Raw genomic sequence first — 144,179 nt, 5'->3', positions numbered from 1 at the left:
CTCTGTGCAGCTGGCTGACCGATCAGAAAGATTCGCTGGTAGGCCCTGGATAGCAGGCTCCTGGCAGCCACCTTTGCATAACTCGTTGCCGCCAGGTCCACCGCACGAATCTTCGAGACAGATCTCGGTGCATCTTGCGCTACAACGAAACTGATAAAGGTGCGTCTCGCGACATCGAGCATTACCAACAAAGAATACAGAACTGATACGCGATCCAGAATCAGAGTGATAAGGTCGCATGCCGGCGGCTGTTAAAAAGCAACAAATACAGTTTTGAAGGTTTCGCGGCAATATTATGAGCGTCTGCTCTACTGAGCACATTCCGCCAGTTTAGGGCGATGTTGCAATCCACCCCTTACATTACCGATACAGCATTCTTTTGCCCCGGCGTTGAAGCTGGGTGTCTACCACGTGACCTAGAACAAGTTATCACTACGTAATTAAACAATAAAAATAAGGTTCGTTGGTTTGGTTGGTTTGTGGGGTTTAACGTCCCAAAGCGACTCAGGCTATGAGAGACGCCGTAGTGAAGGACTCCGGAAATTTCGACCACCTGGGGTTCTTTAACGTGCACTGACATCGCACAGCACACGGGCACCCATAAAAATAAAGAGCACTGCAGAATCTACATTGGAGTAACGCGAAAGCAGGGATGCTGCGGTTGGTTGCTTCTCGTAGCTTAATTCACTTCTTCTTTGCACATTTTTGTCTTTGGTACGTTCAAATTGCGCGCCAATCAATTCCTACCTCCTCTTTCGGCTCTACTTTTGGTTTCATGACGTCTCACTTGTGATGTCATATCGACTATGGCACCCGTTTCTCTCTTTCCGCTTTCATTCCCATCTTCCTCCTTTCCCTTACTCCGTAGCCCTCCACTACGGCTCTTCTATCTGTCTTTCCATTTTCACTCCCAACTTCCTCCCTTTCCTAACGGCGCGGTTGAAAAGTCTACAAAAAAATAAGTGAGACAGTTACCGCGCCTTTCCCTTTATATAAATTAAGCAGTTTCTTTTACGGCGCGGTTAAGGTGTACACAGAACAAGTGTGGCAGACACTGCGCCTTTCCTTTCCTGTGAACCAGATATTCTAAATAATTACCTAAGCAACTTATTAGCGTAAATATTTTTTTCTGCAGCCACATTACGTGAGCCTCTATCGAGTGACACCACTCATTAACCTCTACCACTTTTCAATTACCCTCAACTGCTGCGGACACGAATTTGCGGATGCGGTCTGCGGACAGGGACTGCGGACAGAAATCTGTGATTTTAGGTAACGCTTTCGCGCTAATAATAAAAGAAGTATAAAAACCTGAGGAAACGTTTACGAGATGCTAATGTTACTGAGCAATACTACCATTGACCTGTGCCCTTGAATGTGGTGTTTAATGCGATAACATTCGATAGGCATGTGTGGCAGCATGAACGGCTGGAAATTATTTTTACTATGTCTGGCGAAATTGCGTCCTAACCATTTCATTTAATGACATGGTAGTGCGCGTACAACCGACACCACTGCGATTTTAACAAGGCCTTTGCATCACCTTCTCTCCCATCAGCGAACGTCATGACAAGCGGACGAGCGATAAAGGATCAGCACTAAATTGCGTCCTAACCATTTCATTTAATGACATGGTAGTGCGCGTACAACCGACACCACCGAGATTTTAACGAGGCCTTTGCATCACCTTCTCTCCCATCAGCGAACGTCATGACATGCGGATGAGCGATAAAGGATCAGCCACTGAATCTGCGCGTAGAGGCTTGGGTAAAAGGGCGAGATGACATCATGTGGCTCGACACGAGATTCGCGCTCGCACCTTCATTTTCTCGTACTTTATCGCCATCCGCCTGTCGTGACGTAGGCTGCTGGAGTGCGCAGGCCTTGTTAAAATCTCGGGGGTGCCGGTACAACGCGCCTCTCGTTCTCGAGCACACTTCTATCCTGCAACACCTGCTGATAGGAAACCGGTTTGTATTGGTATTTGTTTTAGTGGACGAATAAACTATTTGAAATCACAACACTTGTCGGAGATATCTGCTCTAGATTATATATGTCAACATCTTGCTTTTGCAAAAATTAGGGCATACAGAATTCCCGTAGGTATTTCCGTATAGACCACCATATAGCTTTCCTGTTCCCGGTTCCTGGAGTCGGGAAACTGCTGCCCCAGAAAGGAGTACTGCCAAGAACTTGGCCGCTTCTTTAGGCGAGCGCAGCCCTTCGCACCTTGAAGTCGGGGCGTCCTTCTGAGATTCAGATACTGGAAGCCCGAGCTTTGAGCTGGATTATTGAGCCGACCGTTGCCCCCAGCGGCTCCGAAGGCGCACAAAATTCTTCGGAACGCAGCTCTTGGCTGGTTCACCGCATTATCAGCCATGGTGGCACTGGCTCGAACGTCGCCGTTGCGCCATTTCAGCTGGGAATATCTACAATTTTGTGCCATCATGACGCATGCAGAAGCCAAACCTCGGAGCTAAGTCGTAAGATGAAGCAGTACTTGCAAACTTGAGGGGGTGTTGCGTTCGTGCGATCAGTTTCTAGATAGGGCGGGAGCATTGCTCTGCCGATGAACAGAGCGAGACATTCGGTATAAGCGCGTGTCTTATGTTGTTGTGGCTGTACGAATAAGGAAAAGAAAATGCACGGGCCTGCTACTGGCTCTGTAGCTGAGCCACCTCCGCTGCCTTAAACTGATTGATTTATAGGAAGGGAAAGGCCCGGTAACTGCTCGCTTGTTTTCTGTGGACACCTCAACCACGCCGTAAGGGAAGGGAGTAAGGTGGGAGTTAAAGTGGAAAGAGAGAAAGAGGAGCCGTAGTGAAGGGCTACGGAGTTGGTTGGTTGGTTCATAGGAAGGGAAAGGCGGAGTATCTGTCACACTTGCTCTGTGGACACCTGAACCGCGCCGTAAGGGAAGGGATGAAGGTGGGAGTGAAAGTGGATAGAGAGAAAGGGGGCCGTAGTGGAGGGCTACGGAGTAATTTCGACCACCTGGGGATCTTTAACGTGCGCTGACATCGCACAGCACACGACGCCTCTTCGTTTCGCCTCCATCGAAACGCAGCCGCCGTGGCCAGGATTCGATCCCGGGAACTCCGGCACAGTAGTCGGGCGTCGTACCACTGCACCACCCCGGCGGGGCGGCTACGGAGTAATTTCGACCACCTGGGGATCTTGTGCGATGGGGCTGGTGCAGGTGGGTCACCCCTGCTTGCGGCGGGGGCTGGCCTGGCACCGAATTTTAATCTGTTGTAGGCCGTCATTGCACACGCCACCGCTGGTGGTGGACAACGGCTGTTGCGGCGCGCGTCTTTCTTTCCCTCTTGCGTTTCTTTCTTCTCTATATTCTCTTCTATCTGCACGAGGCAGCAACATGGCTCAGCTACAGATCCAGTAGCAGGCCCGTGCATTTTCTTTTCCTTCTTCCTACAGCCACAACTGATTTATTTATACGAAGGGAAAGGCGCGGTAACTGTCTCACTTGTTTTCTGTGGACACCGCTACCGCGCTGTAAGGGAAGGGAGGAAGATGGGAGTGAAAGTGGAAAGAGAGACAGAGGAGCCGTAGTGGAGGGCTACGGAGTAATTTCGACCACCTGGGGATCTTTAACGTGCGCTGACATTGCACAGCACACGGACGCCTCTTCGTGTTGGCTCAGCTACAGATCCAGTAGCAGGCCCGTGGATTTCCTTTTCCTTCTTCCTACAGCCACAACAACAACAACAGAAGATAGAAGGTAGAGAAGAAAGAAAAAGAAGAGGGAGAGAAAGACGCGCGCCGCCACCACCGTTGTCCACCACCTAGCGGTGGCGGGTGCAATGACGGCCTACAATGGATAAAAATGCGGTGGCTGGCTAGCCCTAAAGTCCCTAGATGCGGTTTTTAACAAAAAAAAACGGATCTAGGGGCTTTAGCTAGCCCCGCCGCAAGCGGCGTTGACCTACCGTCCCAGCCCCGTAGGGCCAGGAATAGCCTTCACCATCTCTCTCCCGAGCTTGTTTGGTTGCGCTTGTTGTTTTAACGCGAAAACGTTACTTCGCTATGTTCACAGACTTCTGTCCGCAGTCCGTGTCTACAACTCTGTCCGCAGACTGCGTCCGAAAAATCGTGTCCGCAGCACTTGCGAGTAAATGAGAAGCAGTAGAGGTAATGAGTGGTGTAAATCGATAAAGGCTGACGTAATGTTGCTGCAGAAAAAATAATTAGGCCAATATTGTCATTAGGTAATTATTTACAGGCGAAAAATGTAAAAGTTGTGCGCAGCATTTGTAATTGAGAAGTGATAGAGATTAATGAGTGGTGTCAATCGATATAGGGTGGCGTTATGTGTCGAAAATAATAATTTAGCCAATACGCATATAAACTCCAGCAGTTTCAGACACGTTTGTGTTCGTAATAGTTCGATTTGGTTGTTGGGGTTTAATCTCCCAAAGCGACTCAGGCTATAAGAGATGCCGTAGTGGAGGACTCCGGAAATTTTGACCAGCTGGGGTTCTTTACTGTGCACTGACATCATGAAAAAAAATCATTACAATAAATATAGAAACCTGCATTGTCTCTCATATCAACTGAGACATTGCTGGACATTTGGTTTAGTGACATTCAACCTTTGGAGCTTTTACAGCTAGTCTGAGATCCTGGTTGCCTGTTTCAAATGAGCATTTGCAAATAACACTTCTAGGGGATGCAAGGTATTGCATTGAAATGGCTGCTTGTCCGGCGCTTCTACCAAAGAAATCTTATCGCGTTTCTGGTAGGCTAAAACTTAATTACGAGAATTATGCGTGTTTGTCGACATGTCGTGAGGAGCAAGATAAAATATTCCGTCTGCTTATAAGCATTCAGACAGTCTTCATTGTGATCTGGAGCTTGTCCCTGATATACCGTTAAACAGGGGTCTCAGGCGCTCCAGATGCCTATTATTTATTCGTGTATTGGGGCATTTCAGCGCCATGCCCACCATGTCTCCTTGGATCTTAGCGAACAGAGTAGTAGAGTCAATGGGAACGTTACTTCTTCCGTTAGTGCACGCAGAATGCAGACGCAGGGCGGATTCTATTTTTTAGTTATCGCTCATAGTTTCTGCCAGGGCACCGGCTGCAACGATGGGACATTCATATGCATAGCTCTCGTAAGTCATCCGGCGCTGATACGTATATACGATGTCACTTCGGGCTGTTTCTCTCCCACCTTGAGCAGTCTCAGGTCGCTGCAAACCGTGGCCCTGAGCTTATGCGGTGTGGTTACGGTGAACGTGTTAACTGTGTCAACACGAAGGCTGTCTTGTTCCAGTACCTCTTAAAGCGGTAGCGCCGCCGGGGTGTGCAGTGGCAAGACGCCCGAACTGTGCCGGAGTTCCCGGGCTCGAACCCGACCTGGGCGACTGCGTTTCTATGGAGGCGAAACGAAGAGGCGTCCATGTGCTGTGCGATGTCAGCGCACGGTAATGATCGCCAGGTGGTGTAAGTTACTTCGTAGCCCTCCACTGCGGCTCCTCTTTCCACTTTCACTCCCACCTTCCTCCCTTCCCTTACGGCGCGGTTGAGGCGTCCACAGCAAACAAGTGAGACAGTTACCGCGCCTTTCCCTTCCTATAAATCAATCTCAAAGCGGTAGGTTGACCGCTATGCAGGTAGCTCTGAGAGGGTTGCATGGCGCGACGCTGCGCAAGTCCATGCGTCTAGGCCTAATGGCGACTTTATAGTCGTTTGCTGTTAGCTATGGAAGTGGCGCCTTCGGGAAGGTGGTTTCCTCCAATTGGCGCGTCTACCAGGTCCTGCTCGCTTCTCCGTCTTTTTTCAGGCTGGGGCGCCGGTAACGTTCTTGTATGTTTAGTACAGTCTGACATCCTCCTTCGGCAATCGGCTCTGGAGTAACGTCATCACCTTCTATGGTGCGAGTGTCCGGTGGCTCGCGAGAGCGAGCGAGGGTCCCTCGGCTCTACACCGACGTTAGGCCGAACATTAGGCGAAACATGGCTCACCAAGTGCTGCTACTAAGGTCGCGAAAAATGGGTTATCGGTGGTCGTACCGGTGAAATCCGGTATCAGTTGGTATGGAAGACTTCCTAATCTTCATAACTTTTCACAGGGCAAACCGTCACAAAAATTTCACAAAAATAGTCGCGAGGCCAGATCCTCTGCGTCTCGAGATAAAGCGCATAGCCTCTTTAATCCCCCCCCCGCTTTTAAATCTGCGTTTTCTTATAGTTTTTATTAAGAATAGTAATTGGCGGACACCTGAACCGCGCCGTAAGAAATTTTATTTATAGGAAGGGAAAGGCACGGTAACGGCTGACAAGTTTTTCTCTGAACACCTCAACCGCGCCGCAAGGGAAGGGAGGTAGGTAGGTGAAAGTGGAAAGAAAGAAAGAGGAGCCGAAGTGGAGGGCTACGGAGTAATTTCAAGCACCTGCGGATCTTTAACATGCGCTGACATCGCACAGCACATGGACGCCTCCACAACGGCTCCTCCTCCTCCTTCAAGTGTGCGTTGCAGGTCGCAGGGACGCATCCCGCCTCGGCCAATCAGAACGCCGCAAAAGCGGGACACACTTCGTCCATGTTAAAGATTCCCAGATGGTCGAAATTATCCGTAGCCCTCCACTACAGCTGCTCTTTCTCTCTTTTCACTTTCACTCCCACCTTCCTCTCTCCCCCTTGCGGCGCGGTTGAGGTGTTCACAGAAAATAAGTGAGACAGTTACCGAACCTTTCCCTTCTTATAAATCAATCAATCAATCTTACCAGGTACTCCTGCACAGTAGTCGGGCGTCTTACCACTGCACCACCCCGGCGGGGCACGCCGTAAGAGACGGCAAGAAGGTGGGAGTGAAAGTAGAAAGGGAGAAGGAGGAAACCGTAGTGGAGGGCTATGAAGTAATGGAGTAATTTCGACCACCTGGGGATTTTTACCGTGCGCTGACATCGCACAACACACGGACGCCTTCTTTTCGCCTCCATTGAAACGCAACTTCCGCGGTCAGGATTTAAATCAGTGTTTCAAGAAAGGAAGATAATGAATAATAATAATAATAATTGGTTCACAAGAAGGGAAAGGCGCAGTATCTGTCACACTTGTTTCTGTGGACACCTGAACCACGCCGTAAGGGAAGGAAGGAAGGTGGGAGTGAAAGTGGATAGAGATAAAGGAGAGCTAGTGGAGGGCTACGGAGTAATTTCTACCACCTGGGGATCTTTAACGGGCACTGACATCACGCACCACACGGACGCCTTTTCTTTTCATCTCTATAGAAACGTAGTCGCCGTGGTGGGATCGAGCCCTGGTACTCCGGTCCAGTGGTCGGGCGTTTTACCCCTGCATCACTCCGGCGGGGCGGAAAGGAAGATGCCTTATATAGGGTCTTGAATATTTGGGGGCTGTGATTTAAAAAATTCCTATGCAAAATCTACTGCCCCGTTCGAGCTGAAATAACGATCACAAAGTAGCAAAATATCACCTACGTTATCTGATAAGTGATTGAGCATCGCTACTTGCTTAGATTTTCCGAAATCGAGAAAAAACTGCTCTCGGCGGCGTGCACAATTTTCGCAGAAGGGAGTCGATATTTTGACATGATCCGTCATCTGTCGGGCAGCTAGGCAAGCGCGCCAACGGCCGGGATGAAGCTTGTCTCACTGATCGACAGATGACGTATCATGTCAAAATAGCTTTTCGACTCTTCTGCGAAAATTGTGCACGCCGCTGAGAGCAGTTTTTTCTCGATTTCGGAAAGTCTAGGCAAGTACCGATGTTGAATCACTTATCAGATAGTAGACGATATTTTGCTACTTTGTGAACGTTATTTCTGCTGGTATGGGGTAGTAGATTTTGCACAGGACTTTTTTTAATCCCAGCCCCCCCCCCCCCCCCCCCCCCCATATTCAAGGCCCTGTACATTTGCGCGGACGCCTAGGAATTGTGTACACCTACACCTGCTGCGACGTGCGACTTTCTCTCTCTCCTCTTTTTCTTTCTTTCTCCTGCAGTTGTAAGAGGCGTCCGTGTGCTGTGCGACGTCAGCGCACGTTAAAGATCCCCAGGTCGCATCGTTACATACTGTCGATGCGATTGCTACATATGTCTATATCTATTTTATTTTGCAAATTATTCTACACTGTCCATACCTTTATGTACGTCGCCATTCAAAATTGTATGTATTATCATTACAAACTGCCAAATTTATTCTCTCTGTAAATACTGATTTGTGATGTATTTGTTCATTAGAATGTATTTTATGGGCACTTTTCTTTGTTGTTATTAATGTGCATTTCCTGTCTTGGTAGTTCATCGCCGCTCATGTGAATGTCTAATGTGAATATTTCTAATAAAACGTTTTCTAAACACACTTGAAGGTGAAAACCGTGCATACCCGACGTCTCGAACTAACTGGCGTCGTGAAGCGTTCACTTCAAAACCATTTCAAGCCGACAGCGAATATCACTTCTAAGAACGAAACAAACCAGCGCGGTCCCTCTGCGGCGCCGCATGCCCGAAGACGTGACGTAACCTCAGGCGAAAGGCAGTCCATTGATGCTTAGAGTGCAGCATAGATGTTCGCACCACCCAACAGCGCCTCCGGTGTCCCCAGCTGGCTGCATATAGAACGCAGTTCCCCACAAGCTCACCGCCATCTGCGGAATCAAACGCGCAGGGCGAACTCACTATAAGCCGTGAAATGCACGCTTAAACTCTGCTCTCGGTATTCTTTAAACATTGTTCAGTTATCCGGTGACAATCTGAAATGTGCCTGCGCCATAGTAGACTCTATGCAATGATCAACTATGCTATGCATTCTATTATCAACTACAGCAGCGGTGTCGGCGGTTATCTAAGTCCGACGACAGCGGCATGAATGGCGGAAGCTAGCCGCGATGCACTCATAAAGCGTTGGCAAGCGTCACGACGCTTTAAGCCGTCGTTTGCCGACTCCTTAATAAAGTTGTATATACAACATAACGTGACTGAAGTCACTCAGCTGATACTTCAGAGAAAGTTTCTATGCATCCTCATGTTATCCACTTTCGTGAATATATTGTATACCGATAGAACAAAGTCCATACAGCGAGCGAACAATGCGATGTCCGCCATGTTTACAAGTGGAGTGGCGGTCGAGGGGCGCCCGAGGTAGCGTAATTGCGACTCGAGATTCTCGAGAAAATTTCAGCTTTCCCCTCCACTGGAGGAGGGATTCGAGTGGAGCTTGGTATCTGGAAAGAAAAATGGGCCTCGAGTGCCGCTGGTGTAGACGTTTCAGTGAAGACATGTCTGAGAATACGATGTATCTGTGCGTAAAAATTAAAAAATGAGAAAATAAAACTATAACGAGCATAAAAATTTGCCGACTATTACGATAATTCCTCATGCGAAAATTGAGCGCAGTGCATCAGCTGTTTCACCTTTTTCGACAAATTGAGGCTAAGATTTCGAGTAAGACATGTGTGTACAATTACAGACTATTTTATTTTTCACACATATTCCTTCGATAAACATTCCATTAACAGTTCTTGATAGTCGCGAAGGAAGCTTTGTGGTCGGAGAAATTGAAGAGAGGAATTAAGTAATCGGGAGGTTGCGAGAGGCCGCGCGTGGGCCCATAGCAACGTTGTGTGGCAAAGATGCCAATGCCACAAGCTGCAGACGAGAACAAAAAACCTTCGCAAATATCTTGAACTGACTTGAAAACGCTGTAGCCAAAGTTTCCAAGCATCTCATTGAATTTCTAGCAGTATGTTTTAAACGAAAATGAGTGCGGGCTAGATCCAGGCCAGGCCTTCATCGAAAGCCAACGGATGATCGGCTAGAGATCCGGACTACCAAAATAGCTGTATATACGCAAACTACACCAAAGTATGATGTTTTTCTTTGTGAGTATGTGAATTCTCGGTTACTGCACACGCTACTCTGTAGTTCGGTGTGGGCGCTAAGACTATCGAACTAGCTGCATATACAAAAACTACATCAAAATATTATTTTTTCTGTGAGTGAGCGCCCACACCGAACTGCAGAGTAGCATGTGCAGTAACCGAAAATTCACGTACTCACAGCGAAAAGCATCAGAAATGGATTTGTCTGTGCACACGGGGATCTTTAGTCACCTCCACCAAGATGATACGTGGCAAGGTTAGTACACGAAGGTTAGTCCAGGATGGCACAGCACACAAAGCACAGAAGTACAGCAGCGTCAACCTTCTTCTAGCACCAAACGTTGCTGCCACTTTGTCTTCTTCTGTGTCACTGTTGCTGATCGTTGTCTTCTTTAACATCCAGCGATGCAGGGATATATGCCACAATATTTTGATGTATTTTGTGTATATACACCTGGTTTGATAGTACGGTTCTCTTATCATTTCAGTGTGTAACATGTGTGGTAAGGTCTTCCAGTTTATTATCCTTGCAGTGTGTACCATGTGTGGGCACGTCTTCCACTTCAGCTCTGAGCGTGATTTTCACAATTGGTTAACAGGAATCGAAATACACAGTATCTGTCACCCCTATTTTTGTGGGCACCTGAGTCGCGCACAAATGAAACGCGCAGTATCTGTCACACTTGTTTTTGTAGACACCTGAATTGCGCCGTAAGGGAATAATTGATTGATAAATATATTGGAAAAAATTGGGATTAGGGCTAGTGGGTTAGGAAATAGCACTGGTAGGCATTCCTCTGTCCATGCGTCCGTTGGCCCCAGCAGCGGCTCTGGCCCGCTGCACCAGCGTCAGCTGATGCTGTGCGTACGAGTCAGCTAGAAGGTTCTCCCACTGCTCAGCACTAGGACTATCTATTTTAGGCATTATGGTGCTTGCCCTACATCCCCATATTGTGTGGTATAGTGTAGCAGTGTCTCCGCACTAGACACATTCGGTTTTGTATTATGTTGGCCATACCTTGTGGTACAAGGCTTTGTTTGGATGTGTTCGTAGGCGCCTAAGTGTAGTGGCTTATTCTCGGCTTTAATTCCCTTAGGAAGTTATGTGTAAGTGCGCAGAAAGTGCACACTTCCACATGACACACTAAGGGAATGAATGAAGGTGGGAGTGAAAGTGCAGCTGGTTACGAGGGACAACGCCGACGGCGACGCCGGCGCGAAACCCAGGAACGGGCGCCAAAGAGCTGCGCTTCTGAATGGTCGGCGTGTGGGAAACGCGATCGCGTCATATGCGAAGCCTAATTGTGCCCCCAATTCTTTCTACGTTATTGATGCACGCCGCGCCGCGATGGTGCAGGGGTTAAGATGCCCGATCACTGCGCCGGAGTTTTTGGGCTCGATCCTGACCACTGGCGACTACGTTTCGATGGGTGTGAAGCGGAGTTGTTGTTGTTGTTGTGGCTGTAGGTAAAAAAAAAGAAAATGCACGGGCCGGCTACTGGCTTTGTAGCTGAGCTACCTGATTTATTTATATTTATAGGAAGAGAAAGGCGCGATAACTGTCACTTGTTTTTCTGTGGACACCGCAACCGCGCCGAAAGGGAAGGAAGATGGGAGTTAAAGTGGAATGAGAGAAAGAGGAGCCGTAGTGGAGGGCTACGGAGTAATTTCGACCACCTGGGGATCTTCAACGTGCGCTGACATCGCACAGCACACGACGCCTCTTCGTTTCCCCTCCATCGAAACGCAGCCGCCGAGGTCGGGTTAGCTGAGCTACCTCCGTTGCCTCGTGCGGACAGAAGAGAGAAAGTAGAGAAGAAAAAGAAGCGGGAGAGAAAGACGCGCGCCGCAACAATTGTGCACCACCTAAGTAGTGGCGGGTGCACAACAGATAAAAATTCAGTGGCTGGCCAGCCCCCGCCGCAATCGGCGTTGACCGTCCCAGCCCCGTAGGACCATAAACAGCCACCCTTCACCACCTCCTTCACCTTAAGTGTGCTGTGTTACGTTAGTGCACGTTAAAAATCCCCAGGTGTTGGAAATTACTCCGGAGCTCTTCACTTCGGCTCCTCTTTTCCTCTTCCAGTTTCACTGTCACCTTCCTCCCTTCCATTACGGAGCGGTCAGGTGTCCACAAAACAGGTGTGACAGCGACATGCGCCTTTCCCTTCCTGGGAACCAATATTTATGTTTCTCTTATCATTGAGGGGTGGCAGTTAATAGGTTGATTATCAGATGCGAGAAAAGAAAAAGCAAATGCCGAGAAATTGCAATTAAAAAAGCTTGCAAACACCGTGTGCGACCAACTTTGCCTACCGTATTTTCAGACGTATTATTCGCACCTTTGGTTAAGTCGTGCTCATCTTAAAACGGCTATTTTGTACCAAAGAAACCACACATAACTTGAACCGGTGGATAAGACTCATAGGCTTACTCGGTAAACAGCTCGTTGGGAATCACGTTCCGCGAAAGCGCCACGAAAATACATGCTTGCGGCGGCCACCGCATATGGCCATATGCCTTACACAAGTGGAAGCAGCGTACAATGTCTGAACGTCATTTAAAAAAAAAATGGCAATGGCTTAGCAAAGCGATGCCAGGACATACGTAGCGAGAGGTGCGTTTCCCTGGCTGAGCTTGTTGTGTTCATGCATGTTTATCAATGAGAGTCATTGGGTATGCACATGTTTTATTCATTTTGCTTGACAGAAACGAAGACTGCCCGGTTATTTCTGTAGTAGCATGCAGTGGCCTCAATTTTGTCTGTACAGTATTTCGATTTCGCAGTCTTCAAACGCAGTCTCATACACTTCATTACTAAGCGGCCTCAAGCCCATTTGGTGACGCAGTAGTCTGTGGCACCAACACCCCAAACAAGTAGACAGTAAGTCAACCAGAAATGAATTAGGAAGACATATATCTGGCGTTTTGGGCGCTTTTGAAGGCAAGCTTGTATTCCGCTCAGCTAACATTTGAGCAATACTAATTTTTACGTAGAGAGAGAGAGAGACAACTTTATTTGCCCCAGATGTCGTGAATTAGGGCAGATGGGTCCTGTCTGGCCCCCAGGTGGGGGCGACATCCTGAGCCCACAAAATGAGTGCAAGTTGTGTGTTCCTGCCTGGCTTGGTAAGGAGTTGGTGCCAGCTTTCCGCAGAGGGAGCTGGCAGGAGGACTCTTGGGGGCGGGTTATTTACGCATCCCCAGAGGATGTGCGCCTGAGTGGCGGGTTCTCCGTTGTTACAATTTGGACATGCGGGGTCGTATTCCCCGTTAGTAATTAGTGATAGCCTGGAGTGACTAAGAAATGAGTGTGTCTGTAATCTGCGCAGCAGGGTGTATTGTGCTCGGTCGAGGTCGGGGTGGGGAGGCGGGAAAAGGCGTCGCGTCTCTTTGTGTAAATTGGTAATTTCGGCGAACGTCTGGGGGGCTTCAGCGAGTGCGTCTAAATGCGTGAGACCGACCGCCCGGATTGTTAATCCTTGGGCAAGTTGGTCGGCCCCATCGTTTCCAGAGTTGCCCGCGTGGGCGGTTACCCAGACTAGGTTAATTTCGTGGTCGGGAGTGCAGCCGCGCAGGATGCGTGCAGCAGGAAGGCAGATGTAGCCTGCCGAGACATTTAGAATTGCTCTTTTTGAGTCACTAAGGACTTTACGCGTACGCGGGTCGTCGATGGCTAGCGCTATAGCTGTTTCTTCCGCCGCGGGGGGGGGGGGGGGGGGGGGGAGGCACGCACCGTGGCGGCGGAGATAAGTGTAGATTGCGGCGTGGTAACACAGGCCACATATGTGTTTGCATCTTGCCTTGCCGCGTCCACGTATGTTGCGCGTTCATCAGTATGGTAGATTTCATCGAGCGCCCTGGCTTTGTGTTGACGGCGCGCGTCGTGTCGGCCAGGGAGCATGTTTTTTGGTAGTGGTTTGACAACGAGGCGGCTGTGTACACATGTCGGAAGGGGGGCTGTGGGATGGGGATCGCCTATTGGGTTGACATTTAACCGGTCAAGGATAAGACGGCCGTGATTTGTCCTGGAGAGGCGATGAATTTGGGCTGTCTTGTGTGCATCTATAAGTTCGGAAAGAGTGTTGTAAATACCCAGTTGGAGGAGGTGTCGTGTGCTAGCGTATTGTGGCAACCCGAGGGCAGCCTTGTACACCGAGCGGATGATGCTGTTAACTGCCTCCTCATCTTTTCGGCGAAGATGATAGTAGGGATAGGAGTATACTATCCTGCTAACGAGGAATGCCTGTGTTAGCCGGCAGAGGTCATCCTCCATCATGCCTCTACGACGTGTGGAGATGCGGCGAATAAGGCCGATTATTTGGTGAGCTGTCGTGCGGAGGCGTTGTATTGCTTCGGAGTTCTGTGTATTGTTCTGTATTAGCATGCCCAGGACACGAATGGTCTGGACGGAAGGTATAAGGTGTGTGTCGATGTGGAGCGTGATGAGCTCAAGCGCTGCGGGAGCCGGTCTGCGCACTCTCCTGTCGCGGATGACAAGCAGCTCCGATTTTGTTGGGGAGCATGTGAGGCCGTTCGCCTGTACATAGGTGTGGACAGTGTCAATGGCTGTCTGGAGGGAACTCTGGATGTCCCCGTCTGAACCAGAGTTGGTCCAGAGGGTGATATCATCGGCGTATAGGGAGTGTTTTACGTGAGGTATGGCGTTTAAAATTGGGGGAAGGCCCCTCATGGTGACAACAAAGAGGAAAGGGGAGAGAACTGCACCTTGTGGGGTTCCTCTGGTGCCCAGGGTAATCTTGTCATTGATGAGTTCGCCAGTGTGGAGTTCTGCGGTGCGGTTGTGTAGGAAGTTTGCGATGTAATTGTAGGTACGGGTGCCTACATTCATCTGAGCGAGATTTGTCAAAATGGAGGTGTGTGATACGTTGTCAAACGCCTTGCTAATATCGAGGCCGAGAATCGTCCGCGTGGCCCGGATGGGACCTGGGTCGAGTATGTCATGTTGTATTTGCCACATGATGTCTTGAGTGGAGAGTCCGGCTCTGAACCCAATCATAGTGGGCGGAAGGAGATCCTCTTTGTCTGTGTGGTTTTTAAGCCTGTTAAGGATAACGTGTTCCATCACCTTACCGAGACAAGATGTAAGGGAAATAGGTCGGAGATTGTCCAACTCAAGTTTTTTGCCCGGTTTAGGTATAAAGATCACTTTGGCATGCTTCCAGGTATCCGGAAGGCGACCATCATGCCAATGGGTGTTGAAAAAGTTCCGTGAGTGCTTCGATGGACTGGTCATCGAGGTTACGGATCATTTTGTTAGTTATATGATCGTTACCTGCGGCGGCGGTGGTCTTGATGTGATTGGGGGCTGCATGAACTTCGGCTGTTGTGAGGTCCCTGTCCATGTCGGTGTTTGGAAGTCCCGTGTATGCCGCGGGGATGGGGATTTCAGTCGAGGTGTTAATGTACTTGTCTGTCAGAGTGTCGAGCGGTTCCTCATTTGTGCCCTGAAAAGCGTGTATTACTCGGGCGAGGTTCTTGTGGGATGTGGCCTTAGTGTGGGTCGGATCAAGGAGATGTTTAAGCAGATACCATAAGTTTTTACAGCCTAGCTGTCCGTTTAGGCGGTCGCATGTTTGATGCCATTGTTCCTGGCTAAGCTAGGTGGCCTAAGTTTCGATTTCTCGCTCAAGGCGTGCGAGGTGAATTTTGAGAGGGCGGTTATGTTTGCGTCGGAGCCAGCGAGCGGGAAGGCTACGCTGGGCTTCCCACATGTGGATGTGTTTGGTATCAGGGTTGGGGCCATCCTCCTCTTGTGTAGTCGCGGAGGTGGCATTTTCGGCATCCTGGAGTAGTGAGGCTGTCCAGGTGTCCAGGTCCTCTATGGGGATCGGTGCACGTTTAGTACGTACGTATCTGAACGCGTCCCAGTTGGTGTGCTTGACTGTGCGGCGAGGGGCTTTGCTGTGTGTGGCTGTGAATGTCGTGCTGAGAACATAATGGTTGCTGCCTATGTTCATGCCGAGATTTTCCCATCGCGCATCTGTGATGTTTCGACCAAAAGTGAGGTCAGGACAGCTGTCCCGTGTGATCCTGTTACCTATGCGGGTGGGTCTGTCGGGGTCGGTGAGTAGTGTAAGTCCCAGTGTCTGGGCGGTTTCCCATACTTTAGCTCCCTTACGGCCGCATGTTCTTTGGGGATAGCCCCACTGCTCGTGCGGCGTGTTAAAGTCACCAAGTATGAGGAGCATTCCTGTGCTTCGACCATGCAGGCCTTGCGGATAAGGGTGGCTACTCGTGTGGTCTTGTCGCTAGGGGGGCTGTAGACATTTAGGATATGAATAGGGACTTGTGATCGGGTATTCGGGAGGACCTGTATGAAGGTGTGCGGGACTTCAGCGTAGTTCAAATCCAGTTGATTAGCGGTTAGATTTCTATGGACCAGTATCGCGGTGTTGGGTCTTTGGCTTTGGGTTTTTTGCTGGTTGTATGCGGCGCAACTGACAAGTTTAGTGTCTGTGTATGTTTCTTGGAGTGCTATTATGTGAGGGGTACGCGGCTGGGCCTGCAGGAAGTGCTTCAAGGCCCACCGCTTTGCCTTGAAGCTCCTGCAGTTCCATTGCCAGACTATGATGGGGGAATTAGCCATCGCGTTTGGCATATGGTTCGGGGCGCCTGCGAGAGCGCCATAGGTAAATTTAAAATACCTCCTGCACGGGTGCACGAGGCCGCACTTTCCGACGTGGCGACAATAACGGATGGTGGATAGGTAGCGGGATTTGGAGGGGTTGCAGATTTCGGAGGGGTGGTGGGCTGTAGTGGGCTGGTGATGGCATCGAGGCGGGCCGTAAGGGCTTGAATATTTGCTGCCATTGTAGAGTAGCTCTCTGCGAGCCGGTAGATCATGGGAGTGAGTTGCAGTAGGGTGTCCTCAAATTTGGACATACGCGCAGTGGAGGCCTCAAAATTGGCGTCGATGTCTGCTAATGAAGAGGGGGGAGACGCTTTACGTTTTGGGCGCTTAGGTTCGTTTGTATCCATGTTTGGATCACTGACTGCGTCAGAGGTAGGAGCGCGAGCCACCTGCTGCGGTTGCAACTTAGGGTTCATTTGCGCAGATTCTAATGTTTGAATTTTCGCATTCGCTTGAGCTAGTTGGAGTTGTAGTTTCTTTACCATGTCTGCCAGCTCCCTTACCTGCGAGTCGGGAGATGTGGCGGTGAGTTGTGTGGGGGGTTTCCAGGCGACCTGCTTCGCTGTCTTGGCCTGTTCAGTCTGGGGTCTGTCCCGGGGGCTTCGTGAGGCGGAGACGGAACGGCTCCGGCTGGAAGGGCTGTCACTGCCGAGTTGGGGGAAGGATTGATCCCGAGGAGGCTGGTGGCGATTCTGAGTACGGTCGCGGGGACGAGACTGGCGTCCAGGGTTTGTCTCGCCCGCGTCGCTGTCAGTGGCAGTGGTTGGGGAAGAGGACTTGGCTGGAGTGGATTGTATGAAGCGGTATTTACAGCTTCTGCTGCCTGTAGGGTGGCCTCCCTTACAGACAATACACGACGCCTGGCATGCCGGTGGTTGGCCGTCCGGGGGAGGATCGTGCGCAGTGCCGCAGCGGCGGCAGGTTGGCTTTCTTGGATGGGAGCATACATCCGCTCTGTGGCCCAGCTTTCGGCAGTTAAAGCACGCCTCCGGGCGGCTTTTGTACGGAAAAACTTCGAAAGTAAAGCCAAGGTACCGCATGTATCGGGGTAACTTGGCACCGGCGATTGTGATCACGAAGTGGCGTGTGCGGCCCATGCGGCGCGCGGCTACCACTGTGAGGTCCGGGTTCCTGGCTTTGAGCTCAGCCTGAATCTCTGCGTCGGTCTCGTGGCTGTGGGCTCTGTAGATTATCCCCTTCACCGAGTTGTTGGGGGTTGGGGCGTACGTGGCGACCGGGATGGCGACCTTTTCTAGGGGGATTGTTTGGACCTTGGCGTAGAGGAGAGCGCGATCCTTGTCCGGAGTACTGACCGTGATGGTGTTGTTGCTCGGATGGATTCTAACTTGGTCGGCGGTGATGGCCACGCGGCCGTCGATCTGAGCAGAGTCATAAATAGATATGGCCAGTTTTGCGGGGCCAACGGCGTTCAGGTCGACTGTACCTTGAGGGCGAAGGACGATTTTGTAGTCATCCGTCGGCAGGTGAGGGAGTGGTCGTTTCTTCGCAGGTGGCGGTGGGCGGCTGCGGAGACGCTGGCTTTAGTGAGCTGTAGTGGCATCAGACGCTGGAGCGTTGGCCGGCGGCGTATCCGATGGTGTCGGTCGGCGGTAACGGCGTTGCATTTCAAGCGCGGTCCATGCGCCGTCGGCTAGGTCCGCAGGCGAAATGTCCGTGCCGGTGACGGAATACGGCATCTCTGAGCTTGAGGATGTGGAGGCGAGTAGAAGTGAGGTGGTCGCAGCCGCCACAGCTGGGAGTGGGCACGCCCTAAGCGTGCGCAGCCATTAGGCCTACCTCCCTCGGTCAGGTTTGGCCGCAGGAAATTGATCGTAGAGACAACGAATCTCGCCTAAAATCATTGAAATTTTCGCAGTCCACGCCGGATAGGTAGCGAAGGGTCTGGCGCAAATTCGGGGGTAGTCGGTGGCAAAAAACGGGCGAAAATGCTGGAAGAACGCGGAACGCATTTGGAATGCGACCGCTAGCGTCCGTGCCAGAGAAGAATCCCTAATTTTTACGGAATTGACATGTTCTGACCAGCGAAGGTATTCATGAAATTTATCAACTAAGAATTTATGCAAGGATAATGTCTTCAAAGTGTGTAGGGTAAATTTCGATGTACACGCAAAGTGGGTCTGCTTATTTCTAGGACCAATAAAATATGATTTGTTTTTGTTTTTTGAAACTTCAATAACGTTGATTAGCATGAAACCACTGCGACAGATTCTTAACCCACAGATTTGCGGTTGTGCAAGGACGTTATCAGAAGAAAACATTTGTAAGGCTATTACATTTATATAAAAGAGAAAAATTACAGGGCCTAGAATGGAGCCTTGCGGGACGCCGAATATTATGGATCCGGTGTCTGAGACGATGTTGTTTATTGTGAGATATTTCTTACGACTGGATAAGTAACTACATATGAATTTAAGTGGAAGGGCTCTTGCGCCATAATGAGGTAATTTGGTGTACAACATGTCCTGCTTTATGGAATAAATTGCCTTTGTAAAGTCTTGAATTATACCTAAGGTTTGTAGTTTTGTTAAGTATTGTTGACAATTTTGTCTCGGATTTTGAACAGTGCAAACGCAGAGGATTTACTTTTTGTAATCCATATTGACACTAAGATACTAAACTGTGATTATTTATATTGTTACGAAGGGGGTAAGACGTCAGAGCGCTGAACAACAAGACGATAGGGTCGGGAGCTCAGCTGGTCAACGGCAGCGCGTCCGGCACGAGAGTCCTTTTTCAACGTCTTTTTTCTTCACTTGTCTTCTAAACTTCATCTTCTTCAGTACTGTAACATTTCCCCCCTGGGCAGACGAAGCCCCCCCGGGCGAGGTAGTTATTCGTTTCCACGAGAGTGACACGGCTTCATCCGGGCGACATGGGCAACTTCAGTTCTGACTGAACGACGACCACTTGCTGTCATACGTGCTATTTGGTAGTCCACTTCACTGATGCGTTCAAGCACAACGTAAGGGCCAGCGTAATGCGCCAACATTTTCTGCGCTAAACCACGCTTTCGGAGAGGTCGCCAAAGCCATACAAAATCTCCAGGGGCGTAAGACACATGGCTATGCCGGCTGTCGTACCGAGCTTTTGAACGCTCTTGCGAAGCGAGAATTCGCAAACGGGCGAGACGGCGAGCTTCTTCGGCTCGACAAAGAGTTTCCGCGATGCACGGTTCATCATGGACGCAGTAAGGAAGAATGGTATCTAGACAATACCGAGGAGGACGGGCATATAGCAGGAAGAACGGGCTGTAGCCAGTAGTCTCATGGGTTGCAGTGTTGAATGCAAACGTTATAAATGGCAGTATAGTATCCCAATTCTTGTGGTCAGATGCGATGTACATAGATAGCATGTTTGTGAGTGTGCGGTTTGTGCGCTCCGTCAAGCCATTGGTTTGAGGATGATATGGTGTGGAATGTCTAAAATGCGACGCACACAAACGAAGAAGCTCTTCCACAACATCTGCCATAAACTGGCGACCTCGGTCACTGATGATCACTCGCGGAGGTCCATGGCGGAGGATCACAGAACGGAGCAAGAACAGGGACACGTGGTGAGCGGTGGCTGAAGGAAGAGCTGCCGTTTCGCAGTAGCGGGTGAGGTAGTCGGCACAAAGCACGATCCAACGATTTCCGTCGGATGACTTCGGGAAGGGACCCATAAGGTCGATTCCGATTTTCTCAAATGCGCCCCGTGGTGGAGTCACAGGATGCAGCAAGCCCTGTGGCATGGACGTAGGGCGTTTGTGTCGTTGGCACTCAGTGCAGCTCGCCACATATCGCTCAGTCGTCTGGCGCATCTTTGGCCAATAAAACCGGTCGCGGGCACGATGGAGCGTTCTTGCAGAGCCCAGGTGACCGGAAGTGGGGTCGTCGTGCATGGCGCGTAAGATGCACGAGCGGTAGCTCTCGGGAACCACAAGCAGAAAATTCGTACCGGTGCTTGAGTAAGCCTTTTTGTACAAAAGGCCATCGCGGAGACAAAATGGGCTGGAAGCAGTGGAATCTCGCGCCTCCGCAAGCAGGGGCTCGAGGGTTATATCGGTCTCTTGCGCAGTCCGCAAAGCCGAGGCGTCGGGAAACTCGGGCACGACGGAGGCGATGTAATGATCGAAATCACCAGAGTCACATTCGGTCGTAGGAAGAGGAAGACGTGAAAGACAGTCTGCATCGGCGTGTTTGCGGCCACTCTTGTACGAAACAGTGAAGTCGTACTCTTGCAGACGAAGGGCCCAGCGTGCCAGACGACCAGATGGATCACGAAGGTTGACAAGCCAACACAGGGCATGATGGTCCGTCACAACCGTGAAATGGCGTCCATATAGGTAGCACCGAAACCGCTGAACAGCGAAAACTGCAGCGAGACACTCCTGCTCCGTAACAGTGCAGTTACGCTCAGGTTTGCTGAGGGAACGGCTTGCATACGCAATTACATGCTCGCCTGTTGTCGAACGTTGCACAAGCACAGCGCCAACACCAATCCCACTTGCATCAGTGTGGACTTCAGTCGGAGCGGAGGGGTTGAAGTGCCGTAGTATGGGATGTGACGTAAGCAGAAACTTTAGTTGGCGGAAAGACGCGTCGCAATCTGAGGTCCAGTCGAAAGGGACGTCCTTTTGTAGAAGGGATGTCAGAGGGTAGGCGACGTCGGCAAACTTTGGGATGAATCGTCGAATGTAGGAACACAGGCCCAGAAAACTGCGGAGCTCCTTTTGACTCTGTGGTCGTTGGAATGCTGCAACTGCTGCAGTCTTCTGTGGATCTGGCCGAACTCCATCGCGGTCGACGAAATGCCCGAGTACCAGCGCTTGACGTTCACCAAAACGGCACTTTTTGGAATTCAGGACAAGGCCAGCCTTCTGTAGGCAATCTAACGCAACAGCGAGTCGCGTGTTATGTTCAGTAAAAGTCCGGCCAAAAATAACAACATCGTCTAAATAGCACATGCAGATTTCCCACTTGAGGCCACGAAGTATTGTGTCCATAAATCTTTCAAATGTGGCCGGCGCATTACATAGGCCGAAGGGCATCACGTTAAATTCAAATAGGCCGTCCGGAGTAACAAATGCAGTTTTTTGCTTGTCAGCAGGGTCCATCGGAATCTGCCAATAACCCGATCGCAAATCAACTGAAGAGAAATAAGACGCGGAGAAAAGGCAATATATGGCATCGTCGATGCGTGGGGAGGATACAGATCCGTTTTAGTGATGGAGTTGAGGCGACGATAGTCAATGCAGAACCTCCATGTTCCGTCTTTTTTCTTCACCAATATCACGGGAGCAGCCCAAGGACTTGAGGATTCCTGTATTACGCCCCTGTTCAACATGTCTTGGACTTGCTCGGTGATGATCTTACGCTCTGATGGTGACACACGGTACGGCTTTTGACGGATCGGATGGGCAGATCCCGTGTCAATCCTGTGGCATGCGCGCGACAGGGGAAAACGTTGCGAGCCGTCGGACTGCGTGAAATCAAAGACGGATAGGTGCTGGGACAAGAGGTTCTTCAATATCTGTCGTTGTGAGGTGTTCAATGATGCACTGATCATCGGAAGAAGCTTTTCGTCAGCAGGTGAGTTAGTAGCGGGGTTGTCTAGGTCAGGAGTAACGACAGCTACACAATTCGGGAGAGTTGCGCTACATGAAGCTAGTTTGGAACCCGCTGGAAAAACAACTGGTTCCGATGAGCAATTTATAGTCCACAGTCCGGTACGGCCCTCTTTCACGCGAGCCAAACAATGAGGCACTACCGCATTTTTCTTTACGCACTATAAATTTAAAGGCGCCACAGTAGCCTCAAAAGAGTCGTTAATAGGAAGGGAGCAGGACACCTGGACACACACTGCTGAATGTGGCGGTATGACGACTTCATCACACACACACAAAACGTCTTCATAATTTGATGTCTCTTCCAAAAGTTCACGAGGAAGAGGACCACTAACACTTAGCTCTCCCGTTCGACAGTCAACTGTAGCGCCGCACATACGCAGGAAGTCAATTCCCAAGATTACGTCGTGCGAATATCGGGGCAGTACTGCAAACTCCGCCGGAAATACCGTGCCCCCCAAGGAAACTTTAACACTGCATACCCCAACCGGATACAATAACTCTCCACTTACTCCATAAAAATTTGCAGTTTTGTCCCAAAAAAACATAACTTTGTTCTTCAAAAGGTTCCTAAAATTTAAACTCATCACTGAAACTGTAGCACCAGTGTCTACCAACGCCATCGTTGGCAAACCATCAACAATCACATTGACCTTGTTCTTTAACATGAACACAGACGGAGGAATAATAGGTAGCAGCGCACATTGTCCAGCGACCTCACCTCCATTGGCCGCGCTGGCTAGTTTTCCTGCGTTGGTGGTGGAGATCGGCGCCGTGGAGACGGGGAGCGGCGCACACGAAATGACGGAGGTGGTGTCACACTACGGTCAGACGCTGGCGAATGGCTGCGGTGCCCTTCGTTTTGAAAACGGCCCCTCCGGGAAGGATGTTCTGGCCGATAGTTGTCGATGTAGGGCTGGACGATGCGTCGGTTCGGTGCCGTCGGGGGATTCCGGAACGATGGGCGCCGATTGCAGTAGCGGGAAATGTGACCCGCGGCCCCACACCGGTAGCACACCGGAAGAGGTCGCTCAAAAAGTGGCGTGTCAGCTGGTTCCTGCATGGTAGGCCGCGACGAATATCCGGATGGTGGTTCCGGGACGATGTAGTTGTCCGGCGGTCGGCGCGATGTACGAATGGAGTAAGAGCGAGGATCTCTACGCTGATGGCAAGAGAATTGTTGGAAATTCTCTTCAGGCCTTGGTCGCGGAGTGTATAGGTCTTCGCGGCAGACAAAGTCGGTGACATTCGTGGACATCGGCGGGCACGCACCCCCGTAAGTTGGACGAGCATATACGTCCCCTCCGAAGCCATTTGGCCGGACAAGCTGCTCACGTCGTGACATCTCATCTCGAACAATCTCACGGATCGCGCACAGGAGGCTTTGAGATGGCGATTCTTCAATGCTAGCCACTGTAGTCACATTTGCGAGCCGTCCAAATTTCGGTGTAATACGGCGAGTCTTTAGGGCCTCGAATGTTCGGCAGTGCGAGAGGTACGGGGATCAATACCCAGCTCCTCCACCAATTTGTTACGAAGGGGGCAAGGCGTCGGAGCGCTGAACAACAAGACGATAGGGTCGGGAGCTCAGCTGGTCAACGGCAGCGCGTACGGCACGAGAGTCCTTTTTCAACGTCTTTTTCCTTCACTTGTCTTCTAAGCTTCATCTTCTTCAGTACTGTAGCAATATGATTGCTTAGCTGATATTAATAGTTTTCTCAGCTACTTTTGAGAACAATAGCAAAATATATTCTATGCCTATAAATACCAATATGATTCAGAGCTCCTTGTGTAAAAAGACTTTCTCTATTTTAAACCCCGCAAACAAAACTAAACATTGGTGCTGATGATGTGATGTCCGTGGAGGTCAATGATCATCAGGTGGAGGAAGTTATTTCAGAGCCTTCTGTATGGCACCTTTCTCTCTCTTTACTTTCAATGCTTCTTTCCTCGATTTCTTTACGTTGCGATGTCAGCGTGCGATGTCAGCGCACGTAAAAGATCCCCAGGTGGTCGAAATTACACCGGAGCCCTCCACTACGGCTCCTCTTTCTCTCTTTCCACTTTCATTCCCACCTTCCTCCCCTCTCTTACGGCGCGGTTGAGGTGTCCACCGAAAATAAGTGAGACAGTTACCGCGCCTTTTCCTTCCTATAAAATCCAAATAAAAAATAAAAAATCTTTACGTTGCGGTAAGGTGTATAGCCAGAAGCGTTAGAGGCACAGCGCCTTACTTTTACTCGGTATCAATTTGGGATTTTATCAGTACGCATATAAATTGCAGCAGTTTCACACACGTTTGTGTTCGTAATAGTTGCAGTGCGAAATAAATTATTATAATAAACATAGAAAACAGCATTTTCCCTCATATCAACAGAGACAGATCCCTAGACATTCGGTTCCGTGACATTAAACCTTTTTAGCTTTTTCAGCTAGTTTGACTTCGTGGTTGCGAGCCCCAAATGAGTAGTTCCGAATAACACTTCTAGAGAACGCGGGTATTGCACTGAGATAGCAGCTTGTCCGGCTGCTTCGACCAAAGAAATTTTCTCGCGCTTCTGGTAGGCTAAAACGTAATTGTGGGAATTATGTGTGTTTTTCAACACGTCGGTCAGGGACCAAAAAAAGTTGCATCTGCCCTCTAAGTACTGTAGCCAACGTTTGTAATTCTTTCGGGAGCTTGTCCCTGATATACCTCTCAACAGGTGTCTACAGTCTTTCCAGATGCTTGTTTTGTATTCGTGTATTGTGGCATTTTTGCGCCACGGTCGCCATGTCTCCTTGGATTAGAGCGAATCGAGTAGTAGAGTCAAAGCGAACGTTACTTCCGCTGTGGCATGCAGAACGCAGGCGAAGGGTGGATTCTATTTCTTGGCTACCGCTCACAGCATCGTTTCTGCCAAGGCATTTACTTGACTTTATGTAGCTCTTGGATTGGGGGATTCTGTTCACACGAGACCGGTTGCAACGATGGGGCATTGCGCGGACAGCGCAGTGCCCCACCTGTCCACTTCAAGAATCTAATCGTCACATGGCCCAGCAATGTGTCGTTGCTCGTGTCTTTTGGAGGGCAGTTCTTGCCGGTTTCAGAAGTCTCTTAGTATTTCGATTTGAGATAAATGGTAGATGTCCTCACGGTCACATTGCACGATTACTGGTTGCAGCTGGCGCCTTCGCGTTATGGCGCAGGCGCAGACGTACGCTTTTCCCTGTATGCGAAAGGAGAGTGTACTCTTTCTGGCTGAGGAACGTTTCTACCTTTTGCAGCGAGAGTTACTTCTCCAATGGTCTTGCCCTTTTGGTTCCGTGTCGAAGGAAAGTGTCCGGGTGGTTTTTAGTCCGCCTTGGTGCTTGTAATATAATATAAATATCTATGTCAGTTCACAGCTGTATATATCCCAAAACACATGTGTAGTACACACTGTGCATGCGATTGCTCTATATGTTTGCACCTATGTTTATTGTCAAAATATTGTACACTGTGTGCAATTACAATTACATTTACAATGTCATTCAAAATTGTACACATCATCATTACGAAAAGCCAATTATTAATGTATGCATGTATAACTTTATTGAGATGCCGGCAAGCGACGGTTTAATGCGTCGTGACTTAGGCCAAGCGTCGACCCGGGGTTATGCCCTACTCTGCATTACCTCATTTTGGCCCGTTTTTGATGGGCCGTTAGGCTTGTGCTTTTCGAGCTCACCCCAGGCCTATTTACATTCTGAAAAAATTAGGAACTGATGCTTGGCCAACTGTTAATTTTTTAGGAACGTAAAAAGTGAATTGTAGTGTATTTCCTCGACAGAGGGTATGTTATGTGCAGTGTCTCCTTTTGTTAACCGTGTACGTTATCAGTTATGGTCATTCGTCATCCCACATGGCAATGTATAGTGTCTAATAAACCTTTTCTAAACACAGCTTTTTTGCACATGCAGCCACGTATATGATATGAATCCTCTAATTTAACTAAATATAGCTACAGCATGCAATCTGAACTGCTGTAGTCTGTTCGCCCATAGCTGTTTCTTAAGTAGGCACATATGTGTGACCATGGAGCTGCATCACATGTAATCTTGAATATTAGTCGCGAAACGAGGACAACAGAGAGAGAAAACTTTATTGTTGGGAGTAGTCTTACTGGGTCTTAGAAAGAGCCAAGTGGCCGTTAGCTGGTGGCTTGCGGCGACTTCTTCAGCACAGTTTACGGCACCCAATTGTATATCGGGGCTCGCGGTACGCAGCACGTCCTCCCAGGATTCAAGTGAGGGAGCTTCTATGAGAGCCTTGGGAGGCGGGTCTTCTGAGTTATCCCACAGGATATGATTAAGGTCGGCTTTCTCTCCGCACTTAGTGGATGATGAGCTTATGCTGTCTGGAAATATGTGTCAGTAAACCGCAGAGTTGGGGAAAGAGTTCGTTTGTAGTTTCCTCCAAACAATTTCTTGTCTTGTTAGTGATTTGTGTGTTGGTGGGTATACTTTCCTAGAGAGTATGAAGTGCTGTGTAAGGTCGCTGTATGCTAGCAATCCTTCCATTTCAAGTTCCTCTGCATTAGGTATCACCGATTGGCCGACAAAACCTCGAGCGTGTTGATGAGGAGCCTCATCGCCTTGGTATCCTGAGTGGGCAGGTGTCCATACGTGTTATATCTGTCTAGTCTGATATCCGCGTGGATGTTTCTGGCAGTATTTGATATTCTGCCACGCGAGAAGTAACGCATGGCAGTTTTTGAATCAGTGAAAATTATGTCCGCATCTGTTGTAGCGATGGCTAAAGCAATTTTGGCTTCTTCCGCCTGGTCCGAGTAGCGGACTTTGACCAAAGCGGCTGATACGCATTTACTGGCGTTACTGTACTGCTTAATTGCACAGATGGCAAAGGCACCTTCAATCATATTGTAGTCCGAGGCGTCGGTATAGACCATGCACCCAATCGTGATTTCGGTATTGTCTGTTTAGGGCCCTAGCCCTAGTTTTCCTCCTGCCTTCGTGGAAGGAGGGATGCATGTTTTCGGCAAAGGTTTGGAGATAATTTTGTGCGCGAACTCCTATTGGTATTGTTCCTGGGTGGTTGGCTAGTGGTTCGGCATTAATTCTCACGCAGTTGAGAATTTGTCTGCCTGCTTTAGAGTTTGTTAGTCTTTGTAGCTGTGCTGTCTTATGTGCTGTGATCAGCTCCTCTACAGTGTTGTGTATCGCAAGTGAAATAATTTCTTCGGTTGAAGTGTTTCTGAGTAGACCTAGCCCAGCCATGTAGGTGCTTCTAACGAGTCTGTCTAATTTCTCCTTGTCAGATTAAGTGAGCGGAGATAAAGGACTGAGGTTGTCAATCGACTTAGTACAAAGGCATGGATATAACGAAAAATGTCAGCCTCTTTCATTCCTCTCTTTCTTGCCTTTACTCTGTGTATCCGTCGAGTGATTTGTTCCACAGTCATTTCCAGCCTGTTGATAGTAACATTGCTCTTCCCATTGCTCTGGATGTAGAGCCCGATTACTTTAACAGTATCGACTGTAGGTATAGGTAGTTCGTGCAGACAGACTTTTATCTCTCCTTTGTCTTGCGTTTTCCTTCTGACTACTAGTAGTTCAGACTTAGGTTTTGAGCATTTCAGCCCAATCTGGTTAGGGTATGACTGGACTACATTCACTGCTTCTTGAAGCGTTTCCTCTATGAGGGCGTCAGAACCTTTTGTTACCCACAAGGTGACATCGTCAGCATATGGGGAGTGTTGAAGATCCTGGATTTCTTCAAGTTTTGGAGGCACAACTATCAGTTCTAGGTTGAATAAGAAGGGAGAGAGGGCTGATCCTTGTGGTTCCTCTGTCTCTTGCTATTTTGTCCAATCTAAGTCCTGCAATACTTAGCTCTGCAGCCCTTCCCGAGAGAAAGGAACGAACTTAATTAAAGGTTTTGTTCCCCACGTTTATGCTTTAGAGGGTTTGAAGAATGGCTTCGTGAGATACATTGTCGACGGCTTTTTCCAGATCCAAAGCAAGAATCACTTTGGTTCCCATTTTGATATGGGGATCTATCACTTCTGCATGCAACTGATGCATTACGTCTTGATTAGAGAGTTGACTTCTGAAGCCAATCATTGAGCTCGTCAGAAATCATTTTTTCTGCGTAGTTCGGAAGGCTATTCAGAATAACAAGTTCCAATAGTTTACCTAAGCGCTACGTAAGAGAGATGGGCCTTAAGTTCTCTATGCTTAGTTTCTTTTTGGCTTTAAGAATAAAGACAACCTTCGCGTGTTTGCACATCTGCGGAAGTTAATCTTTGTTCCAATATTCATTCATTCAGTCCTTAATTGCTGAGAGTCACTTTAGGTCTAAGTTTTTTAACATTTTATTGGTTACGCCATCTGGCCCTGGCGCCGAGGTAGTACGTAAATGGCAAATCGCGGCCCACATTTCCGCTTCCGCGATCTCTCTGTCTAAGTCTTCATTAGGAACCCCTTTTTACTCGTAGGTGGCATTGGGGTTGCTACCGGTATTGAGATATCTGCTTCAGAGTACGCTTAGCAGATCTGCATCTGTACCTGTGTATTCGTGTATGATTTGAATCATGTGAGATCTACTTGCTGTTTTAGTGAGCGTGGGATCTAAGAGGTGTCTATCCAGAAGCCAGGCTCTTTTGTTCCCAAGTTGGCCGTTTAGCCCATCGCATATCTGTCGCCATTGTTGTTTGCCTAGTTCGTGTGCGCGGGATTCGATCTGTCGTTTAATTGATGCTAGCTTGAACCTTAATTTTTCGTTACACCTTTGTTTCCTCCATCTGTTTAGGATGCTTTCGTGTGTGCCTCCCAGAGATTCAAGAGTTTAGAATAAGCGAGGGACTGTTCCTCTGGTGTTTCTATATCCTGGGTGGCAACAATAGCGTCTTCTTTGAGTTTTGTAACCCGTGCTTCTAGATCTTCTATATTATTAGGGGCTGTATCCTCTCTTAATTTTCGAAAGCTGTCCTAGTCCGTAATTCTGGATTTGGCTGGTGTTGATTTGTGTGATGTCGTGTGGAAGGTGATTTGTATGATGCAATGATCGCTGCCTGTTGGGTTTACTGTGTTCAGCCATTTCGCTGCTTATATGTTTTTAGTGAAGGTTAGGTCCGGCAATGTATCTCTGCTTGCGCTGTTTCCTATGCGCATATATGCTTGAGGGTCGTTGAGAAGAGTGAGTCCCAAGTCTCTCGTGGCTTCCATAGCTTAATTCCTTTCCTGTTAGATTTTGTGTATCCCCATTCCGCGTGGGGAGCATTGAAGTCCCCTTCCACGAGGAGTTGCGCCCCCTTGGCTAGCGTAATTGCTTTCTTTAGAATATCAGATAAGCTGGTGCCTATGTCCCGTGGTGGGCTATAGATATTTAGTATGAGCAGGGTTTTATTTGCACGTTTCTTGGGTACTATGTTCAATAACATATAATTGGCCTGGACACTATCGAATTCGTGCAGTATGGATGTGATGTTTCTCTGTATTAAGGTCGCTGTGAGTTGTTTCTTGTTGGTACCCGCGTCTTTCTGAATGAAAGTTTTATATCCGGTCAGGCTGGCATGTCCTTTATTCTCCTGGAGAGCAATGATGCCAGGTTTATTAATTTGTGCTATAATCTGCAGAAGGTCCTTTTTAGACTTAAAGCCTCTGTAGTTCCTCAGCCATTCCATAATTTCTTGCTGGCAGGTGCCATGCTGCTCTTGAACCTTCTGAAGTACGTGGGTAGTGATCTTTGTTGGCCAAAGTGCCTTTTCTAGTTTGAGTAGTTGCAGCAACTCTTGACATTTGCTATCAAATTTTGCTGTCAACCTTTTCTCTAGCTTTTTTGGGTCAGATTTGTAATCAGTTACTGATTTGTCATTCATCACGGGCCGGTCGTTAGTTTTTGCTTTCTTTTTGGGGGAGTAGAGGGCTCGATCGGTGATTCAGCTATACGTTTAAGTCTCTGGTTGGTGTCTACTTTCATAGGCTTATCAGTAGGTATCAAGGGTCTAAGATTCGACAGTTTAGGTTTGGGTGGTTCGTTCCTTTTTTCTGGCTGTGCCTGGACAATAGCTGTGTAGGGTTTTGAAGGAGTAGTGTGTGTTTTCTTCTGCGTTTGGAAATCTTTATGTGCAGCAAGTTCTGCTTTAAGGCTCTCATAGGCTTTAAGAAGCTCCCTCTCCTGATTTGATGAATAAACAGCGCTAAAGACTAGGACGGAGGTCAAGAACAAAACAGGATGGGCGATGACTCGCAGTTGAGGTTTATCAAAAGAAAAACAGTATATATATCCCAGACATGCAGCACCAAACCACACATTAAACAAAAACCAAATCATGATGACCCCCCAAACATATCACGTTCCAGAAATCCAACCTCATTATCTGTTAAAGCAATTGACGGTTCACTAACACATTTTTCACCTAAGCGCATGATATGCCTGGCATCAATGATTTCCCGCTTAATCTGTGCCGTATGGTCAACCAAAATACATGTCTGTGTTAGAAAAGGATGGCAGCCGTTATACTCCTTACAGTGTACAACAGGATTAGATCCTCTACCAATCTCTAATGATCTCTCGTGCTCTCGTAACCGAACATTGATACACCTGCCTGTTTGACCCACATACACTTTATCACAAGATAACGGAATCTTGTATATCACTCCTACTTTACATGGAACATAGGAAAACTCATGCTTCAACCGACACGTGTTTTTTCCCAGGATTTTTTCACTGCTTTGTTCTTAACTATGCTACATATTCTTAACAGTTTAGTTGGTGCTGAGAAAACCACAATAACATTAAACCTTCTGGCTACATTTTTCAAATTGTGTGATACACCATGCACATATGGCAGGGCCACATATCTTTTTTCTATTCCTCTGTCCAGCCCTCTCCTGCTTCCATGAACCTGCGCACGACTGTTTTACTTTTGTCATTACTTTATCACATATTCTTAATATGACGTAAACAGGAAACCCCGCATTCGCTAGCCTAGACAGTTGTTCATTAAAGCTAATTCGCATAATATAAAGCATGATTTTGACAGGACTGCCGCCAGGCTGGACAGAGCTGAACTGAACTGAGCTGAACAGTGATAATGATAGCGAGGATCCGCGAGTGACAGATACTGACCTTACCTTTCCTATAAACAAATTATGGAACGCCTGGGAACTTTAATGGGTTCAATGAAATGCTGGTTGTGTTCGACAAGGGGCGCGCGATGTACCGTCACGACATTTCATTGAGACAGATGGCGGTTCGGCACGGACCCTGCGATCCAGCTACGTCCATCTGGCGGAAGAGGCCGCAACAAGCCAAGGGCTACCTGCCAGCCTCTAATCCAGGGCCGGCCGCGCGACTCTCCGTCTTCCGCGGCACGAGTGCCAGGGACGGGGAAGAGGACGCCTATTTCCTATGGAAATAAAGTTCACCGACCGACCGACCGACCGACCGACCGACCGACCAGCCAACCAACCAACCAACCAGCCAACCAACGAACCAACCAACCAGCCAGCCAGCCAGCCAGCCAGCCAGCCAGCCAGCCGACCGACCGACCGACCGACCGACCGACCGACCGACCAACCAACAATCCGACCGACCGACCGACCGGCCAGCCAGCCAGCCAGCCTATGCATATAATCTGATTATGAATTTGGCAATAAAGAATAAAATGAAGCTGACCCCACCGGGCGTCCGATCCAAGCCGTCCGTGCCCCCTTTAATTTCCGATCCTCGAGCGCCGCGCCATACAGCAAACAGAAGCAGATCCAGATGTCTAGAAAGCGTTAGTAGAAGGGTGGCAGTGTCTGGCCCCACGGGGCTGGACGGTAGGTCAGCGCCGCTTGCGGCGGTGGCTAACGAGACACCGAATTTTTATCTGTTCTAGGCCGCCATCGCACCCGCCACCGCTTAGGTGGCGGACGACAGCGTTCACGCACATACAAAGCTGCGGTGGTGTAGTGGTAAGACGCGCGGCTACTGCGCAGGCTTACCGGGGTTTTATCCCGACCCGCGGCGGATGCGTTTCGATGGACGAGAAACGTTGTTGCTGCTCTGTATGAAGAAGGAAAAGAAATTGTACTGGCCTACTACTGGCTCTGTAGCTGAGCCATCTCCGCTGCCTCGTGAACTCAAATTGAGGAAGGGTGGCGGTGCCTGGCCCTACGGCGCTGGGAGGGTAGCGGCGGAAGCTAGCCAGTCACCAATTGTTTATCGGTTGTAGGCCGTCATTGCACCACCACCGCGTAGGTGGTGGTGCAATGTCTTCTCTATTTTCTCTGTCTTCTCTATTTTCTCTTCTGTCTGCCTCGTGCAGACAGAAGAGAAAATAGAGAAGAGAAATAGAAGAGAAATAGAGAAGACATTGCACCACCACCGCTTAGGTGGTGGTGCAATGTCTTCTCTATTTTCTCTTCTGTCTGCACGAGGCAGCGGAGGTGGCTCAGTTACAGAGCCAGTAGCAGGCCCGTGCATTTTCTTTTCCTTCTTCCTACAGCCACAACAACAACCATCGTTAGTACAGCAAGCATGGACGGTGTCTTGAAATGATTTATAAGATAATAAAGGCGCAGTCTCTGTCCCAATGTTCCGCGGACACGTGTACCACGCCCGAAAGGAAGGGAGGAAAGTGAAACAGTAGTCACCCTCTACTCAAAGCATCATTCACCGCCATATTCGCAACAAATGCGTAGCATAATGCGGCACTCCAGGCTTTCGCCTTTCACCTCTTTAGTCGCCAAAAGTCTAGTAATTTCCTTTTCTTTCTTCCTAGAGTCGCGATAACAACTGACGTCGCACAGCACACGGACGCCTCTCCGGTTCGCCTCCATCGAAACACAGCCACCGCCGGCCGGCATCGAACCCACAAACTCCAGAACAGTAATCGGGGGTCTAACCACTACACAACCGCGGCTGGGCCCAGGGCGGCCTATCCGTTTTAGGATTTGCGGAAAGGATGGTGCATATAGAATTGGGTGACCACAAAATGGTGGATGCCCACACTTAAATATGTCAAGGGTATTTGACGGTCAAATTTAAATTCGCACGAAGACCTGCTATACCTAGTGTAGTTAGGCTTTCGCTTCCAGTGTAAATTGGTTTATAAGAAAGGAAAGGCACAGTATCTGCCAAGGTCATGACGCACGGAACTAGCGGCACTCGGCCAGCCACGTTCGAAGGGTGGGTTTGCCCGTTACAATCGGCTCAAAAGTCATGTAACAATTTGAGATGCTGAGCAAAGCTATAGAAGCACAGGGCAAACTCCTCGCTGCCGTGGTACCCGCGGCCCCTGCGCCGACACCCGTTCAAACCCCACAACTATCCCAGCCTAATCATGGCGAGCAGCTCGGGTAACACCACCATCTGGCAGTGGAACTGTCGTGGGTTCGCGTGTAAGCGTCCGGTTCTCCAGCAGTTCCTCGCCGCGAGTGATCGCCCCAAAATAATAGCTCTCCAGCAATGCGACAAGAACACGAAATTTGCCGGTTACAGTACACACCTATCGGAACGAGTGAAACCTCGAATAGCTACTCTCGTCAAACGTAATCTCACTGTCCTCCAACACAATTTAGATCCAACTTTCCCCGAATACGTCTTCTTAGAAATATTACCTCGACCCTCGCGTAAACGTTGCACTAGCCTGTTTATAATTAATGTCTACAGCCCTCCCCGAGCTCATAAGAATATTTTCGGTCCGCTTTTCCTCAAAGCACAGCAGCTGGCGCAGGGGCAACCCCTCCTCATTCTCGGTGACTTTATTGCGCATCACCGCGCTTGGGGCTACTACTATGATTCTGCTAAAGGTCGACGCCTTTGGAATGACTGGTATACGCACCAGCTGACCCTTATCACGGACGTGGCCTACCCCAGTAGACACGGTACGGGCCTACACCGTGATACAACGCCGAATCTTGCCTTTACGACCTCCGGAGTTAAAGCGACTTGGTGTCACACTGATGAAAACTTTGGGAGTGATCACTTCGTACTCGAAATCGTAATACACGAGCCCACCAGGCAATGTACGCGGCCGGCTCAGGTGATTAACTGGGACTCTTTCCGGACGCACACGAAACAGCAGGACAAACCTCCCGCTATTACTGATATCAAGGCGTGGACAACCGAAATTGTCAAACAAGTGGTCGACGCCACTCAAACCGTCGAGTTAGATGCCAGTATCCCACACTGTACCGCTACTACGCCCATCTGTGGGAGCGCAAGAAGTCGCTCGAAGCTCTACTTGCCACTCGGAAATGGGACCGCAATATCCGGCGTAGACTGGCGCGCGCACATACGAATATCGAGAACTATGCAATAGAACTCACTCGACAGAGCTGGCACAACATGTGTGACGAGATGAACAAGACTCCAAACACTCGTAAGACGTGGAACCTCCTTCGACATTTACTCGACCCAGCAGGAGGCAAGCTCCAGACATACCAACAGCTCGAGCGAATCTTTCTCAAGTATCCTGGCACGTCTGACGAGCTCAAACAAGAGCTTATAAATACTTACATCCGCCCTGAACCAACAACCAACCTCCCCTTCTATCAGGGCGTGGTCAATTTCTGTCTAGACGCTCCAATCACTTTTGCGGAGGTCCGAGCAGACCTCAACCGCCTCGAGACGACTTTGGCGGCCGGCCCTGACCGCATTTCAAATAAAATGCTTAGAAATCTAGACGACGCATCCATTCATGCTCTTGCCGACTATTTTCAAGAATGTTGGGCCTGCGGTACCATCCCTCAAGAGTGGAAATGCGCCAATCTAGTCCTCATCCCCAAGCCGGGCAAGCCACCAACCTTGGCCAACCTCCGTCCCATCTCTCTCACGGCCTGCGTTGGGAAGCTGATGGAACACGTTAGCCAGACCAGACTCTCACGATACTTTGAAGACAACCATCTTCTGCCAGACACAATGTTCGGCTTCCGCCTTCATTTAGCGGCCCCGGACATTATGCTTCTTCTCCATCATCAGGTAGTCATGAGATGTACACTAGACACGAAAGTCATCGTCGGCCTCGATGTTGCCAAGGCATTCGACAACGTCCTCCATGAAGCGATTCGTCAACAACTTCAAGCTCTCGGTGTAGGACATCGCATGTATGCGTACATCCGAAACTTTCTCACCGACCGCACAGTGCAACTTAAAGCCGGCACTGGAGATCCTTACATCATCTCTCCGGGAAACTGTGGCACGCCGCAAGGTGCCGTACTTTCGCCGATGCTTTTTAACGTCGCACTGATAGGCCTGCCGAAGCTACTGGCCGACATCCCCCACCTGCATCACAGAATTTATGCTGACGACCTCACACATTGGATCACGCGCGGCAGTGACGGCCAGATTGAAGAGACTTTACAGACCGCGATCGAACGGATTGAAGATTATCTAAATACAGTTGGCCTCACTTGCTCGGCGACAAAGTCCGAGTATATCATCATCCCTTCCCCGGGACGACGCCCTTCAAACATACTTCCTGACATCAACCTCCAGGTGCAAGGAAAGCCGATTCCTCGAATAGACAACATCAGAATCTTGGGCTTGCATCTTCAGGCCAACGGCAGCAACAGCAGCACCATCCAACGCATCGACCAGTCGGTTGTACAGATCAAACGCCTCCTTAAGCGAATCTCCAACAAGCATCACGGCATGCGAGATTCCAACCTCCTGCGCCTCGTTGAAGCTTTCATCTGCTCCCGCATCACCTACTCTGGACCCTACTTACGTCTCAATCGTGCCGAAGCGAACGGCTAGAGGCGCCACTTCAAAAAGCACACAAGACGGCCCTAGGTCTTCCCATGTCCACAGCTACCCATAAGCTCATGTCTCTCGGAATCTCCAATACTGTGAGCGAACTGATCGAGGCAGCCCTCACTGCTCAGTATGAGCGGCTCTCACTCACACACGCTGGCCGAGTGGTACTGCAGCAAGTTAGTATCTCCCCGCCGAGATCGGCCCCAAGTTACGCTGAACTTACACCGGAATATGGCCTAAATATCCGCATTCCTCTCATTCCCAAACGAATGCACCCGGAACACCACGCAGAGAGACGGGCCGACCGGGCTCGTCAATTCGAGAAACGCTTCAGCGGACGTCCGGACGTCACGTATACGGACGCCTCTTACCATCCATCGAGGCCAGCGATGGTGGCGGTAGCTCTCGCCCCTCACCGCAGCTGGTACACAGCTTGCAGCATTCGCAATGCAGAAACAGTCACCGCAGCTGAGGAGGTTGCCATTGCGCTAGCGCTAGCCCGCCCTAATAAAAAAGTCGTCATCAGTGACTCTCAACAGGCTATTCGCAATTACGATGCTGGCCGTATCTCTTGCCCGGCGGTACACATTCTACGTTCTACAGCACCCTCTTCCACATCTTGCTTACTTCTTTGGGCTCCAGCCCACGAGTCGCTCAGCGGAAACGCCCAGGCACACACTCTCGCTCGAGATCTCAGCTGCCGAGCCGAGAGTATGATCAGCCACCCTGCTTCCACTGACACTAATATCTCACGCGCTTCTCTAGTTGCCACTTACACGGACATACTCCAGCACTACTGGCTCCAAAGGTGCACATATCCTCCTGCACACCACGATCTAACAAGACGCGAGGCCATCCAATGGCGCAAATTACAAACTAGCAGCTTCCCACACCCTCTCTTATACAGCAGGATCCTTCCGGATCAGATAGCCCCCATGTGTAAACACTGCTCAACTCCGGCCACACTCATACACATGGTGGGGACTTGTACACATTACAACACAGACAACACAAACACCCCAGAGACGTAGGAGTTTCTCCTGTGTACTTCCGAGCCAGCAGATCAACGCTGGCTTATCCAGCGCCCGGTGGAGGCCGCGGCATCCCAAAGGATCCCCGCCGACCTCCTCTAAGTCAGCGCAACCGGTCCTTTGACTGGTCCCCTGTTTTTGGGCGCAATAAAAGAGTTGACCACCACCACCTTCCCTACTTTGTCAGTCTGCTGTCGGCTGCTGGCTCTACGCTACCTTCTTCGTTTGCTGCAGGATGACGAGTGCCCAGCACGGGTGCTTGCTTTATATTTTTTAGGCACAAGTGTGAGGGAGTTTGTCCCTGACATACCACTCAACAGGGGACCTCAGGCTTTCCGGATGCCTGTTTTTTATTCGTGTTATGGTAGCATTTCGTCGCCACGCCCGTCATGTGAGCCCTGACTTAGACATCTCGTTGAAAACAGTAGTGGAGTTAGTGGGAACGTTACTTCCTCTGGTGCCTGCGGAACGTAGGCGAAGGGCGGATTAAACTTGTTGGTTACCACTCACAGCGTCGTTTCTGCCAGGGCATTTACGTGACTTCATGTGGCTTTTGCAGTGGGAGGATTTGCCTACACGAGATCGGCTGCAACGATGGGTCATTATGCGGACAGCGCAGTGCCCCAACTGCCCGCTTCAAGAATCCAATCGTCAAATGGCCCAGCAATGCGTCGTTGCTCGTGTTTTTTTGGAGGGCAGTTCGTGCCGGTTTCAGAAGTCTAGGTATTAACCGATTTCCGTTATATGGTAGATGTCCTCGTGGCCGCTTTGTACGATTGCTGATTGTAGGTGGCGCTTTCGCGTTATGGCGCAATCGTTGTGAGGCTGTCGCATCGAGCCGGCGCCGACGTGCGCTTTTCCCTGGCCTGGCGCGTCAACGAAAGGAGATCGTAGGCTTTCTGGCTGAGGAACTTTTCTACCTTGGGGAGCGAGAGTTCATTCGCCAATGGTCTTGCCCCCTTTGTTTCCGTGTCGGATGGACATGTCTGGGTGGTTTTTAATCAACCTTGGTACCTGTAATATAATGTAAATATTTATGTCAACTAACTCCGGTATATATCGCAACACATATGGGCGTCCACACATGTCGAATGGACGTGTATTGAGTGGTTTTTAACACACCTTGGTACCTGCAATATAAGGCAAATATATATGTCCACTCACAGCTGTTCACATCGCAACCCACATATGCAATACATAATGTCCATGCGATTGTTGCATATGTTTATATCTATTTTATTTGGAGAATTATTCTACACTGTCTATACCTTCATGTACATTGCCATTCAAAATTGTATATATCATCATCACGAACTGCCAAATTGTACTCTCTATGTAAATACTGATTTGTGATGTGAGTGTTCATTAGGATGTATTTTATGGGCTTGTTGTTATTCATGTACATTTCCTGTTTTGGTGTTCATCGTCGCTCATGTGAATGTCTAATATCTAATAAAACTTTTTCTAAACACACTTGAAGGTGAAAACTGTGCATAACCGACGGCTCGAACTACCTGGCGTCGTGAAGCTTTCGCTTCAAAACCATTCCAAGCCGACAGCGAATACGCCTAGGAAAAAACCAACGCGGCCCTCTGCGGCGTCGCCCAAAGACGTGACGTAACCTCAGGCGAGAGGCAATCCATTGATGCTTATGGTGCAGCATATATGTCCGCACCACCCAACAGCGCCTCCGGTGTACCCAGCTGGCTGAATATAGAACGCAGTTCCCCACAAGCTCAACGCCATCTGCTGAATCCACTGCGCAGGGCGAACTCACCATAAGCCGTGAAATGCACGCTTAAACTCTGCTCACGGTATTCTTTACACATTGTTCAGTTATCCGGTGACGACTTGAAATGCGCCGGTGCCATAGTCGACTCTCTGCTATGATCAACTATGCTATGGATTCTATTATCAACTACAGCAGCGGTGTCGGCAGTTATCTAAGTCCGACGACAGCGGCAGGGATGGTGGAAGCTAGCCGCGGCCGCACCCATAAAGTGATAACGTGCCAGAAGTCACTCAGCTGATACTTTAGACAAAGTTTTTATACATCCTCGTTTTTTCCACTTTTGTGAAGATATTGGTATACGGATAGAACAAAGTCCATACATCGAGCGAACAATGCGATGTCTGCCATGTTTACAAATGGAGTGGCTGTCGAGGGGCGCCCGAGGTAGCGTCATTGCGACTCGAGATTCTCGAGAAATTTCCAACTTCCCCTCCACTGGAGGAGGGATTCGAGTGGAGATTGGTATCTGTAAAGAAAAATGGGCCTCGAGGGCCGCTTGGAGTAGACGTTTCAGTGAAGGCGTGTTTGACAATACAATGTATCGGTGCGTAGAAATTAAAAAAAAATGAGAAAATAAAACTATAACGAGCAAAAACATTTGCCGACTATTACGTTACTTCCTAATGCAAAAATTAAGCGCAGCGCAGTAGCTGTTGCACCTTTTTCGACAAATTGAGGCAAAGATTTCGAACAAGACATGTATGGACAAATACAGTCAACTATTTTATTTTTCACACATATTCCTTCAATAAACATTCCACTAACAGTTCTTGACTGTCGGGAAGGAAGCTTTGTGGTCGGAGAAATTGAAGAGAGGAATTAAGTCATCGGGAGGTTGCGGGAGGCCGCACGGGGGCCCACAGCAACGTTGCGTGGCAAAGATACCAATGCCACAAGCTGCAGACGAGAAGAAAAAACCTTCGCAAACATCTTAAACTGACTTGAAAAGAGACGTATTGGCGCCGCCTCTCAACAGTAAGCGAAACAAAATGCCTCGACCTCGATCCCACCGTGTTCGATCCAGACGACTGCGCGAACGCCGCACACATCGGAGTGGCAGACGGAGTGGCAGCTTTGCACGTCGATCGTCTGCTAGCCGGAAAACGCACAGGTGGAATCGTTGTCATCATTGCGCGTAGTCAACCTGTATCTTTTCTTAAGATAAAACGTTACGATAAAGGTCCACCAGTGCTGTTTTTACTTTGTCGTCTGTGTGTATGTGTGTGTGAGAAAACTTTATTGAGTAGAAATAAGGGACGGGGATGTGTAGGTGGACCCCGCCTACACATCCTAGTCCGGGACTCCAGCGGCTGCCGCTGCTATCGGCGCGCGTGCCACGATCGAGGGCCCGTTAGGCCTCTAGTCCTGAGCTGGATAGGGCAGCCTCCCATCCCTCAATTGTTGGCACTGCATTCGGGTCATCTGGAGGATTGTATGGGCAGGTCCACACCATGTGGTTCAGGTCTGCCTTCTCCTCGCAATATTTGCATTTGGGGTCGCAGAACCTTTGTGTGTATTGTGTTTAAACGGGCTAGTGTGTAATATATACCTGTCTGTAGCCGTCGCCATCTAACTTCCTCCGCTTTGGAGAGCCCATTGGCTGGGGGTGGATATCTTCAGCGAGAGTGTTTGCAGTGCTGTAACCTCTCGGCATACATCGCCAGAGGACCGGGATAGGGGAGTGTGGAGGATGGAGGGGTCGAGTCCTGGGGAGGAGAGCTAGGGCAGCGGCATGGGCGCGTTCGTTCCCTTCCACGCCTTGATGTCCTGGCGCCCAGACGAGGCATTTGTCTTGTTTCGGGTGACCATTATTTTTCAATATTCTGCCAGCCTGGGGATATATTCGTCCTTTGATGTAGTTGCCGTAGGCAGCCATAGAGTCTGTTATTATATAGGCGCAGATGTTATGCGTGACAGCTAAACCAATGGCCACTTCTTCCGCCATTTCTATATTGTCATCGCAGACGGTGAGGGCATCAACCAGTTGTTGGTGAATCACAGCCCCTACCGTGTACCCCACTTCCGATTTCGCTGCGTCTACGTTGTAAAATTCAGTGCCCGTCCCGTACTTTTCTTGGATGTATTTGGCCCGCGCCTTCCAGCGCCCTAGGTGGAACAGAGGATGCATATTGCGGAGTAGGGGATTTACTATGAACGAGTCTGACTACCCAGACGGTATAGCCTGTTTTTGTACGAGACCGTCTGGGCTAGTCAGGTTAAGGTCCATAAGAACAGTCTGGCCCGTGCGGGTTGCTGCTAGTCGATTAATCTGGGTGGCGCGTTGGGTGGCAAGGAGTTCTTCGGCTGTATTGTGCCCCCTAATTGCAAACGTTAATCTGTGGGAATGCTTTGGGGGAGGCCCAGCGTCTTTTGGACTGCGTTTCGCATAATGGCATCAATTTTCTTATAGTCTCCCGTTTTGAGGTGCAAATACGGTGTCGAATACACAATTTTTTTAATGATGAATGCTTGAACCAGGCGCAGAGTGTCTTGTTCGAGCATACCCCTGTTGTTGGTAGGGACCCTGGCTATGATACGCATAACCTGCAGACTGGTGTTTTTGAGCCGAGTGAGGGCATACACATTATGCCCCTGTCTGTGTTGTAAATCCCTAGACCCCTGATGATTTCCTTCTGTGGTATTGGATCTCCATTGAGGTTGACTTCAACAGTGAGTCTGCGTTGGCGAGAGCTGTGTACTACCAGCAACTCCGACTTTTCGGGGGGCAAGAAAGGCCGCAGTTAGTGGCGTAGGCTTGCACAACTTTTACGGCCTCTTGAAGGCGGCCTTCGATTTCCGCGGTAGAATAGGCCGTGGTTCAAATAGTTTGTCATCCGCATAGAAAGCGTACCGCAGATGCAATACTTGATTGAGAAGGGCTGGTAGTTTGATTAAAGCAATGTTGAAAAATAGGGTGGTATAACAGCAGCCTGTGGCGTGCCGCCTGTGCCTAGTTGTATTTGGCTGCGTTGTGCCAGACGGAGGTTGGCGTAGATGGTACGACCATCAAGGAGCTCTTTTACATATGCACAGATTCTTGCATCACAATTGATGTGGCTCACATTTAACAAAATAGAGCGCTGCTTTACGTTATCAAACACCCCCTTGAGGGTAAGAGCGAGAATTGTCCTGAAGAAAAGCTGGTTAGGGGGGTTATGGCTCCTTCCTTAAGCTGGAGGAGTATATCTTGGGTGGATAGGCCAGACCGGAATCCGAACATGGTGTGTGGGTACAAATCATTTTCTTCAAGATATCGGGTCATCTAGATGTGCACCGACTTCTCCATGACTTTCCCTACGCAGGAGGTGAGAGAGATGGGCCGTAGAGTATTAATATTTATGGGTTTGGCAGATTTGGGGATAAAGTGCACCTCCGCAGTCTTCCACTCGTCTGGCAGCCGGCCCGTGCTCCCAGTTGTTAATGTAATTTCAAGAGCTGCGTGAGGGCTGCATTGTGAAGATTAGCGAGGAGTCCCACCGTGATCTTGTCTTTCCCAGGAGCTGCGCCTCTGCGCGTGGCTAGGATGGTGACCTGTATTTATTTGACGGTGCATTCCGCATCTAGTTACTAATTTGGCTGCCCAATATAGGCAGGGAGCGGTTCCGTGTCGACTGCAGATTCTCTTGAGAATGATTTGACAGGGGCATGCAGATGACAAACCACGCAGCCAGATAACCAGTACGCGGACGGTACGGCATATATCATGATAGACGTGGGAGGTGCGCATGGTGTACTGAATTTGTTTTATATGCGGATAGTAGGGCAGGCGATTAAGTGTTTTGTCGTTGGCTGTAATTCAGGGTATGGCGAAGGAAACGAAGAAGTCCCCTTATTTCGGCTCCCATTTGATTTCTAGCGTTTCGAGCTGTGGAAGCTGAATATTCCCCAGATATGCGACGCAAAAACTGAAAAGCACCGGGTGTATGCACGTCATTTCAAGGATGAATTTTTTTCCCTAAAATACTACAGCAGCTATAAAGAAAATGTATTTCTTGATGAAGAAACATGGGCCTCACCTAGTCAAGGGCGTCATACCCACCGTATTTCATCAAACTCAAGAACCTAAAGCTGTTATGCGCTTAGCATCAGGGGATAACATGAAATGGCGTTTTTTATGCAAAAACAATATGAGTATATTAGTGCTCGCTATTCTGGCATGTAGGTGAACGTCAGTGCACACCATCAGTGCACACTGTAGCGGCCGGTTTCTTTTTTGGAATAAACTTCTAAAATATTCAGAATAGCTTTCAGCGATAGATCTGTATTAAAGTACGTTTGCCCCGGTGTGCGTTTACATGGCCTTGGCTACATAGTCGAAAAACTGCTCACTCTTATTTTGCAAGACACACCTTCAGTCATTTATAGCCATACCAAGTTGTTCGCTCCGCGGTGAACTATTCTCCTTGGCTACATAGTCGAAAAACTGCTCACTCTTATTTTGCAAGACACACCTTCAATAATTTATAGCCATACCACGTTGTTCGCTCCGCGGTGGACTATTCTCCTTGGCTACATAGTCGAAAAACTGCTCACTCTTATTTTGCAAGACACACCTTCAGTCATTTATAGCCATACCAAGTTGTTCGCTCCGCGGTGAACTATTCTCCTTGGCTACATAGTCGAAAAACTGCTCACTCTTATTTTGCAAGACACACCTTCAGTCATTTATAGCCATACCAAGTTGTTCGCTCCGCGGTGAACTATTCTCCTTGGCTACATAGTCGAAAAACTGCTCACTCTTATTTTGCAAGACACACCTTCAGTCATTTATAGCCATACCAAGTTGTTCGCTCCGCGGTGAACTATTCTCCTTGGCTACATAGTCGAAAAACTGCTCACTCTTATTTTGCAAGACACACCTTCAGTCATTTATAGCCATACCAAGTTGTTCGCTCCGCGGTGAACTATTCTCCTTGGCTACATAGTCGAAAAACTGCTCACTCTTATTTTGCAAGACACACCTTCAGTAATTTATAGCCATACCACGTTGTTCGCTCCGCGGTGAACTATTCTCCTTGGCTACATAGTCGAAAAACTGCTCACTCTTATTTTGCAAGACACACCTTCAGTCATTTATACCCATACCAAGTTCTTCGCTCCGCGGTGAACTATTCTTCCGCTATATATGGCGATGATATTACCGTCTGGACTGAGGCAGCGGATTACGTAGACAAATATTCTATGAAGACTGAACTTCAGGCTGCCCTTCTTTGTCTTGAAGATACACTAACCAAAATTGGCCTCGAACTCGCACCACATAAAACAGAATTGATTAGTATCGACGGAAAACATAAAACCAACCCCAGAATGCAGATCCATCTTCACACCGGAGGCAACACCATCACCTCCTCAAATGGGCAAATTTGCATTCTTGGCCTGCCTATACCAAGCTGCAACAGCCCCCAGAAATGGGTTCATCAGTTACAACGCCTTTGGCCAGCACTGCTACATACTATTCGTCGCCTGTCCAACCGGCACGGCGGTGCGCGGCAGCATGCCTGCCGTGCGATGGCCAAAGCAGCGGCGGTCGGAAAAATCCTCTATGGCACACCCGTCCTCCAACTGTCGAAGACTGACTTCGCTAAGGTCGAACGCCTTCATCGCGCAACACTACGCACTATTACCGGTCTACCTAAGCACACTCCTATAGCCGAACTTGAGCGTTTGGCCACTCTTCCACCGCTCACTACCATCGTTACCGAGTCACAGACGCGTCATCGAATACGTCTAGAGAACACTGTCCAAGGGCGTCGCCTGCTTGCCTGGGATGAGCAGCTTAACGACAAAACGCCAGCCCTATATGCATCTGTTCCCCCTTGGGAGATGCCAGTAGTCACACGCCTCCATCGCCGACCTATAAACCGCAATTTTGTCATTCTCCGGAAGCTCCTCGCTGCCCATCACCGACAAGAGCGAATCCCTGATACGACTGACATATACACCGACGCATCGGTTACAAGCGAATTCGCATCTATGGCCTGGGTATGCGATGACAACCCTTCCCTTTCAGGCGCTTATGCCTGCCATCTACCTCAACGTACCCCTCTTTACGCTGAACTCCTCGCGATTTGGGGAGCCTTGTCAGGAGTGCCTTGCACCGGAACTGGGTCAATACGTATTCTTACTGATTCCTTTGAAGCTTACAAGGAAATCGCTACTCCGGGTTCACAAGAAGCAGCAGCTACGGCTATACAGCGCCTCCTTAAACGCCACCAACTCGCGACCAGAACTGTCGCTACTCATTGGACCCCAGGTCGCTCGGACGAATCAGGGGGCAATGCGGCGGCACACGCCGCGGCTGCCTTGGCAGGTGGGATGTCCACATTTACTTCCCCACCCCCCGTGCTTCATCCTTATTCGACCTTGGGCGGGCAACTCACCCCTTCTCTTGCCCTTATGCACTATACTCGGACCAGTCTTCGTAGCCTCAGTCAGCATCGCATGCAGGTGGCCACACCAGACCCACCTTTTACGAGAAGAACCCACCTCACCCGAAGTCAAGAAGTATTTTTGAATAAGCTCATCGCCCATGCAGCTTACACGCCACGTATTATGGCCCGCTGGCGTCAGTATACAGAGAAAATGATTACGTGCCCCCACTGTACGACTCTAACCTGCGGCGGCATATCTCATTTACTTTGGGATTGCCCTGCTTTTTCTACTGGACGCCCAGAGATCGAACCCTACCGCCTGAACTACCGTTCCCTTCTAGAAACTGATGCCAACACACAGATGATATTTGCCAAGTATGGCTCGCTTAGTGGCCTGGTTAGAGCAATGTGATTCGAGTGACGACCTAAACAATGAAGATTATGTCTACTCCCCTTTATCCCCATCCATGGCCATGCGCCTTCCCATTCAATAAAGGACATTCAATCAACCAATCATTCTTCTGCCCCTCATGAGGTTGGCGAGAGACTGTATGGCTTCATATCAAGAAATTACCCAATACTTTTGACAAACACGTAGCTTATGCCCTCCGGGATACAAATCGCTCTCGAAGGCGCCGGAGGACACCTGGCGAAAATTACAGGTACATTCCTTCTCAAATCCTGTCACCTAAGCCCGTGCATATCCTGCATTAGACACCCCATATTGTAAATTATGCCAACAGAGGGCCAACCTAGACCACATACTGTGGGCCTGTCCACGAGATAGCCCTCCGCGGGATCTGCAGCTCTCCACATGCGAGCAGTGGGAGGCCGCTATGCTCAGCTCTGACACGCAAATCCAACTCCGAGCCATAGAGCGTGCAACCCAGGTCGCCAGAGCCCAAGGACTCCTGGCCACCTAGAGCGTTAGCCCCTGCTGCCTGACTTCTTCCTCGTCAAATAAATGTTTATCATCCTCCTCCTCTGCCGCCGATAGTGCATCTACGACTTTGAGGTGCGGGAATTGATTAAACATGCAGATTATGCGCTAGCTGAGCGATGTCAGCGCAATTCAAGAACCCTAGGTGGCCGACAGTGATCCAGAACCATCCACTTCGTCCAATGTTCGCCTATGTAAAAACACTTTGTGAACGCTGTGAACTTTGCATCACGTACTGTTTTTCGTATTGCAGTACAACCCTTCCTTCCACACAACGCTAGACAAAACACAGAGACGTGAAACGCGCTGTCTGCATTGGTACTGGTTATTTTTATTTATATACAAAATAAAGGAAAATAATCTTCGCGTTGAGGAAGGAGTCAGCGGAACGTGGCATCTGAACTGTATGAAGCAGCCGAGCGTAACGCGACTGAAAGAGATATATGCCAGCGATAAAGCAGGCAAAAGATGACACCTCAGAGCAGCTTTAAGATGTAGACAACGCGATTTCAAGGGCAATGCAGGCGATAAGCAAATGCAGCGACAGAAAAAAGACGAGAGACGCAGCGGCAATAGGGAACCGCCGGAGCGGTTGTTTTTGTTGTTGTGGCTGTAGTAAGAAGGAAAGGAAAATGCACGGGCGTGCTACTGGCTCTGTAGCTGAGCCACCTCCGCTGCCTCGTGCGGACAGGAGAGAAAACAGAAGCAAAAAAAAGAAGAAAAAAAGAAGAGGGAAAGAAAGATGTGCGCCGCAACAACGGCCATCGTCCACCATCACCGAAGCGATGGCGGGTGCAGTGACGGCCCACAACAAATAAAAATTCGGTGGCTGGCTAGCCCCCACCGCGAGCGGCGTTGGCCCACTGTCCAAACCCTGTAGGGCCAGGCACTGCCACCAGGACCTGCTCGGCGGAGCGGCGGTTCGGCGGCGGCACGCTTCAATAGCGTCAGTGACAAATCCTAGTGTTATGTATAGGATCTGCATACAAGCTTTCTCCGATGTATCGAAATTTCGCCCTTCCGAAAAGCGGAGTCGGCACACCTGTCTATCTTACTCCGTGGTCGCACCACGCAGCATATAGAAGACCCCGCCGGGGTGGCGCAGTGGTTACGGCGCTCAGCTACCGTTCCCAAGGGCGCGGGATCGAATCCCGGCCTCGGCGGCCGCTTTTCGATGGAGGCGAAAAGCAAGGTGCCCGTGTGCTGTGCGATGTCAGTGTACGCTAAAGAACCCCAGGTGGTCGAAATTGCCGGAGTCCTCCACTACTGCGTCGCTCATAGCCCGAGTTGTTTGGGACGTTAAACCCCACAGACCAAACCAAACCAGAAGCAGAAGTTGTACGCATGCGTCAGCGGCATTTCAAATTGGTTTACAAGAAAGAGAAGGCGCATTAACCGAGCTACGGTGGCTAACCGAGCGGCGAGGAAAATGAGGAAGGTGGAAATGAAAAAAGAAAGAAGTGCCGTAGTCTCCGTGGGCTTTGAACAACCACCACGCAATAGCGGTTACGTCTCATCGTAATTTAGTGGTCCGAAGTGCCCCCTAGAGATTTTGTTTGCACTAGGGTGCACCCCGAGGCACTGTACTAGGGAACAACTTTCTGTGGCAATGGAGCCAAAGCTACGGGTGCGGGGCTTTTCTTTACTACGCCGAGTATCTGGAGCCAATGCTTGTACAGCTTTAACAGCTTCCTTGGCTCCCACATGTTCCTTTACGTCGCTGATGACTTATGCAGATAAAGTCGCGACTCAACATCGCGCAAGATGTACGCTGTCAAAAACAGACACTAGTTACGAGCGCGTTACGGACGCGCGTAGAAATGGGCGGGAAAAAGCGGCAGACGCATTCCATCTGGCCTCGCGTAGGCTGCTTGCGCTTTGCAAGATTGTCGGCAGGTCGCGCAGCCATTGACATGAACGCTGCGTAATAATCTTCCGCTGTACTGACTAGTACTGGATATAAGCCTGATTCAACTATAAGGTGAATTGTTATGCAATAATATACATACCAGAGAATCACCTACGGAATTTCTAGATGCGCTATATTCAGGTGCGTAGCGAGCTGGCACGTTTTTCACGTGCGTCTTTTTCTCCCTCTCCCTTTTCTTTCTGTTTTTTATTTTCTCTTATCCGCACGAGGTAGCCGGGGTGGCTCAGCTACAGAGCCAGTAGCAGGCCCGTGCAATTTCGTTTCCTTCTTTCGACAGTTGCAACAAATACAACGACAACAAACCCCACAAACGAAGCAAACATAAGTGCTGATAATGTGTCATCAGTGGAGGTTAACGATCCTCACTTGATGGAAATTATTCCAGAGCCTTCTGCTATGGCACCTCTTTCTCTCTACTTTCACTGATTTCTTCCTCCCTTCCTTTATGCCGCGGTCAGGTGTGCAGCCAGAAGCATCATGATAGACACTGCGCCATTCCTTTTCTCGTTATCAATGTAAAATTTTATCAATAAGCGTAGAAACCACGGCAGTTGCATACACAAATTTGTGTTCGTAAATGGTGCAGCATTAAAGAAATCATTAAAAAAATTTGGAAGACGCTTAAGCCTCGCCTTCAAGAGTGGAACGCGATAGCTTTATTGCACCTCGTTCGCACCGCCCACTCATTCGCTCGGTATGCTCTTGAGTCACACAAAGACATAGTTTTCATACTCAACACTTCTAAATGCACTGTACTACTTTTTTCTAAATATTTGTTCAAATAAGTGCTTCTCACAATCTACATTATCGCACTGTGTTGTGCACACTACAACGTTTCTTGCTCCCGTGTTCCTTTAGCGTTCACACGCACTGAGTATGTCGGTCAGTCACACATCCCAGCAGAAGCGCAACGGCGCAGCGATCACGTCAGGGGCGTCCGGCATCAGACGCTGCACCTAACAATCGCGCTGCGAGCGGAAAGAGGAACCGCGTCGCCTGAACACCACTGTTCGAGTGACGCACGCTGGATGTTGGAAGGAGAGAGAGCGAGGAAACTTATTAAACGCAAGCGTATTGGGGCATCCTCGCACCGGTACCCGCGCGGCCCGAAGGGGAGAAGCGGGTGAGCGAAAATAGTGATCTAAAGACAGGAAAGACGCTTGATTGTACAACCCGTGAGGGTGCACGGCGAAACGTGATAGTGTTAGCTAGTCCCTTTGTAACTGGGGCGAGTGGCGCGCCACGTGTCGGGCAGCGCCGCACATTGCGAGGAGGGGTTCTTCTGTGTTTGCCGCAAGATGGCTCTGCATGTGCGCAGAGCGCAGAAGAAATGTAGCGGAAACGTACTTCGCTACTCGTGTAACTGCGACTTCTGTAAGTAACATGCTCATAATTACCGATATACACCGCAGTATAACGTTCTACGGCACGTTTCTAAGGCAACACCGCATTCACTAGAAGCGCTTTTGTACCGCTTGCAATACCGAACTCGTGGCTGAGTGGTAGCGTCTCCGTCTCACACTCCGGAGACCCTGGTTCGATTCCCACCCAGTCCATCTTGGAGGTTGCTTTTTATTTATGAAGTGCATGCCGGGATTTATCGCTCACGGCCGACGACACCGGCTTTTCTGCGACACGAGCTCCTTGACGCTACCGCGTTAATAAACACAGCAACCAGTACTTTGTCGGATATCAAAAGAGATATCGCTAGACATTCGCTTCGGTAGCTCGGAGCCTTTGTATAGCGTTCAGATTGAGTTCCTGGTTGCCTGTCCCAAATGAGCATTTCCGAATAACACATCTAGACAATGCTAGAATTGCAGTGCGATGGCCGTCTGATTGGCTGCTTTGACCAAAAAAGTTATCTTGCGCTTCTGGTAGGTTAAGAGATAATGTGAAAATTACGTGTGTTTTTAAACATGTCATTGTGATACATGCAGAAGAAGCACCGCAGTCTTGTATAGTCTGAGGACTTTTGCTCTTGAGAGCCGTGCGCATGTTTTCTTCGAATGTGTAGTTGCGAGAACGATGTTGCGGCTCGCCTATAGGATGCCTGACGTCCGCATGAACCCCGGCGTCAGGCGCCGGCGCAACCGTTTTGAACACCTTGTGTGCATTGTGGTTCTGTCTGTGTTGTGGCGTCGCAGTCCCGGCCGAGCAATGTGCCCAGCCTTGCAGAGGCTGCGGCATGTGACAGTTAGAAACGGACGGCGAGACGCGGTTTCTGCGGCGCTGGCACATGCGCTTCTATATTGTACGGGGTAGCAGACTTGAGATGCCTGTCGTCCTTTATTAGAACCCTCTCCGTTTATATTGTTTTCTCCTCTCTGGGGAATCATGTTTTTATTACGAAAGCAATACTACTTTCACTTTCAAGCCTTCGCAGTGCGACGGCGGTGCACATGAAATGACCTTTCGCATGACCTCTGTGTGACGTCACGCCTCAAAGCTGGGCGACCAACTCGCGCCATCCGTGAGAGACGGCGGAGCGCATGAACGGCGGCCTAGCTCCCGCTCTCTCCGCCAGGAGCGCCACAGGTGTTATGACGTCACGCCTCAAAGCTGGGCGACCAACTCGCGCCGTCCGTGAGAGATGGCGGTACGCTTGAACGGCGGCCTAAGTCCCGCTCTCTCCGCCAGGAGCGCCACAGGTGTTGCGACGTTATACAGCTGTATGACAGTAGCATTGATAATGGCGGTTATTAATAATGATGAGAGCAAGCGTAACGCACCGTATGCAGCACCAAAACTCCAGCTTTCGCATTTTTGCAGTGCAGATTCCACAGTGCTCTTAATTTTTTTTCGCTTTATTATGTATATGCAACCTATAGTGTTTTGTAAAGCGCTTTGGTTTGCGAGTAATGTGCGTTTTTGTATGTATGTATGTACCCAATAAATTCTCTTTTCGGTCACGTCAGGGGCCCTTTAGCCGCCGCCGTACTGTTTGTGGACCCAATGTGTGTACTTGGCGTGCTGTTGAGCCACTGCCGAGAGAAACACTGCCGAGAGATCCTTGCGCGCGCTGGGAAAGCACGCCGTGTTCGCATCACCACAGCGCTAAATGAAATTCTCCGGCGCATTCGCATAGTTCTCGACGGAGGACAGCTTACTTTCGCTATACTTTCCTTTCTTCTCTATTTTCTCTTCTGTCCGCATGTGGCAGGGGAGGTGGCTCAGCTACATCAATATTATAGACAATGCACGGTCTTGCTACTGGCTCTGTAGCTGAGCCACATCCACTGCTTCGTGCGGACAGAAGAAAGTAGAGAAGGAAAAAAAAGAAGAGGGTAGAGAACCACGCGCGCCGCAACAGCCGTCGACCACCACCTAAGCGGTGGCGGGTGTAATGACGGCCTACAAATAAAAAAAAATAAAATATATTCTCAGAAAAAGTTTGAGGTAGTTCAGTACATACTCGTAAAGCGGAACAGTTACTACTGCATATTTTCTGCCAACACTGCATAGTTAACGTAGTTTGTAGAGTAAAATTAGTCTTATTCATGGCAAGGGTATGCTTACAATTGTTATGTGAAAAATCTAGAAGATGCAATTTGCGGCCGGTATAAGTTGTATTACATAAATAAAATGGTGCCTGAAAGATGGTTTTTTTCTATCGCCATTATTATTATGACCTCCATCTGAAGACTGTTACACCACCCAGCTGAGGGCGAGGTGGGGAAGGGTGGCTGTTCCTAGCCCTACGGGGCTGGGATGGTAGGTAAACGCCGCGTGCGGAGGGGACTAGCCATTTAACAAAATAACTCTTGTAGGCCGTCATTGCACCCGCCACCGCTTAGGTGGTGGACGACGGCTGTTGCGGCGCGCGTTTCTCTGCTCTTCTTTTTTTTCTACTCTACTTTCTCTCTCCTGTCTGCACGAGGCACTGGGGGTGGCTCAGCTACAGAGCCAGTAGCAGGCCTGTGCATTTTATTTTTGTTCTGTCTACAGCCACAACAACCAAAGCGCTCTTTCTATTCTACACACACCACCGAAATAAATATTCAGCCCAATATTTGCGGGGTGATGTGGGCAAGCTTGCACTGTTGTAGTGTTGGGAATAAACTTCTCTTATGTTACCAAGTGTCGAATACAAGGTAAAGAAATAGTGCTCAATGTTTCACACTTGATTATTGGAACTTGGGCAGCCCCAAAAATGCCAGATTCAACCCATGAGCGCATCATATGGGACGGCTCGAAACGAACTAGTCTCCGCAAAGCCCGCGCCGGTAAATTCAGGTGTTGGACGGATTAACCGACTAAAAAATTAGAATCGTAATCAATAATGCGGCACTGCCTTCATAAACGTAGGATCTATTAATAATTCTGGTATGCTGCCCACATTCGGCTATCTGGGCTGAACGCCGGCAGCCCTATTTGGGCTGCCCACTCGGGGCCCCCCTGGGTACGTATGGCAAATACCGCATGGGGCCCGTATGGGCTGCACCCATGGGCCCAACGCGGGCGCCCATGTCATAGTCCACTTTGTTGTACCAGCTTTTTGGGACAAATATCTATTGCTGACCATGCAAGTGATTTTTTATAGCTGACCATAAAGTTTGTACGCGACCATATAAAATGCTAAAGACTACAACACATAGGCAACTATAAGTTTATAGAAACTGTTACAGACTTCTACAGCACAGCCTACAGCAAAACCTAGAGACTATCATAGGAACGGTTATAGCTTTTTGGGCGAAATATCTATAGCCGCCGATTTTCTTTAGCTCACCATAATAATTTATTCCTGACCATAGAACATTCTAAAGACTGCGGTACATTGGGAACCATACGTCTATAGAATAGGATAAAGACTTATATAGAACATACTGTGAAAACCTAAAGACAGCCATAAAAGCGGCTATAGATATTTGGGCAAAATACCTATAGCCGACCATATAAAGAATGTTCTATAGCTTACCATAGAAAATTTTTCCATGAGCCAGGTTTTCTGGATTTTTCTGCTGCTGCTTCGCTTCATCTACTTCGTAAACCCGTTTCTTCTCCTTCACACACCTGGTACACTTTATTCGTAATGGTACATATTATTACGTGGCAAATTTAGTCCTAAAAACACACAGCTGATGGCTTGCTCGATTGTACAGTGAAGCGCCAACCTTTTCTTAGCACCAACTATCTACCACTTCATCTTCTGTCTGTTGTTATTCGTCGTCCTGCTTTCTGCAATGGCCTATATGCAGCATTATTACACAATTATGCATTGTCTCGCACAATGCCACACAGCCTTCTATTTCCCTCCCTACGCTTCCCTCCCTACGCTTCCCTCCATCGCTACCGTTGTCTATAAGGCTCGCCTCCCCCTTCATAGTGCCCTCGACACCTTCGTGTGATCTAGACCCGGCTATGGTGTGATTTAGGTTCGCAGACAGTCATGCAGGAGTCGAGCGCTGGAACGTGTGCTTCAGCTGCGCTTTCTTAACATTTGTGGACAGCCTTGGAAGAGTTAAACCACACCAAACCATGTATGATCATGCCTAACTCAGCTTCCACTTATTAAACCAGGTTACCTATAAGAATGTAAACAGCTTAGCAACAAAACATAACCAAGCATAAAAAAGTTTTCCCTTACATAACCGGCTAAGCCGCAATAGTTTCAGTTTCAAAATGTGTCTCAGGCCATAAAGGGAGTTATTAGGAAAGTAAAGTTCAGAGGGTGTTAAGGTAACGAAAAACGTTTGGCAGACCTGATGAAGTTGAGAAAAGAGCGATGCACTTTCTAGTTACAGCTAAATTAAGCTCTTTTTGTCGTAGCTGATTGCATAGAATATTAAACACAGCGGATTAGGTTAACAATCCGCAATTGTGTTTGTAAGGAAATGCGCTTGACAGTCCTCAACATCGTCATATCTATCAGCTAAATTGCTGTTCATGCGGTCTGGGATTGTTGCTGGGGGCATAATTAAAAGCACTAAGCGGTTTTTTGGTTTGTTTTGTGTGATTTCACTCAGGCCATGAGAGACACCGCAGTGGAGGAATCCGTATATTTTTGTCACCTGGGGTCCTTAACGTGCACTGACATCGCACAGCACACGGGCGCCTTGCTTTTCGCCTCCTTCGAAAAGCGGCCGCCGGAAATCGGATTCGATCCCGCATCCTTGGGAACAGTAGTCGAGTGAAGTAATCACTGCGCCACCGCGGCGGGGCTAAGCGGCTCTTTTATTGGCCAGACGAGCCAGTGTCTGTCACTCGAGGCTTCTGCGTTGCCTTCTGTATCTCTGCCCAAGCTGATGGCCATGTGTCAGCGTATGAAATTAAGCGAGTTGAGAGTAAGGGGACCCAGCGAATTTCGATGTTGCAGTTTCTTAGAGCGGGAGCTCGACTTGCTGCACGCCACTCCTGAAGGTTATCTGGCGCCGAACATGTCACCTTGAAGCAGAGGTGCGTCATGAAGTCATACCACATGACCGTCCGCGAATAAACTCCTACAGATGTAGGAAGCGAAAAAAGGTACGGAAAGACACCTCCGATGTCAGAAATGGAATATAAACCTTAGGTGAAAAATATCTGGGCAAAATAGATCGGGGATTATGCAGTTACCTTTGTGAGCAAATGTGGTGTAATTGGTGCGATGAAAATGAGAGCAACATGAGTATTTCGAAGACGTGTAGCCTGCTGCGATATTTCCCGGATCCAGGTAGTTCGAAAACACAAACCCACACAACAATAGCCAAAGCAAGGCACGCATTCGAGGGGACGGACTTGGAACATCTAAACTAGTCGATACATATGTCGGTGTTACAACAGCTCTTCCTTTTACGCGGGCCCTCCGTACGAGACCCTCGACGCACCCATCGCAGAGGCGGAGCTTATAGCCGAACACCTGAGCTAAACGTTGCGATAAAGCCCCTCCCCTAGCCCCTAATAAGATAACAGACAAAATACTTAGAAACCTTGATGACGCCTATTAGCGGCACTAACCAAATACATGAAAGAAGTATAGAGTAGCGGTCGTCTCCCCCAGCAGTGGAAAGCTGCAAACGTCTTGCTAATTCGAAAACCTGGCAAACTTCCTAAACTAGAAATCCTCAGGCCAATTTTCCTAACTTCATGCATTGCGAACTCATCAAATGCGTGATCCAAACAAGATAGAACGAGGAAAATGGTTTACACGGTAGGAAGGAGCACTGGACAAGGACAGAAGGGGAAGCCTCAGTTAGCAGATCGAGCCAACGTTTCGACAAGTGAATTTGTTTTCGTCTGGGCAAAGCGATCATCACTGGCAGGGGTTTAAATACACTATTCCTACTAAAGAAAAAAAGCTGGGGAGGGGGAAAATGGGTGAGAAGAAAGTAGGTCTAGGAGTGTGGAGGGGGAGGTTGGAAGAGATGAAAGTAGGTCATGGAGGGCAAAATATATAAATATATAGAAAAAAATGTTTCGTCAGTATGTATTTCTCAGCCGGAATCAGGTATTTGCGACCTGAAAAAGAAATAAAAGCGGCTGTGCCAGGAAAAACTACAATGCAATGTGGACAATTATAGTCACCACTTAACCAAGTTTGGTGCAGATACAGCTTTCTTAAAAAGGAACAGGCTTTGCAAAGCCCTGATAAGGAATATATCTACTGGTGAACAGTTCTTAAAACTTTCCGAAAAGGGGAGGGGGGGAAGAAGGACAAAGAAAGAGAATAATAACCACACAGTCAACCCACCCGAAAAAGGAACCCAACTGATAGAGCACAGAGGAACGTTTACAGGCGGCAGACATTGTAGTGTTCCACGTGGCCGAAAGGAGTCCCGCGTGCTGCCCGCAAAAATCCAAACATTCCATGTCTAACTCGAAAGCGGTGCAGTGCAAGCGTTGCTTAGGACTTTCAAATTAAAGTAGATGAGAAAACCGTACCAAAAGTCCAGCAAATAAGATTCCCTGGACTTTTTATAAAGAGGACGGAGATATCGACGAAGCTATAAAAAACCTCGCTAAACACGCAGTGCAAGTAGCAGGGGACATTGAGGAGGATCACAAAAAAGGCACTACGACACACCGCTCCTCAACATCAGGACTAACAAAAAAATTGATGCCTGGGCGCCGCCATCTTCCTTTTATGGTGGCGCCCCGTATGAGCCTAACAGGGAAAGCCCGCGCAGATTCCACCCGAAAACATCTTGGGCTGTGCATGCGCCATTGGTGCTGTGGTAGCGGCAGTGTACAAAAGCTACTGCACGCTGCTCGTGAAAGCTGTCCGGCATCGTGGTACTGTTTTGTGTTTTGTTTGAGTGCGACAGCAAACCGTAGCACCCGTTTTGCATGGCGGAAGCTGTTAATTGTCACCAGCAGTAGCGGTCACGGGGGCTGCGAAGGACTGAGCTCCGCTTTCATAGTCCGAATTTTCGCTACGATGAGAGCCTCAGTTTACCACGACAATGTCTCTGTTTTCGGTTATAATTCGCAGTTCTAATAATAACGGTAAACACAAACGCAAAGCGAATGAACCGTACCGACAGGCTTGAACGCAGGATTTACTACAAGATATGCTTTCCAATTATCGCCGCTCTGGTTGCGACCAATTTCATGTCTTGTATTTTCCTTCGACAGTGTCTACTCGATATTGCGCTGCCTTCGTATCCCATTAAAGGATTTGAGGCTTGTTATACAGGGGAAACGAGCGCCACGATCCCAATGCTAACCGCTGCTATCGTAAATCCAGCCTGGCGAGTGTTGTTTCTGGCGCGCCCGAGCCAGAGTGCGAAGAGCGTAATGGTGCTTTCTCGCTTCAAGAACTTACCTTTTACGTTAAATTACTTTTCAAGAACCACACATAAAACAAGCGGTATCTAGAGTACTGTCCGATGGTGTTCGTATACAGCCTCCGAGTATTCACGACTGCACGGTAACAGCGCAGTCGCGTAGCGTAGCGTTTTTGCAGCATTGAACTGAACATCGAAAAACGCGCGGTCTCAGCTACACCATTCAAGTAAACAAGTTCCAAACACAGCAGCGGAGGCCGCGAGCTTATCAAAGCGCGCCGCTCGCTGTCGCGGCGGACGACGACGCTCTCGCTGTGCGCTATTCCCTAGTCATCGCTAGGCCTAAATTAATTCAAGTCGAAGGCACATCGGATGGCACTTTGGATTTGATCATCATCATCATCATCATCATCATCACAATCATCATCATCATCCTGATTATACCCACTGCAGGGCGAAGGCCTCTCCCATATTTCTCCACCTAACCCGGTTCTGTGCTAGCTGCATCCACTTGACCCCTGCGAACTTCTTAATGTCATCCGCCCACCTAACTTTCTGCCGCCCCCTGCTACGCTTTCCTTCCCTTGGAATCCAGTTTGTTACCCTCAGCGACCATCGGTTATCCTCTCTTCGCACTACATGTCCTGCCCATGTCCATTTCTTCTTAATTTCCACTAGAATGTCGGTAACTTGAGTTATTTCTCTGACCCACACTGCACGCTTTCTATCTCTTAATGTTACCCCTACCATTTTTCGTTCCATAGCCCTCTGGGTTGTCCTCAACTTAAGTAGAACTCTCTTGGTTAGCCTCGACGTTTCAGCCCCATAGGTGAGTATAGGCAAGATGCAACTGTTGTATACTTTCCTCTTGAGCGATACCGGTAAGCTGCTAGTCATAATCTGCGAGTGCTTGCCAAATGCGCTTCATCCCAATCTTATTCTTCTTGTTATTTCCTTTTCATGGTCCGGATCTGAGGTTACTACCTGTCCTAAGTAGACATATTCGCCTCCTACTTCCAGTATTTCGCTATCTAATTTAAACTGCTGTTCCTTCCCGAGGCTGTTGAACATTACCTTAGTCTTCTGCATATTGATTTTCAAGCCTACCTTTCTACTTTTTCTGTCTAGGTCATCAATCATTATTTGCAGTTCATCCCCCGAGTTGCTTAGCAAGGCAATGTCATCAGCAAATCGCAGATTACTGAGGTATTCTCCATCTACCCTTATCCCTAACTGCTCCCATTCCAAGTCTCTGAATACTTCCTCTAAACAAGCTGTGAATAGTACTGGGGAGATTGTGTCTCCTTGTCTAACACCTTTCCTTATGGGAATTTTGTTACTTTCTTTATGTAGATCTATGGTTGCTGTACAGCCACTATATATATTTGTTCAGCGCTAGAGTAAATGGTTTGTCATGCAATCCTGTTATCACATCTAATAAAAAAATATGTTTAATTTCAGCGATGATTCAGTATGCGTAGCCAACGCGAAAACAAACGACGAGCCGAGTCGTAGTGGCGGCAGCTGCCTGTGAGTAGAAACTTGCTTGTATTGTAGTTATCACTGCTTTAAAGGGGCCCACAAACACCTCCCGAACATTGCTCACAAACTACCCCAGCCGCTAGATTATGCTGCGATACACATTTGAACGTAATAAAACACGTCTACGCGCAGTACAGGTCCCACAATCCTATTCGAAATTTGGCGCTAGAGTATATTCTATTATGTCCAGAGGCAATAAACAACGTTATTAAAAAAAATCTCTCCTCGGCGAAGCACTGTGCTTTCAAGTCGCTCAGCAATATAAATTACCGCAAGAACACATGAAGTATTATTTCGAGTACATAATAATATTCGGCGCAATTACACTGTTGTCTTGTAAACTGCGTAGCTTAACGGATGGGAAACAGCAGGCCCGTGAAAAGAGATATGTCACAGGACCACTTGTGGAGTCGGTTCACTTTAATTACTTCTATTTACTTTCAGCTTGGCCTCAAGAAGCTGAACAACTCTGACCGGCATAATTATTGTTACGGGGATGTACTTAATGTGACAGCACTGCGATGGGCTGAACTCGACGCTAAGACTTCGGTAGCCGTGCAGAATGCACTCTCTGAGCGTCGTCCTCTTTTTCAACGCTTCGTCGTGCCCGCGTTCCTCGATCGTCGTCTTTGCCAGTGAGCACATCACTTTGGTCCCGCGTTTCCCGGTAACACTACCCCCCTCGGCAAAAGGCAACGTCCCGGTGCGTATTAGGCGTGCGGTGTGGAAGGGGAGTAATATGGCTTGAGGCGGGCGACATGTACGATTTCGGAAGTGGGTGTAGCAGTCGGTGACTTTGGGTGAAGCGGTGCAACCTCATGGGTCACGTCAGTCACTGGGCGTAGTACACGGTAAGGACCCGTGTAGTGGGGCAGAAGTTATTGACACAACCCCACACGACGGCACGGAAGCCAGAGCAACACCAGAGATCCGGGAGGATAGTGCACATCGCGATGGTGAGCGTCGTAGCGGCGTTTTTGAGCTTCTTGAGAGATGGTGAGACTGTGACGAGCAATCTGGCAAGCAGCGTCGGTTCGGGCGATGGTATCGCGGGCATAGGTTGTGACGGGGCCAGCGACGGGAAGCAAATTGTCGAAGGGCACTAAGGGGTCTCGTCCAAAGAGAAGATAGAATGGAGAGTACCCAGCAGTGTCATGACGCGAAGAGTTATGTGCAAAGGTGACAAATGGCAGACTAATATCCCAGTCGCGATGACTGTCGGATACGTACATTGCGAGCATGTCGGTGAGTGTGCGGTTAATACGCTCCGTAAGGCCGTTCGTCTGAGGGTGGTACGCTGTGGTGAACTAGTGCCGAACGGAGCAAGAACGAAGTATTTCCTCAACAACTCGGGAAAGGAAACAGCGGCCACGGTCGGTAAGTAGTTGACGGGGAGCACCATGGTGAAGTATGACGTCGTACAAAAGGAAGTCAGCAATGTCTGTGGCGCAGCTGGTTGGAATGGCGCGAGTGATCACGTACCGCGTGGCATAATTGGTGGCCACAGCGATCCATTTGTTTCCTGACAAGGACTCGGGGAAGGGCCTTACGAGGTCAAGGCCAACACGAGAAAATGGCTCAGTCGGGATAGCAATCGGCTGCAGGTGTCCAGGTGGTAGCACAGGGGGTTTCTTCCGGCGTTGACAGAGGTCGCAAGTGGCTACATAACGTTGGACAGAGTGGTAGAGTCCAGGCCAGAAGAAACGCCGGCGCACGCGGTCGTATGTGCGTGAGAGGCCAAGATGACCAGCTGTAGGGGCGTCGTGCATTTGTTCTAGAACGGCAGAGCGTAGGTGTTGGGGAACGACGAGCAAATGCTCAGCACCATCAGGTCGCATGTTGCGGCGGTATAGCGTATTCCCATGAAGGAAGAACAGGGCGATGGAAGAGTCACGGCTATGTGTGCGGAGGCGGTTGATAAAAGAACTGAGGGTTGGGTCCAAGCGCTGTTCGTCGGCTATGTGAGAAAAGTCCGATATAGAGAAGAGACAGGGGTCCGACTCGTGGTCAGTAGAGGAAGGGGGATCGACGGGATAACGGGACAGACAGTCTGCATCCTGGTGGAGCCGACCTGATTTGTATACAACGGAAAAGGTATACACCTGCAAGCGCAGTGCCCAGCGGCCGAGGCGGCCAGCAGGATCCTTGAGGGAAGAGAGCCAACATAAGGCGTGGTGATCGGTAATTAGAGTGAATGGTCGGCCAAACAAGTAGGGTCTGAATTTTCCAACGGCCCAGACGAGAGCCAGGCACTCCCGTTTCGTAATAGAATAGTTCTGTTCCGCTGATGACAGGAGACGACTGGCGTAGGCAATCACGCAGTGTTGGCCGCGTTGTCGCTGTGCAAGAATGACACCAATCCCGTGGCCACTGGCGTCGGTGCGAAGTTCCGTCGGGGCAGACGGGTTGAAATGGGCCAACACAGGAGGATTGGTGAGAAAAGCGATGAGGGTGGAGAATACGTTAGCCTACTCTGGGCCCCCATGAGAAAGGAAAGCCTTTCTTCAGGAGATTGGTGAGAGGACGAGCAACAGCTGCAAAGTTTGGGACGAACCGACGAAAATAAGAGCACAGTCCTATAAAGCTGCGGACATCACAGGGTGAACGGGGAGATGGAAAAGCACTGACAGCGTGAACTTTGTCGGGATCGGGTTGCACGCCGGTGGAATTCACCAAATGGCCAAGCACTTTAAGTTCGCGGTGACCAAAACTGCACTTCTTTGAGTTCAGTTGACGTCCGGCATGGCGGAAAAGTGCGAGGATGGAAGAAAGGCGACGAAGATGGCTTTCAAACGAGGGCGAGAAGACAATCACGTCATCCAAGTAACATAGACAAGTCGTCCATTTGAAGCCGCGGAGTGAGGAGTCCATCATTCGTTCAAACGTAGCAGGGGCGTTGCAAAGTCCAAAAGGCATAACCTTAAATTGGTAAAGACCATCGGGTGTGACAAAAGCTGTCTTCTCGCGGTCTTGTTCGTCAACAGAAATCTGCCAGTAGCCGCTACGAAGGTCGATAGAGGAAAAGTAGCGGGCTCCATGTAAACAGTCCAAGACATCGTCTATTCGCGGCAGCGGGTAAACATCTTTCCTTGTAATCTTGTTCAGATGTCGATAGTCGACGCAAAAGCGCCAACTGTTGTCTTTTTTTCTAACGAGCACGACAGGAGATGCCCAGGAGCTGTTGGAATGTTCGATGATATCGTTGGCCAACACCTTGTCGACCTCCTGCTGGATGACTTGGCGCTCAGAAATGGACACACGATAAGGCCTCCGATGTACAGGGTTTGCATCGCCGGTGTCAATGCGGTGAGCCACAACTGATGTTTGGCCCAGAGAACCGGCAGCAAAGTCAAAAATGTCGGAGAAGGATAACAAAAGGTTATGCAGGTCCTGAGCGTGTTCGGGGCTGAAGTCAGAGGCAATCATTGCGGAAATAGGGTCGGTAATTGTGGTGGAGAGTACGGGTGTTGGAAGGACGCTTGAATGTGGGCCAGCAGGGAGTGCACAAATGGTGCAGTCTGTGAGAGGGGACAAGGTAGCAAGGGATATTCCTTCGGGGAGAACTTGGGGTGGCAGACTGAAGTTCAGGATAGGAAGGCAGGTGCTGGTCTGTGTAACGCGTACGATGAGATGAGGAAAAACGACGTTGCGGTCAAGAAAGACCTCGGTGATAGGGCAAGCACCATAGTCACCGTCAGGCACAGGCGGGAAATGTGACAGAGGTAGGTAAACAGCAGAGTCAGGGGGCAGGCGAGCGAACTCGGTGGAGCGAAGACGGGGAGTAGATGGAGGATGTTCTGAGCAGACAGGTAGGTCTAAACGAAGAAGGCCGCTGGAGCAGTGGATAAGGGCAGAGTGGGCCGTTAAAAAGTCAAGGCCGAGGATCACATTGTGAGGGCACTGGCTGAGGACGGTGAACAAAACATTATTCTCAATCTAGCCTTACACACACCCTGAACCCACAGTTGCTCTGCCTTTCCTGCTTTTTGTCTCAAACAACAGTTTTGATGCAATACTTGAAGGACCTGCGAGCTTTCACACACCTTGTGGAGGGGCCGCGATATGCAAAAAGCAACATGTTTTGTGTGCACATTTACTTGGCCGCAGCCACAAGCGAAGCACAAAGACATAGATACAACAAGACTACATTCACTTCGACGGTAAAAAGCATATGAAACTGCGCTCCAGCTATTGCGAATCGCAGCAAACATATTGAAACAATTGTTTTGGCTCCAGGGACCAATGCTTTGCGGTACTGATGTCAGTCTGTTGAGCATTTGGGTTAAGTATACTGACAGTTGTACTGTGCAATTGTATAGTCATGATGAAGCGCAAATCTCTAGCTGTGTGCAGCAATTAGTTCTTCTTTTGACGGTCTTTGATAGGCATCAGTCATAAGGTGGCGCTCTACGCTCTAAAGCTGTGCTTGCAGCTGTCTCACTGTGTGAAGAGCACTGAGATTGTTTCTCAGCATCCTGGAGGTGCCTGTGGACGTACGCTGCCTGAAATAGTCATCAGATTACAACAGCTCACTTAGTTGTTCGTGTAATATTATAAGTAGAACAAAGTTTTACCTTACAAAAAATAGGCTTCATTTTCACTGAAGGGACACTGAAATATCCTTTTCTTGATTTTGCCATTTTCACTTTCTAACGATACTCTCATCTTTTTATGTGCCTGGAGCCTTGAGAAATTTTCATTGAAGTGAATAACAACCAGATAGGACCTAAAAGGGGGTAAATATGAATGAATTTCTCATACTTTGAAAAAACAAATACGTTTCTTGTTGCCTACTAGCAAAATTACGCCGAGTAGAGGCTACTATAAAGAATCATTATGCATTATATTCACATCACTGCAGCAGAGATTGCTTCTGTTTTAGCTTCTATATCCAGCGCCTTTATATCAAATTAAGAATGTGATGCAATGATGTCCAAGCAGCAGAATGAATGTATGACATGGGCTATGCAACATCATATTATGAATCATCCGTGTTCTCCCTGCTGTAGTATTCTAGCGATCATCATTAGTCCAAGTGATCAAGGGAATCTGAGCATTCTTGCAGTTTCAATAGAGCAGCTTCGGGACATTCGAGACGGTTCTAGAGGGGTCAAAAACTTACCCTGATAACTTCCAGTTCCTTAAAAACTACCTTTGTCTTGGGAGTGCACTAAGATGAGCAGCACAATATAGAGACGAGGTGTTTTTGCAGCCGGCTCTCCATGCCTGCCCTCAACTTTGTGTCATTGCAGTCTCTTAGCTCTTGTCCTTTCTGTCTGTATGTATTCCTGGTGGGCTGTTCTTTATCTCACTTCATCTGTCTATTTTAACACAACAGCAATAACGTTCAATGAGGACCCTTGAATGGCCTGTACAGTATCTCTATAGCCTCCTATCTCACTTTTTCTATGGAAGGGGATTACAGAATGGCTAGTGCTACCATCCTACCAAATATGTTTTTACCATATTATATGAAGCATCCTTAAAAAGCCATAAGTGTGAACCACACTCTCCTCCAAATGTGTGAAAACTATCTTTGAGATGGCAGTGTTACCAATTTGGAAAATACGCAAGTTAAGTTCAGATAATTTTACAGCAGTGTATTTACTATCAGGATGGAAGGATTGTGGCAACTGGCTCAAGTGCATTGAGTGCCTACTTTATGCAGAAGTTAGGATTGAGTTACGTGATGGGCATTTTTTTTGCAAGATGTCAGGGTCGACTCCTGTGAATCACAATTGCAGGGTCTCGTTTTACCTAGCTTGATAATATGAGAGCTCCAGATCAAACACTGCACTAAGGAGACTGAAGGCAAACCCAACTTCCATAAAAGAAGGCACCTAATGCGTCCGGTAACACAGCAGCTGCTCCCTGCTCACATTAAAAAGCACCCGTGAACTCGTTTTGTCTTTTTCTCCAGACTTCAGCACTACAGCACGAGAAAGACTGTTTTGAGGTGCTTGAAATTGGTCACAGTGCAATTTTCCAGCCTTCCAGGGCTATGCCATAGCATGAACTGAAAGCGATCTGCTTAGTTGCAAGTTCCAATGCACTGCTTAGCAAGTTGAAGAACCAAAAGGAGCAAAAGGAAATGGATCTAATAAAGCCCAATCCTTCATAAATCAACTGCTATTTTTTTTCGCACTGTGTTCTATTTCCTCTGGACGCTCTTCCTGTTATAATGACAACATTATGTACTATCGGCCGGAAAATAAAATGGACCACCGCTCAGGGTAGCGGAGTGGCTGCGGGGCCGCACAGGGGCGCTGTTATCTCGCGCCGCTCGCTGGCAGCCAGAGTGCCCCGAGTGACGACAACTTCGCCCTCGCGCGGGGGCTTGTCGCGCTTGGTAAATATCTAGTGTTGCGTTCAGCTGCTCTGCTGTTGATGGTCCCGACGAAGGGGAGCGCACATCGCCTATTCATCGAGCACATCGGGCTGCGGCAGATCAGTCGGACAGCCGCAGTCCTTAAAACCGCGGCTGTGTGAAGAAAAGAGTCGGAGTTTTGTTTTTGGCTGTCCTTTTATATTGCCCTCATGTTAGATGTAACTGCTAATCCCGTGCATCCACCATAGCCGGATTTTAGGTAACGCGGTCCAAGACGCCGAATCGGCAGGCACCGTGACGGGCGCTTTTTCACGCCAGTGAGATAACAGAGACGGCGAACTTCCCTGCGGGCGCTGCTTCTCTTTCGAAGCTGTCGTATTGGCACTGTCTTCGCAATAAGCTTGATATTCTGTTGAGCAAAACATCTGCAATTTTGTTTTTAATTGGGATCTACGATACATAGTCTTTGACGATAATTTCTTTACAATGGTTCAGTCCCGAAGAGATTCTTAGGAAGACGAATCACAAAAATTATTGCCAGTGATGAAATTTATTTGCGAAAGCAGATTAAGAATCTCATTGGAATTGTTCAGCGTGACCTTAGTGAGACGAAAAGTTGCGGTCTGCCGCAATGACTTGACTTAGTCGTCTTTGCATAGAGTCGTATAGTGCTGCCACTAGGTCTGGACGTCGGCGCATGGCTTCCCATTCCTCTTTGACGGCCTGCCAGAGCTAGTCAGCTGTGCCACCACAAAGGTGCCGTGAGGAAAGTTCCTTCTTCATGAGTCCCCAGATGTTTTCGATGGGGTTGAGGTCAGCCCCGTTAGGTGGCCACGGGAGCTTAAGCACGGCGCAGCGCTCAAGAAGGGCGCTTACAGCACGCGCCTTTTGCACGGGGCTGCGGTCGTGGTGGAACACGTAGCAGCCATCCGGGAACGGTCCGTCCAGGACGTAGCCAATCATGTGACCGGTAAGGATCTCGCAGTACCTTGGCGCTGTGAAAGAGCCCTCGATCCGCACGAGTGGGCCGAGACCGTCCCTACTGATGGCGCCCCAGACGCTGACTGAACACTCTGCTGAAGCTTCTGTTCGGCAGGAGAGAATAACCTACTTCGTATTCGATACTGAATCTACGTCAAATCAAACAGAAGGGAAAAACGAGGCTGCACTATATTCTCAATACTACGATGTGTTGCAAAGCATACTTCATTAGCTGTAAGAATTACAGGTCATACCTGCTGTTAAGCGGGCGCCACACACGTTGCTGCTGGTCCCAGCGCGTGCAGAATGTGGACTCATCCGAGAAAAATCACTTCCCGCCACTCCTCTGGAGACCACTGCTGGAAGGCTCTGGCAAAACCGAGTCTCTCTTCTCTTTGGTTTCTTGTGAGGTGCGGTTTTTGAGCTGCAACGCAGTTCATTAGACCTGCTACTCGCCACCTTGATCTCATAGTGTCGTAGGAGCAGCTCATTCCAAGTTCGTCACGAACCTCCCGGGCGTTCAAGAAGGGGTCTACAGCTACTGCAGCAACGATTAACTCATCTTCTTCAAGCGTAGTACTCCTTGGCCGTCCACTGCGCTCAGCATCGAAAATTCTGCCGTGTTCGTCCCTGTATGCTCTAAGAATACGGCTCACCGCTGTTCTTGTCCTTCCGGTACGGCGACAGATTTCACGCTGAGGGACGCCTTCTATGCCCAGTCGCACGATCCGCTTTCTTTCCTAGATTGGAATTCTTAGTGGCATTCTTGCGAAGTACCGAAGCCGATGCAACCGTTCTCGGTTTTATAGATTCAGTGGTCCCTCAGTGATAAATGGCCAGATATAATGTTATCAGGATAGCACCGCGCACTGCAAAATCTCTGGCCTATAACGTTGATAAAAATAAAATACGAACATTCAATCCAGGTTCACCATTGGATAACGGGAAAGCGCAGAATGTATAAAAACGAAAATGGTCGCATTGGGTTTGGTACTTCGCAATAATGCTACCTAGGGCTCAAATCGAGAAGAGAAGGCCCAATGAACGACTCTGCATACAAGATGTCCCGCAGCGTGAAGTTTGTCGCCGCATCTCAAGGGCGAGAACAGAGGTGAGCCGTATTATTGGAGTATATAGGGACGAAGATAGGGAAATTTTCGATGCTGAGTGCAGCGGGCGCCCAAGGAGCACAATACGTGAAGAGGATAATTAATTGTTGCTGAGGTGCTTGAAAACCCCTTCTTGAACGCGAGGGAGGTTCGCGACGCACTTGGTGTCAATTTCTCCAGCGAAACCATCAAGTGCTGGTAGCAAGAGATGAGTGTAATGAACTGAGTGACTGCTCAAAGGCCGCACCTCACAACAAACGAGAGGGAAGAGCGACTCGACTTCTCCGGAGCTTTCGAGCAGTGGTGTACAGAGGAGTAGCGGGAGGCGATTTTAACGGAGGCGTCCACGTTGTGCACACGCTGGGACCGACAGCAGCTTGTGTGGCAGTAGTTTAACCGCAGGTATGATCTGTCATTCTTAGAGCGAACGAAAAACGCGGCTAAGGTTGGACTAACTTATCAGTGCCAAAAGCGAACTATGGTTTAAAACACATCGTAGTCTTGAAACACAGCGTAGTGCCGCCTCGCTTCTCCCGCTTCTGTTTGATTCGACATAGATACAACATCGAAAACGAAGCTGATTATTTTCTTTTGCCGCCTAGAAGCTTGAACAGAATGTTGGATTTGTTATGCTTTAGCAATAAGCCTTATTTTTCTGAAGCGAAACGGGTTTTAGTTCGGGACCCGACATAAGAAAATGCTTGCTGACACATGTTTGCTCTCTTAAGCTCAGGTACCTCCCTGGGTACACCTACAGCGTGCACGGCAGTGGCTACTGCTCAGTCAGTGTTTGGGGCACCATTAGTAAGGACGCCGTCGGCACACACGTGCGGACTGAGGGCTTGAACATCAGACCGAGGTACTGCGAGATCCTTACCGGTCACATGGTTCCCTACGTCATGGACGGACCGTTCCCGGATGGTTGCTACGTGTTCCAGCACGACCGCAGCCCCGTAGACAAGGCGCGTGCTGCAAGCGACCTTGAGACCTTCTGTAAGCGACCTTACAGAAGGTCGCTTACAGCACGCGCCTTGTGTACGGGGCTGCGGTCGTGCTGGAACACGTAGCAACCATCCGGGAACGGTCCGTCCATGACGTAGGGAACCATGTGACCGGTAAGGATCTCGCAGTACCTCGGTCTGATGTTCAAGCCCTCAGTCCGCACGTGTGTGCCGACGGCGTCCTAACTAATGGTGCCCCAAACACTGACTGAGCAGTAGCCACTGCCGTGCTCGCTGTAGGTGTACCCAGGGAGGTACCTGAGCTTAAGAGAGCAAACATGTGTCGTTGCAAACATCGTAGTATTGAGAATATAGTGCAGCCTCGTTTTTCCCTTCTGTTTGATTTGACGTAGATTCAGTATCGAATACGAAGTAGGTTATTCTCTCCTGCCGAACAGAAGCTTCAGCAGAGTGTTGAGTCAGCGTCTGGGGCGCCATCAGTAGGGACGGCCTCGGCCCACTCGTGCGGATCGAGGGCTCTTTCACAGCGCCAAGGTACTGCGAGATCCTTACCGGTCACATGATTGGCTACGTCCTGGACGGACCGTTCCCGGACGGCTGCTACGTGTTCCAGCACGACCGCAGCCCCGTGCAAAAGGCACGTGCTGTAAGCGCCCTTCTTGAGCGCTGCGCCGTGCGTCAGCTCCCGTGGCCACCTAACGGGGCTGACCTCAACCCCATCGAAAACATCTGGGGACTCATGAAGAATTAACTTTCCTCACGGCAGCTTTGTGGTGGCACAGCTGACTAGCTCTGGCAGGCCGTCAAAGAGGAATGGGAAGCCCTGCGCCGACGTCCAGACCTAGTGGCGGCACTATACGACTCTATGCAAAGATGACTAATTCAAGTCATTGCGGCAGACCGCAACTCTTCGTCTCACTAAGGTCACGCTGAACAATTCCAATGAGATTCTTAATCTGCTTTCGCAAATAAATTTCATCACTGGCAATAATTTTTGTGATTCGTCTTCCTAAGAATCTCTTCGGGACTGAACCATTGTAAAGAAATTATCGTCAAAGACTATGTATCGTAGATCCCAATTAAAAACAAAATTGCAGATGTTTTGCTCAACAGAATATCAAGCTTATTGCGAAGGCAGTGCCAATACGACAGCTTCGAAAGAGAAGCAGCGCCCGCAGGGAAGTTCGCCGTCTCTGTTATCTCACTGGCGTGAAAAAGCGCCCGTCACGGTGCCTGCCGATTCGGCGTCTTGGACCGCGTTACCTAAAATCCGGCTATGGTGGATGCATGGGATTAGCGGTAACATCTGACATGAGGGCAATATAAAAGGACAGCCAAAAACAAAACTCCGACTCGTTTCTTCACACAGCCGCGGTTTTAAGGACTGCGGCTGTCCGACTGATCTGCCGCAGCCCGATGTGCTCGATGAATAGGCGATGTGCGCTCCCCTTCGTCGGGACCATCAACAGCAGAGCAGCTGAACGCAACACTAGATATTTATCAAGCGCGACAAGCCCCCGCGCGAGGGCGAAGTTGTCGTCACTCGGGCACTCTGGCTGCCAGCGAGCGGCGCGAGATAACAGTGCCCCTGTGCGGCCCCGTAGCCGCTCCGCTACCCTGAGCGGTGGTTCATTTTCTTTTCCGGCCGATAGTACATACATTAAAATCTGCATGCAAGAATTTATTGTTTGCACACGCCATGCAGAAAGGTTGGACTGCATAGTCAAACTGCAACGAAAAATAATGTCTTAGTCTTCTCTTTCATTCAACTTACCTTACTTGCACCCCACCATCCAAGTATGCAATCGATTTGGGAGCAAACCTGATGACCAAGTTGTGAAGAGATTCAAGGGAAGATGTTTGGGCTTTGGGAAACATTTGTCGAATGTCCTTCAAAAACTGGGAGCTCAGCTTCTTGAAAGCACATGAATCTGTTAAAGATATATACATATAAATATATATACATATAAATATTTGGCTGATGAGTTGCGGTATTCGTGTGTATTCTAGTCAATCGTAGATGCTGAACCTGCTTACAGCTGCTGCATTGCAACTAAAAACAATTTTAGCATCATATACATAAAAAGACCCCAGGTCTTCAACTACTATTTTACTGTGAAAAGAAATCTAAGAGATGTCGATCAAACATGCTGCACTTTGTCTTCTTTAAAATTATCAGTGTAGGACAGTATGGAAATTCCCATTGTATTTGTGTTTCATACTGGCATGTAAAACCAAGCTGCCTCGGTATTAAAATATCTTCCAGTCTCAGCACTCACATTTAAATTATATTGTTTCTTCACTTCATTATGGGTTTCTTTCTAGGCTATGTCATACACGAACTTGCTGTCATGTGCAGATGTGTAGAAAGTTGTTTCCGTGAGGTTCTATTTCCATTACAAAGATAAAGAAACAATCGCCTAATTCGACCTCCCTGACATATCGAGAGCAAAGAGCGAGAAAGAGTTGAGTCTCTTGTATCGTTACTCCGATGTATTCGCTAATTCAAACCTGGACTTGGGAAGGTGCGGAGTCATTACGCACCGCATTGTCACAGGCGACTCACCTCCAGTGTACCAAGGGGCCTATAGAATCCCTTACTCCCAAAGACAATAAATGGATAGGCAGGTGCAGGAGTTGATAGAGGAAGACATTGTTGAGCATTCCAAATCTCCGTGTGGAGAGGCGGCGCTTCTAGTTGAGAAACCGAACGGTTCATTTCAATTGGTAATAGATTACCGGCGATGGAATTCCGTTACGAGGATAGGCCTCTACCCCCTGCCACAAGTACAGGAAACCCTCGCGGAGCTAGAGTCGGCCAAGTATTTTACGGTTGTCGACCTTCAATAAGGGTTTTGGGAGATCGAAATGGATCCACTGGATGTCGAGGAAACCGCATTTAACACTCCATCTGGCCAGTTTAAGTAGAGACGCATGCCAATGGGACTTGTTAACAGCCCTGCCGTCTGGAAGAGAACCGCGGACGTATTCTTGGTTGGTATGCTTGAAAGGGGGTGCTTCGTCTACATGGGCAATACATTATTTATAGCAACACATTTGCTGAGAACTTGAAGACAGTCGAGGAGGTGCTGATCAGATTGCGAGCCGCTGGCTTAAAATTGAAATCTTTGAAATGCCAACTTCCGCAGCAGCAGGTCAGATACCTTGGACATATTGTTTCGCCGGACGAAGTAAAACCCGAACCAGGTAACTAAGTAGTGCCCATGACTTCCCAAGGCAACCGGAGTTCGAGGTGCGCGCTATTTTCTTGGCTTAGTCGGATATTAGAAAAAGCATGTTCGAGACTGCCTGAATCGCGAAGCCACTGACTGCATTAACTGCAAAAAGCACCCAGTTACTATGGACGGACGAGACACAGAAGACGTTCGAGGAGTTAAAAGAAAAACTATAGAAAAACTAAAGCCCCTTTGCTGAGATACCCTGGCTTTAGCAGACCCTTTATTGTGGCGACCGAAGCCTCCAAGTTTGCCGCAGGTGCGGTGCTATCTCAGAACTTTGATGGCAGGGAGCACCCAATCACGTCCGCAAGCAAGCAATTAAGCTTAGTCGACCAGCGTTACAGGGCCATTGAGTGCGAGTGTCTTGAGGCAGTTTGGGCCGCGCGGCACTTTCGTTGCTATCTCTACGGTAGGAGGTTCATGTTAGAAACCGACTGCCAGCCCCGGAAGTGGCTGCTAAATGTGAAAGTCCTAGCCCGCGCCTAACGCGGTGGAACCTGCAGCTTCGGGAATACGATTTTGAGATAGAACACAAACAAGGTAAGGCGCATACTAACGTGGACGCATTAAGTAGAAACTTGGTTCGTGCCATCAGTGAGTTTTGTCCGGCCTTAGACATGGAAGATCTCCGCACTGAACAGCGAAATGACAAAGCACTGGAGAAATTCGTGCTGCTTCGGGGGCGATCACCCAGGACCAGAACAGTGCTTATTTGGTGCACAACCAAGGGACACTGCGAAAGCGCACATGGCCTACTCGGTTAGGACGAAAGACTGGTCAGGTATGGAAAAGGGTTGTGGTGCCAAGGTCGCTAGTACTCCACAAATATAGGGTTTTTCATAATGCTCCGTACGCGGGCCACTGTGAAGTAGCAAAAACACGGAGAAGGTTGGAGCACTACTACTATTGGCAAGGCATGCGTTCTGATGTGCGAGACTACTACGCTAACTGCCAAACTCACCTAGAAAGAAAGACCCCGAAAAACCGCAAGCCAGCTACCCTTCAGGAATTTGAGGAGGTGTCGACGCCTTTTGAAAGCGTGGGAATGGATATCATGGGCTTACTTCCAACAACGATGACAGGAAACAAATATGTACTGGTGTGTGTGGATCACTTGACGAAATACGCTCAAATAACGGCACTGCCTTACGAAAACGCAGAAACCGTGGCGCGCGCCTTTGTAGAAGCGGCCGTTTTGCGGCATGGCGTTCCAAGGCAGCTATTAACCGGATCAAGGACCAAATTATTTCTCGAGACTGATGAAAGATGTCTATTGCTTCTTGGGATTGACAAAAGGCAGATAACCCCTTACCACCCGGCTTGTAACGGCGCTGTGGTGAGGCTTAACCAAACCACAAGCAGACTATTATCCCACGACGTTTCGCGAGATCAGCGTGATTGAGATTGATGGATACTGTTTGCTGTCTTCGCGTAAAACACGGCGGTACGAGAGAGCTCGGGTGACTGGCTTTTTTACCTTTTATTTGGCCGCGACCCAGACTCACCAAATGCGGTGGTTGACGGAGAGCGACGGATGTCATACGGGTCGCTGGAGGATTATCGAGCAGAACTAACCTCCAGATTGCAGGTGGCTGATGACGTGACAGCGGAAACATTACGGGAAGCAGCCAACAGAAGGAAAAGGCAGTACAACACCAGGGCTAGGGCGGTTCTATTCAGGATGGGAGACTGCGTATGTACAGATTGTGTGCAGGTACAGGCAGGACTCGCCCGTAAGTTGACCTCTAAATGGAAAGGACCATACCGCTTATTAGAGCAGCTCTCTGCAGTGAATTGCAGGATTCGGGAGTTCGCAGGTGCAATGACGGCTATGGCTCACGCTAACCGACTAAAGCAAGCACCAGCCTACTCGTCTCTTGCCGACACGGTGCCTCACGGGAACAAGAGGGGGAGAACGAGCAGGCAGGGCTGGGCAAGATACTTTGAAACACTATCTTCGATATCGATACTCGATACTCTGAGAAATTGTATTTCCGATGCCGATATATGATACACGATCGAAATCGAGTTTCGATTCAGATACTCGGTACTGTATCGTTGATACTTCGATACATCACTGAAATCATAACATAATAAAGGTTGTAATACGAGTAGCGGCATTAGGAAATTTTACCGTGCTTTCTGGAATCTTTAGAGAATTCCTATGGTATAGTTTTTCTCAAAGGGGCGATTACGCCAGCACGGAGTTATTGTTTGAGCAGCTGTCCTTCCCAGAACTTCACATTCAATTGAAGCCGTGGTTACAGTTAAGCGATTGCTTCCGGGAACAGCTTAGCGATAAATGTTTTGCACTAATGCTCTTGTAAACCGACCTGTGAGCACTTGGCTATACATACAATTACAAAGGTGCAACCTGCGTGCGCTTGAAGAACTGGCAGTTATATTGCCGTTAGTGTGATAAAATACTTTTGAAGTTCTACATATTGTTAAAAGCTAGAAGGAAACAGGAAAAATAAAATGGCTGAACGTTATTTAGTTCGGAAAGAGCGCGATGTGGGCGTGCTAAAAGCGACGCTAATGAGAAACGCCTCTCTACATACACACACAAGCACACTGCAGGGTTGTATTAGATGGAGATGCCTTTTATCAGCATGTAAGTGTGAACTATAGCCGTGTTTACTTGAGCATCCTGGAGGCAGTTTGCAAACTGGTGGTTCACTAGCATCGCTGGAGAACCATGGCTGGTTGTAGATAAAATATAGAAGTCCTTTTTTTAACTGAAAGTGGCTAATATGGCGTTAACCAATTCGCATATTTCAAAAAGTAAAGTTTCTTTTTGTTTTAAGATAGATATATTTTTACAAGTTTTATTCACGGTTTGCTCAAATGGTGTTCGCGAAAACATTGGTTGACGTCGCATAAAAGTGTGATGGAAAATTGCATTCATACCTTTCATGTTATGCATTTCATAAAATTGTGGATATAATATTTTTTCTAGAAAAAAATTCAATTGAAAGCCTATGCGGTTAGAAATGATGAATTTGTTTTCCGTCAAATGCCGTAACTACAAGAGCCTGGTCAGCCGACTGCATTGTGGCGGATTGAGGCCTTAGAAGCTTGTGTTCTTGCCGCCAAGCAGAGCCGGCACGCGGAGCCCAGGCGTTTTGGGTTGTGCATAATTTAGCGCCTCCGACAGTACACTGAGGGCACTGCTTGACGAGAATTAAACACAGCAGAGGCGGGGGGCGGATTGCAAAGGGTGGGAAGAGCGGGTACAGCAGTGCGCATGATCCCTACTGCGTGCTCGCCTTGCGTTTCTGCTTTGTTCATATCTCTGTTAGTATTTTAAAGGCTTAGCTGCTTCGTGGTACGCACTCGGTGCTCAAAAGTACAGCTCTTCGTGAGCACCTACTTACCATTGTCTCCTTCAGCTTTAGAGAAAGAAAATCTGGAAATGGTAGTTGACGTTGAGGGGCGGGGGCATTTGTAAGGAACTCAGGTGGTACTAAAAGCCGAGCTGTTTCAGAGCCTGTACTACCGTCTGAGCGAGCGCCGTCAACCCAAAGTCTCACAGCGGTTTCATTATTGGAAGTTTTCTTTAGTGTCGAGTATCTTCAAATTGCACGATTTTTAAAAATGTATTTTCGATACCAATACTGCGATACTTTCATTTTTCTGCACAAGATATCTAATACCGATACACAAAATGTATCTAAAGATAGTATCGGAAATACATGTATCTTCGATACTGCCCATGACTGCGAGCAGCGCCCTGCCATTATTAACAGACCTGCATTAAAGCACTGGGGAAAGAGCAGTCGGCGTGAAAACTGTAATCTCTGTGATAACCTGGAAAACTTTCTTCAGTCGTAGCTCGGTGGCACCCTTCGTGAGGAGTAGGCATTGCAATCAGCCGAAACTCTAACGCAGATAACATTGCAGCAAGCAATGCCAGCTGACCGGATCCCCCCCCCCCCTCTCTCCTTTGAGCTGCTAGGTACCACCTTCGTAACCGAGTGGATGGCCCAAAACTCCCTAGCTAACAGCTGCAAAGGATGAACCTTACAAAAATGAGCATTGACAAAGAGTTGACAGGCTGTGGAGAACTTGTGGAGTCAACAGCTTCCACACAGGTTGTTGACTGTGGTCAACAAGCGTAAACAAAATGGAAATTTACCTTTAGTCGACATTGTAGGTGTTGACTAACATTTGTGTACAGTTTGTTAACCATGTTTTGACCTAACTAAATATATATAGTTCTTGACTAACATGTGTATAAATTTTGTTAACTATGAGGCGCGCGCGATTTACTGGCCGAAAGATATACGGATGATTTTCGAAAATTCTCAGGGAGACCTTAGTTCATAGTTTGACTCCGTTAGCATTTTTTCTTGCTAGTAATTTTGCACTTGCTTCCTTTAGTGATTTTCGTCTGCTGATGAGTCTGCTTCCATGTGTATTTCATTTTACCTATCTGGCACAAAAAACCAAAAACGCGTTGCAAATAATAATAGATGTTGAGGACTTCTCTCATTTTACTTACGCAAAAAATAATAGAATCAGTTTCAATGCGATAGCCTGTTAACAAGTAAATTATCGTTTATTATGTTGAGAAAAAAATTGAGCTCCCGAAAAGGTGGCTCTGGATGGATGGAATATAGGAGCGTCCCCTTTGAAACGGGGTGGTGCGGTAGCTATCATGCTCATTTTCCCCCCTATATCTTAATTATTGATTTAGATTGGTTAACTAAACCATCATTCTATTTTTTAAATTTTTTGTTTCTACATTACTAACATTATGTCACTTCTCTGCTTTTAAGCCACCAATCTTCCAGTCGTTTTTTGCTAGTTTCCACCGCCGGTTTATTCACCCGGCCACTGTTATCTCAAAACCCAGAGCTTCAGGAACAGGGATTGCGCCTGCATCAACTTCCGGATAGATACCATTACATTACACCCTTTTGACTAAGGCCCTTCCATGGAGGCCGTGACGTCACGCCAGTTGCCCTCGCTACCCCGGACGCTGCTTTCGGCCGCCTAGCGTTCGCAATGAAAGTGACACCCAGGTGCGCGTTTGTTGCAAGTTTTTTGCGTTCGGTAATTATTAAGGAAGCTTGACTAAGACTCGAGTTTAATTTTTTCGCACCACTGAGGTATGCACCGCCAATGTCTAAGGCAGATTTTAGACTTGTAAACAGTGTTCTGAAATAGAGTCGCAAATGCTTTTCGACAAATAGTTTTATTGACAGGAAGGGTTGGAAGCGGCTTTCTTGCTTAACGTCTTCATTTTTCTGTCCGCAGCTTTTTTTTTGCGCTGCACTTTGAATATGATCGTTTCTCATTTTACAAAATTTGTTCAAAGTAACGTTTGTTGCGGCACGCACTACATGCCGCACTAGAGTTTCTGGTGTGTGACCATTTTTACAGGTTTCCAAGGCGGCATCTCGCAGAAATGAAAGCCTACGGGGCTAGGCTGCCACCGAATTTGTATCTTGTAGGTCGTCATTTCACCCGCCAACGCTTCGGTAGTGGACAACGGCATGGCCCTCCGGGGCTGGGACTGATTCAAGTAAGCTGTGCAGTACGTGTAAATTGGTGGTAAGGCATTGGACACCAGATGAAACCTGTCACTGTCAACTGTCAAAGTCTTTCCTGTTGCTGCATCAATGTGTGATAGCCTCTTCATTAGGTCTTTCTCTTGGAAGTGAAGTTCACAAACTTGCGCAACGTATGAAAAATGTGTAGTCACTTATTGCCGGTATATGGACACACTATTACATAACTTGCGTGTTATTAAGCAGTCCAGCACAGTACTGCATACTTCTGTTCATTATCCCTGTCCTGGTCAAATTCACTAAGACTACCAGTCTTTTCACGTCAAGCATTTATTTAAGCACTACCTGATCTTCTGGTCGAGCACGTGGGACATGGGGAGTACGGCATAAACTTCAGTTTCTCATCATTGAATGCACGCTGGGTGTGAAATACTTCCGCGGGATGACTCTAATCCACGATTCATTTCTTGGAAGGCAGCGGAGCAGGTAACAACACAGAACGTAAGAAGCACGTACAAACACGAGGACAATGCTTGATTCCTGCTGGCATCCTTTGGAAACGCGAGAACACGCACCTTGGGACCAGTGTCATATAGTCCCCGCGACACACATGAACACAACACCACTCCATGTTACGCCACGTCAAGTGTAGTCTTCTGCGCAACCCCATATCCTCGTTTCAAGCACCGAGATTCTGGTCACACCAATATTTTGCACGTACTGATACATGCAAAAATGCATGCACACGATTGAAAGCACACTTGAGCGTGGGAAAGCAACTAAAAAATAACGTCACCGCGGAGCTGTGCAGCTCCAAACTTAATCACGAGGGTAGGCAGCGACGACTAAAAAGCTGATATTCAGTTGCTCAAACATTTTCGCTCGAGCCTGTTTCCGAGAACGTTCGGAGAAAGCCTTTATTGGCTCATACTGTCGTCGAACAAAGCTATCCGGGCGAGCGGCGCACCTGGTTGGTCGACAGAGAAGTGACATCACCAGCCACCAAAATCGAAGTGACCAACCAGAAGTCTCATTTTGTCTAGCGTTCCTGCCATCTGCAATCCCACACTTGAACGCGCGCCAAAGAACGCCACGCGACAGATGCGATAGTGTACCGTCCAAACGCCAAAGGTGCTGGCAGAAAAGGACAATTAGCGTGACAAATCACTAGTTAGGTCAAAATTAGAATATGCATCTCCCATCTGGTCTCCGAAACAACCATATCTGCGTAATTCAATTGAAGCAGTTCAAAACCGAGCAACTAGATTCATTCATTCATCGTATTCTTTTGATATCAGCATATCATCCTTAAAATCACAGTCCAACCTATCTACCCTTGCTCATCGTCGCTAAATTGCTAGTTTATGTTTGTTTCACAAGTTTTTTTTTACTCCGAGCTACGACAGGAACCTTACATCTGCGCACCCCCACCACGTATCTCCCTCCGCACCGGTCATCAGCAGCAAGTGTCCCGACCTCGCGCCCGCACCACTACATTTTCTTCATCATTCTTCCCCCGGACTGCCAACGACTGGAACGGCCTTCCCCGAGAACTTGCTGCTATCACATGTCCATCTTTATTTCTTGATCAAATCACACGTGTACTTGCGCAGTGAAAATCTTGTATTTGTATAACTTAATACTTACACATATATATTACCTATTCTGTTTTTCATTTCTGTGCGCCCCACCCCTTGTGTAATACCCTCTAATGAGTGTCTTTAAGGTATTAAAGTGAAGTGAAGTGAAGTGAAGTGATGTGAGCAGGCCTTGTAAACGTAGAGAAGTTGTTGGCCTGTCAGAGGAAGTGCTGCTCATTTGCGTCCCGGAAACTCACACATGTCGTGACAGGGTCCTATGCAATCACCGCAAGTATACACTGACGGCCATCTAGCAAGCCACTGACCCAGGAACAAGTGCTGCCGATATTTTGATTGGTTTTCGTATCAAGGGAGATGCAGTAACTGTCGCAGCACCTCTTACAGCATTTTCATTAAATATATGGTTGTATATTTTTGTTTCAATTGGTTATTGTGAAAAGGGAGATCAGGTCGCATCTGTAAACTGCATTTTCTGTTTTTTTCCGGAGTGATGCGGCCAGTTAGCGTTGGTACAGGCTGTCTTTTGTTGCATTTTCGAGTCGGCGTTTTGGGAGCCTCATCACCACGTCCCACGATGGCACGAAGATCCTTGGGTTTGTGGCTTATCTAGTTGATGTAGTACTCATGCATCAGGTGCGCTATCGTTAGGAAGTAGCTTGATCAATTTATGCCCCGCAACGGCGTTCTGTCGTCGCACTTTGTTGCCCTCATTACGCACCTCGACGAAGGCCTTCAAGGGCCGCAAGCAAATCTGTAAAAGCTACTCAGAAACGCATGATTTCCAACTATAAGGCCTCGTTCCTTGATATGTTCTCGGTTGTTTCAGAACTGTAAAGAAAGGTGTCCTTAGGAGACATTTCACGCATGCGTGCAGATTCGGATGTCGTCCACTAGAAATCCGTTTATTTGGTTGGTTTTATAGCATTCAAAATCTCACAAAGCAAGGAGCGAGCACAGAACATCGGCTAAATAAGTCACACGCGGGAATGGACGCCGGAGAAGCTTCCATCGCCTTCATTTTCAAGGCTTGGTTTAAACCACTGTACTCTTCTGATACCTCTCCAAGTCATGTTTGCAAATGGCAACATTTCCGAGTTTACGGAGAAGGTGGATATCGGCTCTTTTCGTTCCTACCAAGAAGGCGAGACGTCTCAAAACGAGACTATGCGCTTGGAAAAAAAAGTATTCCGGAAACGCTTCCAAAGGAATCTGCATAGTTCCGCACCTCAGCCTCGTCTTTTAGCGCTTCGCCCGCTATTGTGGCTGCCCTTGACACAGTAATAATTAGCACATCCGTTTTGCATAGGACGAAGCACTTCTGTTTTATAATAGAAACGCCAGGCGCGACTAGATAGCCACGCGTGCCAACGAACCTAGCCGAGTGTCTGCTCCTGCGGCGTCCCTGCGTTTCACATTTCGCCACCACGTGGAAAATGCGGCGATGCCATCGCGCCGCGGAAAGTGAGCTTAAAGACGGCGCATTGCCACCGAGAGAGGCGCCCGTGTGCTGTGCGATGTCAGCGCATGTTAAAGAGCCCCAGGTGGTCGAAATTACTTCGTAGCCCTCCACTACCAGCTCCTCCTTGACTCTTTCCTCTTTCACTCCACCGTCCTCCCTTCCCTTACGGTGTGGTTGAGGTGTCCACAGAAAACAAGTGAGACAGTTACCGCGCCTTTCCCTTCCTATAAATCAATCATAGCCACCGAGATGAAGCCTATGCAAGACGTCAGTCAACGGGAACCAACATATGAGGATTTGAAGGGCCGTCGTGCTGATGATCAAACATTTCGAGTTCCTGAAAGTGCATCTGCGATCCGTACAGCTGCAGGCAACTTCAAAATCATCGGGAAGTTTTAATTTCTTGGTAGATAAATCAATAAAAGATGTCTATACCTAAAGTCTTGATTGGTAAACACGAAATGACCACAACAAGCTCAGCCACGTAAATGTATGTCTCGCTACGTATATTCTAACATAGCCAGGTTAAGTCACCGTCGTTTTTTTATTAGAACCAACTCGTCTAGCGTAGTGGAGCTAGCCATAAAGATGCCGGCCAACCTACGTGATATTGAGCAGACCGATCAGTATAGGCAATATTCATAGGGCTCAATAATCAATAAACGTTTTCACCACCACCAAATTCGCTTCTTTTGTAAATTAGTTGATAAGAAAAGAAAGACGCAGAATCTGTCAAGGTGACTTGAAGGGCAAGTTATCACGCACGCGAAGGGGGGTCTGCCTTGCTTAACAAAGCTTTCGCTTATTTTGTAAATTGGTTTACAAGAAAGGAATGCGCTCTATTTGTCACTTTCACTTAAAGGTACGGACGCGAAGCATGGCTCTATCTAGAGTAGTGAAGCTTTTATTCAAAATTCGTTGAATGAAGAGGCAATGTTAAAGTTGGTATTGCGTCAACTCTGGACGCGAAGATTGAACAAAACAATTTCTTTTCCAGGAAACAGCGGCTTTCTTGCTATCGCTTTAAATGCATAAAGCGTTTTGGGTGCAAAATATTTTGCATCGGTGATGCGGAAACTACAGAGAGCAGCAGCGGTTGCGGTCATCGAATCAACCGCTAAGCACCTCTCATTGTTCATCCAGGTTACCAGGTGCCTGCGGTTTCCAAACCCATTGTACTTCATCATCATCATCATCAGCCTGATTATACCCACTGCAGGGCGAAGGCCTCTCCCATATTTCTCCACTTAACCCGGTTCTGTGTACTTCATTGTACTTCATTCCGTACCAAAGCAAATTGGTTAACGCCCTGCCACCCGTTAGCGAAATGCGGCTGTTCACTCATTATCGAAGCGTCATCTTCCACAATCGTGTCTTCACTGAAGCGCCTGCGCGACCGTTCTGCTTGCACCATTCAAAGCTGCCACCTCAAGTCCCCAAGCTTCACTGAAGTAGTCGAACCTACCGCTAAGCATTTTTAATTGTTCATTTAGGTTGGAGCAGTTACTCACTTGTACTCATTTCACACCCTTTGACTGTAACCACAGCTACTGCTGTCTCAATTTGCATAACTGTGTGCTTTGTAATAACGTTTTTCACAATGCCAACAATGCCGAACTGTGAATGCCAAGAAGGTTGAGCTCTTTCACCAAGTAGTTGCAACAGTAACTAACTGTCAAGCTTCAGCAATCCTGACTGGATGTAAATGGATTGAATAAGGAAGTTTCTGACATGGATGCTAGCCTCACGCTCTTGAATGGTATGGCCGAGAAACTTCAGAGCAATGAAGGTGAACTCCTCGCCGCTAACAAAACCCTCAAACTAAAAAATGAAATGCTTAAAAATGGCATCGCAAATCAGGACTAGTATTCAAGAATCAAAAATATAGAAATCAAAGATGTCCCATGCACCTAAGGGGTGGACTGGACTGCAATTTTGGCGTCTATTGGAAAAAAAGTGATCTGTCCTGTTGACACTGCCGATTTGGATATCGTTCATCGGTTTACTGCACCGTCAGGGCAGAACCTCATTGCTCGGCTCATTTCCCGCCCTATAAGAAACGACTTCTTGGAAAAGGCTCGCAAGATACGGCTCGACATTGGTAGCTTAGGCTTACAAGGGGAAGAAATGGATCCTAAATACGTTAATGACCATTTGACAATGTAAAACAAAGTTCTCACTAGTGCACGAACGCTCAAGAAAGAAAAAGGGTGGCTGTGTCTTTGGACGAAAAAGTGTCAAATGTTAGCACCTAAGACAGGTAACAGCCACGTCCTTTATATGAAATCTGATTTCAAACTGTCTATTTTTTAACTTAGAAAAGGCACCCTGTTTAGGGCCGACTAGTTTCCCAGAATGGCCTCGTACTTGACGCCTTCAGCTAAAAATGTTATCTTTCCCCTTCTTGCAGATCTTTATTTCATTTTAACGCACAAAGTCTAAGAAAGCATTCGGACGACATTGCTAACTTATTATCAGCTATTGAACACCAGTTCTCCGTAATCTGCATCAGGGAGACTCGGCTGTCTGGTGCAGATAAAGAACTGTATTCGTTGCCTTCCTACAGCGCAGAATACTAACATCGTGGCGATAACGCATATGGCGGCACAGATATTTTTCTTTTCTCTTCAAGTCATTATCGTCGTCGTCTAGATCAAGCAATAACAGTTAAAAATAGTGAATCTTTATGGATTTGACTGGGTGAATGTTTTTTTTTTTTTTCACATGATAAAAAGGTCGAGACCTTGGCTGCGTATACCGACCGCGCTCGTCTCCAGTTAGATTTCTGTTCAGCTTCACATTATGTGTTAGATGCTCCATCAATGGAACGCAAAAATGTTATTATTATGGATGACATCAACATTAAAATATTAGCACCCGATTGCCCTTCGTATTAAAATTACATGGACGTTACTCATGGTTTAGGAAATCTGATTACTATTCCGAGACGCTCCTCGAGCGGTGGTTCAAGCTCACTTATAGATTGCACCTTATTCAGCCTAATAACCAGTCCCTACACTGGTGTCATAGAGGCCGATTTAACTAATCACTCCCCTATTGTTATTCATTTGTATTCCTATGCTGACCAGGTTAGCCATACTGGCTCCGATAAAAAAAAAACTCTTAATGCTGAATTATTCCTTGAACACATTGCCAGCGTTGACACGTCAAGAATTAAGAATCTTGAAGAAGCACAGGTTGCATTTATTGAGTTTTCATAGTCATCTCAAATGTTATCAATAAGTGTTGCCCCTTATCAATGCGCAATAAAAATACTAAACTCCGATGAATTCCTGGGTGTCTGCTGGCCTTTTACACATTTCGGGGAAAAAAGAAAATCTCTTCACGAAATTCAAACAATAACCATTTATCACAAGACCTTTAGCACGCTGTAAGAAATAAAATTTAACTATTTAAACATGCTCCTCAAAAGAGGCAAATAAATCCTGCTGGCAGTAATGTCTATAAAAATAAAAAAATATTAATGTCTTCATTCAAATAAACAGCTAAAAATCTACCATTTCTGCAATTACTTCGGGCTAGAAAACATACAACAAGCCTCTAGACATTCCTGATGCATTTAGTGATTCATTTCATTCACCTTCAGGTAATACGGATATCCCGACCAGACCAGCATACAACGATCTCCCGATAGCATTTTTTTTCTTTTCCCAGTGTCTCCTGATGAGACCTGCGAAATAATACGCAATCTAAAGGACGCTATTTCAGGTCTGAATAATATGCAATCGTCTGATATAAAGTTGATTGCCCATCTCATCTGCGATGTCTTTGCTCATATTGCTAACCTTGGATAAAAATTAGGAATTTTTACTAGCGCATTGAAGAAAGCTAAGCTTGTTCTTTTTTTCGAGAAAGGAGATAAGCATCACCTTTCTAATTACCGCCCCATTGTCATTCTGTCAGTTTGCAGTAAAATTATCGAAAAGCCCATTGATAGACTAAATAGTTATTTATCAAGTTTTGTCATTCTCTGTCCAGCACCAGTTTGTGTTTAGAACGTACTTCTGAACAAAATTAGCTGTGATCTCGCTTATCACATTAGATCGTTGAATGATGCGGGTAACATTGCTGGTGCTTATTTATCGACCTCTCCAAAGCGTTCGATTCACTCACAATATGCTATTTATTCAATAAGCTTGACGCCATTGGAATATCTGGAGGTGCACTTACGCTAATCGAAAGCTATTTATTCGATAGGAAACAAGCTGTATTCATATAAGGGGCATATTTGGAATTCAAGACTACAAACATTGGAGTTCCGCAAGGTTCATTTCTTGGCCTTCTCTTGTTTTTATTATATATTAGTTACCTCCCTGTGTGATTTATTATTTCCAACTGCTTCCTTTATGTAGGGGACACGACCATCTTATCTTCGAGTTGACATATAAACAAGCTAGTAGAGAAACTGAATATTGGTGCAGAGAGTGTATTGAACTGGTGTCAGAATACTTTGCAGTCCATTAATGCTTCCAAATCCAGTTTAATAGTTTTCAGCTCACTTCATTAAATTATTTTAGCAGTGGCTCAAACTCAATCTTTGCTTCTGACCATGTGTCCTTTCTGCGGTGGAACTTGATAAAAATCTTAAATTTCGGACTCACATTACTTACATTTCGCGCATAATGACTTATGGCATCAGAAATCTAATTAAACTTTGCCAGTGTTTTGATATTCCCACACTTGTTTCTCTTTATTACTCTTTCATCGACACCCACATTAAATATTGAACCTCCTGTTGGGGAAGAACATATCCTTCGCATTCATCTCCCCTTCAAGTTACCCAAAATCAAGCTATACGCATTATTATTAGCAGACGAAGGGCATTTTTTGTTATTACAGAAAATGCCCTTCGTCTGCTCCAATCCCACAATGTCCTTTCTGTGCCAAAATTATTCGAGTACGGTTTTAGTACTCTAATTTATAAATCTGCTAGGTACTTCCATTTTTCCTAATTACTAATGACCAAATACCGCATTGCGGCGAAACACATCTCGTCAACCGCAATTATTTCTTACTGCCTACGCCAAACACTAATAACGGGAAACAAACAACTTGATTCTCCTCCACCACGCTTTGGAATTCATTACCGCTTTCTGTCAAAGATTCATAACGTATTTATGCCTTTAAATTAGCTCGTCGTAAGTTTTTATTACCTCCCTAAATATATTCTGCAAGGTTCATTGCCACTGCGTAATTTAATATTTCATTTTATATTTTTTTGTGCGTTAATTATGTGTGATTTGGTGTAGTATCGTGTTCATTTGAACAAAAATGATTTTATTAATTTCCCATGTTTCTCTCTCCACAATCCATAAATGCTAAATTATGTACAATTTTTGCCACTGCTCACCGCATATGTGTTTTGAAAAAACTTTACAGGAGGTCCCGTCAAGTCACCTCGGCTTTGCGATCCCCTTCTGTATTTTGTTTTGTACTTTTTTCTTGATACAATAACCGAAAATTCTACTTAAAAAAAGACGCTTTCGCTGCTTCAGCCATATTACTTTCCTGTAATAGAAGTGCATTCGGAAAATTCAAGAAATTGATATAAATATGCCTATTTTGCTGCATTAAGGCAATTAAAAGGCCCGGTGTTTGGCCCATGACCATTTGCGAATTCTGGGATTGAATGAATAGCTACTTGGTAAATTCTCATCGGCCTTCCTATGCTGAAAGTCGTAATCAGCGGCTGTCACTCGACAGAGAAATGTTATTCAGTTAGGCGTCATGCAAAGGACACATCGTAAAAGCAGACGTGCCAGCACAAAAGGAGGCCATAGAGCTTTATTCACACTTGTTAGCACTGTGCGGCTGACACTACCAGAAACGTGAACAAATCCAAGTGAGGTTCTCTCATCGCTTTCTTCTTTCATGATCCACAATATCAAACGACTCGCTACGTGGCCAGTTATTCTTCAGAACCAAATGTTCCATACTAACGAGGCACTTCTTTGTAGCCATAACTGAGATTATGAAGTGGAGGCTCAGTTATTAAAGCAAAAAGGCATCAGCATGACTTTTGACTTCAACGAAGATCAAGGGTCAGCCATAATGATGTTTTCTGAAAGAGTAAAGAGCAACTCTATTGGCGTGCACTGGCGCACGACACCTCTGCACTCAGGAAGCAAAACATCGAGCTATGTGGATATCTTTGCGACAGATGACATACATATTGCTATCATCCTAGCAAATTCTTTCGCTGAAGCATATATATCGTGTACACAGCTCTATAACTGACACATTATGCTGCGCTCTTTTATGCTCAAATTTCATAATCGAAGAGTTCTTCAACCTTACATCCTACACCAGAATCACATTTTGTGCAGTAATGAAGATAACCTTTGACAACAACCTGCATGACCAATAAGCTTGCGACAAGAAATATATTTTTGTTTTAAAACAGGGATAAACGATTCAAAAGTAAACTTCAGCTTTTGTTGAGAAAACTAATGTACGGGAACCATCGCCTAAGAAATTAAAATAACTATTTCTAGGTATCTGATTGTCTAAGTTCTCTTTCGAGACAGTAATGTACTGGAGAAGCATGTCCAGAAAATTAAAAAAACAACGTAAAAGGCGCTACTAAAATGCGAGAACTAAATAACGAGTGGAGCGCCTTTACAACGGCTTATTTACATAATGCTTAAGTTACTATTTTGAGCAGTAACGCTCGTGCAGTCTTTTTCCTCCTTGTCATTGGTACGCGGGCACTGGAATGCCACAGAAAAATCAGCATTGTCCTTTACGACCTTATTCATTAACATATCGTCCAAAGAGTCGCAGTGGTAGTAGGCGAAGCGGGCGTAGAAAAATTGCGCTTCTGACATCTGGAAGAGGCTCCAGGCATTCTGCACTGTGTACCAGCTTGGTCTTGCAGAAGCCGGTGTGATGTTCTCAGCAGTGCCGGTGCCTGAAGCCCCGACAAGGGCCGCGACTTGCAGCCCATGCTTGTAAACATCCAGTATTGGACGTAGGAAGTCATCGACCGTGGAACCGGATGTGGTCAGGCAGGTCCTGCATCGGAAACGTTGTGTATGTAGCTGGCACGTACCGTTAGCATGCCTGCGTCACGGTTATGTATGTTTCGCATACTTCGAAAATGGCTCCGGAGTACATTATTGCAGATTGTAGTTGCAGTACACGTACTACTCAGACTTGAGACGTCAATATTACTTCCCTAAATATGCCGAGTGCTGAATATAAGGTGTTCCAAGATGAGACCAACAACTTCTTACATACGTTCTTTTGTGTTTCAAGAAAACGTCTAGATCAGTTATAGCAATTTTGGCGATTAAAAAAAATTGACAAAGATGGCATGGAAGCGACTGAATATATAAAATCTGAAAAATATTTTAACAGCTACAGATGCACTGAGTATTACATTAGAGATTTGCGGCCGGCAAAGAACGACTGCCCCATCAATATTTACAAAATGAGAAACGCATAGGCCCTCGGCACTGTGGCGCAATCTATTTCGGTGATTTATGGCTCATTGAGACAGTCTGGTACTTGCGAGGGGTGCCTGTAGACTTCGATGAAACGCGTCACTGTGGGCAGTGCAAGCCGCTTTACATTCATTGCCCTATCAGGGCGACCTCGCTCACTGCCGCTGGCAACTCCAGTCAGTTTATCCGTGACATTGACAGCATTATATATCTGAGCGGCACGGTATACAAACACGTTGAATGGATTTGAAGCCCTCAGACGTGTGCTTTGACGCCTGGAGAGTGCCAGAGCCGTAACAGTTTTCTCACGGGAGCCGTTCATAGACAATTCCTTTTTCTTCGAACACAATCTCATCAACGCAGCTCTGCAATGAACATAGGTGTGTTGTTATTATTCGAGCATACAGATATTTGAAAATATGCAAGTGTTAAGAAATCGGAGCACATGTCCATCGAGTCACCGGGGTCCTAAAGAAGCACGTGCGGCGCTAGAACGTCGAGCGTTCTAGCGTATACGAGAAATGTCTTCTCCGTGCGAGGAGCGCCCATAGCCTTGCCCTTGTCGACGTCAACCTCGCCTCTTCTTCACTCGGTGGCGACGAGAACTCAGCAGGCCTGAAGGTAACCGTACTCTCCAGACGTTTCAGCCACGTCTAACCAATGACGACGCGCGGCTCTGCGGGAGTAAAATCGGACGCTTAAACAAGCAGAGCTACGCGTATGTGCGTGCCGGTCGTGGCGCATCGTAACAGACGGACGCAATGTGCCCTGTTAATTGAGGTCTCGTCGCTTGAACAGCCAGCCAGTGTTTGACCTACTTTTGCTGTGGGTTAGCAAGTGCTACTCCTCGGCTCCAGGAGTGAGCCCGCTGCTCGGTAAGCCCACTGATTCGCGAGGGACCAACGCTCATCTTACATGGCGGCCACATGGCGACTTTCCAGACGTCTGTCTGTGACAGTGCCCGGTGAACAATTTAGTGTTTTTCTTTACTCTGTTGTGTATTTTTAGTGTTATAAAGCCCCTTTAGTTGCATGCTTTATATTGCCTTTCTGTGAACCTCTTCTCTATTTTAGGTGTTATTATGAATCTATCTGAGTCATTTGTTGCTTTGTGAAAGATTATTTTTGTTCATTACTTTTGACTCTAACCCTTACTCTGGCTTGAACCGCCGAAAGATGGGAACCCAACGGCCACCCCATTCTGTCACCTGAAGATAGTTGAATTCTGACAGAGTTTGCTACTGAACTTGCTACGTCTTCCCCGCTAACTCTAAAGGTGTCTGGTAGCGTGCGCGCCTATAGTGGCGCATCGCGAATAACATAATTATTAACTGGGAACCCATATTCTGTGTCCGCGACAGGATGATTTCTGAAATTAAGCTCAGAGTATAGAGAAGGAGTTGGAAGAGTTTACGAGCAGATCATAAACTTAGTGGCAGCTGAGCGATATCGAGAGGCACCACGCTGAAGCGGATGTTTAGGATCCGCTGAGCAGTGCTATGTATTAGCATTTATGCAGTTCAGTCTCAAGATGAATCTCAAGGAGATTGATGCGTTGGGCCGAAAGAAGGTCTAGAAGGGGCAGAACTGCGAGAATGGGTCGACCAAAAAGAAAAAAAAAGGTAAAAGAAGAGAGAAAGAATGACCAAGGAAGCGAGCAAAGGCAAAGAGGCAACAAGAAGAAAAAGAGCGCGAATGGCTGAGGAAGCAAGCAGATGAAGAGAAACAAAGATGATAGCAAGAGAGAGAATGCCACAAGTGTAGGTTAGAAAAAGCGAATTCCTAAAGAGAGAAATTCTGAAGAAGCTGGCTAAAGTTCAGCGGTTGAATGTATCACCGAGCCGCCGGAGGTTACCATAGCCCGTTTTTGCAACAGAAATTTCAGAGAGGACTTAAATGGGGCTACGATTTCTCAGGAAAGTGAGAATGTACCTTTCGATACGACAGGTGGCACAGAAGCTGCGAAAGCGAGCGAGAAAGCTTATGCATGTCCTCTTCGCCTGACGAGAAGGACAAGATTGTAGCTCCAGATTAAATTGCACCGTGGCTGAGTGCATGAGTGATCGGTACAATAAGATATAAAATAACATTAAGCCCGAAAGCTAGGTTGAAGGTGGAAGCGCAGATTATAAAATTAAGGATTCAGAGGTGGAAGAAAGCGAGGGCTGCATTGTAATGCACTTCAAGGAAAGTTGTAAGGAACAAAGCTAATTAAAAGTGAGAATGACTCCCCGGTGGAAAATGAGCACTGCTCGAAGAAGGTACGATGGAAGGTCGTAAAAAAAAGGAAGAAAAATGAAAAAATTGAGGTAGAACAAAGTTGTTCTCAACGAGATGCTTCTTCAAGAAAACGACGTTCTGATTATGCGAGTGAAACCGGAGGAAACGTGCCTCTGCAAGCAGGACGGAAGAAGGCAAGAAAGAAAATACAACTCAACACTACTGATGTAGGCAAGGCGAGCGGGAAGGGTGCGGAAGCAAAACATGGAAGAAGCGACTGAAGGACTGGAAGCGCAAGCGCAAAGAGTGTAGCACATGCCGATAAGGAATGAGACGGCCTACTTGAAACAGTCCTAGGCATGCTAGCGCTAGCTCTGGCGAAACTTCCGATCAGAAAGTAGATTTGGGTAAGAGAAGACACAAGAGAGAACAAATAACGATTGAAAAGGCTCCTTAATAAGCGAAAAGAAAGCCAAACTCGTGAGAGGAAAAATTCCAGAGTCTAGTAAAAAAGTAAACTCTCGTACCTCAAATGTGGAGAGGAACTATGTCCCAAGGAGGAGGTGCAATCCGAGTGTGGAAATATAGGTGCAAGTATGCTAAGAGTTAATGGGCTTCTCAGTAAGAGGCTATGTGTTTCTGTATTGCTGAATGTTTAGCCTGACAACAGTGTTATGTTTGTGAACATCATTGCAGTGTATTGTGATTTCTAAGATTTGCCATTAGAGTTTCTGAAACTCGGAATGTTGATGTGTGTGCGTGCCATTGCCACTAGACGTTTATAAGGCCATGCATGTGCCACGATGTTCGTGTGCTGAGAATATTGTAGGAAAATATTCTTCAGAGTAGGGGCAGTGCCACGAAATCGCCGCATATGTCTATTGATTCAGCAGGCCGCGAATGAAGCCTGCGTGGCGGCTACGTCGAGCGTTCCAGCGCATTCAAAATAGGTCTTCTCGGGGCGAGGAGAATCCGTATCCTTGCACGCGTCGATGTCAACATTGCCTCCTCTCGACTCTGCGGCGACAGAGACTCAACCGGCCGTAAGGTACTCGTCCTCTTCAGAGGTTTAGGCCGCACCTAACCAATGATGAAGCGCGGCTCGGTGAGAGGAAGAGGGGACGCTTAAACAAGCGAAGTTAAGTCTTATGTGAGCGCCGGCCGTGGTCGTCATAAAAGACAGACGTGGCGTGCCCTATTTATTGAGGTCGGGTCGCTTGAACAGCCAGTCTATGTTTGCGCTAGTGTTGCTGTCAGTTAGCAACTACTACTGTTCGGCTCCCCGGGTCAACCCGCTGCTCGGCAAGTACACTGACCTGCGAGAGAGCAGCGCTCGTCTTATATGGCGGCCACATGGTTACTCTCCAGTTGTCGCTCTGCGGCAGTGCCCGGTTAATAACGGCTTGAGGGGCTAGTTGGTGCTGGATCATATTCAGATATGTGGCGCAAAAAACACAAACACAGGAAAAGATACACAACACACGCGTGTGTTGTGTATCTTCTCCTGTGTTTGTGTTTTTTGCGCCACATATCTGAATATGACCCGGTGAATAATTTACTGTTTGTTTAAATCTCTCGCTCGTGTATTTTTCAGTGTTGTAAAGTCTCTTTAGTTGCATGCTTTGTATTGCATTTCTGTGAACCTTTTGTCTGTTTATATTAAGTGTACTGTGAACCCAACTGATTGTCTCTTGCAGTGTATAAAGTTCGTTTTTGTTTGTTAGCTCTTACTCAGACCGTCACTCTGGCTTGAACCGGCGAAAGCTGGGCACCAAACGGCCATTCCCCTTCTACCACTACAGGGTAGTTGATTTCCGGCCGAGATTTTCACGCAAGTCAAGGGTATCTCTTTTGAGACAGGAACAGATACCTCCACCTACTCAAATGGTGTCTGGGAGAAACGCACCAATAGTGGCGCATTGATAACTACATTATAATTACTAACGGGTGACAGCAAGACAGGTGCTCCCTCATTGCCTCACTTGTTCCTCTCTGCAGATGCTACATTGCTCTCACCTGCTTTGCGGATTATTAAACGAAATTCAGGTTTGAGCTGGGGATTTCTGACTTTATGGGACAACTCAGGTCCATCCCAGCGTTTACAAATATCGGGATTTGCTAACATAACACATCTGCTTCCACCGCAGATTTAAGGTGCTATTTCCCTTTCTAACGTTCGGTCTATGGCTTCCAAGCTTCGCTTCGATCGCATAGTAACTCCTTGCGGAGCTTTTTCTCTGCCTTCTGGGCATCCGCGCAATGAATTCTGCCGTCACGATGGCAAAACGACCCAGCTTTGAAATATGCCCCCACGCAATTTAAGTGTCTGGTAAAATGGCAGAGGACGTTCATGTTTAGGTTAGTGTATAGGGTTTAAACTCCCACAGAGACTCTGGCTACGTGCGACGACGTAGTGGAGAGATGCAGAAATTTCTAACACTTCGGAATCTTTAATGTGCGCTCAGAACGCACAGCCCACTGGCACCTTTCTTTTCTCTTCCATCGAAAAGAGGCCGCCGCGCTTTCCGACACCGTTGGTCACAGAATTCTACCAACGTAACCGCTGGGCCACCATGACAAGGCAGGTGATTACAAATGTCCTTATTCAAGAACACGCAAGAGATTACTTTGCCTACCCCCGCTCGTTTGATTCACTAATCACTACTCTCTAACCAGTCTGTCAGCCAATGACCTACAATGGTCAGCCAAATCTACATATATCATATATACTCCATACATTTCAACTCTTTCTACTCTGTATTGAAGTATACGGACAGTTTTAGGATGATGCACTATAACGCAGAGACGCCATATACTTTGGCAAATACTATCAAGTCCGGAGTTGAAATCGCTGCCGCATCTCATAACTACGACTCCCAAATATTTTCTATTGTTTTTCTTGCTGCCATGAGTTCTGCTCGGAAATTGGTTTTCTTGATGTCAGCGTATCTGTAAACCTAAAATGCAGGTAGCCACCTTTGCTGCATGTTACACAAGAATCTGTTGTGGATTTTGGAGGATCATTTTGCTTGATGAAATTCTCTTTGATGGAAGAACACGGCAGTCAAGTTGCAAGAAAAAACTCCTTAAAACCGCCTTCCAGAAGAGCCCTAATTTAAGAGTCCGCGAACACAGGCAAAAAATAGCCTCGTCCTCATGGCTGAAGTGAATGCCCTGGGAATTTAATTATGACGCATTTAAAGTGGAGCTTAATTTAAAAAAGCCTTTGATATAAATCTCAAACTAGCCGCAGCATTTAAAGGCCCCATCGTAAATAATGGACGTAGTTTACATGCCACGTTTTGCAAGTAATCGTAGAAGTCAGTAGATTTTTATTCAAATGAAAAACGGAAGCAAAACGTTGTTTGCCAGTTTGGGCATCTGCTATCTATTCATCATAAGCATCTTATCTGGGGCGGTGGAAGTAAATGGATATTAAGAAAGAGGGAGAGGAAATAAAAGATATGAGCGACAGGAAGGATAAGGATGTTAAAATGAAAAGGTATGCGCACTATGTTACAAGAAAACGGCAGGATGTTTGAGGTCCGCCAACTAATTGTCAGATTATCCTAACAAACACGTAAACCAATCAGAGGAAATAAAGAACGTTCAAAATTTTGACGGACACTTAGGCTCCGCCTTTAAAAGTATGACGCGATAGCATAGGCTACACGCCCCCCTCCAACAAAGCCATGTGAACGTGCCTGCGTAGATTCGAATTAATGTGAATGAAAGGGTTCTAGGAAAAGGATTCTGTCATCTTCCCCCATATGAATAGCGGCCCAAGTTGGGAGCGCCTGGTAATGTCAGGAAACCCTATATCCACTTAGTGCTCCATCATGTCAGCTGAGAGCAACCGCCTTCCACCGCCATGCTCACCGTTCTTCGCTTACAAAGCCAATGCCAAGGGATGGCCGATGACACCGAATTTTCGTTGAGTGGGGCCTTTAACGCTGTCGAGATAGAAGTGAGTACCGTTTATATCTGTACAATTCCTTCTAATGCCCACCGATTCCCTAGAAAATATACAATTTCTGCCTGTATCGTGCTCTGTTCTTGAGAAATATCAAGAGTGTTAACCCAAACTGTGGATTTAGGCAATGATTCGTCTGCTAAGTGACAACCTCCGCCTAGGAAACAAAGTTCCCTTTAAACATTTCTTTAACAGTTCTGCCATGAAAGCTGTTCCTGCTGCAAATGTGTGGTGTGCAAACCAAGATCCAAAAGAACTCTTTAGCGAGTGGAGGGAGAATTCCAAATTGGGATTTGTTTATTTCAAAATGCTTGTTTGTTTGTTATACCGCAATTCTTGCGGGGTTCAGGACAGGAGTGAATGAGTATAAAGGTATAATTTCATGTATTACTATGATATGAGACAAAACATTCAGAACAATGATTGAAATCCATAACAGCATGCGCTGCAGCGCCCTGCTACATGCATTTCACCAAAAAATAAAGAAAACATCCTGGCACACTGGTTGTTAAGCAAAGATGAGTTTTCAACCACTCTGTAAAGATGCTTGAGAAGCAAGATTTGACTGCAGACGCTGCTCGTGGATCCCATTCATTAATTACTCGTGCAAAGCTCTATTTGAATGCATCATTTTTAGTAATCGGTGGCCCTATGCATAAATTGCGCTTATGTCCGGAGCGTGGATCTGATGATATTGCACAGTATGCACATAAGTTACTTTTACCTGGTTGTAAATATGTAAAATTGAGAATTTCAATCTATCTGGTCCCTAGTTCTAGAAGGATTAGGTTTGCACGCTTGCATAGTTCGCTTGTTCAAGATATACCTAGAAGCAGGCCGCTGAACTGTGCCCAACTTTTGACGACTAGTTGAAATGCGAGGGTTCCAAACTATATTTGCATATTCAAATGTTGGTCTTACTAGCATTTATACGCGAGGCGTATACTTTAAGGGGTCGCACTATAAGGTCTTCTTCTGAGGCCCATAGAATTTTATTAGGCCGTCTGAACACCTTATTAATACAGGCGTACAAAACCTGGTTTGCCTTATTACTGAACCTAAATATTTATTTCTGTTACCCTCTATAGATCATGTTTACCAATGAAATATTTATAAATTTAGGATCGTCTTCTTTCTTGATATAGTCAAGCAAATTAACTTTCTTTCGTTTACGTTCATTTGCAACTGAGTACACCCGTGGATAATCTTTTCTAGATTATTGTTAAGGTTTACTGGTCACTAGAGCTTCAGTCATGTTATATATACCAAGGTCATCAGCAAATTAAAGAAATGGGAAGAACATTTGACAAATCAACCATAGATTTCAGAAATATATAGGACGCTCCAATATAGGTACTCTGGACAAAACCGGCTCGCAACTCGACCTACTTTCATCTATTCGAGCATATAGCTATCGAGAGGGGGGTTATGATGTCAACCACTTCATTGTATTAGTATTTTTATATGGATCATTATATTAATTCAAAATGTGGTTTCTTCTAAAATTCTTTCTTGAAATCTAAAGAAAATTAGGTTAACTTGTCCTGGGCATATTATTGTTTGAGAAAGATGATGAATCATTCGAACTAGCTGCGTTACTGTGAACAAGACCTTGCGAAACCCTTGTTGCGCAGGTGACAATAAGTGGTGAGTCAGGATAATTCGAAATATACTTACAGACTGTGTGCTCAAACAGGTTGGTGCTTGTGGGTTTAAGAGAAATGGGTCTATAGTTACGCCCGATGTGCACTGTTTTTGTGAACTGGAAATTTCTATGCAAGTTTTCTGACTAGGAAATTTCCATGAGTAAGTGACGATTGAAATATTTTAGTGGGAAATTTTCTTAGTTTTAATGCTCAAAATAAGATTTAGAACTCCTTCCAAACTGATCAATACGTCCGATGATGAAAGGCGCTGTGTGGAGTTGTAAACGCTGGGAAGTGGGTCCTCATCTTTGGTGCAAACGGAGAAGAAAAAAATTGAAATTTTTAGCAATGCCTTGAGTAGGTGTTCATCGTCGGCATTACTTTGAATTTTTTCGTTTGATATTCATGTCTCAAGATTTTGCCTCATGCTTACGAACAAATGTTTTCAGTGTGACATAACGAATATGTACTTTGATTTCTTGATAAGATAATTTATTTCACATCTCATGCTCTGAAGTTCTGTGACGTTTAGGCATCGTTGTAAGTACATAACTCCTGATTTTACCTGGTTCTTCACGAATAAATTTTGTCAAAGTGACATAATGAATATGCACTTTCATTTCAAGACAATTTAATTCCCATCTCATGCTCTGAAGTTCTGTGAGATTTCAGGCATTTCGATCACAAGAGCACGCTTTCCTTTTTCTTTTGATGCTGAACTTGAGATGAATTATTTCTCTGGAAACCTATAGATTATTTCGATAGCATTTTTGTAGGCATTGGGTACAAACAGCATGATACAATACATCGTCGTCTTGGCAAAGAAATATTTCAAATCATCAGTGCTACCATTTCACTTAAATAGAGACATTAGGATCTCAAACTGCCTTTTAATGTAATCGAAAGCACTAGTCATCAGAAGCTTGAAAGTTTACATACTAAGTAGGTGACTTGCCGCAAGCATTAAGCTAACATATCCATGCACAAAACGGCCGTTTCATGACCAGACAACACATCATCAACAGCACATTGATTTAGGAACATTGTCAGTGCAGTGCATACTAGAATGCGTTCTACTATGAAAGACCTAGTTGCGCACATCGTTGTAAAATCATGTGCAAGCTGATTTATAATAAAATTAAATATCACGTCAGGGAACACCTCACTACAATTAACATGCGCATCTGCTGCAACATATATAGGAGACCCAGTGAATAGGCGGGACTCATCTCATCTAACTCAACTCATCTAATAGCACTCATCTCATCTCATCTAATAGCAAAATGCTACCTATCATTCCTAATGAACTGAATGCGATGTATTCTGCCGAGAAGTATTTACACCCATGTATACGGTGCGGTTGTTTAGTTTCATACTACTCCAAACAGCATGGAGCATCTAAAGTGGAAAAATTGTGACGCTTGATGAGATGGCCACACTTCGCCTTTTCCATCTTCATACTACGTAACTAACATGTAACAAGGGGCCAGGAAATAATTATCTGATATCCGTTACGCAACCAAGGTTCTGTAATTGCTGCAACGCCAGGCTCCCCATCTATAACTAGAGTGTCTAGCATGTGCACCACTTTTGCTCGACTTCTTGCCTTTTCGCTGATTATTTTGAAGCAGAGATGATTACCTTCCGTGCGTAATTTACCTGCACTCATTCCTCAAGTAATTCCTACTTTTAATCTTTTTTGGCGTTCCGCATTCAAGCTATAAAATGTGCTCTTTACCTTTAATTTTCCTAAAACAAGCTTTGTATTAGTTCGTGCCTCGCGTTCTTCAATTGCTGAGTCCCACAACTTTTTCTTTATTCGCTGTACTCTGTTTAAAAAACCCTCATGGAAGTCTGCAACCCTAAGCATGAATGAGCACGTTTTACCAGAACGTCTACCTAACCTGTGAAGTCTTTCAATAGGACTCGAATTCAGCCCTAAAGTAGCATCAAATATCTCATCTTTCACCTTACACATTAGGGGTCCCTCATTCTCCTTTTCATCCTATGCGCTTAAATTAATAGCATGATTATTTCGACGGGAACGCTTCTATAAATCACTAACATTATTGAGGAAAGCAGATGTTACAGCGCTGGAGTCTACCACGCTGGTTGTTGGGTTTGCTACCGAGGGGCAGGATTCATCTAAAGTTTGTACATGAGCACCAACATTGCATATTTATTTCTGCCTGTTTATAATTATAGTTTCAAAGGATTGTTGTTTCTCTTGAGCCGTACTATGGTTAGATAAAATTTCAATCTGATTCTGAAACAATTCCTTCGGTATCACATCTCTAATTGGTCGCAGATTTTACATCACATCTCCAGAGACACTAAGCGACGAGCCACTAATAGAAAAACAATAACATGCAGGCAACAACTCGTGGACACGGTAGCACTATAAGACGGAGAACATCACTACGGAAGCCATGGATTCGATGATTATCATGCATGAACAGCGGAACGCCAGGCGACATTTTCACGGGAGTGACAGGCAAAGCAAAAGCGTTTTTTACTCAACAACTGATGAAGGTTGGCACTCGATTGCATTCACTCGACTGCCTCCTGAGCAATCGAGTACCGTAGGTTATCGTCCCTTGTGGTTAGAATAATGTCGAAGATGCAACTTCTACAATAATAATGTTTTTCCCAGTGAATCTATTGCATAATAAACAGTTATTGAAGAGCAGCTTGTGCAAATACTTCCTAAGTGAAGTTACCGCCTCTGAAACGAAATACTTGTCCTAGACATTCTTGATTATATGCATCATTTTGGGATTGACCTATGCTTCCCATTTCATCTGACTGAAAAAGGTAGCAGCTTGCGGAACATCCAAACGTGGAACGCTAATCTGTTTACATTGGTCATTTTCGTGAGTAATTAACGTCGTTGTGACATAGAAATTACCTGTAATATTGCAGCGCCATATTCGTCTTTTGAGACCAGACATCCTTGTTGAGAACGTTTTCCGTTAGCAGGAGAGCCAATCGAGTCACAAACACCGCTGCGTCGGTAAGCATAGGGTCTGTAGTACCAGAACTCAGCCAGCCATATCCAAGTGATGAGACGTAGAGGGTCGTTTGGTTTATAAAAACCATCCGCTGCTTCATTTCGACCTTGTCATCGTCTCGTAGCGGGGGCAGGCCTTTTCGTGCCTTCTGCATTTCAGAGTCAAACTCGTAGTTCAGTGCCAAGAACAAGTTCCGGACGAAACCCTGTTTAGACATCAGCGGCACGGCCGGCTCCTGGAAAATCAGGTCTCCAGGCAGCATGAGAGAGAAGTTTTTCATCGCAGCCAGGAAGCGTTCCGTGTCGTTTCCTGCCGCCATCAGCTTCCTGTAGAGGGCATAGTTAGAAATAGTTTTTCGCGTGGCCTCAAAGATATTATGCAACTGGCTGTCCTTGGTGGGAGTTGCGAGAGCTGTCACGTACGCAACGCGCCATAGCTGAGCGCTATTGTATACGTGATCGTTGCAAACGTGTTCGCTAGTGACTGTTGGCGAATTCAGAAGTTTGTCCCCTTGAATATAGCGCATGGCATCCAGAACAAGAAGGAGCAACCTGTAGAACACCGATAGAGGCTGGTTGCTTGCGTTAGTCAAGAGCCGAATATCCTCCAGAAAGCTAGCTTTAGACACCACATATAGTCCTTTGATCCTGTCCACGTCGATAAAGAAATCTAGGAAAATTCCTTTGAACTGCGAGGCTTCCAGGTCCCCGAAGACTTCTCTCATCTCTGCCCACGACATCGGTGACCGTTTCCAATCGCTTAAAAGAAATTTGTCTTCCCACTTTTTCATGTCTATTTCAGTGTAGTTGGCGCCGAGATGCCCATTTAGGATGGAGAAAGCCTGGTCGTAGCAAGAAGCATCACAAAACTTCCAGTAGTCACCGAGCCGATAATATTTTCTGAGGAATGTGAGTTCAGTTGCGTCGGCAGCGGATGCTTGTATCTCAAAGAGGAAACTCAAGCCGTAGCGCTTGCTCGCAGCGACTGCCAAATGGAGGAGGTCTGCGCCGCTCATGAGGCTTGTGGCATTCGCGATTTCCAGAACAGCTGCCGCGACGTCCCTGATCATCCTATTGTGCTGCCATATCTCCTGAACGCACGACGTGTAGAGGGCGTGCAGTGCTTCTGCAGCCTCACACCCATAATTGTTAGTTCCTTTCACGATGTTGCCAGTGACATCCGACTGAAAAAAAAAAAAAAACAAGCGCACAACAGCAATGAAGTGAGACATGGAGATGAACTGAAATACGCACAAAGATACATTGAGCGTAAAAACCGCTCCAGCATCGCTGCAGGTCAGTTGCTCGCATTATTTAGTTGCGTTAGTTTTTGAAGTAGATAAAAGATAAGAAGTAAATGCATTTATGCCCCCGCTTTCTTGACCCCATAGTTCAACGATGAGAACGGGGTCAAGAAATTTAATATGTAGCAGATATTATCAAAAGAGCAACTTCTGCCTTTTGGGCGCGTCGCGATCCATTTAAAAGCTCCCGCCTGCTGCTCACTTACAGGTCCTCATTCGCTTCCACACATTTTGCTCGCGAATTTCTTAGGGTTTGCCGCTAGTATTTTCACATACTTTTAAGCACAGAACATTGTGCTAGCCTATTAGCAGCGACACCACCTGACAAATATATGAAGCACCGTTTTAACAAAGCTCTAAAAGTATTGGACGCGAGGACATACCGTGGCGCCGCCTCTCGGGAGTGCCCGCGTGACGAAGTAAGTGGGATAACGCACGTTGAACGGCTGCTATAGGATGCTTTCCTAGGCAGTTCAGTTGCGCGTTAGCATTACGTTCATTTATTTATTTAATGTGCGCCTCGGCCTGGGCCTGTGTAAGCTTATTTTCAGGTATGAGACCCGGTCATTCGGCAAAAAAGCCCTTCACCGAATCAGAGTTATCGAAGTTGGCGAGCTTACTGCTGCGACGGCGCGCACCAGCTGCAGTATATCTGCTGTTATGAAAAAAAAAAAAATGAAGCTACCACACAACCAGTCAGATGTAAGCAGTCAGTGCACTGATAATGGGATTCCTGTGCAAGAGCAGATGACTGTCAGGCGCCAGGATGTCGTTGAGCGCCTTCGCATAGCGCCGGCGGAAGCGGCACCATTCGCCTGCTCCCTTGAACGTAGCAGAGCAAGCAAGTTTGACTGCTATGATGACATGGATTAATTTTTAGCAAGTGTGAAGATGTGTGTTCCACAATGCGAAGTGTTGCGCACTGACTACCGTCATTGGGCCTTGGTTAGAGCGGATATTTGTTTTTCTCGCGCACAGTGGTTTCTTTTTTTTTTTACTCATATCGCGATCAGCACATCACAACATGCCTGCAATGCTCTAACTTTCGCTTATTCACGGACGCTTTCATTTGAAATTATTACAGTACTGGAGACGTCACCTCAGACAACTCACCATGCGCACCGCTGCCCGAGGCGGCAGAATCTTCTAGTTCACTTCAGGGGAGCTTCTGTGTTAACGTGTTCATTTAGAATAATTTGAGACCTTCTTGCCTTCGCACGATCCCTCCTTTCTTTCGGAGGATACTGCTCCATGCAGAAGCCATTATCTTTTCCATCTTCCAGCAACAGTATCGTTAGAATTTACAAGTGATAAGCGCAAATTAAAACGCGAGCACCGTTTGTTCTGCCGCTCACCGAACTTTTAGCGCCAACTCTATCTCGCTCGCTCAAATGCCTGCAGCACACATCATGAGAGTGATCACTCGCTATTTTGGCCATTCAAATTTTAATTAAGGAAGAAAAATTCTGTGAGCTTATATTTCGGGTAGCAACGGGAGCTTGCGCCAGGTTCCCTCGATTACGTCTGGGTACAGAGCAGTAACGAACCGTATCAACAGCTTAAACCTTCAGCAGCTTCAGTAACGATGCAAGATTAAATGGTGCAGTGCTGGCATCTATATCAACCAAAACTAGAGAAATAAACGCGACTGTTAGGTTTTAAAACACGCAAAGGCAATCGAGCGTATGCTTCAGCAGCAGTAAGAGGAGTCACGTGATCCCACGTTCTCCCCTAAGTCGACACTAGCGCCGTTCGCTCTAGTGGTGGCGGTCGCGCCCAATACCTGTGAGCCTTACGTGCACCGTGTCTGACGCGTGATTTAGGGTTCCAGTGGCTTTAATCCGATCCTTCCGAAGCGACCAGAGTTGGTAGCTCCTGCCATCTTCATGTTCCGTGGTGTCGTGACAAACCACAACATTCGACTAACCAATGTCCGGCCATTTCGCTCCCTAAAACTGCCAGCCAGTGCCAGGCTTCTCGTTTTTCTGGCAACTCCAACTTGCCGCAACAACGAATTTTCGAAGAACGGGGCTTTTATGTTATTGCATTAAAATATCGCCAAATAGGATTGACACTGTTTGGGACATAAGCAAAGTATCGATGCCTTTACATTTTATGTCGCTGCTAAAAGAAACCATACTCGGAATATAAGCAGCCTATATAAGTAGCATTCATTGACTACGAGAATGCATTTGACTCGGCCGAAACCTCAGCAGTCATGCAGGCATTGCGAGAACAAGGTTTATGTAAGCCATGTGTGTAAGTATTGGACGATATCTATAGTGACAGTACTTTTGAGAAGCATGTTTCTTTCTCACTGGAGAGGGGTTCAAATCTAACCAAACATGGTGATTCGCCTGCGTTGAAGCAGGAGGCGAAGACGCAGCAAAGGAAATATATACAGAGTATTTACGAAATTATAAGGGCGAACTACAAATTACATATGCAACGTCACACAGACAAAAGGTATAGCTGTAACAAAAACAAATTATCTCAAATAGAGATACCGCCTGCAGAATCATTCTTATCCACTGCGCGTTTCAGTTAAAGCCTAGGCACTTGTAGACTTACGTGCGAAGCACGGAGCCTGCACTTAGACTGATTTCTCTTCGGTCCCCTTTCCTTTTTATTTCATTGGTAGACAAAGAGAGAGGGGCGATCATTTTCGGTTGTCTTCCCCTTGTGTAAGTTAACGAATCAGAAAAAGATCAAGTAGGGTGGGATCTACCCTGTGAGTTGAGCGCAGCCTCAGAGCCAGTGCCCTGATACCAAAACAGTCATCTAAAACAAATGGAATCCTTACTCTCCGCATAGAGGAACCACGCGGTCTCCCTTCACGGTTCAGGGTATCCTTCCCACTTTCATCTCCTACACCGTCGCCCCTCCACACTTCCGTGTCTCGTGAAATTCTTCAGACCAGTTCAGTCTAGCTCGCCGCAGCACCTCAACAACAAAAAGGAGGAATCCGGACAGGCTCAGATGAAAGGTGGCGTTGGGAAGTCGTTTTCGTTTTTCTATTGTACGCGTGGGGAAACCTGTCTGCTTCAAACTGCTCAGGTGACGGCGCAGCTCCCAGTTAGAGATGAGCAATAGTATAACCGCGTCTTATCAATTGGTTTCCAGTGTAAAATAAAAAATTGGTCTGGTTTAGCTTATGGTTAAGCCTAGGATGCGAAGCATACTAGCCTAAAAAATTAAACATTACAAGGCGCTGTTCTCCCTGTTCAGGAGTTTCTTCAGCACGCATTTTCCGTTTGGTAGCATTTCGCCGCTCGAACCGAGTAGTACTCGAAGCTTCATCCTTCACCTCGGCATCAGTTGTCGAACGCTGCCGTCTAGCTGCATACTATGCACGTCGCTTGGCAAGCCGTACTTCTCATTCTTCGCCCGTTTCCGTGGCTGTTTGTAACTTGCGCTTTGCGGTCTGGCGAGCCGCCCTCTCCCTGGCCGACATCTCGCTGCTCAACTGACTCAACGAGTGCGTCGCCTTTTATGCAATTGCGTGACGTCAGTATCTCCTAGCGGTAGGAGCAAGGTAGATATACCTTGGTAGGAGCGGGAGTTAGGCCGCCGGCGAAGGCTGCGCGTCCGCGAGCGAGCGCACGAGTTGAGCCGTTGGTTGAGTCCCAGCTTTCACAGCTGTTGTGACGTCATATCGCGTGGTGCGCCGATGTAGGTCAAGTGGTAGCTACGCGGCCGCGCGCCAACGTAACGTTGGCCACGCGCGGCGCAGCAAAGAAGAGCTCGGTTGTGCGGCTAGTATGCTTCGCATAAAAAAGATTCCACTCCGCATTTCACACATGGGACGGGTGATGGATGTCCGGGTGGAGACATGGCAGCTTTTCCTCTCTTTTCTCTGCAATGCCTGGCCCTCCTTGTCGAACACAACCAGCATTCTATAGAACGTGTCAAAGATCACCGACGTTCTATAATACATTTACAGGAAAGGAAAGGCTCAGTATCGGACACTCGCGGAATGCCGCTATCGTCCTCGCGGTAGACAAGCAGAATTCCGACGAGCGTTTCACAAACCGGAGCATAGCGCCGTTAGTTGAAGTGCTAGGCTGGGGATCCAAAGGATAGAGGCTCGATTCATGGTGGACACAACATTTATTTTATTTACTGTTATTTATCTACCGCATGGTAGACAAATGACGTCACTAGACCATGACGTTCTAATCTCGCGATATCCCGTGGAATCTCGCGAAGATGTGTGACACTTCTCGCGAATGGGCGACCGTAACAGCTATTAAACGTTTTCGCCTAAAATGATATCACTACCGGAAATCGAGCACCCGTCTCTCGGATGCCCAACCGAGCGCTTTAACCAACTGCACCGCACCCGTGATCGTGAAACGCACATCACAGCGCATTTCCCTTCCTGGAAACCAGTTATAAAACACCGGTAACTTTGATGCGTTCAACGGAACGCTCATTGAGTTCGACAAGGGGGCGCGTGTACCGTGTGCAGCAGCAATGCTCAGGTTTTGGTATCGTTCCACTGCTGATTTTGCAGTGCTCTCGATGGTGATGGTGAAAACGTTACTAAAAACAGAAAGTTACATAGAGGTTTTATGGAGTCAGGCTTAGTGCCGTTCCCCTCAAAAACACTAGGTGGGTCCCTAGTAAGGGACCCCAGTGGCTCCCGCTTCCGCCATTGTTTGACTAACGTCTTCTGGGCTTTCAGGTCGAAGCTGGCGAGAAGGGTGGCCTCCCAGTCCTACCGAGTGTGGTTTGGGCTGGGTGTAAGGGCAGGGTTGCAGGGGCACGCCCACACCATGTGGAAGAGATCCGAGGACATTTCCAGTCAGTGCGGCCACTCCCAAAAGAGGACAGTGTCAAAGAGTTTAAGTGGCGCCGAGCACATGAATGATGGTGTTCTTAAGGAGGTCAAGAAACAGGCATTACTGTGCTCTCTTATTCTTTGTAAATATTGTGTCTGTTGTGGTAAAGATGAGGTCTTGAAGGGGAAGTGTAGGCCGGTGTGAATTCCTCTTCTTAGGAGGGGGACGAGGTTGCCCTGTTAGAGATCGCGCCGGCAGCGGCATCTGCTGCCTCCTTTCCGTCAAGCCCTGAGTGGGCCGGAGCCCAGACTATAAAGCGGCGGGATAGAGTTCCCGCGTACGAACTGTTTTGCAGTAGTCGGTCGGTCATGTCCGATCTGTTGTGTAGTAGCCGGTAGAACAGGTATGGGACCCAGCTTTGTTGAACCTTTTTACACGCCCCTCGGGATGCCGTTATGATAGTTTTGAAATCAGTGTGTGGTGTTACGTTTCTCCACCGAGAAGTGGGACAGCTGACGCGGCCACCGCATAGCAACAGGCAGAACCGCGAGCGGATCGGCCATTTCGACGCCGTTCATCGGCCGCGTAACGCTTCCTCCCGCCGACAAGTCTCAGCGTGTTCCTGCCACGCGCCAAATGTGTGTGCGTGCGTGTGTGTGCAAAAGCTGGCCAAGCCTGGAGCTCAGGGAAAGTGCGTCGCCCTCTCCTGTCTGCAGGAGGTGGAGGAGATGAGGTCGGAACACCTGCGATTGAGTCATTCGTCGTGAACCAACATGTTTGGCTCTCCCTTTCCTGTGAGGGTTTACCCTTTCCCTGTGAACGGGAAAACCTATAAAAAGCAGCGGCCGACTCCGCTGAGACAGAGACTACTTTGACGCGCCGTTGAGACGACGCTAGACACCAGCTGTGTGAGAGTGTCTGTAATCTCTCCGGGTCAGCTTCACTGCCCGTTTCTTCATGATGTTGCAGTAAAGGTTGTTTCGTTAGTAAACGCCTCGTCTTTGCTGGCACCTTTGATGCCGTCCACGGAGCCGCCAGGCCAACGCTACCGAGGGGCGCGCAAACCCCAAACCTAACAACTGGTAGGCATCGGTGGGACGACCAAGCCGTAACCGTGGTCGGTGAAACGAGCCAGGCCTGACTGAGGTGCAACATCTGGTGGGAAGAGCGGAGATGTCCGAGGCGTGACTCGTGAATCAAAGCAGCTCAGCGGAAAGGCGGGAGCAGTGCAACGAGCCCTGTGTGATGACTGGTTGCCTGCAGCGGAGCGACTGCGTTGAATTCTTGGCTGCGAGGTTCGGTGAGTGCGGGACTTTCTTCTACTGAGTTTTGCCAGGCTTTTGTTAAGTAGAGAACAGAGCTGGTAATTGTGTTGTCGTTGTTGCTGGGTTAAGTGCAGCAAGGCAATAGTGGGCAGTAGAGAAGGCAGCATTCGGAACAGCCATGGGTTTGGATGTGAAGTCGTTGCGCAAACCGAAATTGCTGGAGCTTGCGGAGGAGTTGGGTCTGAATTTGTCAGACAAACTCAGAAAACTAGAAGTGTTAAAGGCTATTCTTGAGTTGGAAGCTGAAGATGACGAGCTTTTGGAATGCCTTGAGATCATTGACGAACGTCAAGAGGAACGTGAACGTCACGAGAAAGAGGAACGTGAACGTAGGGAACGTCACGAGAAAGAGATGCGTGAACGTAGGGAACGTTTCGAGAAAGAGGACGCTCGCGTAAGGAAACTGATGCAGCTGGAGATATCAGCACATAGAATGAGCGTGGAAAGGATTAAAGCTTGCAATGCCATTCAGTGTAACGGTTCAATACCGCGAGATGGTCCGCCACCGTTCCTCATTGCCGAGGATGTGGCCGAGTATTTGGCAGACTTTGAGAATGTCTGCAGAAGTAAACGTTTCGAGCGAGATAGTTGGGCGCAGATGCTGGTAGCTCTTCTCTCCGCTGAAGCGTCGGAAGAAATCAAGCGATTGGTTGGCGACCGCTTGAAAAATTACGATGAACTAAAAGAGTCATTGCTGATACGATATCAGATAACGCCTCAGGATCTTCGGAAGAGATATGAGAGCGAGAAACATTGTAACGAGGCATACTTTGATTTGGCCTATCAGTTGAAAGCCGCTGTAAGCGAATGGCTAGACAGTGCGGAAGTTCCGGAGCAAATCGAATTTGCACCGGAGTGTGAGAAACAGCTTGGGGAAGCGGCCGAGCAATGTGACCGCAGTGGCGAGCCGACCGAGCCTCGAACAGAAGAGTATCCTGTTACCTTGGTCGAGCCACTAGCTGAGACGGTTAGCACATGCTTAATCGGCGAGAAGTCCGAAGTGACGCCGTTAAGCGAAGTGAACTGCACGCCGACCCAAGTAGCTGCAGGGGATACAGTTCCATCATATGAGTGTGGGGAACTGGTAGTAACTGAACCGTCTCTCGAGTCGAAAGCAGAAGCTTGTGTAGAGCATGGCGGAGATGGAAATGAGCTAGAAAAGGAGAAACTTTCAGTCTCCGAAATCGACTGTGTTGTAGAGCAGGGCGCGCAGAAAAGCGAATTGCCAATCAGGGAAGCTGCGCAACCCGCGAGTTGTGATCAGCCAGGGCAGACCGACGAGGAGTGCGCGTCCGCTGTAGAGAGCGAGACTTGCGAAGGCGACAGCGAGCGACCAGAGCAGAGTCAGAATCGTTCGTGCCCTGATACCACGCTAGGTTGTATTCGCGAAGGCAACCCCAGTGCGAACGCGGACGTAGCACACATGACCCTCACGCTATCCGAAGCGCCCCAGCTGTCGAATGAGCTTGATCGTGCGCCGGTTAGCGCTGAGCGATGCGGCTCATCGGAGGACCCGTGTAACGTGAGTGGCGAGCCAGAGGAAATGCCTAGCTTGAAGGCTGGCATGAGCGGTTGTTCGGATTTGAATGAAAGTGAGTCAAGCGATGCAGCCGCGGCGCTGCCAGAGGAAATGCCTAGCTTAGGGGCAGGCGTGAGCAGTTGTTGTTCGGACTTGTCTGAAGGTGAGTCATGCGCTGCTGGCCGCGATGCAGACGCTGCACCGCACTTTGACCGCTTCGACGACACTGGTGTCCTACTAGCTCCGGTTACCGCTAGAACGTTGACCGCTAGCTTGCCAGAGCTCGCGCCGAAAGAAAGTAGGACTAGAGTATTCAAGTCCTGCCACCGAAAAACGCGGAAAGGCAGGCGCGAGAAAGAATGCTGCCATCGTAAGGAGAGCAAACTCAAACGATTGCAGAAAGAAAGCAGAAGGCTAGTATTCCAGTGCTGCCACCGAAAAACGCGGAAAGGCAGGCGCGAGAAAGAATGCTGCTATCGTAAGGAGAGCAAACGATTGCAGAAAGAAAGCGGAAGGCTAGTATTCCTGTGCTGCCGACGAAAAACGCGAAAGGGCAGGCGCGATAAAGAATGCTGCCATCGTAAGGAGAGCGAACTCATACGGTTGCGAAAAGGAAGCAGAAGGCTAGTATTCCAGCGCTGCCGACGAAAAACGCGAAAGGGCAGGCGCGAGAAAGAATGCTGCCATCGTAAGGAGAGCAAACTCCAAAGATTGCGAAAAGAAAGCACAAAGCATGTGTTCCAGTGCTGCCGCAGAAAAAAGCGGAAAGGCAGGCGCGAGAAAAAATGGAACAAGTTGAAGTTATCGCGAAAAAGAAAGCGACTATCCCAAAGGCACAAATGCGCCCTTGCCCAGAAAATGCGTGACTGGTGCGCAAAGCGTAAGGAGAGGGATAGGTTGTTTGGAAAAGTGAGTGACTCATGCTCATGTGTTTCTTTGCACAGACACAGGAAGGTACGGTTGTTTCGTGAAACGGACAGCCGAAGCTTTAGTGAAAAGGGTGATCTCAACGGTAACGCCGATGGCTTAAGTCGGAGCCCCTAACGTGAGAAGCAGCCTCAGTTTTCACTTCTTGGTGTTTTTCTTCCTGGCATAGGATTTTGAACCTTTGTATTGTATTATCTTTGTTTGGAATGCTGTTTTGAAAGCGCGATTTTCAAATTTGTGGACGTGTTCCAAGTGCTGCTGAGCTGCCCTTTAATGTAGATGGGGGCATAAGAGGGAAATAGTCTGGCATAACTTAGTGAAGATTGTGCCGTGCTTGCTGGCTGAACGGTTGAGTTTTTAGCGTGGTTGTGACGTTGTGGGTTGTCAGCAATCTCTCTTGAAGACAAGTTGCAGAGTGCCTTGGAAACCCGGACTTGCCAAGGACTTCTTCAGGCTGTTTGAGCTCAAGAGAAGCTGAGTTGGATGAACCCGGCTAGCAGCAACATCCCGATCCCTCCGGACAGCGGATGCAGTCCCCTGCCCTTCGGGATCTCCCTTCCCCGGCGGGGCAGTCTGTTACGTTTCTCCACCGAGAAGTGGGACAGCTGACGCGGCCACCGCATAGCAACAGGCAGAACCGCGAGCGGATCGGCCATTTCGACGCCGTTCATCGGCCGCGTAACGCTTCCTCCCGCCGACAAGTCTCAGCGTGTTCCTGCCACGCGCCAAATGTGTGTGCGTGCGTGTGTGTGCAAAAGCTGGCCAAGCCTGGAGCTCGAGGGAAAGTGCGTCGCCCTCTCCTGTCTGCAGGAGGTGGATGAGATGAGGTCGGAACACCTGCGATTGAGTAATTCGTCGTGAACCAACATGTTTGGCTCTCCCTTTCCTGTGAGGGTTTACCCTTTCCCTGTGAACGGGAAAACCTATAAAAAGCAGCGGCCGACTCCGCTGAGACAGAGACTACTTTGACGCGCCGTTGAGACGACGCTAGACACCAGCTGTGTGAGAGTGTCTGTAATCTCTCCGGGTCAGCTTCACTGCCCGTTTCTTCATGATGTTGCAGTAAAGGTTGTTTCGTTAGTAAACGCCTCGTCTTTGCTGGCACCTTTGATGCCGTCCGCCGTCCACGGAGCCGCCAGGCCAACGCTACCGAGGGGCGCGCAAACCCCAAACCTAACAGTGGCTTGTAACGCGATGGCAACCTCCTCTGCCTGGGTTACGCTTCGGGCTTTAAATGTAATAATAATATTAATAATAATTGGTTCACAGGAAGGGAAAGGCTGGTTGGTTGGTTGGTTTGTGGGGTTTAACGTCCCAAAGCAACTCAGGCTATGAGAGACGCCGTAGTGGAGGACTCCGGAAATTTCGACCACCAGGTAAAGGCGGCGTAACTGTCACACTTGCTCTGTGGACACCCGAACCCCACCGTAAGGGAAGGGAGGAAGGTGGGAATGAAAGTGGAAAGAGAGAAAGAGGAGCCGTAGTGGAGGGATACGGAGTAATTGCGACCATCTGGGGATCTTTTACGTGCGCTGATATCGCACACCACACGGACGCCACTTCATTTCGCCTCCATCGAAACGCAGCCGCCGTGGTCGGGTTCGAACCCGGGAACTCCGGCACAGTAGTCGGGCGTCTTACCACTGCACCGCCTCGGCGGGGCCTTTAAATGTAGCCCGTTCACCGTTTTTGGACTCGATAATTTTGGAGCGAGAGCTATACTCGGCTACTAGTCGAGCATTTCGCGGTGGCCGGCAGAGTCCAGTTGCGCGCATGCGTCATTACCATAGGAATCAGCGAAGAGCTGCATTCGGAGCGTGCGCTTCGCCTTCGCTGCGGCTAAAGTAAACTAGAAGCGCTGCCTCATGCCCACTTAACCTTCGGAGCCGCGCGTGGCATCACGCTGATGAGCAGTTTTGGGCATGAGCCGATATCATGGTAAGCGACGAAACCCTATGTGTGCGCCGCGCGCTTTCTTGCCGCCTCACCGCACGCCGCTTATAACCCAAAGCATGCGTCGCATGGACAGGAAAGCGTCTAAAAATTGTCGGTGGATTAGCTCAGTTATACCAGGATATGCGCGACGAAAGTTAAGGCTAGTCAAATCGTATCGTCAGTTCTAAGTCGCGTACCTTCTTTCTCATCCAACGCATTGGAGACCTGAAGTTCCGCCTTTCGGGCCGCGTCATACTTACGCCTATTCTGTTAGGCGAACGCCACGTTGTTTTTCGTTTTTTCTTTTTTTTTTTGAGCCCGCTGAAGTGTCTTGGTCGCATTCCATCGTTCATCACGGACCGTCTGTAGTGAAGCAGGACCAACATCTCTCCTCCGTGCCTTTTTCGCGCGCTGTTCTGTTTCCTGTGCTATTCGTTTTGCCGTCATCTCGGTCCGATGTCAATTCTAGGCCTCCTTCTGCTTAGCAGACTTGTCGCTGTCCATACTGCTGCCTCAACTGTGGTTGTGTCACTCGCGAGGTCTCCTTTTCCATCCTCTGACATACTATTAGGCATGCGACACAACAGGCGAAGCGAGCGAAGGCGAGTGCAACAATGAAGCAAGCGGTGTGACGTCGTACAAAATGGCGGCGGTGGAACTGCCGGGGATACCAGCGGTAGCGAGCGCTACTACAGCAACATACACACCAAACAACCGAGAAACCCAGAATTATTATGATACAAGAAACCGATAAAAACCGACAAAATAATTAGGTTTACAAACGTTTAGCCGCGACAGAGGAGACAAATTCAGAATCACAACCTTCGTAAAAAGAAACGTTCAGTTCAGTTCAGTTCAGACATTCAGTCGTGTCCGATTCTTCGTGACCCTATGGACCATATCACGCCACTCTTTCCAGTCTCTCACTATCTTCCTAACATCACATAACTTCATCTACAGCGCCTCGAGGATGAGGATGCCATCTAACCATCGCGTTCGCTGCCTACCCCTTCTCCGGTGGCCGTCAACCTTTCCGAACATCAAATCTTTCTCTAGATTCAACATTTAACACGAGAAAACCTATTTGCTGGAGATAGCGTGAAGTTTTTGGGACAGTGAATTTGCAGCGGATTTTGTTTATATAGCGATGCAAACGGCGTGGGAAAGTGCATTCATGACGTGAATGCGTAATGCCTGACGGCCAGCTGACGACGGCCGGCTCAGCGCCCTACGTAGTTATCTACTCTGCCATCTGTGGCGTGGCCGCCATTTTTCACGCTGGCTATAGACAATCACATTCTGAACATAAAATCTCAATATAGAATGACTATCTTAATCTGCGTGATGATTGCTCACCATCACGTCGCTCATCACGTTGAGCTTGACTAAGCCTTGCTCGACGGCGTTCTTGCAGACGTACGCATAGAAATTTGTGCAGGGCGCCTGGGTATGGTCGATGACTGCGAACAGCTTCGCTGCCTCCTTCAAGCAGCAGAATGAAGTGTTCGTGCCTCTGAGGTCGTCTCGCGTGACAGAGTGGTCTACAGCAAACCAAGCCATGGCGCCGATGACCACGGCCAAGGAGACGCCACACGCGCAGCCAAGGCAGGCTCCTACCGTGAGCATGTTTCTCCGCAAGACTGGAATCCGAGAAGTCAGGCGGCCATTGACAAGGGGCGAAAATGGGGTTTCGCTGAAGATCCGAGGCTCCATCTCAGCAATTGATCTCTTTGCGTGGAGCAGGCCCCGAGGAATGCGTGCGCATCGAAGTTGCCAGCGCCTTCTTCTTTTTCTTTTACATTAGTAAATGGCACATATCCACAAAGGAGGATTTGCCAGCGTTCAGTGTCGACTGCCAATTTTACTACAGATACTGAATTAGATACAGTTATCAACTAAACAAACAAAAAACAAGATTTAAGACCACAGAATTGCAAGAAAGGTAAAAATATGGAGCAAAAATTTTGAGTTTGTAAATTTGGATTACAATGAGCAAGCGAATCGTTTCGTAGCTGTAAGTAGTTATGTAAATAATGACAAATTTCAGGCAACGCGTATCCCGTTGCACTCGAACCGAAGGAGAGAAGAAGCGGGATCGACAATGTAAATCCCAATTGTCCTATTGGAATTTCTTGCTGTACCCTTCTCTGATGATTTCCTCAAAGTTTTCAATCTCAGCGCAAACCTCACAAATTTTTTTTATCTGTGCCCGCATGTAATTTAGGCGGGAATCCTGTGTCCCATAAATGTCAGCGTTACCTCACACTGCCATGATAGAGAAGGAGGAACCTTCCATGAGTAAATGGGGTGTTGGTATTCTTATTTATATTGCAAGGGATCATTGCATCAGGCGCATGTGTATAATTGCGCAGAAAGCGGGTCATCCCAAAAATTATTATATTAAGGATGGTACATAGAACAGATGCATCAAGTGCTTAGTTAGCCAAGAAGTCTGCCGCTTCAATCTGGAAAACACTACAGTGAGCTGGGACCCAGATGAAGCATATTTCTTTCACCCATCCCGGTAATAACTACTTTAGTGAGCAGCTCAAGAGACTATCCCTTGCTGATTCCAGTGATAAGAAAACTTAAAACAGTGTGATAGAAAAATTATTTTTGACATATTGCAGGTAACATTTAAAATACAAGCACAAGTACCAAAAACGTTGGGTTGATTGGTAGGTTTCACAACATTTATTTCCATCGGAAATGGGCGTCTCTTCCCCGCCCCCGCCACGCGTGCCGGGCAAGACCACGAGTCTTGCGCCCGCGGTTTGGAGGCCAGCAGATAGCCCTTGGCTTGTTGCGGCCTCTTCCGCCAGATGGACGGTGGGGTGCTTTTCGTCCTTTCAAACATTCCCCGATCGATGCATATATGTAGCGCGGTGGGGGTAATAATGATAAATTGTAGAGAAGACTGTAATGATCAATGCTATCGTAGGCCTTGGCAATGTCGAGCGTCACTAACGCTGACACCTGATTGTGGCACACAGCAAGGCGAATTCTGCTTTCTAAATCTACATGAGCATACCATACTTATTATCCATGGCGGAAGCCCATCTGGGCAGAAATCAAAGCACTATCTTTTGAAATATACCTTTCGAGGCGGCCATGCACAATTATTTCTATTATTTACCAGGTTCGAAGTCCAAGCTATCTGCCGAAGCTTTCAACATGAAATCCCTTACCAGGGCCTTTCAACAGTAATATAATTTTCATTCGCTTCCGGACGTGGGGCAGCTATGTAGTTTTTATTAATTCCTTGACCAGATCAGGGAGGTCCAGAGTGAACTTTTGTGCTAAAATATTGAACATACCTACTGTAACATTTCCAAACCTGAAGCCGAGGATTGCATTGAAGAAATAAAAGTTAAGAGTCGTACATTTCAACCTCTACATAGACGGAGCAGGGTTGGTTGTGGTAGACACATTTATTGCTAATATTACAGATGGTGGGGAGCAGCCCCCTGCATGGCATTTGAGAGCCCCTTCCATCTACGGAGGGCCCTCTTACGAAGCAAAGTCTTTGGAGCGCTATCCTAGGGGGAGCACTACTAATAATCTAGCGCTGGTCCTGATCAGAGGTGGTATTGAATAGGTGCTCCCGGTAATCTAGGGCCACCTCTAGGGAAGGAGGACGTGGGAATGAGGCACAGGTAAGTAATGTGAGTAGAAATTTACCAGGTTCGCACTAAGCTTGCAGGAAGAAGGAAACTGGTCAAGAAAGCGGTCGTATAGAAAAATAAGGTATGGGACTGTGCGTGTTTGCAACTTGCGTCTTCCTGATCCCGTGATTCAACGTAGTATTCAAATGACATTCAAAAATCTTGATTTGAAGTGTTTCATGATCAAAGGACTGACAACATTTATACAGCGAAGAATCAGGATACACCTAACTTAATACAAAGTGCCCCAGTGTAGGGCTTCCAGTGTTCTGTTTCATCCATTGTCATCTGCATAGTCAATTGTTGTGAAGGTAATATTTTTCCGGAGCCCTGAATCATTAATCATTTTCTCTTATTAATGTTTTAAACTTAGAAAACACTGGTTGCTCAATTTATCTAATTTCTGGTTGCAAAGTTACTATTTCATTATTAGAGATATGAACACATATAAAGGCCGTGCAATTACGTACATGTGAGGAGAAAAGTGATTTCTTGAAGTTTGAAATCGTTGATATGCAGAGAGAATAACATCGAACCTTGAAGTGATACCTGAGGCACGCCCACGGCGACTGGTTAAAAATATCTTACAGCAGTAAATTATATCATTTAAAGGGGGTTTAGGTAACAGCTAAAATATGGTAAGGTAAAACACTAAGACTAGTATTCATGCGACTGACGGCTGTCTGCTACATTCCGGCACCTGGCAGAAACGGGTTTATACACAGTTCGGGTTAAATGAATTGTCTTTTCTCGACTTAATTTCACTGTCGCCTTTTTCAACCAAGCGCGCCATTTTCGCCCCTTTTTCGGCCAAGAATTAGGAAAACATATGCACAGCTCTTTGAAAGGCGCTGTGCGTCTGTAATCGGGGACACACGAGCTACGGGTAAAAGTACGCCTAATAAAAGGGGGCGCTGGCCCCTCACATATTCACGCGCTTCTCGCGGCCTTATCCATGAAGAAGAAGACAACGGCGGAGATGGAACCTCGGATCTTCAGCGAAGACCCATTTGCGCCCCTTGGCAGCGGTCGCCCGACTTCATGGATTTATGTCTTTCAGAGAAAAATGCTGACGGTAGGAGCCTGCCTTGGCTTTGCGTGTGGCATATTCTTGGCCGCGGTCATCGGCGCCATGGCCTGGCTTGCTGTAAACCACTCTATCAAGGCAGACAACACAAGCGGCACAAACACTTCCTTCTGCTGTTCGAAGGAGGCAGCGAAGTTGTTCGCCGTCATCGACAAAGACGAGGCGCCCTGCAGAGATTTCTACGCGTACGTCTGCAAGAACGCGGTCGAGCAAGGCCCCGCCAAACACAACGTGATGAGCGACGTGCTGGTGAGCAAAGAATTACTCAGCTAAAGAAAGACCTTTTAATTTCGGAAAGTGGTTGAGTTTAGGCAGCGTGAATAACGATGGCCAAGCCACTGGATGCGGAGTTGAAAAGTACAGCCAGTAGCCGTAGTGGGCTCGCTGTGTGATCCTACATAGTGACATCATGAATTCGTTTTCCCATGCCGTTTTCATCGTTGCATCAAATATAGAAGGCGTTGGCTGCATAAACATTCCCTGCAAACTGGCACAAACTTCAGGACAGCTAATTAATTCGTTCAGAGGAAAAGAAGCCCCTCTATTTTTTACACTTTTTCGGTGAAAACCTATACCGCGTCGTAGGGAAGGGCGGAAGGTGGAAGTGAAAGCGGAAAGAGAGAAATAGGAGCCATAGTGGAGGGCTCCGTAGTAATCTTGACCACCTGCAGATCACTAACGTGCAATGACATCGCACAGCACCGGAACGCCACTTCATCTCACCCGCATCTAAACGCAGCCGGCGGCGGTAGGGATCGAACACTGGTACTCCGGCACAGTAGTTGGGCGTCTTAACCACTGCTTCTTTATCGCGGCTTTGCTCAGGGCATCTCCAGCAATATGTTTCGGTGAAAGCCATTCTAGGTTCGTGGCACGAAATTTCGTGCGCCAGGTTTGTGTGCAAGATCTGTCAAATCCGAGAGATTCCGTGAGATGTGGTCTTGTGTAGCATTTCTGCCATCTCCAATCCCACACGTGAACGCACACCAAGGAGCACCATGCGACAGGAACGAAATGGTGTGCCGTTCAAATTCACACTTGCCGGGGAGTGCGTGACAGGTAATCCGACTTTCATTTGCTCTGCATTAAAATTATAAGTAGCACTGAAACGAACGCCGATAATAGTCAAACGATGGGAAGCAAATGATAAGAGAGGCAGGGTAGGCATTCGCCATCCTTTAGAGCCATTTTTCTCTAAAGGGACATCTAAGAGACCTTCCAGTTTTTTCTTGGGGTAAATGTTCAAACAGAACATTTGCTCTGGAAATTTTATTTACTCGTCCTGGATTTTTGAACAGCGAGACTGTGGCGAACTGTTTGAGCTCATTTAGCATTGCGAGACGTCTTATTCTTGTTTAATATTTAGATATGAATGTATTTGAAGCAATGTCGGAGCCGCATCATGAATATGTTAGCCTTCGTCACCATTTTCGTCCAGGTACAGGCAACAAAATATGTAAGCACGGAGAGTGTTATTATTGTGGCAGTCAATTGCAGAAGTCATTTCATAAGCCAACGCGCGGAGATGGACGTCAATTGCGTAAGACACGATAATTAAGAGTTGAATTAAGGTGCTTCAAAGGCATGGCGTACATGAATTTATTGGCCATTACGCGGTCCTTGTTGCGAGTTGCATCTCGAAACATTTCAGGCCTGTACTAAAGCTTAGGTTTTACGAAAGGCAGAATTATTCGAAGGATATAAGCGCTTACCTAAGGTGTAGCACCAATAATACTGCGCACGTTATAAACCATGCCATCCTTACCATATCATCTATCGTCGCCGCTAGTACCATAGGAGGGATGCTTGAAACCCTAGAGCGCCTAGTTAAACATCGCTTATCAACATCGGGACACGATTGTGTTGTCGGCTCCCATTCGAATCGCGCATTCAGAGGTCACCTACTATTACTAGTGGTTGACATCTGCAACTAACATCGAGTAGCGCAAACGATTGGTGTGAGGCTTCTTCCGCGGACGTGCACTTACTTTTCTTTGGTTTACCCGACTTTAGCACCCTGAGCTAAACCCACACCCAATTATATCAGCAGCATGTTCATCATATTTTGACAATATTTACACAGTTTTAACAAAATTGCTCAAATTAACATATAAAAATCTATTACGTGTTTAAAATAATGTTTCGATGATTTGCTCAAATCAAATATTAGTGAAGTTAGAACCAAATTTCCAAGGTGCGTCCAGGACAGCTTCATACCCCCTGTCCTAACCTCCCATATATACTGTAAAGTCACTCACCACCACTTTCCATTCCTACTCCCTTCTCTTCAGACGTACAAGGTGTGTGTCAACTTTGAAAAATGCTTTTTTTGCATAGGTCAAACATTTTCGGTCCTAAAGGCGAACAGTATCGAGTGAAATAAGGTGAACATGAGAATCACAGGTTACCATTATCTATAAAAACGAATCAATTAAGTAGTATATCTACGCTGCTGTGGGTTGATGTAATTATTGGAAAGATTGGGTAATTTCGAAAGATTAAGGAAACGTCCGCCTGACAAACGAGAGCTAGAGCTTTTTGAAAGTGAGTAAACTTCGGCAAAATTAAAAATTTCGCCGCATCACCACCACTTCTTCCTGCATTAGCTCAATGGCTTGCATGTGAACAAGCAGTCGGTGTCCCGCTGAATTGCAAAAAGAAGAGTCTCTTATTTCCTTCATGCAAAAATGATAGAGGACCAATGTTTTGCATGATCGCATAAGATGCGGTTCCACATAATACCCAATCACACTAATTAGGAATGTGGGCAATGTCCCTTGAAATGCATCTTCACAAACGCAAATAATAATAAGCCTATTATCATTCACGAAGTTTTACTTGCTGCACGATATACCTTAGGCATTTCGCAGTGAGAGTTGTCCCAGAAATATACATGCGCATCGCTCACATATAGAGCATATAGCAATCAACAAATCCGACCAGATTATTATTCGTAAGATGGTGCTACTCACAAATAGGACTTTGTTGAGCGGCGTCTGAACTACGCCAGAGCTCTCGTAAGGTGTCAGAAGATGTGGCTTGCCATTTCGCTTACACAGAACCACGGCTGAAGATAAGCCTCGACTCCGTACACACACGCTCGCGCCATCGCCGCCGCTGCTAAAATCCGGCCATGGCGAATACGAACAGATCACTTCGAGCGAGCAAGCTTTCTTGTCGCGCTGGTTGTCAGGCAGGCTACCAGACCACACTCATTGCCTAATTGACCTCGCCGGGGTGGCGCAGTGGTTACGGCGCTCGACTACTGTTCCCAAGGGCGTGGGATCGAATTCCGGCCTCGGCGGCCGCTTTTCGATGGGGGCGAAAAGCAAGGCGCCCATGTGTTGTGCGATGTCAGTGCACGTTAAAGAACCCCAGGTGGTCGAAATTTTTGAAGTCCCCTACTACGGCGTCTCTCATAGCCTAAGTCGCTTTGGGACGTTAAACCCCACAACCCAACCCAACCATAATTGTACAGTCTTTTTCCTTGCAAAAGAAGGTATGCAGCTGAAAGATCTGTAGAAGGACCAGGGAAAGTGAACAAGCCACACGCAGTGCAATGAGGCGAGAGGGAAATCAGGTTTGAGCAGGAGAGTGAAAAAAAACTAAAAAGAAAATAAATCACCTTGTGTGGAGAGGTGATTTGCGAAAGATGCGAAGAGATTGGAGAAGAGATGCGAAAGCGACACTCACAGGAGGCAAATGTAGTTAAACGTGGTAAAGCACAGAAATGCCTTGGCCCTTCTCAGCCAAACGTCAAGTAGCGAAATGTCTTCGTATGATTTTTAGAGCGAAAAGCGCGGCTTTGACATTGTTATCGCTTAGGAATCTCCAAACACTGCCATGATGTGTGCGGTCACGTGCTATGAACTTTGTAGGTTAAAGCTGCCGTAAAATTATCGCCATGAAATTAGGAAAATAAGGATAAACTATACTAATACGCATTGTGCAAAATGCATGCTATTTCACAATTGCATAGTAGGTGCAATGTGCACTGCCTCGAAGAGAAGTTAAGTGTGTACATCATGTGGAATGCTTTTTATTGCACCGACGGCTTTTTGTGCAGTATGCAATGTTTTTTTTTACTGATGACCATATGTATATTTCGAATTTAGAAAGAATGATATACAAGGCTAAAGAAGAGGAATTTTGCTTTTTTTATATTGTAGAAAGGAGTACGGGAACATTGGCAGAATGCTTAGAGGTTTTTAAGTTTTGGCTATTGTATTATAAACATAATATCCGTTGATAAATTGTCGTGAGATGTTACACCTATGCTTTCACACGAAGAGGAGGGGCATATCTTTGAGGATCCGACTAATAGCATTAACTCAGACAGGTACTCACTGCGCGGTCCAGAAACAGATTCTGTTTTGGTTTTACTGACAATCCGCGAATCGGAAAGGGTGCAGTGGTGGAACAAAGCACCAACTTCCAGTCTTGCCAAACGCTGCTTTAAAAGACAAGCGCCGTTTAAATATCTGTCGAAAGCCCCGAGTCAGCTTTCTGTTCAAAACCTCTAAAACGAGCAGCGCTTGTGTGAGAATATCCGTTTCACTGGATTATATTTTCCTACAGTCGTGTTCACCTGCAGCTTTCTTTAGCTTATGCCACCCAGAAAAACTAGATTCCTTGTATTTTTCTACTGTTTGACATCTGTAAAATAGCGGGGGATATATACTGAATGTTAGATAAGTTATTAGAATCAACTTTTTATGAAGTACACTGACCCTCAGGTTTGCATGCTACTAGGCAAAATGCGCTGGTAGAAGCAAGAATTAACCTTACAGTCCAATATAGCACAAAAACATCAAAGACATGATTAAACTGCAGCATCTCATAATCTTCCATGTTCTTCCACTTAATATTATTGAGGCTTATAATGCTTCGCTTAACCTCATTTTGGTGTGGTGAGGAAAGGAAAGCAGTAAAGATGTTAGGCTGACCATCTTATCTCAAGCAAGTAGGAGCGTGAACGCTCTACGCCATGGACACAAAGTAATCTTGAAAAGAATTAAGCAGCTTTTCTTCCAGCCATATTCAATAGCTATCAGTATCTACAGCTCTCAGTTATTTATTGATGGCTAATTAATGTTAATAATCTGTTTGCATTATTTATCACTTCGTTTCAGGATACCCTGGTTACATATATTCCAGAAGTGTTCTTTCTTTACTTCAAGGATAATGTCACCTGTTTTCTGTACGTCGTTATCATCATCATAATCACCATCATCGTCATCAGCCGGACTATACTCACTGCAGTGTGAAGGCCTCGCCCATATGTCTATGATTAACCGGGTCCTGTGCTACTTACATCCACGTGACCCCTGTGAACATCTTAAACTCAACCGTCCATCTGACTTTCTGCCTCAACCTGCTACGCTTTGCTTCCCTTGGAATCCAGTTTCTTACCCTAAGGGACCAGTGGTTATCCTCTCTTCGCACTGCATGTTCGGGCCATGCCTATTTCTTCTTCTTGATTTCCACTAGAATGTCGATAACTTGAGTTATTTCTCTGACTCTCCCTACACGTTTCCTATCTCTTAGTGCAACCCCTACCATTTTTCGTTCCACAGCCCTCTGTGCGGTAATCGGCTTATGTAGAACCCTCTTGGTTAGACACGTTTCAGCCTCATAGATGAGCACAGGTTAGAAGCAACTAGTATACTTTCCTCTTCAGCATACCGGGAAGCTGCTAGTCATAAGGTTTAAGTACTTGCCAAGTGCGCTCCATCCCAATCTTATTTTTTTTTGTTATTTCCTTTTCATGGTCCGGATCTGCGGCTACAACATGTCCTAAGTAGACATCCAAATCCTTTATTCAGTAGTTTGTACAAAAAATACTTGGGCAGGAACAAAAAGCTACTGTACTAGTAGCTTGACGGGGTTCTGCCCCTGTCTTGGCATGGGTGGAAGACAAAAACAAACAGGCACTTATGCACAAAACAGAATTCACAATGCTTTCAGATCACACGCAGTCAAACACAACATCGCGTAATTATGCACTTGCTCGGAAAATCCGATTAACAACAGCAATAAAAAAAAAGAAAATACAGGACATTGAAATGCACACTTTGCAAGAAATGATTGTTTAGTATTCTCTGTAAAAAAATAAAAGTAAAAAACAAAAACTAAAAAAAGTAAACAAATGGCAGGTTTACGTACTTTCTAATATCAAGTGTTCTTTCCATTTTTTCTTTGAGATGTTATGTATATCGATACTGCCTTCCTCTAATAGATTAAGGTATTTCGGCATGTGGTATTGTAGTCTGTGTAGGCCATGATTTGTACGTGAAAACGGAATTACCCACAATTCCCTTCTTCTAATCAGGTAAAATGTTTCTAGTGTTCTTCTAAGATTCCATATGTTTATAAAAGTGTTATTGTTATGTCTGATAGCTTCTGTGTATTCAATAATGAGGTTGAATTTGTGGACGTGCTGGAGAGGAAGCACATTAAAAGATGAAAATAGTTTATTAGTATGGGCGTCATAAGGGACATTTGCTACGTGTCGAATGGCTTTTTTCTGCAGTAGGCACAATTAATTACATTACCTTGGGTTGCATCAGTCCAGACAAGGCTAAAATAATTGATGTGAGAAAGAAATAGTAAATTGTAAAGCAGAAGTATAATTTTTAAAGGAAGCATCTGCCTGAACCGACAAAGCAAACCAGTAACCTTTGCTAGCTTTCCTGCCACATGGTCCACATGCGTATTCCGACTTAAGTGCTGGTTAAAGATTACCCCTAAGCTTTTAGCGTCAGTTACTAGATTTATTTTATGTGAGCCATGTTGCACATTGAAGTCTGACTAATATGTTTTTGCACAGGTGCAAATAACAGCGCTTTTGTTTTACTAGCATTGATTTCCAAACCGTTTTTTCCACTCCACTGAAGCAGTTTCTTTAGTGCTATATTTGCATAGTGTTTGAGATAATAAATGTTGTTCGACTGGAAGAAAAGACGGGTATCATCTGCATAATTAATATAATGCGCACTACTGCTAATATTTATTATATCATGTATATAGATGTTAAAAGTATCGGTCCCAATACGCTGCCCTGTGGTACTCCTGCAGTGATATTTAAAACAGAAGAACGCCATTCATTGATTACAACACACTACTTGCGATGATTAAAGTATGATTTAAGGAGTGTGCCAGGGATTCGACGGAAACCGTAATGCTCTAGTTTTGCGAGTAGGATGGTATGGTCGATTCTATCAAACTCCTTTGAGAAATCGATGAAAATACCCAATGTAAGTATATTATCCTCAAAACCTTTAAGTAACCTTTAATCTTGCGGGGTATCTTCAAGTAATTTAGCGCACAATATTGAGACGGGCCATATCTGCTGGGAATACCTACCAAGGGTAGAGAAACCTTTGTTAAATTTTATATCGCATCACTCTAAGATAGTAAAAACACCCGGCCCGTTTAACACGTGAGATAATGGAGGCCTACCACATGAGGAAAAAACCTAGGTTGTGTGTTAGTAAGCCATCGATTTATCTACATGAAAGTGAGATTGCGTGCCTGTATCCCACGTGGCATCACGTGTTTATTCTTTTTTCCATATATTGAGTTCCCTTAATGAACTTTCAGTTGTGAGTATATCGCATCACTCTAAGATAGTAAAAACACCCGGCCCGTTTAACACGTGAGATAATGGAGGCCTACCACATGAGGAAAAAACCTAGGTTGTGTGTTAGTAAGCCATCGATTTATCTACATGAAAGTGAGATTGCGTGCCTGTATCCCACGTGGCATCACGTGTTTATTCTTTTTTCCATATATTGAGTTCCCTTAATGAACTTTCAGTTGTGAGCCAGCGCTCGTCTTGTGTTCCTTTTCTGTGGTGTTCGTCTGTCGCACTGTTTTTCCATCCAAAATGCTGTTCCTTCCCGAGGCTGTTGAACATTACCTTAGTCTTCTGCATACTGAGTTTTAAGCCTACCTTTCTACTTTTCCTGTCTAGGCCAGCAATCATTGTTTGCAGTTAATCTCCTGAGTACTTAGCAAGGCAATGCCATCAACAAATCGCAGATTACGGATGTATTCTCCATCTACCCTCATCCCTAACTGCTCCCATTCCAAGTCTCTGAATGCTTCCTCTAAGCAAGGTGTCAATAGTATTGCGGAGATCGTGTCTCCTTGCCTAACACCTTTTTTATGGGAATTTTGTTACTCTCTTTATGCAGAACTATGGTTGCTGTGCAGCCACTATATATATCTTCCAGCACTTTCACGTACCCCCTGATTTCGCAATGCCTGCATGACCGCCGAGGTTTTCACTCATTCAAATGCTTTTTCACAATCGATTAATGTTATGTATAATGGCTAGTTATATTTCGAGCATCTTTTTATCCCCTGGTTGATGGTATGGATATGATCGATAGCTGAGTAACCTTTCCGAAAACCTGCTTGATCGTTTGCGTGGGTGCAGTCTAATGTTGTCCTGATTGTACTGGCGATTACCTTGCTAATATTTTATACGGAAATGACAGTAAGCTGATTAGTCTGTAATTTTCCAAGTCGTTAGCGTCGCCTATTTTACGAATTAGGAAAATTTTTGCGTTCTTACACGGTTCTGGTACCGGCGATAACACCAGGCACAACGTATACATCGTGGCCAGTTTTTATGGCATGATAGAAAAACTTAGAAAACTAAGAAAACTTAGAAAACTTACAAAAACTTAGAGAAAATAGAAAAACCCGTCCTTCAACAAATTTATAGTTACGCCCTAATATAAGGAGCTAATTTAAGTTTCATCTCCTAACGATATTGTTATAAATAGAGTTTTGTTCTTATAATCCTTAACATTCGTTGTTTATCCTTGCCATACGAACATTCCTTGGTTTTGTGGGCCTTCTATGTCGTAGCCCTTGAATGTGCATTGGTTTCACCATGTTCATAAATAGTTCTTTTGTTTTATCAATAGAGGATCTGAACATGCAAAAACGTAGGAATTCTCTCGTTCCTCACGTTGAAAAAAAAGCCTGTTCATGAATCCTCAATAACAGTATATGAAATATGTATGAAGCAATCAAGTGATATGTGATGACCAACCTGACCAAAGAAAGCAAATCATGATCAACTTTTTATATGAAATTGGAATGAAAGCCTCGATTGATGTGAAAGTCGATATTGAGAAACGCGTTTGGTCCCTGCTAGTATTTATGAAGTAATTACAATCGAGCAGGTTATAATATTTACCACTGCTGTGCTACATGCATAGGGAATACTGTTGATGGTGGTAGCAGAGACCAGGTGAAGTTTTTTTCTTGTTGCCAGTGTTAACTTTCTATGAAGAAATGAAAAATATTAGCGACGCTAGAACATAGAGGTCTGTCAACACAGAAATGTTCCCCAAACTTTAGGGAAAGTAATTAAAGTACGAAAGAACTGAACGCTGAAAGAATTCCTTTGCAGCTACCATTCATTACCTCCTAATACATAATTAGGAGTGTTTGAGTTAGAGTGCGGCATTAGAAGGGTCTCATGATAATTTTGGTACCAGATCTAGTGAATATTGATACAAACTATAGTCGACGACGAAGCGGAGACACTCAGAGGCTAGTTGGTGTAAATGACGCAGTTCGTTGCTAGTTGGCGTAGACGACGAAGTTGGTTGCTTGTAATCGCGCTCGGACCGCTCTTGGACTTCAGTAGTCTTCTAGGCTCAGGGTGTTTCCTGAATCTTGGGCGCAATACCTGTTAAAGTCTGGTGGATGTGCGGGGTACGCTTTCCCACGTTTACACGCTTCAAGACGGATTTGACTCCGGTCCACCAGCGACTCAGTCGCCGTCTCCGCGGACAGTCGCATGAGTTTGGGCCCCTTACCACCCCTACAAGGATGACACAGCCGCAACTCTCGAGCCGCCTCGACATGGCCACTGATCACAGGCTTTCGGCTCCGATCCTCTGCCACCCGCCGCCAATACCACCATCTTTTCACGGCGACGGCTTCGAAGACGCTGAGGATTGGCTGGCGACTTTCGAGCGAGTGGCTCGTTACAACGGCTGGAGGGACGAGCGTAAACTCAGTAATGCTTCCTTTGTCCTAAGAGTCTGCCCGTACATGGTTCAAAAACCACGAGGCCTCCCTTACCACCTGCCAAGCGTTTTGCCGTGAACTTGTGACCACCTTCCCCAACGCCGACCGCTGAGAGAAAGCCGAAACTTCACTTCAGAACAGAAACCAGCGGCGAAATGAAAGTTTGCGCATGTACTGTGAAGACATGACCCGTCTTTTCCAGCGCGCAGACCCCAATATGGCAGAAGAGAAGCTTCGCCACCTCATGAGTGTAGTTAAGCAGGAGCTTTTTGCGGGCCTCGTTCGAAGCCACCGAGTACCGTTGCTGAATTCCTCGCGGAGGCAACGACCAGGTTAACTACGCTCCAACAATGGGCCTGGCAGTACAACCGAGATGTCCGCAGCCTGGCCCCAGAAGTTTTTTCGTTTTGCGATGGAGGTATTGCGGACGTCTTACATGACCTCATTCGGTCGGTTGTTCGGGAGGAACTCCAATGTTTTCGTCTGCCTCAGATTGCGCCCATGATATCACTGACGGAAGCCGTCAGAGATGAAGTACGCCAGGCTGCGCATGAATTCCCGGTCACCAAAGTAATGCAGCGATTCGACGACATGCCCACGCACACATCCGTTGGTCGTCAGGCAGCTGCCTACGACCCTGTCGGTACCATGCCTCCACGGTTCGGCGACAAACGAACGTACGCATCCGGTGCACGTCAAGCAGCTGCCTGCGGTCCTATTCACCGGACACCTATGGCAGGTTAGTCCATATGACACATCGGTTCAAGCTGTGGCGCCTGTTCCTCGTCCTTCGAAGTCGGACGTGTGACGTACACGGGACCGCAGTCCAATCTGCTACCACTGTGGGGAGGCCGGTCACCTCTACCGTGCATGCCCCTATCACCGAGTGGGACTACGCGGCTTCGAACCGGATGCGCCCTGTCCAGGAAACCGCTAATGCTCACTCGAAATTGAAGCTCAGCTGTCGGCCTGTCAAAGCCATTGAAGATACGGACGCTATGAATCTAGATCTTCATCTCCGCTGCGGTACCGTTGCCCAAGCCCTCGCAGAGACGCCAGCTATACTGAGCGGCGTTCTCCCAGTTGGCGACGGGAGAACTAATCCCAGCTGTCTCCGGAGGCAACGGCGCTGCTGTCGGGAATACTAAGATTCTCCGCCGCCGATACACTGATACGCTGAATTCTCATAAGGGCAGGGTAGCGACAGTATCCGACGCGCTACTTCTGATTTGTGTGTGTCAATTAAGGGAACTGACGCAATCGCTTTACTTGATAATGGTGCAGACTATTCAGTGATGTGCCGCGCCCTCTCCTAGGAATTGAGCAACGTTTTGATGCTATGGTTGCGCCCTAGCATTCGCACGGCTGGAGGTCATCTCATTAGTCCGGCTGGAAGGTGCACAGCCCGAATCGGCATCCGCGGTTTTGTCTACGTCGGTGCATTCGTCGTCTTGTGCGACGGTTCGAGAGATTTCATCCTGGTCCTCGACGTTCTGCAGGCAAACGGTGCTCTGATCGATCTACACGAGGCACGAGTCACATTCTCGACTAAACGGACAGTGGCACGCTTCGACACCCAAGATCCCTGCATCCATTCTCTGCGTATAGTGGAGAATAATGTCATGGTGCCACCATGGTGCAATGTCCTGGTGCGCATGCAGAATGGCCTATTTCGTGACTTGAAGAGCATGGCGGAGGGCCTATCCTGCTGCTTTTTGAGAGGGGTCTCATCGTTGCCCGAAGTTTTGTCCACCTACGGGATGGCTGCACTACCGTTCTGCTCACCAACTTAGCAAACAAATTTCAGCACCTCGTCAAAGGCACGGTGATCTCCTTTCTCCAAGACATCGCGGAGTGCCCATATTTGTGTGCCGTGGAAGGAGCCCTTCAAGACGATACTGGACCGCGTCACGTTTTGCCACCATTCGAAATAAACACCGAATTATCGCTGGCTCAGAAGGATCTCCTTTCGGCTGTCTTGGCGGGTTTTGCAGACTGCTTTGCCACATCTTCCAGAATGGGCCAAACTGCTGTCGCCAAGCACCGTATAATTACAAATATGAGACCACGCGCCCCGTATGCCAACGGCTATACCGTGTTTCTCCGACAGAACGAGCAGCAATTCAGAGATAGGTCACCGAAATGCTTCCCGACGATGTCCTTCAGCCATCTACAAGCCCGTGAGCTTCGCCGGTTGTTCTCGTCTGAGAGAAAGACAACCCTCAGCGGTTCTGTGTCGTTTACAAAAGCGCAACCTCGTCACTGAAAAGGACGTTTATCCGCTTTCTCGCAAAGATGACGTACTAGATCGACTGCGACATGCCCGATACTTATCGTCGCTGGACCTAAAAAGTGGGTACTGGCAAATAGAGGTGGATGAGAGAGACCGGGAGAAGATGGCTTTCGTAACACGCGACGGCTTTTATGAGGTGCTACTGTTCGTTGCTACTGTTCGGCATATGCTTGGCACCGGCCACGTTCCAAGGCATGATGGACACCGTTCTGTCCGGTTTAAATGGTAGTCGTTTCTGGTTTACCTGGATGATGTCGTCATATTTTCCACTATTTCGATCAACACCTAGAACCGTTACGTCTTGTGTTAAATGCTCTTCTAGACGCCAACCTGACAATCAAACCGGAGAAATGTCACATTGCCTTTGAGGAACTGCGCTTCCCTTATCCGTAGTCAGCGCAAAAGATCCTGAAAAGATTGCAGCCGTTTCTCATTTTCCGTGACCGACTAAGAAAAAAGCTGTTCGACAATTCTTAGGTTTGTGCTCATATTACAGATGCTTTGTACGAGACTTCCAGCACATCACGAATCCGTTAACCGCACTGACTAGAGATAACACGTCGTTCCTGTGGGGAAGTGAATAAGAGGTTTCTTTCCTTGAGTTTCGCAGCCGCCTACAGAATCCCTCGATACTCGGCCATTTTGATGAAAACGCCACAACTGACGGCCCCACTGATGCCAGCAACGTTGGAGGTGGTGCAGTACTAAATCTTCCGATAGACGGTATACAACGCGTTATCGCTTACGCGAGCCAAACACGTACCCGCTCCGAAGCCAAGTATTCAACAACTGAGAAAGAATTTTTGGTGGTAATAAGGGCCCTCGCCAAGTTCCGACCATACCCCTTCGGCCGACCTTTTCGTATTATAAGCGACCAACATTCATTATGCTGGCTAGCGAGCCTCAAAGACCCTTCATGTCGATTGGCTAGATGAAGCCTTAGATTACAAGAGTATGACGTAACCGTTCTTAACAAATCGGTACGGAAGCATCAGGAAGCGCTCGCCTATCGCCATATGTCCTGACGAAACGGCCGACGATTTTTCCTTTCTGAGGGCTATAAGTACAACCAAAATGTCGCAATTTCTGATGTTTGACCCAGAGTTAGCGCCGCTCGTCGACTACTTGCAGTGCGCCGACGCCCGTATCCCCCGTGTTTTTAATCGTGGGCTTCAAATGTTCACTCTGCGTGGTAACGTGCTCTACAAGCGAAATGTTTCTAACAATGAAAAGACGTTTCTCCTTGTTGTGCCCTCCGAGCTGCGCCCAGATACAGTGTGCGCCTGTCATGATGAAACCACAGCTGGCCACATTTGGGTAAGCCGTACACTTCCACAAATTCGGCAAAAGTATTATTGGCCTAAGTTACTTTCATCGGTGCAATCCTATGTACCCTCATGTGACTGCCAACGTCGAAAGTCTCCGCTATAGAAACCCGCAGGATCTCTTCAACCTCTTGCTCCGACAAAGAATCCTTTTCATCAAGTGGGCATGGACCTTCTCGGACCTTTTCCGATTCTGACAACCATTGGGTAGTCGTCGCAACCGACTATCTAACACGGTACGCAGATACCGCGTTCCTTTGTGAAGGTAGTGCAGCCGAAGTGGTGTAGTTATTCGTCCATAACATCATCCTACGTCATGGCGTCCGTCCCCCCCCCCCTACCCGTGGTAATCACTGATCGTGGAACAGCTTTGACGGCTCGCCTAACCAGGTTGGTCATGACTCTGACTCACACTAGCCATTGACGTGCGACGGCGTATCACGCTCAGACCAACCGGCTGGTGGGGCGCCTCAATCACTCCCTCACCGACATGATTTCTATGTACGTGGACGAAGAACATCGCACCTGGGATGTAATTTTGCCGTATGTAACTTTCGCATACAATACTACCACTCAAGAGACGATGCGACTAACACCGTTCCAGCTTGTCTTCGGTCGCCAAGTGAGTACGCTGTTGGACGCCATGATATCAGTTGCTCCTACTTGCGGCTCTGAAGCCGAATGTGACGCGGACATCTTTGTTCAGCGTGCTGAGGAAGCGCGGCAACTAGCACACCTCCGCATCCACTGACAAGAGGCGAATGACGCTGCTCGGTATCATCATCATCGTCTGCCTGACTATACCCACTGCAGGGCGAAGGCTTCTCCCATATTTTTCCGCTTAACCCGGTTGTGTGCTAGCTGCATCCACTTGACCCCTGCGAACTTCTTAACTTCATCCACCCACCTAACTTTCTGCCTCCCTCTGCTACGCTTTCCTTCCCTTGGAGTCCAGTTTGTTACCCTAAGCGACCATCGGTTATCCTCTCTTCGCACTACATGTCCTGCCCATGCCCACCATGCTGTTCGGTATAACCTCGGCCGAAGAATCGTCCTGAGCCGGGCGACTTCTTGTGGGGTGGACACCTGATCGTCATCGTGGCCTATCTGAAAGGCTACTACGCCGATACTTCGGCCCTTACGAGATTGTCCGCCGCATAAGCGACGTCACCTACACCGTTGTTCCTGAAGCCTCAGCTTCATCTGGAAGTTGACAGCGCCCTAATGTTGTGTACGTGGTTTGGCTGAAGCCCTATAACGATCGTACATGACTGAACTTTTAGCCCACGCAGCTGGGTCCTTGCGACACTTTTGTGTACTCTTTCGCTAACTTCTTCCTACAAGTGTGTGTCCTCCTCTTCCTGGTCCGTCGTCTGCTATAGCGCTCTTTCTGTGGCAATGAATAACCAACTCGCCCAGCAACATACCCTGTCCTACAAGCACCGCGTCGCATCGAGTCGATGCTACAGAGGAGGGACAGATATACAAACTGTAGTCGATGACCAAGAGGCGACACTCAGTGGCTAGTTGGCGTAGATGGCGAAGTTGGTTGCTACATGGCGTAGACGACAAGTTGGTTGCCTGTAATCGCGCTCGGACCGCTCGTGGACTTCAACACTCTTCTATGCTCAGGGCGTTACCTGGACTTTCGGCGCAATGCCTTTTGTATATGATTAAATCAAACTGAAAGACAAACATCCTAAGAATTGCGCATATTTCATTGTTTTCTTCATAGGGATTGTGGATTGAGAAGCAAGATTGACGCTACATTTTTTGCCGAAAAGCTACTGATATGGACAAGTACAAATAAATCGGGAGCCATACGGAACCAGATTGGAATTATCATGAGGCGTACGCAGCTGAGCTTACCTTCTGAACTTCATTGATGCAAGCAATCCAGACGCGTTTTCATGCTTCTAAGTAAAAAATATGTATGTTCCTTGTTTACGCAAACTTCCCCTATTTATTTTTTTCATGCAACAGCGATACCAATTAGCTTCTTTAAAAGCGGTCCCGTGTGTGCACTTGATAGAAAGGATATTCTTCGAGGGACCCAAGATCGCTTGTGCCGATTCATGGTTGTATGGAGGTTTTCAAGAATTCCGATCTTTTAAAAAAATTAAGGACAATGCTCATTGAACAGGAATATAATGGCACACTTCAAAGTCGTCGGATGAAGGCACCATAATCAAAAGTTAGGAGATCTTCTTGATAACCTGTGAAATGGTTTCCTCTTTGCTTGATGCCCGTTCAGTGGTTTGAACGTTAGCTTCTGCAATACTGTTCTAAACACTTGAGCTTCGGGTCAAACATGGTCATTTGTCTCTATACAGAATGGCGCTTAGAGGTCAACTCAGTTTTACGAGTCGTTAAGAATTTGTGTGCCCATTTCCGCTCAGCAGACTCAGTGACCATGTTGTCATACTGCTTGCTACAGTAGTCTGTATTTTATGTAACTTCTCACCGACAGTCAAGCCCAAGAATACTTCATAATGCCACAGTCTATATCGTAAATACTTTTTTTAACACTTAAGATACTCCGTAATTCATAAGGGGTGCTTCAAAATACCGCATCGTGATACGTTTCGCGTCTCTTCCATCAAAACGCACTGATCCCTGGAATTTGGATCGACTATTGCAGAGATTTTTGGGTGCCAAGTGCTGAAACGCTTGCAATTTTGACAAGGTATGCACTGCTGCCGAGTCCCGTCCGTAGTTCAATAGCTATATAACAATGATCTAGGTGCCGGGTCAAACCGATTAGTGCAGGCACAGAAAACCTGCAAGGCCTGCGATTCTGAAGACGCTGAGTGAGATGGGACGCACGTCTGCTTCCATAGGAAAAAAAAACTCGTTTTGGGAGCTCGGTTTGATGAATGTCGGGTTTTTGGGTAAACATGACGAGGCCTTTAGCGACTCTGGCAAGATGTGCACTGCCAATGTAACTTTTTTTATTTTTCTCTGATTGAAGTTTTTACTCCAAAGCTTCGTGGTGGTTCCCACTGCATTCACTTGTGGACAGTGAACGAACCAAAACTGCAATCGATTTGAAAGGCAAAGGTGCCATATTTGCGTTTCGTAAAATCTGTAGACCCAGAAAGCTTTTTTGTACCTTGTCTTGGGGCCAATCGACAAAGAAGGATATATTAGTAATCTCTTTTTTAAGGTCCCCATATGGTTGTAAAAACATCAAAAGATTGCATCGACGGTGATGACGGTAGCACTGGTATAAAAAGTACAGGCGTGGACACTTTGCTTATGTCATAAATTGCTACATGTCTATTTGGCAACATTTCAATGCAGTAGCTTTAAGGCACCGTTTATTGAAAAATACAGTTCTGCGGCATTTGCTGGCCTCGTGAGAAAAATGACAAACCTGGCTCTGGCCAATGATTATGAGGGCGTGACATGATCTGGTACTGATTAGTCGGATGCTGTGGTATGTTTTGACACCATATAACATCGTGATGGCGAGAGCTACCAACTCTGGTGTCTGCGGCTGGATGGGTATTGTGTACACTGGGACCCTTTAAACACGTGTCAGACACGCTGCCCTCATGTTTCGCAGGTACGATTGTGAAAACGGGGCTTGATATCTATGCAGGGTGGTTTCGCTGGTAAAAGGGTAACACAGAGATGTATTATGCTGAATAATATAAACATATTAGATGCAAAAGTTTTGAATTCGCAAGCAAAATGTGTGGAAATGAACGAGGTTCTTTAGCAGAGCAGCAGGCGGGAGCCTTTATTTTTTTCGTGCCGCATTCTTGCAGGCAGAAGGTATTATCCTGAATATTGTTACTGCGTATTTCATTTCTGCAGTCCACTCCCAAAATGAAACTTCCGTGTTAACAAATCAGGAGAAAGGTTTAGATTCTGTAACGTTGATATTCATTTCCACTTCATCTTTTTTACCTACTTCCAAAAATAACAGAATGAAATAGCACGCGCATCTGATCTGCAGCGACGTTGGAGAGTTTTTACTCGTTACGCATCTTTGTAATTCTTTCAGCTCATCTCTTATCTCTCAGTTCATTGCTCTTGCATAATAATTTCTTTTTCAGTCGGATATTACTGGCAACATCATAAAAGGAACCAACTACTATGGGAGTGAGGCTGGAGAGGCACTGCATGCCCTGTACACCTCGTGCGTCAGGGAGATATGGCAGCACGACAGGATGATCAGGGACATCACGGCAGCTGTGCTGGAAATCACGAATGCTACCAGTCACATGAGCGGCGCAGACCTCCTCCGTTTAGCAGTCGCTGTGAACAAGCGCTACGGCCTGACCTTCCTCTTTGAAATACGTACAACTGCTGGTGACGCAAGGCATATCAGTTTCCACAGAAGAAAGTATCGTATCCGTGACTACCGGGAGTCCTGTAATGCGTCTTGCTACGTCCATGCTTTATCCATCCTAAACGGGCATTTCGGCACCAACTACAGCGCACTGGACGTCAAAAAGTGGGAAGAACAATTTCTCGCAAGCAATCGGGAATGGTCACCAATGTCATTGCGAGAGATAAGAGAAGTCTTCGGTAATCTGGAAGCCTCACAGCTCAAAGCTATTTTCCGAGAGTTCCTTATCGACGTTGGTACCATCAAAACACTAAATGTAATGTCTAAAGCAAGCTTTCTGGAGGATATTCGACTCCTAACCAATGCAAGCAACCAGCCCCTGTCGGTGTTATACAAGATGGTCCTTCTGGCTATGGATGCCATGAGCTACATTCAAGGGGGCAAACGTCTGAATTCACCAACAGTCACTAGCGAGATGATCTGCAACAATCACGTGTACCGTAGCGCCCAGCTATGGCGCGTTACGTATGTGGCAGCTCTCGAAACTCCCAACAAAGACCGCCAGCTTCATAATATCTTCGAGGCCACTCGAAAAGTCATTTCGAACTATGCCCCATTCCGGAATCTGTTCGCGGCCGGAAACGACACGGAACGTTTCCTGGCCACGATAAAAAACTTCTCTCTCATGCTGCCAGCCGAGCTTATTTTGCGAGAGCCGGCCGTACCCCTTATTCCTAAGCAGGGTTTCGTCCGGAACCTGTTCATGGTACTGAATTACGAGTTTCACTCTAAAATGCAGAAGGTGCGAAAAGGTTTGCCTCCCCTTCGAGATGATGGCAAGGACGAAGTCAAGGAACGCATGTTTTTGATAAACGACACGACTTTCTACGTCTCATCACTTGGATACGGCTGGCTGAGTTCTGGTACTACCGACCCGATGCTTACCGACGCAGCGGTGTTTGTGACACGCTTGGCTGCCTTGCTATCGGGAAGAGTTCTCAGCAGGAATACCTGGTCTCGAAAGACGAAGAAGGCACTGAAATATTACAGGTAATGTGTATATAAGAACGTGGTTATCTACTAAAGAAATGAACCCAGCGCAAAAATTGGGGTCCCACGCCTGAATGCCGCGTAATCGGCTGCTCCTTCTGTCGGATGCAATATCAAGCATATGGCAATCCTAAATAGGTGCACAAGGAAGAATAGCTAGGGAATATTTGGTTTCGGAGGCGGTGATGTACAGAACAAGTATGTTTACAAGCAGCTTGTCTACGACTGCTTTTTAACGGAATGTTTACCCGGGAAAAACGTTTTTCAGCTCTTGCACCTGGAGCCAAATTTAACCTCGCGGGGTGATAACCTAGGGCACGCATTTGCTGTGAAAGCAATGGAGTTAGCACGTTCATAAGCTGACGAGTAAATGAGGCTTCCGATTTGCCTGCCTCTTTTTCGTTTCTTCTAATTTCGCAGTGTAGACTTCTGAAGATAGCTCCAAGACTTCAAAATATTGACAGAAAATAAACATTCCTTAGGGACATAATAATGGAGGTTTTCATTCTATGCCCTCAAGCTAGAAGCAGGCATGTGCATAAAATAAGCTGTTTAGACGTAGGCACGCAATGATTGCATCCGACACATGCTCCGATGATGATGCATGTTGGCCATCTAAGCATGGCTTCCATAGTAATGTTCTTGGTATTATAATGCTGCCGTACCCACGAGGTGGTGTTGTCTATATATGGGGTCATTTTTCTGTTGCTTTCATGCTTAGTCTTTCTGGAGCTGTGAAAAAAAAAAAATACGGGACTACTGACATTTTGAGATGTGGAAGGAATCGTTTCAGAGTCATAAGGCAATTTTATCTAAACATATAGCGTTCCAAGAGAAACAAGAATCCTAGACAAACAGAATCGACTGTACGCTATCCTAACTAGAGTACATACAGCTAATGAAACCCGTACCAGAGTAAAAACCTTGAAACCAGCATTACAGCTGCTGTGCTGTGAGTTTTGGTTAGCTCGAAATTGTCGACGAATTGGGCAACCGTTCCAGTCCAAATAATATTATGAGGGGAATCGCAAAGGAAGATGAGGAGCATCAGGCGTCCCTAATGAGTAAGCTAGAGGATTAGATATTTGACTCTACTTTACGAGTGAATATGAATTGTATAGAAAGTCATCGCAGATTAGGTAATAAATTTGGCGGGACTGATCCAGTCATCCTGAGGGTTGCAGACTGCAGGAAAAAAATAAAAAGCTTGCAAAAACACAAGCTTAAAATTTCCATAAACGTAGAAGCGAGGCTTTGTTTGAAAGACTGGGGGGGGGGGGGGGGGAATAAGGAAACGCTGTGGAACTCGGCAATTGAACAACAGCAAGAACTAATGTGAAGCTTAATGCATTCTTTACGTGTAGTACGAAACGCGAAGAATGGAAGAAAGAGTGACGATAAATTACGTATGGAGGGAGACCATCTGAGCTTCAATATATTAAATATAAATGCGGCAAATATAGCTAAATAAGACGCACATGCTAGAAGCTCTAGTTATATATCGGGAACCTGACATTGTAGCCATTACTGAAATTTGGTTGTATAAAAATGTTTTCGATAATAAAATTGTGCCACCTGGCTACGTGTTAGGAAAGATTGAGTTGGAAGAGGCGGAGGTGATGCCCTCATGGTCAAGCTTAACATCGGTGTGTTTCATTTAGATGGCCCAGACAATATAGAGGTTGTCCGGATTAGAACAAAACTAAACAATCACACCGTCAACATAGGGGTACATAATCCCTCGTAGAACACATCGCAAAGCTGGTATGATGTATGGAAAAGAATATGAATGAACAAGATAGCATAATGTTATTAGGTAACTTTAACCTTCTGGCTACTGATTGGGAATCCTATGGGCTTGGAGATGCGGATATTATTTGTTCTGAGGCGTTTCTGCAAGTGATATTTCCGTTTAATGTAACACAACTAGTCCATGATTTTACGAGGTTATGTGCAACTATGTCTCCAGCACTTGATCTCGATCTATTATCCAGTGCACTTACGATGTGCTTGAATGAATAATTCCTGATCATGGTCATTTTGTGCATATAAAATTTCCCCTTAAAGCTTGCGCCAGAGGTCAACTACACAGCATGAAAAATTCCAAGGTACTGATAATGTTACGCTTTTGAATTATCTTGAAAGGTGGTTTGATTATTTCTTGCCTCCCTTTGAGCAAAATGGTAGCGCTGATCCAGTGCGATTTCTTTACTAAAACAACAATACATTCTATTACGGGGTTCATACCGAATGTCTAAAATATAAACCGAAAAATACCTCGGATTGCCAGAGAAAGAATTCAGCTCGTACGGAGGATCAGTATGAAAGCAAATGCGTTTTCTAGAGATCTATATGCCAAAAACCTGACAGCACTTCAAACTATGTGATGGGAATTAAATTGTCATATGAAGAAATCAAGACGCAGATTAGTTAGTGTGAGATTGAGAAAATTCTATGAAGCACCAAACTAAAACTGGAGGTTTGTCATCCTACAAGAAAAAGCGAAATTAAATGATGAAACACTTAGTCAAGACTGTGTGCAAAATTTTAATTCCTTTTTTCTCCGCTGCTTTCACCAAAGGTGTTGGCACATTTTTCAGTTTTTACAGCTACTCACAGCGCACTTGAGCAACGGAAGTAGCGATCAATGAGGAAGGAGCCTGGAATATTATCTTGAACATAACTTTAAGAAATCCCTTGATCGAGATAGCGTACAAAATTTGTTCCCTAATAGGTATGCAGAGTGGGTCACTGAATTTCTGACCAAAATATTTAAATCGTCACTTACGCAATGCAAATTTCCTGGTCTGGAAACTAGCCCCAAATTTCCAGTTTACAAAAACGGCAGAACCTCAGTCGTAACTATAGACCCATATTTCTCATAAACACAAGCTCCAACCTCCAACACAAGCACAAATTCTGCAAATATATTTCACATTATCTTGAAATTTGTCGCTTATTGTTAACAGCGAACATGGGTTTCGTAAGGGCTTGTCGACAGTAACGCAGCTTGTTCTAGTGATTCATCATCTTTCACAAACAATAAGCTGCCTAGGTGATTCAATTTTTTAGACTTCGCGGAAGCATTTGATTAGCTAGCGCATTCGAAACTCTTACAGAGAATCAATGAAACAATTAAAAATACTATTATCAATAAACGGTTTAAATCATACCTCGACCCTGGCGAGCAGTATGTTCACATAGGTGAAGGTAAGTCGAGTTGCGAGCCATTTCTGTCCGAGTAGCACAATTAGGTTTATTGAGGCCTGTTTTATTTATTGTTGATTTTCCGAGTGATACTGCCATTCATTTAATGTTATTTGCTGATGACCTTGTTATATATAACATAATTTAAACTCTATGGGAAACAGTAATGAAAGTGTGTACTAAATGACCAATGAAGTTAAACCATGTGAAAGCGACCTGCAGGACTATATCAAGAAAGGTCATAATCCTGAATTTATAAACATTTTATTGGTGAATATGAAGTCAAGAGGATAACAAAAGTAAATATTTAGTTTAAATATTTACAGGAGACCTGGAGTGGTACGCGCATATTAATTAGGTGAGCAGTAGGGCAAATAAAATTCTATGCGGCCTCAGGAGAGGACGGTATTCTACGACCCCTTAAATTAAAAGACTGCATAATAAATGCTAGTAAGACCAACTTTTGTATATGTAAAAATAATATTGGACCCTTGCACTGCAACTGATCCTCATAAATTTAACTGAGTTCTGCGGCCGGCTTCTAGATACATATTTAGCAAATACCAGCATGTGCATTCTCCAAGTGAATTATGCAATCGTGCAAACCTAACCACTCCAGAACTACGCACCAGACAGACTGAAAATCTTCATTCTAAATATCCACGCCCAGGTTGAAGAATGTATGGGCACACTATGGAGCATCGCGGATCCACGCTACAGACATAGGCACAGTTATATATACAGCCAACGGTTGCTCACAACGATGCATTCAAATGCAGCTTTTCACCACGAGTATTTAATGAGTGGAATGCCCTACAGAGTCTGCCGTGAAGTGTTTCTTTATAAGCTGCTTTGCAGAGTGGTTGGAAACTCACCTTTTCTAAATAGCCAGAATCCAAATATTTTTTTGTTTTCTCTCTTTGTGAAATGCATCGAGCGAGTGTTCTGCAGCGCATGCAAAGTTTTTTATGCGTATAAACCATAAGATGGTCTCTTTTTGTCGCACGTTTTTTGACTGCACCATTTTGTATGTGTATGCCAATCCACTCCTGTATTGACCCTGCCCAGTTCTTACGGAATAACAAAGGCACAAAAAGCAAACAAACCCAAACAAATGGAATTTGAAACAAACGAATCCCAATTTGAAACGCTCCCTCCAACCACCGAAGAGCTCTATATGGATCTTGGTTTTCACGCACCACCATACTGCAGGAACAGCTTTCTTATCCTATTGGAGACGATTTATTAGCCTTAAAACCAGTTTGGACTCTTGGTATGCACTGAAGAGCCGAGCATGATACCGGCTGAGAGTTTCTATTTTCTACAGGACCAGTCGCTACCACAAGCCATTGTAAAGATGTAACACAAACAAATGGACTTTGAAACAAACGAATCCCAATTTGAAACGCTTCCTACACCCACCGAAGAGCTCTGTATGGATCTTGGTTTTCACGCCACACCATACTGCAGGAACAGCTTTGACAGCATAAATGACAATGCAATGACAAAATAGCACATTACGTCTCTTGATCCAGCTTGTCCCATTTGAGACGATTTATTAGCCTTAAAACCACATTTTGGGTTAACACTCTTCGTATGCACTGAGGAACCGATCACGATACTGGCTGAGATTTTCTATTCTCTCCAGGACCAGTCGCTACCACAAACCATTGTAAAGATGTATGCGGCAGTCACACTTAACGAGACAATGTTCACGTTGTACGAAAATTAGATGTCGGCAGCCGTCCGTCGGCTTTGGAGTTGTGATCGAACAACGACGGGCATGACACCGGCAGGTGGTAGCTGGTCGCTGACATGGTGGAACACTAATTAGTGGATATAAGGGTTGCCTGACATTGTGTTTGGCACGAGCCGGCAACTCGTGAACTTTCTTTCACATGGAAGGATGGCATCATAGTCAGTCTTACAGAACCCTCGCATTCACATTACCGCGAGTCCACGTAGAAAAGTTCCAACGGCTTGGTTGGAGGGGGTCTTCATTGTGGGCTTGTAGCCTACGCAATCGCGTCATATGCTTAAAAGCGGAGATTAAGCGTCCCCGTAATTTCTTAACGTACTACATTTCCTCTGTTTTATGCAACTTCTAGTTCAACTTGGCACATATTGGGCTGATATCCAATGTTCTACGGTTCCCCTGTTATATAAAAAAATATATCGTTTTTCTTTTAGCCTAACTTGTCCTTTCTGTCACTCACATTTATGATTTCCTCTCCCTCTGCTTACAATCCCTTTAATTCCAACGCCCCAATTTAGGTTGCCTATGATGAATAGATAGCAGATACTAAGACTGGCAAACACCTTTTTACTTCCGTTTTTGTTTTATCTGAATAAAAACCACTTACTACAACTAGTACTTCAAAAGGTCACATGTAATTTTTATGATGATGGCGTTAAAATGCAGTTCGTGTTCAGACCTAATAAAAAAGGGCTTTTAAAATTTAGCTTCACATTAAATGCATCCCCCTTCAATGCGTAGCGCATTCTGTTCAGTCTTACAGACGAGGTTATTCGTTACCTGCATTGTCGTAGCGTTCTGTTACTAACATGCTGGCAGCATTCTTCTAGGCGGACAAAAGATTCTTAACCTGGCTGCAAAGGTGGCTATCTGGCAGTTACGTTTACTGAGATAATGCAAGCAAGACAAATCAAATTCAAAGAAGAAGTGAGCGTAGCAAGATAACACAGCGAAAACATTTTCGAAGCATTGTGATGTGATGCGTCTATACAATCGGAGCTTAAGAAGTGATGTCTTGGGCAAAGTAGGTGGGGGGGGGGGGCTCTGTGGTCTAGTGAATCATCATAAAACTGCCTGTGCACTTTGAGGTAGATTTGAAAGTGTTGAAATGTACGGAGTGTATATGATATGTGTATTGTTGCTGATATTGTGGGTGATTGGTAGACAGACCGATTAGGCGGTAGAGATTGGTAATTTGTGAATGAAACTTCCGTGTTGTAGACAATGTCTTGCGTTTGGTCTTCAATATGAAAATATGTAATGACGTGCCCTGCTGTTGTGGCGCAGTGGTTACGGTGCTTTACTGTTGTGACCAAGGATGTGAGATCGAATCCTGGCCGCGGCTGTCGATTTTACGATGCAGAGAAAAGCAAGGCTCCCACGTGCTGCGTGATATCAGTACACGTTAAGAGCCCAAAATGGTCTAAATTTGTGCAGCTATCTGCTAATAAATCTCTCATAGCCTGAGACGCTCTAGGAATTTAAACCTCATCACAAAAACTAGATCAATGTTTTAAGACCATTGTCTAGTACTAGTCAGACAACGTCGTTTGACATTTTCCCAGATGCGTAAAATAGTTGGAGCATCTTTTGAGGATGTTACTTGTCACTATGATGGTCCCCAACGATCATGCAGAATTCATGAGACAGGTGCCCGAAAGGTGCAGTACAACGTTCGGTATAATGATATTATGCGGTTGAAGCGAAGTCTGTAAGCCGTAGTGCGAATGTTAGAAACTGAAGTGGCGCCTTCAGTGGGCGGAACGCTGGGCTGAACCTCAGCCATTCCATAAAGCCGAAGATCTTCAGCCAAACCTCAATGTCTCATACCATTCATCAAAGAAGCAGGTGTGATCAGTGTAGCTCTAGAGTAGCAAAAACTGATGCAATAAATGCGCACATTTTCTCGTGTCTTTCGGAATATTTGTAGGGTCGAAAATTGAGCAAGGTGCCTGTGTTCACTGCAGAGCTAGATCGAAGAGGTTGTATTCTGGAAAAAAAGAGATAATTGGGTATTAAAGGGTCCGGTGAGAGAAGAACTGTTACAGGTACTGTATACCCCAAGCATCACAACGCTCCAGATTTGGATGGCTTCAGTCGAAGGAATTGCGGTTACTGTGCCAGTAAATCGCGACTCTCGAGCATAGAATGCAGTCAGTGCAACGGATCGATACGAGTTGTTAGCAGCAGTGAGCGACGCCACCCAGTAAGGTTATGAATGTAACGCGTTCTGCGCTGCACCGATTGATGCATTTTAACAGTCGACAAGCCCACATCACAAGCGTGGTATTTTTTAAATGCGGAATAAATCGCCGAAATTGTTTAGGCCGCAGCGAAAGGGTATTCACGTTTGACAATATATTAAGGGTGATACGACAGTCGTTATCAGCCAGCCGTAAATATCTAACGGATGAAGCCATGCATTTCTTTACTTTCATTGGCTCTTCATTTTTTGTTAACCTTCAACACTGCTATAAATTATTTAAACGTTGTCTTGAAGCACTAAAGAAATTAGTAAATATATAGTGGTTTATTCATGAATCATATAATGTCCAGGACTGAGCGCTATTTACGGAAGTAATTTTGAGGTTTCCAGATTGCCTAGTACGTTTATTGCAACAACAATCAGCAACATCCTTTTTACAGTTAGCGGAACATACATAAACGCGAAACAGACATGCAAACAGTACGTGCCAGCAAATCATACAACGCTTCCAATGCAGGGCCTGCGTAATGAACTCATCCTCCGCAACGCTTCAAGAATATCAGCATCGATTAGTGGAGGTGTACAAGCATGGGCTGCGTGTCGCCGCTCTTGTCGGGGCTGCAGGCACCGGCACTGCTGAGGCCATCACACCGGCATCTGCAAGACCCAGCTGGTACACCGTGCAGAGTGCCTGGAGCCTCTTCCGGATGTCCGAAGCGCAATTTTTCTACGCTCGCTTTGCCTACTATCATTGCGCCTTTTTAGATGGAGCAGTATTGAATGAGGTTGTCAAGGCAAATGATGATTTTTCTACAGCGTTCCAGTGTCCACGCAGCAAGCAAATGAACAATCAAGGCGACTGCCTTAATATTATTGCCCAAAATCGGGATTTCAGAATGATGTAAATAGGCCGCTTCATATGTGCTTCCGTCGTTTTTAGTTCTCCCACGTTTTTGGTGGGGCCATTTACGTTATTGTGTCCATGTTTTCGACATGCTTTTCCTGTACTTTACTTTCTTTAAATGGAGCTTGGACAATCAGGTACATCGACGCATATTATCTTGATACTTTTTTTCCTTTCTTACGGGGTGGTTCCCTAATATTAGCATTTACAACTAATAGCAAGAGTTTGCATTTTGGATTATGTACTCTGTTTTCTAACAACAGTATATATCTCGTCACAAGGGTATTGGTTGCACAAGATTGATGACAACGTGCTTTTATTTAAGGAGTATAACTCTAGTGTAGAATGAAAGGCTGAATAACTCTGCGATTTTAAATTTAGAGCAGAAAAAAACAACGGAACATATCTTGTGTCATTTATAGAGCAGAGTATACAGTATCTATGCTTCAGCGAAGAAATTTGGTATAATGCTACCAATATGTAGATTGCCAGCCTCCAAGATGTTTACTTGAGATTGATGTTTGGTGGGCTGAGTGGAGAGGTGTCGCGCGTTTGGGCACACCAATAAAATTGCTCCTTACTCGTGCAATATGCTTCATTATGGCTAGCTATCCATCATCGTTGAAATCGCAAACCATGGTGGTGTTCCTGCATGTTCAAGAACTGAGATTATACTTCGTAATCTCAGGTATGGCTACAAAGAAATGCCCCGTTAGTATGTCCAAAGAATAACTGGCCACATAGCAAGTTGTTTTTTTCTGTACCTTTAAAGACGAAAGCGCTTATAAAATACGATTGGGATCATTGACATAAAAGCTGTACGTGGCGACGAAAGATGCAAATAGACGAAAAGGTGGGAAAGATGGAACAGCGAACTCTAAGGACGGGCCCAACAGAAGGCCCAAATTCGGGACCAAGTCCGCCTGCAGGAAGCCATTGAGATTTCGGTCTGGGGCGGGGCTCACGGATCAGGAGTTTCGCAGCCTGCCATCCATGGAGGACCCGCGACTACCGAAGGCGGGATCCGAGAAATCGGTAAGCTTTGCGAGCGAGGTCTTCTAGGCTAGTCCAGCAGCACTAGCGCTGAGGAATGAAAATCCAGAGTTGAAAGCGAAGGAAAACAAGAGGCGGAACTGAAAAGGCAAGGAACGGAAATTGCGGAGTTGAGAAAGATGATAGCATAATTAGTAAACAAGCCGCGGTAGCACAAAACCCACCCCAGGCAAAACCGGTGATTGAAGATGCAGAGGATGAGAAAATGGACACGGAGGTGGTTGACCCCCTTCGATGAAACAAAAGCCAGGCGAGACCGACCCCCTTGTGACGCTGAAAAGGAAGCTAACGAGGATTTATATTTGGCTTCCGGAAAACCTGGAAACGCAGATGCAGGAAGCAAATGTAAGATTAAAATGTCTAGGAGACATTAAGGGTTCAATGGACCAGATTCTAGCGGCTATAAACGGCCTCACCGAGAGGATGGCGAAAATGCTGCGCGTAAGTTTTGGTGATAATGGACCGGAATCAAAATGAGAAAGAGAACGCCGCCATTTGGTAATGGAATTGCCCTGGGTACCGTAAGAAACGAGTGCTATTACAGCAGCACTTGGTACATGTAGAAGACAGACCAATTGCTATAACGCTGCAAAAAAATATGGAGGAAACCTGGCCAAACTGGCCGGCTACCAATGCTTCTGTAGCGATAGGGGTAAAAAATGCACAGTGGCCACGCTGGTCAAAAATCATATAACAACCTTTAGCACGACGTGTGCACTGCAGGCATATAAGCGGTTATGATAGAAGTTATTACGGCACCATAGAAAGCATAAAAGCATATTTCTGCTTAATATCTACAGCAACCCGAAGCAGAGGAAAATGAAATTCAGAATGATGTTTAGAAAAGCCATCGAAGTAGCTGGGCCAAGCGCGTTGGTGATAGTGGGGCCAGCAAAAAAGCAGTAAGGAACTTTGGGAAATGAAAATTCTAGGAAGAGGCCAAAAGCGTTCTATCGGCTTCGCTTCGAGGCCGATACAACGTAGTATGGAGATAATATGGATTCGAGCGCTCGAGTCTATTTCAGGAATTGAGGCTGCAAACGAGCGTGCCCGAGCTCTCTATCACCGGGCGGCCGTAGAGTAGCCCTCTCGCAAAAGCATGAAAGATAGCTTGATTTCATACAAGATCACAGAACATTATAAGGTGAGCAGAAGGGCTATCCACCGCCCGACCGATCCCTCGGAAACGAGGGGGCAATTGCATGAAGATTACAAGGGGGAAATAATATAAGCCCCTTCTAGGTATACATGGCAATCTCTAAATAGGAGAAAGACCAATATTGCATAACGTGCGGGGTGAGGGGCACTCTCGACCACGTAATTTGGGAATGTGCTGACAGCCTGAGTGCCGAGCAAAAGATAAAAGATAGAGAGGCCTGAAGACCTTGCTGCGGAGCCAGATCCCTGCTCAACAGCAACAAGCCGGCTTTGTCGCTTCACGGCTGAGGCCGTGAAGCGACAATGTATCCTCGCCAGATTTAAGTTCGCGAGGCTCCTGAGTAGGGCTCCTTTAGGCTTGCGTGCCGGGGGCTCCAAAAAAGACTTTCATTTCTGCGAAAATAAAAAGTTTTGATGGTGATGATGGCCTTCTTAGTCTGTGTGGTGCTGTTCATGTGTAAAAAAACGCATGACGGATACTGCTTAATTCCTTTCCTGTAAACCAATTATTTATAAAGAATTATGAAAAAAAAAACGGAATTGAAAACGGGGCGTTACAAAGGTTTCACAAGGTTGCTTGCAGGGCTAGTTGGTATAGCATCATACCTTTTTTAAGCGCTGAGG

The 144,179-nt window shown here is 47.0% G+C and overlaps 1 protein-coding gene across 1 annotated transcript; it reads left to right on the top strand.

Annotated features, from left to right (window-relative positions):
* Nucleotides 1-66,500: 66,500 nt before the first annotated feature.
* On the top strand, nt 66,501-141,346 carry LOC146174306 (uncharacterized). The gene is made up of 3 exons (XM_084584183.1): nt 66,501-66,612; nt 76,200-76,341; nt 140,958-141,346. The coding sequence occupies exons 1-3, from the start codon at nt 66,542-66,544 to the stop codon at nt 141,078-141,080; spliced, it is 336 nt and encodes a 111-aa protein (XP_084440309.1). The 5' UTR covers nt 66,501-66,541; the 3' UTR covers nt 141,081-141,346.
* The last annotated feature ends 2,833 nt before the right edge of the window (nt 141,347-144,179 follow it).

This window comes from Amblyomma maculatum, chromosome 11, assembly GCF_055883805.1.
Source record: "Amblyomma maculatum isolate TAMU_Amacu chromosome 11, ASM5588380v1, whole genome shotgun sequence".
Lineage (NCBI taxonomy): Eukaryota > Metazoa > Arthropoda > Arachnida > Ixodida > Ixodidae > Amblyomma > Amblyomma maculatum.
Note: the sequence above shows the minus strand (reverse complement) of the source record. Positions and strands in the feature narration are given on the sequence as shown.

Coding starts and splice junctions, on each gene's coding strand:
- LOC146174306 (XM_084584183.1), top strand. CDS start 66,542: ATGAACGACTCTGCATACAAGATGTCCCGCAGCGTGAAGTTTGTCGCC. Junction 66,613..76,199: donor TCTCAAGGGCGAGAACAGAG/GTGAGCCGTATT, acceptor CCATTTTTACAG/GTTTCCAAGGCGGCATCTCG. Junction 76,342..140,957: donor CGGGGCTGGGACTGATTCAA/GTAAGCTGTGCA, acceptor CTTCCAATGCAG/GGCCTGCGTAATGAACTCAT.